Here is a 144,179-nt window from a genome sequence, read left to right on the forward strand (position 1 = left end):
TTATAAATCAAACTGAAAAAAACTATTACCATATGATATAATATAGTTTACAAGTATCCATTTGGAAAAAAGGCTTCATTTTTATCAAAGTTTTGCACACTATGGCTTCTGTTCTTTGTAACAATAATCTATTCATTGAAACATTTAGAAGTATACTTTAATTTTGAAACATAAAATCAAAAACTTTTTATTGCTAAACTTTTTTACTCAGTATACCGTATGAAGTTATTAACGATTTTTTTATTCGGTGGATACAAGAAAAAAATAAATCAAAGTTGATCAGTGGCAATTTTAGATTTACCATTTTTATTGAATAATCCTAAATATGTTTGTCCAACTCATTAAAATCATACTCGAGAGTAAAGACGACACTCTACATACTTTGTTATTTTTTCTCTTGGAGTCAACATTGTTATACATCGTTCTCTACTAAAGTAGAAGCGTTAACCATTTCATGTGATTTTTTTAGTTAAACATCCATTATATATTCAATAGTATATAAAGACTTTCTCTACTGAGTCAGTATGTGTTTGTTTATAGCTGTGATTTCCATATACCATGTATCATAAAATAATAAATTTCTCAATTATTATATGCTTACATATTTCTTTTAATCTGTAATTATTTACTTAATTTATACGGAAGAGTGCCTAGCAAATGCATATCCAGTTTTTTATAATGGTACATGATATACCTATAAAGGAACAGTCAATTGACTGATAGGTGTTTGTCTAACATCTAGTGACAACTATTTCAGGCATATTTAGGGTAGTTCCAAGTTGTTTTTGCTGAATTAAAAATAGTTTATAGGAGGAGTTGCAGATACAAGATTCCTACATTCTTTAGTAGCTTATCAAAAACCCAAAATTCAACCCAATCAAAATCATAATGAGAGGTGCACAATGGCTTCATGAGAGAAAAATTCCATGTGAAATCCAGTCAATGACTTGCGGATACAAGATACCTACTCCCTTTCAAAGAAATAGCCAAGTGCACGAATTGCTAATGGAAACCCATAAAATATCCAGTACCAACCACCTTCTATTAGATATAGTATAGTCAATGCATTGCATCGAAAATGTAATCTACAAAAAATGAAATCAACAGAAGGCCACAATGAGCATGTATTGCTCACCAGGTAGCTATGCATAATATCAGCTGATGTTCCTTTAAGAGTTTATATTGATTGATTATTGGTTGCTTAACGTCCTGTGGCAAATATTTCATGCGTGTTCAGGACAATTAAGAGTTTATAAAGAGTGGTGTTATTGCAACCAAATGACCCTAAAAAAGCAGAAAACAAATCTTTTGAAACCCCATCCTGAAAATGTTTGAGCAGGTATTCTCAATTTTGAGCAAAATATGTTTTTTTTTGGTCTATTTGCCCAATACTATTGAATTGTATTTTGATTTCCTGACACAAAATTCCTTCATGTACCTGACAAAACCAAAATAAATGAAACCGCAATTTTGTTGCTGATTCCCGTCTTAAAGTTGCGGAAAGAGTTTCAACGCAGATTGATTGATTGAATGTTGTTTGCTTAACGTCCAGTTGCAAATATTTCGTGCATAATCAAGAGGAGAGGACTGAAGAACACAGACGTAAACGAGATGACAAGTATCATACAAAACAGATTTGAAGTTTGACTAACACAAAAATCAAAGAATCAAAGTAAATGAAGTGTATGATTTTCTAGAAATAAGACTACATACTAAGACCCGATGATTTGAATAAAAGAATAAAAGGCAGAATGGAACGATGCAGTTTACCAGAGACCTATAATACCATGTATGTTTCTAAGTTAATCTTGCTAAGTTAGTGATGTATGACATGTATAACAAAATGGCCTAAGAACAATCAATGCCAATACTCAAACAATAAAGGTCAAGAAAATTACTGGAATTTTTACCACAAGTATATTGTAACTGAACTACAAATGGTTATTAGACAGTAGTATGTTACTGGTTGTCCTAGGAATGAAATTGATTCACTAGTTGAAGAATATGAAAAAGCATTCCCCTTCTGGTGTACATGTGCTGCATTGCAATCAGATCTTAAGTTTTGTGGTAATAAGCAGTGAGTATAAGTTTCAAAACATTTGGTTGAGGCAAACTTAAGTTAGAGAACGGAAACCAAAAATTCAGCAACTTTTCCATTTGTAAAGGGGCATAACTCTAGAACGGTAAAAGTAATGCCACCAAAATTCAATCTTGATCTGTGTTTTGTAGTAATAAGCATTGTGTATAAGATTCATAACATTTTGTTGAGGCAAACTTAAGTTAGAGAACGGAAACGAAAAATTCAGCAATTTTTCCATTTGTAAAGGGGCATAATTCTAGAAAGGTAAAATGACGCCACCCAAATTCAAACTTGATCTGTGTTTTGAGGTTTTGTGTATAAGGTTTCATAACATTTGGTTGAGGCAAACTAAAGATAGCCTGAGAACGGAAACCAATTTCAGGACGTACGGACGGACGTACAGACGGACAAGGGTAAAACTTAATGCCCCCTCCGCTACGGCGGGGCACAAACATGCATATTCTGTCTTTAATTGGGATTTCTCCAACAAAAAAAAACACTGTGCATTGATATGAATATTACTTTTTGTCTTTTGAATTGTTTCACATTTGACATTGCATAGAAATAAGAAGATGTGGTATGAGTTCCAATGAGACAACTCTCCATCCAAGTCACAATGTATAAACAGTCAGTAAACAATTATAGGTCAAAGTACGGCCTTCAACACGGAGCCTCGGCTCACACCGAACAGCAAGCTATAAAGGGCCCCAAAATGACTAGTGTAAAACAATTCAATCAGGAAAACCAACGGTCTAATCATAAAAAAAACGAGAAACGAGAAACACTTAAGAACCACATCAACAAACAACAACCACTGAAACAGGTTCCGGACTTTGTACAGGTACAAACAAATGCAGCGGGTTTAAACGTTTTAACAGGCGCCAACCTTCACCCTAACCTAACATGGCCTTTTAAAGCGTACTATACCGTTTGGGTTTTGCTCATTGTTAAAGGCCGTATGGTGGCCTAAGATTTGTTAACTTCTGCGTCGTTTGGTCTCTGGTGGAGAGTTGTCTCATTGGCAATCATAGTACCACACCTTCATATTTGTATATTTATAATTACTGTTCAAATGATATAAAAATTATATGGGGTTAATACCAGATTCTTATTTCCAGTATATTTTTTTCTAGAAATTGTATTACTGATGAACATTTTTGTTGTCTAAGTTTCTATTTGTTTACAATAACTTTCAAGATACTGTGAAAGTACTTTTATTCGTGGGGTACCAATTTTCGTGGTTTTCGTTGATAGCTTTATCCACGAATTTAAGTGCCCAACGAAATATAACATCTGTTTTCCAAATCATGACATGGAAAGATACCCATGTAGGTTTGACTACATGGATACGGCATATAATCTAGAAATTGTATTACTGATGAACATTTTTGTTGTCTAAAGTTTCTGTTTGCTTACAATAACTTTCAAGATAATGAATTGGATAGTAACGACAAAATTGGTCAAAATTTTAATGTAAAGACAACAACTCCTTTTCAAGTAGTCAATTGGTGGCTCCAGTCATATTGGTATTTTTCTAGATCTTCATGGTTAACACTGTAAAGACAGGTGACAATTTATGGAAAACCAGAAATTTGTCAAAATTTAAGTCTTTTAATTTCTGACGTTTCCTTAACCTTTAAGAACACATTAGAGTCTACTGACAACCAAAAACCAAAACCAAAAAAAGCCAAAATTTTAGTCTATCAATTTCTGATGTGACCTTGACCTTTGAACAAGTGACCTCCAAATTGATAGGCGTCTTTTTCACATTCATCAAAGATTAGCAAAGATCTGATTTGTAGCTAAAAAGAAACAAAAATTTTCCAAAAAAAACCCCAACTTGATTGATAGACACTGTGACCTCGACCTTTGGTGCTTCTTATCCAAAAATCACTAGGGGTCTTGTTCTTTCCAAGTGGTGTATTCAAGCAAAGATTGGTGAAGGTTGGACACATAGTTCCAGAGTAATGTCATATTATCTGCTTTTATCAAGTAATGTCAAGTCAAGTAGGTAAGAAATACCAAAGGTACTAACAAAAATGGAATATGTACAAGGAATATTTAATTATGGCCTTTTTTAGTGATAGTAGTGTAAAACATCTATGGAATATGATATGTTTTTAAATTAAGAATTGAATGCTTCTTTTTGTAAAAATTTATTGGGGTGTAAAAGCGTTGACCGAAGTACATTTTGTATGAAGCGCAGAGGCGCTTCATTCTAAAAATGTGTGCACGGTCAATGCTTGTACAACCCTATAAAATTTCTAAAAGAAGCATTCAATACTTGTAATTACATTTTTTTTGCTAAGATCAGAGACATATATACATGTGTATATATGTCTCTGCTAAGATCATCAAAACACGATTTCTATCAAGTTTTTCTTTTATTTACCTGTGCACTTTACTGTGGAAGCTTGTGTCATCATGAATGTTACATTTCATTTTGAAATGAAGGTTAATTTTAGAATGACGAGAGATTGCTGTTTGCCAATCAAAATAACGTATTATAATGAAACATACATACAAAGCATACAGCTAAATGTGCTACTTTATCTGCTCACCTCTTAGGAGCACCTGAGATCAACCCCCAATTTTTAGTTGGGTTTGTGTTGCTCAGTCTTTAGTTTTCTATGTTGTGTTTTGTGTACTGTTGTTTGTCTGTTGGTCTTTTTCTTTTTTAGCCATGGCTCTGTCAGTTTTTTTTCAACTTGTCAGTTTGAATGTCCCTTTGGTATCTTTCGCCTCTATTTTACAAACCTCTAAGACATATTTCACCCAAGGGAAACATTCTAAGCATTAAGCAAAACGTACTGGCATACGCTGACAGAGTATTTGTTTAAAATAAATAGAGAATGTGTCCCCATGGACACAGATGATGACCCCGCTTGCATACAACATTATAAAGGGACTTAACTCAAGAACAATAAAAGTGACGCTACCCAAATTTGTACTTGATCTTAGTTTTGTGGTTATAAGTATTGTGTATAGGTTTCAAGTTTGGTTGGGGCAAACTTTAGTTACAGAACGGAAACTAAAAATTTTGCAATTTTTCGATTAATAAAGGGGCATAACTCAATAATGGTTAAAGTGACACTACCCAAATTCAACTTGATCTGTGCTTTATCAGTGGAAGGCAAAATTAAACATTGCATTGTATAAAGCATTGATTGTAGTTGATTCAACTATAATCATGGACAAAGGAAGATAACTCCAATTTTAAAAATTACTTGAACAATGACATCATTGATATTTTTAGAAAAAAAATGAAAAATTTAGCAATTTTTCCATTTGTAAAGGGGCATAACTCTAGAACAGTAAAAGTGACGCCACCAAAATTCAAACTTGATCTGCATATTGTGGTAATAAGCATTGTGTATAAGTTTCATAACATTTGGTTGAGGCAAACTTAAGTTAGAGAACCGAAATGAAAAATTTTGCAATTTTTCCATTTATAAAGGGCATAACTCTAGAACGGTTGAAGTGACCCCACCAAAATTCAAACTTGATCTGTGTTTTGTGGTAATAAGCATTTGATAACATTTGGTTGAGGCAAACTTAAGTTAGAGAACGGAAACCAATTTTGGGACGTACTGACAGACGGACAAGGGTAAAACTTAATGCTTAGGCGGGGGCATAAAAATCTTCTCTAGTAAACTAATTGTCTCAATTCATTCATTTCAGCCTCATGAATATGCACATTTGAGTTCGCAATTCCAATATATACCCAACCCCGCTAGAACAATCTATGTTTATGACAAACAAACTATAAAAAGACAACAACAGTATTGTTTCTTTATTAGGTTGAAATGTTTTGATGTTCTGCAATAATATATGACAAAGTTCTAACAGCATCAAATACACAGAGCTACAATGTAAAACCTTAAATGAAAAGGAGATACAATATTGTCCAATGTACATATCAAATTCAGCTTTCTATTAACCACTTAAAATTAGCAAGGACATCTTCTCAGATAAATTCAAATAGCACCATTACTGTGAATATTTAATGTGAATCTTTTTGTGCTTACAGAATCCTGTAAAATATGTTAAATATCATCTGCAGGTGTAAACCTTATGGCTATTTTAAAATCTGCGACACTTGAACTATTGGCGTCATCATATAACAATCACTTTTGTAATGTTGTGTCAAATATTTATTGTTATGATGTCAATATTATACAGGAATGTTTGTAATGGACAGTAATGGCGGACAGATAGCGATAAGGTGTATTACTTGTAGAAAGCTACAATAATTATGTGGATTGTGAAATTACCGCTAATGCATAAATTACTGGTCTTTTATGTTTGTAAAATTACAAATTATCAATGGTGCTATGCCATCGTTTTTTTAGTTTGTCTTATATTTTTGTATGTAGAGCAAACAAAGATGAATCAAGCTTTATTCTGACATCATTTTTTTTTTATCGCAGACTTTCATCTTGAAATTCCCTTTCAAGATTGATTGTTTGCTTAACATCAAGTGGCAAATATTTCATGCATATTTAAAACGAGAACAAATTTGCAATTACTTTACAAGACTGATTGTTTGCTTAACGTAAAGTGGCAAATATTTCATGCATATTCAAAACGAGAACAAATTTACAATTACTATACAAGACTGATTGTTTGCTTAACGTGGAGTGGCAAATATTTCATGCATATTCAGAACAAGAACAAGTGGCAAATATTTCATACGTATTCAGAACAAGATCAAATTTCCAATCACTTTACAAGAAGTAGAGTCTATCTGACAATGCAGGATGTGGAATCTTTCTTATATTCTGGCCAACTAAATATGCCAATTTGTGGGCATACTGACAAGGCGCTGGTACACGTATTGTGCCCTGAAAATAAACAAACAAAAAAAGGGTGATTAGGTATCTTATTGAGCAAAATATAAATTACAAATATTTCACTAAACAACACAAAAGTCATATGTAAACCTCCATGAAACATAATATTTATCATGATTGTCAAATAAATTGAAATCATGTTTTCAATTTGTTCCATTGGTTGATATAATCGAGCGTTTGATTTTGTCATGCTCAATGGATTCCCCCCCCCCCTTTTTTTTTTATTTCCGTAGAGTTTGTTATTTTTGTTAATTTCTTTTTTTTCTTACATAAGTCATAAGTGCCAAGTAAAAAGTATTCAAAAACAGTTTGCATGTTTGCATAATTCTTAAATAACTTATATGTAAGAATGTTTTACTTACTGGCCAGTTGTAATACAGATGGCATAACTTGTAGCTAAGTCTTTGAAATCTGTCTGCAGTAAAGCTTGTGATAGTGTTGAAGATAACATTATAGTGTGTGGGGGAGACAGTCCCCTGGCGTACTGACTGGGACACCAAGAAAAAGTCTAACCTGAAATAAAAGAAGTACCAATGTTTACCAGCTATATTTGGTAAATAGAGGTATTGTTGCACAAAATAGTAGGTATTTATTTTTTTTTTAAATCGAACAAATATAAGGTTTGCATGGTAATAATTGATGATGAACAATCTAGGGAAAAGTCAGAAGGATTACAAAGAAAAGTTGAAAATGTTAAGAGTAGGGAATATATTTAACGATAAAAAAGATGCATACCTAGGACTGTTCTTTTTTAATTAAATAAACAAGAAAGACCTCCAAATCTGTTATAATGGATACTTATAGTAAACACTGAAATAAAGATTTTCCCTCACATATTTCACAAGCTAATATTTTTGAAAACCATAGGTTATATAATATAAGGTTGCAAACCTCCCTGCAAATTTGATGTTTTAGTGAAAATCCTTTGCGGAATATTGAATCATATCAATCCTTTGTCTTTGATTTGTCTTGTTTGACCCTTTGACCCTTCATTGTATGGAAATCTTAGAATATCAAGGCAGAATTATTTGAGTGTGCTTTTTGTTCCTAAACAATTATTTCTTGTTTATAGGGTGAACCGTAAGATTTTATTTGTTATTATTTATGCACTCAAAATTTAAATATAAGTTTTTTATTCTGTGTGTGTGTAAAGGGGCAGGAATGTTTTGTTTTTTTAAATCACATACTTTTGCCTTAAGAACAGTAGACTTACCATTCACTTTTAGTGAGGGCTGTATCTACGACCATCCCTGGTGTAGGATTACTGTAACTATTATGGTTTTTGAAGAAGAACCTTTGACTAATCCTCTTCTTAACTATAACTACTGCCATCTTTGGCCTGTAATACAAATTTGAACATGATAAGTTTTCCTTAATGTTTTCCTTTACAAAGACTCTGCGACTCTTTTCACAAAAAATCTTACGATTAAAACTGATCGTAAGTTATAATGAAATGTGTATGACTTACAAGTATTTTTACTCTTAAGATTTTTTGTGAAAAGAGTGGCTGATCATTGTTTTAATATGATATTTGAGCCAGGAATGCCAGTTTTGTCAAATGTAAGTACTCAAATACCTTAATGTCAACCAATCAGTGTTCCTGGTAGGTTAGAAACAAAATTACGTTTATCTTAGTTGGAATGAACTAAGTATTGTATTGCAGACATTTTAAAATTAGACTCACATATCACATCTCAAGAGTCAGGAGTGTATGGTGTAATCAAACTGATAAGGATTTTTTTATGACTTCTTCATTGTAAAGATCAAAGCAACTGTTAACAGCCAATAGCTTATCCAATTTGTACTAGTTATAAATTGTTTTTTAATTTTTTTTTAAAATAAGACCCAATTTAAAATTCTCAGTGATTCTTAAATGACTTTTAAATCTTTAAAAAAAATAAGTTAATTTAAAATTCTTTATGACTAAAAACCTACGGAACATCTGGATACAAATCTGTGGTACAGTCCTGCATCTGTTTGACTTCATGTTGCATAACCATATCTAACTGTCCATCACCAACACCGTCTCGATACACAACAATATTTCCAGGCAAATAACCATTTACTTCATGGTACTTCTTTAGTCCCTCTGTACAGATAAAGACAATTAATAATTTAGTGTTCATTGGATCATGCAATATTTTTTTCCAGAATTTCAACAACTTAATTAAATATTTTCTAACATATTTTTAATTTCCTACTTCTGTCTTTGTTTCTAGTAATATAGCCTATCTGATTGAAATATTGATCCTGTGTCTACAATTATGATATGTTTACACAATAAAGAGTGCCAAATCTACCTTAATAGAAAAAGGATATGGGGTATCCCTCCATGACACAAAATCAGTACATGCACAGCTAAAAAAAAACACAAAAAGAAAAGGAACAGCACTTTTATTGCTGTTCTTCATCTCAAAGTCACAGTTAGGCCTTCAACACGGAGCAAAAAAAAACTATGCATATTGCCTTAGTGGTTTAATTCATTAGCAACAGGATTTATTTGAAGTTGATTGTAAAAATATTGTAACATACCAGCAAACTTTGCATAAATGCCATCAATTAATTCCTGTCCACTTAGTTGGGGAGTAACAGAGGAATAGTATCGAGTACATTCCCTGTTCAAACTACAGACAACACCAGCATATGACTTGTTATTCTTTTTGTCATGGAACACATCTATACCAACTATCATTAAACCATTAGTCATGCCCTGTAAAATTAAATAAAGTTATACACAAGATTTACAAATTGCATACATTGATTTTTTGGCCACAAGGTACTGAATCTTTTAACTGAAGACCTTTTTGTAAATATCAAGATTATTAAGAGCAATATTCCTAATAATTGTCCAGTAGTTCATGGTAAAGTTATCTGTTTATCCTCTCAATATTCTATTTCAGTTTGCACTATCCTGGTGACATGGATTAATGTGTGACATTTTGACAAGTCCCCTCCACAAAAAATGGCTCCCAATTGCATATTTTTCAGATTCTCATACTCATCTAAGGCATCCTCATTCATACAAATTCAATTTCATCAGAAATGAAGGTGGTATCCCAGTAACAAGAATTAATATGGGATATCTTTAAAAGTCCCCTCTCCAAATAAAAGGTTTCCAATTTTGTGCCTGTACCAGGTTCAGACTATCTGGACCATGTGCTGTTCGTTTTGTTTGTATGTTTGGATTTTTTTAAGAGTAAGGTGTTAGTTGTTGCTGGTGTCTGTTGCACTGTGTGGTATTTTATAAATTTAATTTTCAATCACCAAATATATAAGTGATGCCTTAGCTTGTATATAAAATAAAATAGTACACCTAATTCCTTCAATGTCTATACTTTTTACCTATATACAAGTTCCACTTCATGTATCAATCAAAAAGCTTGGATGGCTGATAAAAGTCTTGAGTTTTTTTGGTGTCATTGGGTTACTGTCTCATTGACATATATCCTAAATTTTCTTAAAACTTTATATACAGGGATCCATATAAATCAGGCAGAGAAGTTTTCAAGCTGTCCTTGGTGCAGAACCTCTCACTTAGTAACTTACAGGCAAACATGCTACCCAGAGTTTTCATCCTATAATACAGATTCTCTGCCTTTAATAACTTACAGGCATGCATGGTACCCAGAGTTTTCCACCTATAATACAGATTCTCTCCCTTTAATAACTTACAGGCATACATGGTACCCCGAGTTTTCCACCTATAATGCAGATTCTCTCCCTTTAATAACTTACAGGCATACATACTACCCAGAGTATTCCACCTATAATGCAGATTCTCTCCCTTAATAACTTACAGGCATACATGCTACACACAGTTTTCTACCTATAAATCAGATTCTCTCCCTTTAATAACTTACAGGCATACATGCTACCCAGAGTTTTCCACCTATAATGCAGATTCTATCTCTTTAATAACTTACAGGCATAGATGCTACCCAGAGTTCTCCGCCCAGCTTACAGTTCAGCTGGATAGCAATATTAGTAGACACAGACTGGAGCCGTTGTTTCTTCATGATTGTTTTGCTTAGTACTACCTGACTTGGCACTGCAAAATATAAATTCAGTTATTATTCATATTACATGTAAATCTGATTTTACAGATTTCACTATCTCTAGTATTATAAATTCAGAAATCATTGTGATGTTTTTATCATTAAGTCATGATAGGTTTCCCAAAAAATAAAAACTTGCATTTTAAATATTGATAGCATTTACTGAAATCGCAATATAGTTTATCTCATCATTTTGTCTATTGTTCAACATTATAGCCGCCATTATAAAGCCAAGAGTGCTGAAAAGGGCATTAATTACCAACAGGGTACTCAGGCTCCCTCCATCAATAGAACATGGCCGCCATTATAAAGCCAAGAGTGCTTAAAGAGGCATTAAACACCAACAGGGTACTCAGGCTCCCTCCATCAATAGAACATGGCCGCCATTATAAAGCCAAGAGTGCTGAAAGAGGCATTAAACACCAACAGGGTACTCAGGCTCCCTCCATCAATAGAACATGGCCACCATTATAAAGCCAAGAGTGCTGAAAGAGGCATTAAACACCAACAGGGTACTCAGGCTCCCTCCATCAATAGAACATGGCTGCCATTATAAAGCCGAGTGCTGAAAGAGAAATTAAACACCAACAGGATACTCAGGCTCCCTCCATCAATAGAACATAGCCGCCATTATAAAGCCAAGAGTGCTAAAAGAGGCATTAAACACCAACAGGGTACTCAGGCTCCCTCCATCAATAGAACATAGCCTCCATTAAAAAGCCAAGAGTGCTGAAAGAGGCATTAAACACCAACAGGGTACTCAGGCTCCCTCCATCAATAGAACATGGCCGCCATTATAAAGCCAAGAGTGCTGAAAGAGGCATTAAACACCAACAGGGTACTCAGGCTCCCTCCATCAATAGAACATGGCCGCCATTATAAAGCCAAGAGTGCTGAAAGAGGCATTAAACACCAACAGGATACTCAGGCTCCCTCCATCAATAGAACATGGCCGCCATTATAAAGCCAAGAGTGCTGAAAGAGGCATTAAACACCAACAGGGTACTCATGCTCCCTCCATCAATAGAACATGGCCGCCATTATAAAGCCAAGAGTGCTGAAAGAGGCATTAAACACCAACAGGGTACTCAGGCTCCCTCCATCAATAGAACATGGCCGCCATTATAAAGCCGAGTGCTGAAAGAGGAATTAAACACCAACAGGGTACTCAGGCTCCCTCCATCGATAGAACATGGCCGCCATTATAAAGCCAAGAGTGCTGAAAGAGGCATTAAACACCAACAATCAGTTAAACATTCACAAGACACTGAGAAAGGAAAGTTTCTAGTGATAACCTACCTGGATGATCAAAGACACTGAGAAAGGAAAGTTTCTAATGATAACCTACCTGGATAATCAAAGACACTGAGAAAGGAAAGTTTTTAATGATAACCTACCTAGATGATCAAAGACACTGAGAAAGGAAAGTTTCTAATGATATCCTACCTGGATGATCAAAGACACTGAGAAAGGAAAGTATCTAATGATAACCTACCTGGATGATCAAACACACTGAGAAAGGAAAGTTTCTAATGATAACCTACCTGGATGATCAAAGACACTGAGAAAGGAAAGTTTCTAATGATAACCTACCTGGATGATCAAAGACACTGAGAAAGGAACATTTCTAATGACTACCTACTTGGATGATCAAAGACACTGAGAAAGAAAAGTTTCTAATAACCTACCTGGATGACCAATCTAATGATAACCTACCTGGATGATCAATCTAATGATAACCTGCCAGGATGATCAATCTAATGATAACCTACCTGGATGATCAATCTAATGATAACCTACCTGGATGATCAACACAGCAGAATTTCTTGATAGCATTATAACAATCTTCTCTACTGGAAGGTAGTACACAGACTGCCAGCTGTGTGGTAGATTCTACTGTCTGTCTCAGACCTGTGATGTAAGACATGTTTCTATCGTCAGGTAATTCAACCCTGAAGAAATTAAATAATGGTCAAACATTTCCTTACTGATTGTGACATGTGTCATTGATAAACATTGTAAATAAACAGATTTAGCATGTACTGTGCATTCATTTACCTTATATGGGTATCAATTTTCGTGTATTGAGAAAATATATTATTGTATTTTTTGTGGATATTTGATTTCATGGTTTAGAAAAGTTGGTATACATGCATGAAGAAATATATGTAGCTCTATAAGTATATGAACATTTTTAAAATATCATTTCAATGTAAAAAAAAAATGTTTTTTTGTTACAAATCATGGTGTATTGTTTTGTGTGTATATAGGTCATGCTGCCCATCAAGGGCTTTAAATTAGAACAATAAATATTCTAATCCTTATTTTTATATAGAAAATTTGTACTTTATTGAACATTTAACCTTTACCCACCAAATGCACAAAAATCAGTACCCCCATATAATTATGAAACCACAGTATGTCAATATATTCTTCACATTCAAATTAACAACTGAAATAGGTATGCTGCTTCTTTACAAAAATAGTGAATCCCCAAACTTATATGTTGTTTTAAGACTTTCATAATAACCCTGGAATCCAAATCAAATTTGTAAACATATTTCTGATAATTTAAATCTTTTTGACTAAATTAATTAGATGCAAACCGCTGAAATGTAACAAAATAACTCTGAATAGACCGATCAATGTCTGGTTCAAAATAGTTTACCTGTCACCTGAACAGGTAAATTTCAGCTGTTTGACAACTAATTAGCCTTGATTAAAATGAGAAGGTATTAAAGTAGGGGTTGTTTAGATAGTACTTAATGATCATGTCACTTTTATGACCGGAAATGTGTGGCTGTTAAAGGCAAAAGGTTGGGTCAAAAGATCGCGAATTATGTTAAAATGACCGTCTCTTAAGAAAGCCTTGAAAACTAAAAAATAGATGACCGTTTCATGCTTTGCCCAGCCGGACTTTTACCGGACATTTTACAAACGTCCGGAATATATGACCGTTTTGGAAGCCTTGCCTTGGATATGTTTTTTAGTAATTCTCTGTAACCACCAACCAAGTTGCGGCATGCATAGTCTCAGATTTTTTGAAATTTTGTTTGTTGGTAGCTATTGACAAACATAATTGTTTATGTCCATGTTTTTTGAGGTAGAAAAATGACCATTTTCAGTCAGTATTCATGCATACATTTCACTTTTGATGAATATTGTAACATTTGTTTATCAAAATATAACATTTACTTAGTAAGATGGAAGATAAAAAATAATTCTAATGAAAAGGGGAGAAGGTGGCAACACTGATTAAAATAAGGGAGTTTTCATTGTATTCAAGAAGGCAAATTATAGGCATTTTACATGAACTAATTACACATTTTTGCATCCACACCTATTTACATTAAAGTTATTAATGTAAACTAACACTGTTGCCTAGTAATAATTTATAGTTAAAGGTTTGGGATTCAGGTTCCTAGGGTGGTTGCTAAGGGAACCTAAAAGTGATTTTTTTTTATTTTATAAAATAATTTTGCCCTTATAATTAAACTATCTCATAAACTATGACAGATAAAGGATGAAAATCAATTGAAAAATGTTGCGCATTCAATAACTTTAAGTTTGATCTAAAGGTTAAAGGTTATTGATGACCTTGACCTTTGACCTTGAGTCTTTTTTTATTAGATTTTGTCAGAAATGGTTACAAATATACCCATACCTTGAATTTTAAAAATGTTCAGAACGATTATTGCTTTTATTTGGTAACAAGGTTAAATGCTAAAGACCAAGGTCATGTCAAATTTTTTAAGATACGACCCTTACCTGATATAAAAGTACCTAGCAACCATACATTTTTGGGTTCAGACTAATATGAACTGTTATATAGATCCTTATTGAAAGGTGAGGGGTCAATATCGTTACCAAAGACTTAAGTGGCCATTCTCATATAGATGGATAATGCCTAGCAATCATCAATGTTTTGATCCCTTGTGACAAAATTCCGTAATTTTTACAATAAAGGTAATTCTTTCTTTCAATTAGAATGTCAAATTCCTTTTAAGCACATTTTACTCCTGTGTATTTCAGTTAATCATCAACCACGCTGTCTCCTGTTCTGGACTTAAAACATCACAGATATTTTTTGTGTGTATTTAGTGTTCATGAAACTTTAAATCATACGAAATAAGTACTAAGGCTGTTTTCCCAGGCATATATATATATATATATATATATATATATATATATAGGTTTACAACAAGAGCATGTCTAAGGTTATTTTTACTTTCACTGATATTTCAAAATATATACTAACTAACCAAAAGTGACGCTACCCAAATTCGTAATTGATCTGAGTTTTGTGGTAATAAGCATTGAGTATAATATTCATAAAATTTGGTTGAGGCAAACTTAAGTAAGACAACAGAAACCAATTTCGGGACGTACGAACGGAAACGAAAATTTCAGCAATTTTTCCATTTGTAAAGGGGCATAGCTCTAGAACGGTAAAAGTAACGCCACCAAAATTCAAAATTGATCTGTGTTTTGTGGTAAGAAGCATTGTGTATAATATTCATAAAATTTGGTTGAGGCAAACTTAAGTTAGAGAATGGAAACGAAAAATTCAGCAATTTTTCCATTTGTAAAGGGGCATAACTCTAGAAAGATAAAAGTGACACCACCCAAATTCAAACTTGATCTGTGTTTAGAGGTAATTAGCATTGTGTATAAGTTTCATAACATTTGGTCGAGGCAAACTAAAGTTAGAGAACAGAAACCAATTTCGGGACGTATGGATGTACAGACAGACTATGGTAAAACTTAATGCCCCCTCCACTACGGCAGGGGCATAAAAATACAGTACATATACATGTCCAAATTATAGTGCAAATTATATTAATATTTTATCGAAAGATTTTTATTTGCACAGTATCGAAATACAATAAGCATTTTAATAAAATAATGGTTTCTCTAAAAACAAAAATAGCTAGTAGTATTTGATATTTCCAAAAAAATGAAGGAATAGACAACCTGGGACCAAGAGACTGTATTATTCATGTAAGTCCCAGGTGTGACAAATTGTCATTAAATAAATTAATAAATAAACAGTAAACTGTTTTTTGGCTATTTTCTAGAAAAGTATTATAGATTTGATTAAAATGTTAGTGGAAATAGATCAGCCATATACGATCAACAAATAAGTTAAGATAACTTAATTGGAAATCAATTCCTTAACATATATTATCCATGAATAATGATTTTTCTACCTTTCTGCGTTTTGGGTTTTATTTAAACTGCATGTTTGATATCAATTTTTTTCTGATTTTTGTCTCAATGAAACCGAAAATATATTGTTGCTAGGCACTTTTCCAATACAAATAAATGGTTGCATGGCAATTTTCCAATATTAATGAATGGTTGCTAGGCACATGTAAACTATAAATGAATGGTTGCTAAGGACTAGTGTGATAACATTCACCCCTGACCTTTCAGGTAGGGTCTATGTAATAATCCATACAGTCCTGAATCAAAACATATATGGTTACTAGGTTCTTTTGTATCAAATAAGGGTGGTTGCTAAGCACTTTTGACAAGACCTTGACTTCTTACTATTGATCTGTAAACAAAACAGTGGCTTTAATCATCCTGAACATTTTCCTCATGTATTGTTTGGTTCTTTTTATCTTTTCTTACAAAATCCAATTAATATACGCAAGGTCAAATTTCAAGGTCATCTATGACCTTTGACCTTGGGTTAAATTGAAGGTCATTTAATGCTCAATAGTTTTCACATCATAGTCATTCAATAGTATACACCTATTGACTGGTTATGAGGGTAATAGCAAGTTTGTTGTCCCTGAGATACCCACTATTGCTCGAGGCGAAGCCGAGGGCAATAGTTAGTTTCAAAGGGACAACAAACTTGCTATTACACTCATAACCAGTCAGTAAGTGTTTTATTATACCGAACAAAACAACATTCTAAAAAGATTACATACACCACTTGTAAAAAAAAACCAAATAGTCACATAAACATGCACAAGGTGAACTATCAGGTTTTTTTTTTTTTGCTCGTGTGGTATTTGTCAATATTTTATTTACTGATATCAAGACCAGGAATCCTTGTGTAAAAATTCCTGTGCATAAAATGATATAATAAACGCTAGCTATCATATATTACCATTCACCAAAGCAATCCCAGATTATGAAGACAATGACACCCCAATACCATACATTTGTTATGCTTTAGTTCTTAAAATATGTCACATAGATTTTCTGGTAAGTAATATATTTAATTTGAAATAACGACGACAGACACATACAGATTATACCGTTTACGATATTTCAGAGTTTAACGTTGCCAAGCGCACAAATCCAAGCAGAATAGCCAATGACGTCATTGTTGTCCAATAAAAAAATAGTATGAAAAAGTATGGGAAATATGTTTATAAAACTATTGACCGGGGTAATAGCCTTTGAAACTATTGACTGGCAAATAGTCTGTGGAATGAAATAGCACAAATATTTCATTCTTTTTTATATAGAAAAACATACTGAGGTATAATAATAATTACTGTTTTCGGGTAATCTTAATAACATGGTCGAAATTCTGAAAAAAACTAAAATGACTCATTTTGGTTTCCATAGAAACCATCCTAGCACCCTGCATCCCAAATATTTTGTTGAAAATTATTGTCTAGAAACATCGATACTTTATATTTATAACCACAACTTAAATGGAGGTGGATGCAAAACTGTATATTTTGTTCATGCTGAATGTGTATAATTTGCCTTCACAAATACAATGAAAAATGACCTCTGCTCCTGTGGTTGTGACAATATTCAGCCAAATGTTTTTTTATATATGACGTTGCTTTTATGTTTGTTAGCTATCATGTTTCTGAAAAATATTAACAAATACTGGTTTTGCTTCAGAATGACGGCAAAGTAGTTGTTTTTTCAATGCTAAATTCCCCAAAATGTACGTGAAAACACATTGACTTGGTTGACATGGCATTTTTCTTACTTTTTCACCTAATCATATGGTCAGGCTTAGTTTCAGGAAAATTGGTGACTATGCGTGCCGACCCCCTATATGAAATGGTTGGTGGTTACAGAGAATTGCATAACATGCCACAATAAGATAATCTAGAATATAGAAATGTTACTTTTGGATTATTTCTAAATTCCTCGGTGACTCCAACATCTCATATTATTATAGGTCTAATTAGAAGTAATGGAATATACGGTATACTATAAATTCAGAAATTATTGCAATGTTTTTATTAATGCGAATAATGCAACTGTGTGAGTATCGTAATAATAAGAACTTGTATTATAATACCAGATACATATATCTGTATGCAGATTTTCATTAAATCAAATAATTAATCTCGCATAATTTGCCATTCTTAAAAAATTGCAATAACTAATACATGCAATAATTTCTGAATTTACAATCTATATACAGTAAAAGGAAACAATTTTATTTTTCAATTTAATTATTTACTGCAGTACTTACACTACAGGTTGTGTAACATGAATTCCCATGGGAGGTCCAACACGTTTTAGAGCCTCAATGAAATCTACAACTGTTCCACGATTCTTTTTAGAGAATATAATGACCCAGTTTTTCAGACTGACTGCTGTTGTCAACAGATTACTTCTCATGTCTTTAGACCAGTCAGGTTTTGATTGGTCATATCTCAACTAAAAATGTAAAAAACGGATAAATATTAAGCTTCATTTATTTAATTAATACATTGTCTTACATCATGCTTTTCCCTTTAAGGATGTACTTATGTGAAATTAAAAAAATCTAGAATTTAGAATTGATACTATAAGTCAGAAGATCATTAGTTAAGGAACATAATAAGCTAAAACTATTGATAGGTTATGGAACTCCTTTTTGAGATATTTGATTTTTTTTTTAAATATCGGGAAAATGCTGCCTCGGACTTTTTCCTTATATTTAGCTTTGGCATTATTTGCGTCACAAATCATAAAAAGAAAAATCTAGAATCTGCTTAAATTTTGGTAATGGCCTTTTTATGAGCTATTGAGGTCTTCTATGAAAAGAAAAGTGGGTGATATGCGGCAATATATTTTATATCCTGTATCGTAGGAAAAAAACCCAAGGAGTCCAAACATCTGACTAAAATTCCTAAACCTGACCCGAGTACATCCTTTACATGTTTAAATTGCATATAAATGTCACAAACCGAGATACATGATATTTTCAATGCTTTGATTAGTTACCAATTTATACCATCAATAAAATTGAGAATGAAAATGGGGAATGTGTCAAAGAGTCAACAACCCGACCATAGAGCAGACAACAGCTGAAGGCCACCAATGGGTCTTCAATGCAGCGAGAAACTCCCGCACCCGGAGGCGTCCTTCAGCTGGCCCCTAAACAAATATGTATACTAGTTCAGTGATAATGGACTTCATACTAAACTCCAAATTATACACAAGAAACTAAAATTAAAAATGATACAAGACTAACAAAGGCCAGAGGCTCCAGACTTGGGACAGGCGCAAAAATGCGGCAGGGTTAAACATGTTTTTTGAGATCTCAACCCTCCCCCTATACCTCTAGTCAATGTAGAAAAAACAAACGTACAACAGTACGCACAGTAAAACTCAGTTTAAGAGAAGTCCGAGTCTGATGTCAGAATAGGAAACAAAAGAAAATAAACAAAATGACAATAATACATAAATAACAACAGACTACTAGCAGTTACTGACATGCCAGCTCCAGACCTCAATTAAACTGATTTAAAGATTATGTCTTGTATGTTTCAGCAATACCATAGAGGTAGAATGGATACCTTGTATTTTATGAGTTTCATGGATAAAGAAAATTCAACTTATACATCATTATTTTTCTTCTGTTAAGCTAATGTATAATAGAGACTGATTCATCGTTCACGGAAAATTTTCAAATTAAAAAGAATGAGTTCGAACTGACTTTTAAATTTTTTTACTATATCTATTGAATTATTCCTCTTAGTTTTAAGTAGGTTAATTTTAGCATCAGCAAACCTAAGTCCATCTAGGTTTGTTTGTAAAGAAAACCTTCCATGGCATTAATAATACCCTTTAATACCTATGATCAGTGTTCTCCCCAGAGAATTTTGAAGGTGCTTTATGACAGGCTAGGTGTTTAATTATGTACCCTTTTTATAAATTATCATAAGATAAAATATAATCAATTTAAACATATATTAAACACATTGATCATGTTGATATCAAAGTCTATTTATAAACAGTTAAAATTAAGGTAAATACAGGTAAAGGATAGACTGGAGTCAATCAATAATTGCGTAATTCGGTGTAATATTGATTTTCTTCTCAGCGGCGATCTTTAATTTTACAAAAGTTATCAACAGTTCCTAATTAAATATGAAAATTAATACACTGCATGATTATCTTTTAAGGCACTGCGTTGGAATGTAAGCGCTGCAGGAACGACAAAAATATTTGGAAGGTGCTGTGGGACCGCAGCATCATATTGGCCTGGGGAGAACACTGATGATGTTAATCTAATACCCATTGCTATCCTATTTACCTGTACATCATTTTGTCTGATGATTTCTGGATCCAGCAGTTTAGCTTGTATTTCAAGAGCCTTATTTGGTATTCTTAAATTCCAATCTTTCATCATTTTTTGTACATCTTTATTCCTGTAAACATAAAAAGGTGTTCTAATTCTATATTAACTACAGAAAATGTGTTAAATACTTAGCATTTCTTGTCAAGGAAAGACAGGGATAGTTCCATCACCTTGCACAACTTATGTAATTTTAATAACATAGTCTTCTTAAAAAGTATGGTTATACATATTATTTTGTAACATGAATTTTTGAGGATAACTTATCATAAACAAATTCCATGACATTGGCTGGATAGGATCTGAAGAACGTTTACATCATTGCACTATGTTGTTTTAATTATCAAAGGTTACATGATAAACTCAGAAGATACAGATATTAAGCCAGTAGCATCTGGGTTTTGATTGCATTTCATGAAATCTTTACCCCCAAAAACCCTATAAAGAATTAAAATTTACAAAAGGATTCAATTTCAAAACTATGTGTATCTGAAGGAGAGAAAGCTATCCATAAGGGAACATTGGTAAAAGAAGAACATTTTAAAGTCATGAAACATCTAATGTCTTGTCAACTCTGAGGCTGTGGGTTTCAAACCTCTCTTGTAGCAATATGTATAAAAAAAAATAAGAAGATGTGGTATGATTGCCAATGAGACAACTCTCCACAAGAGACCAAATGACACAGAAATTAACAACTATAGGTCACTGTACGGCCTTCAACAATGAGCAAAGCCTATACCACATAGTCAGCTATAAAAGGCCCCGATATGTGTTTGCCTCTCGATCTGGATTAGTTTATCCCAGGTTTTTGGTATTACTTAATCTTTAGTTTTCAATGTAGTATTTTGTGTACGGATGCATTATTAATCGTTGGATACCAATTCGTGGGAACAGATGAACCACAAATTTAAATGTTCAACGAATTACAAATTTTCTATAGGCTTGTATGCCGACTTGGGAAAAACCACGAAATTAAATATCCAGGTACATATAAGTTTTCCTCAATCCACGAAGATTGGTACCGACGAAAGTAGATGAATCCACAGTATTTGTTCATCTTTTTTTTTTGTCATGGAGTTGTCAGTTATTCTTCCACTTATGAGTTTTGAATATCCTCTTGGTAACTTCAGCCTTTTCTTTTAACCCTTATTACCCAACCCATTCTGTGGTTCATTCCAAATACGTCAGCTTCCTCTACCAATAAACTCTGACAAACATGATATAGCCAAGTGGCAGTAAAAGTCACCAACAAACAAACTTCTCATTGTCTTTAATTTGATTGTATAAAAATTTTACAGTAAAATCTGTGGACCTAACTCTGGTATTGGAACATAATACAAATATTCTTAGTAATTCGACCTACTTAATTCCAAAACCTGTCAAATATCAACAAAATCTTTCATCAAAACATAAAATTTAGGACAAGTTTCACAGTAAAAGCTTAAACTTACGTTTGAATCTGTTGTACAAATTCAGTAAGGGACAGAACTCTCTGCTGAGGTGCAACCCTTGTTAATGCCTGAATACTAGTTTTGGCTTTAAAATCATTTTCTACTTCATTTGATAACCCAGTGACGTAACACAGTTGTGGAAGCAAGATGATTAGACCAGTCCTTCCAACTCGTTTATCTTTTTCCTTTGGACGACTTATTAACATTGGTTGTGTCTCATCTAGATCAGTTATATTATACTGCTTCCTATAATAATCTGCGTAGGATATTGTCTCACCATTCCCGAGTTCAAAAGTATCTAACGGTGTTTTATCTGAATCAATATCATCAATGAGATATGTCTTGTTGTTGTACCTGTCAAATTTTTCGAAAAATTAAAACATTTATAGAATAACTAATTGAAGAATTCAAATAGAGAAAAATATTCAACGAGTGACCGAACAACACATTAATTCACGAATGCGCGTAGCGCATGAGTTAATTATCAGTGTTGTTCGGTCACGAGTTGAATATTTTTCGATATTTGAATTCTTTGATTAGTTATTCTTTTTATTACATTGGCAAATGGCTTTTTTTAATGAAATTAATGTAGAAAATGTAAGGAACTATATCTTTTTTCTACGCATTCACAATTTGTTTTGATCCGACGTTATCGACGTCTTGACAACGCCTATTGTTGTATGACGTCAGAGAGTGAAATAACCACGTTTATTTCACATGTGAAATTATCGGTTTTTATTTAACTGGGAAATCAATGTAATTCATTGCTGCCAATGTAATAAATGTATATATTCATGATATTCTAAATGTATGTATGTGAAGGTAATTTAAATTATTAAAATAGATTGCCAAAAACTGCAAATGATCCCCATTAATAAATCATGGGTTCATCAAGGTGTTTTAGAAATGGTTGTGTGACAGGATTGTTTACCTTGAGTTGTGCTTAGCCAGTCATTAGCAGTTGAGCTAGGTTTAGTTGTCTTTAAGGAAGCTTTTTGCCAATTTTAATCATTTGAGAAGCAAAAATACTATGGTAAGATATAATAATTTTAGATTTTTGCATGCTTTTGAAACAATTCTAAATTTGAATATACACAATCAGTAAAATTTCAAACTTTGCAAAATATGTGTAACATTACTTGGAATAATAATAACAATAATAATAAATTCTTTATTTAAAGAGGGTAATTAAACTCAGTTAGTTATAGCAAACTAATCTTCCCTGAGGCCCTAAAGAAAGACATACATATAGAAGGCTGTAAAACTCATTGGTGTCTAATGGAATTTTATCTGAATCAATATTTTTGTTTGTCACATCTATTCTATTTATGCAAGCTCATGTTTCATTACTTTCTTAAATATTTATCAATTTGTGAATCTACTCTATAAAATCTAAAGTCACCTGGTGAGAACAATTGCACCAATAAACTGTTTTTTACATTTATCCCAGAACTTATTATCTCCATCTTGCTGGTGTTTATAAAGGTGATATAGGTTAGTCATCTGTGTCAATATACTGTCAGTTTGTAGCAGTTTGTGGGCCACATCTAATAGCAGAAGGTTGCCAGCCTCAAACTTCTGAATGGCTGCCAAAAATCCTGGTATAATATCCATGCTGTAATAAATATTTTGTCATACTTCAATGTATAATCAAAATTCTTCAATCTTGTCAGTATTGAATAACATGAAATATTTAATTAAGATTTTTGTTTTGCCCCTATCCCCAAATAGCTAATATTTTCAGATTAGTTCTAACTAATATCAAAATAATTATTTTACAATTTCAACAGACATTTCAACTTGGTCCTCATGCAATCAAGCATTTTTGCATCATTGGCTTTTAATATTGGCACTGGCTACAATTACTGTGGATTCATTATTATTCGTTGGCTACTAATTTTTCGTGGATTTCATGGTTATAGGTTAACCACGACATTAAATGTTCAACGAATGACATATTTTATATAGGCTTGTATGCAGACATTGTAAAAAACCACGAAATTAAATATCCACGGACATGTAAGTTTTCCTTAATCCATGAAAATTGGTATCTATGAAAATACATGAATCCACAGTACCTGCAAAAAGTAACAATAAGAAATAATTATTGTTACTCCTACTCTAATTGCCGAAATGTGTCTAAGGACAGGAGACAATAATTTCATTTTTTATTGTTACCTGCAAAATTATACATTTACAAATTATGTCTTTTCTGTGTTTCACATCGGGATACTTTGTACTGTCTTCTTGTCATTGTCCCGTATAGGTTTTTTTTTTAACAAATTGATATGACCGAAGAGAAAATTATTTATTGAACAAAGTAATGATAAAATGAAAGCACATTTATATATATTTACAATTCTGTTCGATATTTATTTTGGCGGCACTACCTGCACATCAAGAAAGTAGCCATAGGTGGGATTTTGAGGCCAACACACTTTAGGTGGTACCACTCCAGACACCCGTCGCAAATTTTAGATCCATATATATATGCATGTCTATACCGCACAATAAGCAGTTCCATTCTGAATACACCACTCTCGAGGTTTTTTTTAATGAATAAGTTACACCGGTTGATCAGAGATCAATCTGCATAGAGGAAGTCATCAAACAATCAAACAATCAGTGCTTACTGTGATGTAATAGCATAAGCACAATTGTGACATTGACGGAAGAATGAACAAATTCGAAAGTGGTCTATAGTGCTTTGTTTTAATTGACTCCGTTTGGCAAAAGTGAACGTCAAATACATCTGGAAGTTAAACCATATTAAAGTTTTTTTAACAGATTGTTGGCAAATCAAACATCTTTTTTAGACCAGTGCCTGTCTGAATATATTCTGCAGGTAACAATAACTGCAGGTAAAAATAAAATAAATATATTATTGTTACTTGCAATTTCCGTATTTCTCTGTTCGGAAATACATTTCGCCCATTAGTCTCTTAAGTAACAATAACTATTTCTTATTGCTACTTTTTGCGGGTAATCATAGCCAGTGCCTTTAATATTCTTTGGTTTGAGAATTTAGAAAAACGCTTCTGACGCACCGTCTATTGAGCGATATTTTCATCATTAGACATATACATTTTGTACTTCTTTATAAAACACATAATTTTTTGTAGTTGTTTGTAAAAAAATATTTTCTGAGTTAACTTGACTGGTTTGAAAAGGAAAATTTGTCCCTTCCAAAAAATTCTTTTAGCGGAGCTGATCTCATAGATAGCACAATAAAATGATAGTCTGATGACTTGCTTGCAGATGGATGTCATCTCTGATGCCACTGTGGTGCTTAGTAATTATTATACTAGATAAATGGGTCTAGCTTTACTCAGAAATCACTCAAATAAAAGCTACAGATATTTTACCCACATTACCATCTTTTCATAAAATATTTTTGTGTAAGACTTTTGCTGATATAGATATAGGAAGATGTGGTATGAGTGCCAATGAGACAACTCTCCATCCAAGTTACAATTTATAAAAGTAAACCATTATAGGTCAAGGTACAGCCTTCAACACGGAGCATTGGCTCACACCGAACAGCAAGCTATAAAGGGCCCCAAAAAATTACTAGTGTAAAACCATTCAAAGGGAAAAACCTACGGTCTAATCTATATAAAAACGAGAAACGAGAAACACGTATGAACTACATAAACAAACAAAAACTCCTGTCTTAGGACAGGTGCAAACATTTACAGCGGGATTAAACGTTTTAATGGTACCAAACCTTCTCCCTTTTCTGAAACAGTAGTATAACATCACAACATAGAAAACCACACTATAGAATATCAATTGGAAGGCTTAACTCAATCAAAAAACGTAAATTAACACACAATGAACGAATAAATTTGACCTGTGACACCTGAATGCAAATACACAGTTAATAAAAAATTACAAGGGATAAATAATTAAAGTCAAAAGTAAATAAAACAGGTTTAAACAAAGTTAAAGTATGATATCACTGTGAAATGTCAAACAATTTTTAGAAAATCATCACTTTTGAAGAAACCTGTGTCATAGAATACACAGGTAAATGAAAATAATTTTGTTGGTAAGTATATGATTGTATATGATTATTAATTCAATTAAATGAGGTATTTTATATTAGATGGATTGGATATAAGCTTAATGTCCAGTGGCAAATATTTCATGCATGTCAAGAACGATAAGAAGTTTGAAGGAATATGGTCTTGAGTCATGTGCTTGTAAACATTGTAATGTTTGATAGATTTTATTTAATCAAAGAACCCAAAACTTGCCTCCTCGTACCCTTCTCCTTCCACAATACTCGGACTCAAAATTACTGGATACTTTCTTTACTTACCGATAGGTTGTATCTGTTTTTCTTAAGTTCTGATTATAATAGTTCCTTCCTATCTGTTCACTCCCAAGCATTCTCTGTGCTCTAGAAAATAAATTTATATTTTAATTCTACTGACTTCTAACGATTTTTTGTTCTTTTATTCCATATCAAAATGATGGAATCAGAAATTTACAGACAAAAAATGTAATCTACTGATTGTCTTCCTTTTTAACTTACTTTACTATATTTCAAAACTAATTTTACAATCAAGCAGTTATATACTAAGCTTTCTACAATGTCACAATTCGCCGTTTCAGAATCTAATGCATTCTGGGTAACATTTTCAAAAGTGTATACCAAAACGTCTTGATTGGTTAATAAAATGCTTTGCTGAGAGCAGCCTGATACGACCACTGAGGTCGAACCCTGAACAGTTGGTGCAAGTTTGGACACAATATTCAAGCTTGATACTGTCTGAATTTGGATTGTGATAAAATTTTTGACATAATATAGGTTTCTGACACAAAACAAATGTGGTGAAAAATCTTAAAAATTTGAAATGGGTTGAAATATTTGTATTAATTTTCAATTGAAGATTTCTTGCAATTGCACAATACTGTGCAATTGGATATTTCTTGCTATTGGGCAATACTATGCAATTGAAGATTTCTGGCTATTGGGCACTATCATAATGTGCTATTGCGCAATACTGTGCAATTGGATATTTCTTGCTATTCTGCAATACTGTGCAATTGAAGATTTCTTGCTATTGCGCAATACTGTGCAATTGAAGATTTCTTGCTATTGCGCAATACTGTGCAATTGAAGATTTCTTGCTATTGCGCAATACTGTGCAATTGAAGATTTCTTACTATTGTGCAATATTATGCTATTGCGCAATACTATGCAATTGAAGATTTCTTGCTATTGCACAATACTATGCAACTGAAGATTTCCTGCTATTGCGCAATAGTGTGCTGTTGCACAATACTTCATATAATAATTTACACTTCATGTTTGGTGTGTATCTCCGGCCATATCAGTATTTTTTGCTTTTAAATATAAATCAGAAATAATAAATGCAAAAATGGACAATTTTAAGAAAAAAAAAACCCCAAAGAATTATGAACCCCCCCCCCCCCCCCTAATATTTGTTTCCCCCTTTTAGTAAATACCCCCAAACTCAATCCCAGCTTTCCCTTTGTGGTATGGTACCTTGCAGTACAATTTCAGAAAGATCCATACTTTTAAACACAAGTTATTGTCTGGAAACTAGAAAAATTCTTGTTTTTTACCCCTTTTTGGCCCCCAATTCCTGAACGTTTGAGGCAATTAAACTCAAACTCAATCCCAGCCTTCCATTTGTGTAATGGTACCATGCATTACAATTTCAGAGAGATCCATACACATAAACACAAGCTATTGTCTGGAAACTAGAAAATGCTTGTTTTTGGCCCCTAATTCCAGAACGTTTAGGGCAATTACCCCCAAACTCAATCCCAACCTTCCTTTTGTGATATGGAACATTGTGGTAAAATCTCAGAAAGATCCATACACTTACACACCAGTTATTGTCCGGAAACATCAAAAATGCTTGTTGGTACCATAACCCCAAAATCAATCCCAACCTTGCTTTTGTGGTATTGAACCTTCTGGTAAAATTTCATAGAGATCCATTCACTTGAACTAAAGTTATTGTCCGGAAACCAAATTTGTCTTCGCACGATGACGACATCATACCAATATACGACGCAAAAAAAATTGATTGCGGTCGTATAAAAATGTCATAAACAATGGAAATTCATCCAATGATGTGACGTTATTTTCATTTTAGGGACGAACAATAAAATTACCCATAGTCCTTTAAATTCTGAAATGGCGAAATATTAAGGTACTTGTGAACTCTGAGGCGGTATTGATAACTATCATTTCGCATTTACAACTTTACTATTCCAAGAGACATTTAGGCAGTGTTTGAATAGAGTGAGCTCCCTCTGTTATAAATTATTGCTAGTCTTAGATCATGCTTTTTGTGTTTTTTTTTTTTTTATTAAAATGGTTTTCTCAGTAAGTATGGTAACAAACATACAGGTACACACCTTCGTGTAAATAGAGTGTACATCTGTATAAGCTTAAATACATTATCCATAAATTGCTTGACATTGACATAAAAAGGATCTATGGAATCTTCATCTCACATTTATTTACATAAACAGAGCAAGAGAAAATGGCAGAAAAATATCTTACTAGTGTAATCTTTACCCAAAAAAACTATTTCAATGAATTTTATAGTTAACAACTACCGGTATATAGATTGTGAACTTCAAAACCTTTTAGTCTTGAAATCTGTATGCATTCAGATAATTTAGTAATCATTGATTTAGCCAGACCTTTTCAAGATAATATTGAAGATATTGATGGACTCTGCACTGACTGGTGGAATCTCATTGGTCATCGAAATTGTAATTCTGATTTTAGTTCCATCAGACCTCATCTCACTATAAACTTCTGTCACCTGTAAGACAAATATGTTTAATTGATTACATTGCTTAAAGAAAAAGCACAATCACACCTGAATATATAGTGTTAAGAATATAATTCAACTAGTTTGAGAACATGTATTCATTATAAACCCTTTCATGTGGGTCTCATTGGGGTCTAAGCGTGATGCGGGATTGGCTGATTTTTTGTAAGCGTGAAACGTGAAAGTCAAATTATTGTGCATGCAAACGGGAAATGAAATTGGGCAGGACACGTGAAATTACAAGCGTTACTATTTCAATGATAAGCAGGATACGGGAATCTGACAAAACAATAAGCTAGATCCGGGATCAGACCATCCCCCCACCCCCCATTGAGACCCCCTTTCATATTATCCACTAAACTGCGATTCAAAATTGCCTAATAATACACATTCCCAAGAAAATGAATTCAAATATCAGTCAATATGGTCATTTTAAAATTTTTAAAAGGAATCTGTAAATCTATTCTTGGTGTAAGAATTTCTTTTTGAATTCAGTGGATTAAAATTTTTTTTTAAATGATTTCTTGTTTGATATTATTTTTATTTTTAGTACAGTGACAGCAGTGTATTCTACAGCAGATATGGTTGTCATCATAATTTCTTAAAGAGGATAACAAATTATTATTTCCCAAGAAGGTTGGCAGAACATTTAAGACTTAGCATTTATGATTTCAGTCAACAACTCTTAGACTATTGTAAGTACTGTTAGGAGGGGATTGATAGTGTTCATTGTAGTATGTTTATAAACATTGAAAAGAAATCATACACTTGATACAATGTCCCAACAGAACCTCTACAAATGTACATGTACTTTCCCATCTTTGTGTATTGAGGATTTATCTGGGATTTTAGGAAGTTATGTACAACAGTTAATATTTTTAATAGCATCCTTTTTACAATAATGTAACTGTCAGAAATATCAATCTGAATATGTAATATCTTTTATCAAATATATTGCTTTCATTGACAGCCTGTAAAACCAAACATATTCAATTGTCATTGCCCTTCAGGTAATTATAATCACTGACCACATCAAATAACGTTACATCATACCATATACAAGTAATGAATCAAAGCGCGAAAGCGCTGTAAAGGCAGTTAATTACAGGTTGTGTGTATTTTTAGTCCAGTTATATCATTATCTTGCATATTACATTGTACTTATCAGAGGTGGCTTTCAGTATTTAAGATTTAGAGTTCTCTAATGATATTGAACAAGTTTTATGAATGTCATATTTGAGCACTATATGAAGGCGATTGTTCTCACTTGTTTATGAACTAGTGCATTATGTCCAGTTTGTACCTTTTTTATCTATGTTTATAGTCAAATACTGTTTAAAATAGTTTGGCATTTTCTTTTAAGTAATAAGTAAATGTTATCAACTGTATTTTATTCAACTTTGCAAATGTGGTTTGTTACTGGTAAGTACAATGTATGGATGATAGTTGTTTCATTGGCAATCATAACACATCTCCTTATTTATATAATGATCTATATTCAACGACCTCAGGTACAAAAAAAATGTATGTAACTAAACTATGATAGGAAACCTTTGACTTCTTTCTTTAATATAAACTTTTGATTTGGTACCATAGAACTATGTAGAATATATGTACATTGCAACATGTCAACTCTTTCAATGACAATACTTTTTTTAGAAACTATAACTCCAAGCAAATTTATATTTCCAAGTATAAAGTAATTTATGAATGAAACAAGAGTGCACACGCTGAAATGTCTCGCCTTCTTTACTAATACTTGATATTATGTTGATAGTCCTAAATATAAAGCTTTATTACAACTGTCACATAAACTTAACATTAACCAAGTAAACTAAACATTGACCAATGAACCAAGAAAATGAGGTCAAGGTCAGATGAACCATGCTAGGCAGGCATGTACAGCTAACAATTCTTCCATACAACAAATATAGTTGACCTATTGCTTATAGTTTAAGAAAAACAGACCAAAACACAAAAACTTAAAACTGAGCAATGAACCTTGAAAATGAGGTCAAGGTAAAAAAAAACCTGCGCGACTGACATATAGATCATAAAATATTTCCATACACCAAATATAGTTGAACTATTGCATATAGTATTAGAAAAAAAGACAAAACTCAAAAACTTAACTTTGACCACTGAACCGTGAAAATGAGGTCAAGGTCAGATGACACCTGCCAGCTAGACATGTACATGTACACCTTACAATCATTCCATACACCAAATATAGTAGACCTATTGCATACAGTATAAGAAAAACAGACCAAAACACAAAAACTTAACTATAACCACTGAACCATGAAAGTGAGGTCAAGATCAGATGACACCTGCCAGTTGGACATGTACACCTTACAGTCCTTCCATACACCGAATATACTAGACCTATTGCTTATAGTATCTGAGATATGGACTTGACCACCAAAACTTAACCTTGTTCACTGATCCATGAAATGAGGTCGAGGTCAAGTGAAAACTGTCTGACGTGCATGAGGACCTTGCAAGGTACGCACATACCAAATATAGTTATCCTATTACTTATAATAAGAGAGAATTTAACATTACAAAAAATCTTAACTTTTTTTTCAAGTAGTCACTGAACCATGAAAATGAGGTCAAGGACATTGGACATGTGACTGACGGAAACTTCGTAACATGAGGCATCCATATACAAAGTATGAAGCAACCAGACCTTCCACCTTCTAAAATATAAAGCTTTTAAGAAGTTAGCTAACGCCGCCACCGGATCACTATCCCTATGTCGAGCTTTCTGCGACAAAAGTCGCAGGCTCGACAAAACGGAGTCCTTGATTAAGTAATAAACTGATTCGCTGAGCGCAGCTGGATACACCCACAGAGGTCCAACCCTGAACAGTTGGGGCAAAAATGGACACAATATTCAAGCTTGATACAGGTCTGAATTTGGATTGTAATTAAATATTTGACATATTATAGTTTCTGAATAAATGTAGTCAAAGAACTTGAAATCGGTTATATGAATTGAATTTATATTCAATTAAAGATTTCTTGCTGTTGTGCAATACACTGTGCTGTTGCGCAATACTTAATAAATCTGTTGCCAGACTATAAACAAATAAAGTTCAATTTCTTCTCAATGTCATATTTGAAATTTATGAAAATCAATAGGGAGATTACATCAATAGCTATAAATATTTCACCAAAGTTTCATGCGAACTGCTTAAAGCATTTTTGAGTTGTTGTCCAAAAACTGGAAAATCCCCCCCTTTTTAATGAATAAAACCCCATAACTCAGAAATGTAAAATCTAAAATTTATAAAATTCTAAAGGGAGCTTACGGATTGATAATTTAGTCTTAGATGCAAGATTTTTTTATCAGTTGTTTGTGGCTTTGAACTAGCTGTCAGTAAATGCGAGTACTATCAGATCTGTACTTAGTGTCTTTTTGTTGTTTGGATGTACAATTACCCGGCCACGTCCACTTGTATTTGTATTTATCCATCTGATGAGTTAAGCCTCTTTCAACTGATTTTTATAGTTCGCTCTTATATTGTACTGTTACACCACTGTCCCAGGTTAGGGGGTGGGTTGGGATCCCGCAAACATGTTTAACCCAGCCACATTCTGTATGTACATGTATGTGCCTGTCCCAAGTCAGAAGCCTGTAATTCAGTGGTTGTCGTTTGTTTATGTGTTGCATATTTGTTATTCGTTCATTTTTTGTACATAAATTAGGCCGTTAGTTTTCTTGTTTGAATTGTTTACATTGTCATTTCGGGGCCTTTTATAGCTCACTGTGCGGTATGTGCTTTGCTCATTGTTGAAGGCCGTACTGTGACCTATAGCTGTTAATTTCTGTGTCATTTGGTCTCTTGTGGAGAGTTGTCTCATTGGCAATCATACCACATCTTCTTTTTATATTTACATCAACAGATATAAACAATTCACCAAAGTCAAGGTGAGACAACAAAACTTAGTTGTAAGATCTCTGAAATTTTTTACACGGTACAAGTTTTTCTAATTGTTGGAGATTGTATGGTGACAGTAACACCTGTAACTGCTTAACCCATTTCTTATGCACTTTGGTTCGATAAACTCACTGAATATCATACCACATCTCCTTATTTTTATATGCATTACAATTTACATGTGCATGTAATTGTAAATAATATTTATATATATATATCAGAACAAACTTCATTGCATCACTTTTATTTATGCATCCTTTGGCACAATACAAGTTCTAAAATTACACAACAAAAACAACTAAATGTTATTTCAGATGAAAGTTTTGTTTCAGTTCCATTCATAGGATTTATTAGAATTTTGTATGTTTTGCCAAGTCCAATAATTAGCTCTATGTGCACGTGTTAATTGGAGACTTTTCTATCCCGTATAAGAGTTTTGGAACTAATTCTGTTTCTTTTTTTGAAAAAAGTGAGCAAACAAATCTTGCACATTTAAACCTTTGTCTGCCATCACACTGTCACCTGGATCACATAATTGAACTATTCTACATCTTTCAACTATTTCACAGTCACTGGTACAACCAACATATGCATTAGAGACATAGTTGACTAAACCACCAGGTGTCGAACATACAAGTATTTTCAGTGTTTCTGTTTTTATATGATGAAAAGGTTGCCTGAGCTCTAGGAGCTTTAGGTTTTATCACGGGATATTCTGTGCTGTCAATAATAATCCAAGTTGTAGGAAACTTTAATTCTAAGTTGGATGGCGAAAAATACCTGACTAAACCACTAAATGGCCAAGTGTTAGCCTCACGCCACTGTTTAGACATAAAAACAATCCATGTTTCCATAATATTCTTAACACTAGTTTCAATCTAGAATCTAGACAGTTCAAAGTTGGTTGTATAATGCATCAATTTCATCAAAGTCATAAAAAAAATGATTTTCAAATGACACCCTATCAATTTGAAAATATATGTATCTCAAACAATGTGCTGTTGGACCAAGTGTGGTCAAAACAAATAAAAATTTAGTATACAACTCTAAACCGGTATAAAAATGCATGGCTGTGTCACGTGTATTCATTTCAAAATTCTCTGCTGAAAATATAGGCATTGATGGTGTTTGCGTAATTCCATCTGTGAAGCTCAACATTAGCTCGGCAGTTGGTGGTGGACAGTCATAAATCCTGTCTGCAGTATGAATTACTTCTTCAGGAAAACCAACTTTACAATCAAAACTTTCCTCTAGATTTCTACTACAATATTCATCAAGTTTAGTTCTTTTGTTTTCACAGGAAACTGCCCTGATTTTTCTTTTTGCGGACGATTCAGTCTCTTGCTTGGTCCAGGAAAATAGGCTGGAATTGGCAGTAGACTTAAGTCTCTGTATGGTGGGTTTGTGCCCTGAAAAAGGTTATAAAACATTAGTTTTTTGATAATTAAATGAACTTCCATTAGCAATGCATACTTCGTACAGAAGCAAGTTAACTCGTACCATTGTAAACTCGTACCACGTAAACTCGTACCACTGGGAAGTCGTACCAATCAGAACTCGTACCACTGCAAACTCGTACCATTAAAAATATATTCAAAAATACGAAAGTTTTATGATTTTTTTTTTGGTAAACTAAATAAAAAAAGTTGAATTACTTGAATTTTATACTAGATTTTAATGAAACTTAGACAAAAATACGAATGTTTTATGATTATTTTTTTTTTAAGCTTTATACAAAAAATTAAAATATCTTTGAAATTTATACCAGATTTTAATGAAAACTTAGACAAAAATACAAATGTAATTTCTTAATTACCATGCTAATAAATATATTAAATTCCTTTGATTGTGTGATTATTGGTTGATTATTAACCAATCAACTTGTTTTTTTTTATCTTTAACTAATCAACTTGTACAATCATATAAGCATGGTCATATTCTGCTGAAATGTGCTGAATATTGTATAAAAATAAATTTCATACTTTCTAACTGTTGGTCATAAACAATTTTAAACCTTTAAAACACAATCAATAAATTCTTTCATTAAATAAAATTCCTTTTAGAAACAATAGAAAAATACCCAAATCTATTCAATGTTACTGATTTGGAATGATTAAAAATTAAATCAAATAGTTGTCAGTAAAAGTTTAAAAAAAGAGTCTATTCAAGGGAGACAACAAAGCCAATCTGCCACGGTTTTCTCTATCCAATTAGACAAGGAAAATTAGCTACAAATTGGTTATTGTAATTTCAAATTATATACATTTTACAGACTTGAGAGGTATTGAGTGAAATTAAAGTATATATTCATCATTAAACACCATTTGAATGCATTTAAATAAGTTGGTACGAGTTTACAATGGTATGAATTTACCGTGGTACGAGTTAGCAGTGGTACGAGTTTTTGTTTAGTGGTACGAGTTGACATTGGTACGAGTTACAATGGTACGAGATAACTATAATTCCTTTGTACTCGTAACCTGGCAAAATATTAACTAGATTTATTCATTACAATCTGGATAAAACTATGTTAGCCTGATTCAATGTACATCAAAATGTATGTTATGTAAATCCAAAGGACAAACAATGAGAGACGTATGCAACAAACATACATTGTTTGTACCTAAATAACTATAATATAGATGAGAGCATGTCATTGTTTTGTTCCTGTTAACATTGTCATTGATATTTTTCAAGAAAGTCTATGAGGCATAGCTTATGCATTCCTGTCATTACTACATAAGCATAATTACTGCTAAAATAATTCTCAGTATGATATACCTCTTGTAAGAAATCATTATAATTGTAGCAAGCACCAAATTCTCAAACAGATCACATTGAATCGTAATCCAAAAAAATTATGACGTCTTGAATTAACCACCCCCTTTTATTCTAAAACGATAATTGCGGTTGTAAACTGACTTTGGTTTATTCGCATGGCGATTACATATATAACTATATATTTTAAAAAGAAAATAAAGTTTTACCATGAATAGTTTCCTGCACGTAGTCTTTTTCAGTAAAATGTGCCTTGCAAACAACAGCTGATTGAGATGGACTCCACGATTTCATCGTGTTCTCGTCCAATCTGCGTATGGGCCATGGCGTTGATCCAACTTTTCCTTCTTTTTAAGTCATTTGGAAATGTATGTCCTCCTCTTAAATGACATCCAGGTACACAACAACAAGTACTTGGCATCGTTAATTAAAAATGCAACTGTAATAGTTGCACAGTCAGAAACCGGAATCGGCTACCACGGCGCCACCTATTCAGGAACGATAATTTGCTACTTTATATAACTGCGAAATAACAATAACGTTAGACGGTTTCGCGTGCAGAAACAGAAATGCTCTTTAAATTGTATAATATAATTCATGTTCAGTCGACCTTTAATTATTATATCAACGACTGAAATGATTTATAAACATCTAGATTGCAGATAACACTCGAAATTAACCCGACCTCTCTCCACACGGAATTCAAATAATTCTAGTTTGTCAATCGGTTGACTGCTTATAATGTAAAATACAAATATATCAAAAGTTTTTAAAACTAACAAAACACAATGATCGTTTCTCTATTTCCCAATGTAAATGAAATGAGACAAAAAACATTTTATACCACAATAAGAAGAGGAGAGAATCAACATTTTCCGGATCTACTTGGAGCTAAATGACCCCCCACGTAGATAAGTTGGATATCGCGGAAAGAAATATTAACACGGCAACTAGAAAGGCATTAAAGCACTGCCTTTAAAAACTGTCATTGTGTATAAAAAATTTTGCGATACATGTATTCTGCATTTTGCACAAGCAATATAACAGCTCTGATTTTATAATTCAATGTTTTGAGACTTGTATAAAGAAGTTGCTTGAACATATTTTTAAAAAATAAAAAAAAACACTACTTTTAAAATAGAGGTTATTTCCCTTGCTTTATGTTTTTTCTCAAATTCTGGAATTTTTTTTAACAGATATATATCCATACAAATGTGCCTGTCCCAAGCAAGGAGTATGTATTCTGTGGTTGTCATGGGTCACGGTCTGCTATAATCATTTTTAGAATTAACTATACAGTACAAGTTTTTTTCTCATTTTTGAAGGCCATTCAGTGACCAGTGTAATTGTTCAAATCTTTGTTGTTTGGTCTTTGGGTGAAAGTTGTTTTTATTGGTAATCATATCACATCTACTTATTTTCATATGAATAAATTTTAAAATTAAAAAAAATTAAAAAATATATGTAATTGAAATAAGAAAAAAATTAATCAAGTATACCGGGTAATACTGAAAAAAGAATTCTGGAACATTATTTCATAAGCGAAAGCATCACTCTGAATTTTATAAATTACATTGCAACTGCAAATAAAACATCAAAGTTAGTATTTGACCTACATTCTTACTACAATTAAACAACCCAATTTTGCTTTATTAAGATGAACCAGAACCACTCAAAGTTTATTTAACAGTTTTATAGTTAATTCTCAAAATGCAAAGTGTTTTTAAAAGATAACACTTGAACTAAAGCACTGTAAATACAGTATTTTCTGTGTGCATTTATTATTGTGAATGTTGATCAATGGACACGAATGCTAGATTAATAATTATTGTGATTTCTGAAAATATTATATAGAAATAAGGCTTTCAAAAATTAAAAATACAAAAACAAATTTTTTGACTTCTTTCATTTCACAATTTTGGCAATAAAAAAAAAACTTTGCCAAAAATTTCTGAACTTACAGTAACATTGAGCAAATTGGGAGATCAAGAAGTGTTTAAATGAACAAAAATTAAGTGTAACCATTTATACCTTATAGAACTGAATTAACTGATCTATGATCTATCACATGACTTACTTCTTGTGACAGTTTCCTTGGTATAATCAGTTTCATTCCATCAAATGCTCTCGTTTCTCCTAACAATTCCCTGTGGTCCGCTATCATGGCACACCGGACTTTCTTGCTGTCCACTTGAGGATTAAAATCCACATGATATTGGTAGAGGATCCACCCAGTTAAGGTACACTCCACAGGGAAAGCGTTGGCTATTACCTGAATGTTTGTCGATCCTAGGCCTACACCTATAATATAAAATGTGGTATGATTGATTGCTAATGATGTTTGTTGATCCTAGACCTATATACACCTATAATATAAAATAAAGAGATGTGGTATGATTGCTATTGATGTTTGTTGATCCTAGACCTACACCTAAAATATAAAATAAAGAGATTTGGTATGACTGCCAATAAGACAACTATCCACAAGAGACCAAATGATGTAGATGTTACCAAATATTTAAGCAACTATAAATTTACTTATAGCATTAATACATGTACCGGTATATGCATACAATGAATATATCATTTCTAAATTCAAATTAAATTTCAAGACTTTGATATTATCTTTAAATGTTATTAGTTGTAATGATATTTAATGAACTATCTTTCAGTAAATGCAAGTACTCTTACATCAGTTCATTGCATCTTTGCGTCTTTTGATAGTTGTTTTTTATGCTTTTTGTCAATCTGATGTGTCGATTTAAGAATCCACCAAAATAAAAACCGCCAAAATTTTTTGTATACTTAGTTGCCCCTAAATCACGAAATTTTACACCCGCGAAAATAACCCGCTATACGGTATTTGTTTTTAATTTATTGTTTTAGTATAGAGTAGGCTTTTGATTTTCCCATTTGAATTGTTTCACATTTTTTGCTACTTTTTCAATTAAATTAAATCATTTTTAGTGTAATTTTGACAAAACAAGTATATGTAACATTTTATTGGTTTTGTTAATTGTTTTCCTAACATTGCACACTGGACACAACAAGAACTAGTTTAGAGCCTGTGTCGTTCACCTAAATCTATGAGCATCTTCAAAAATGGATTCTCTCCAACATTGTGGACTAGAATAGAATTCTTGACAAAAATATGTTTTTTTGTTGATCTGGTAATTTGCTGATATTTTTTTTCTGTGTACAGTTTCTCTCTATTTTCTTTAGTTTTAGCCCAAAACACAAAAAATGGTAAAATAATATCAATTAAGGCAATCATTCCTATAAGAGTAAACCAACAATTTCAGCAAAATTTTACTTATTTGTAGATCTTGTCTTGCTGATCATTTTTGCTATGAAAAGTGTCAATCTGTCTTTTATAGTTTTGAAGATAGTAGGCAAAAACCGTCATTAAAGAGCAAGTACTCCTACAAATAGTCGACTGATGATTTCAGCTATTTGACTTATTTGTAGATCAAGTCTTGCTGATCATTTTTGCTTATTTATGTTTCTATCTATCTATTATAATTTTTCAGATATTAGGCAAAAATGCAAAAAAATGTTAAAATCATTATCAAAGGGCAATAACTCCAACAAGGGGTCATCAGACGATTTCAAGACTGTTAACTTATTTGTAGATCTTGTATTGGAGATAACTTTTGCTTATTTAAAGGGGCACTAGCTACGAGATATATAAAAATTCTAATATATGATTTTTTTTTGTTCAATCATTAATGAAAGTGAAATAGTGAAATAATTATTAGCTTCTAGCCACCAGTATGGTTCAATTTTGTCAAAATAAGCTAAGAATCTTATTTCTATATCTTGTCTTGTTCTATGGTCGGGTTGTTGTCTCTTTGACACATTCCCCATTTCCATTCTCAATTTTAAGAAACATTGATGATGAATTATTCACTTGCAAGTGAATAATTCGACCTCATTGAATCCGTATTCATGTGAACTTCAATTTAACCCCTTAGCTAGAGATGGATAACACGTGAATTGTATGTGTAAAGTTATTTAAAGGAAAAGAATGTCAACATTGAAAGTGAAACAAAGGTAAATCATTTGATTGACTGATCCGATCCACAAAAAATCTTTCTTATACAGGTAAAAACGATGATAAACATATATTTTTAATCTATAATATGAAAATAAACAGACCTAGAAAAACCAAATAGCATGAGTTCGCTTAATCTATTTATATCTTTATTTATGTTTACATCGCTTATATGGTCATCTGATGACTTTGGAGGTCAACTCGATAGTTAATTAGATGGCGTCTAGACTAAAATGCGCGCGAAACGAAGCTACGTGTTATCATGCCCATGTCCTGTTAACTGTTTATTTTAGACTTTTAATAGTTTGGATAAATGTTTTACATTGTTATAAATCAAATATGAGAATTTGAGTCAAATCGGTGAACATGAACTTGACAGCTAGTGCCCCTTTGAGTTTCTATCTATCCATAATAATTTTTCAGATATTAGACAAAAACACAAAAAAAATGATCAAATAGTCATTAAAGGGCAATAACTTCAATAAGGAGTTATCTGATGATTTCGACCATGTGGTCTTATTTGTAGATCTTGTCTTGTTGATCATTTTTCACATATAAAGTTTCTCCCTATTGATTATAGTTTTTCAGATATTAGGCAAAAACGCAAAAAGTTGATAAAAGTTGTCATTAAAGGGCAATAACTCCAATAAAGAGTCGTCTGATGATTTCGACCATGTAATCTTATTTCTAGATCTTGTCTTGTTCTTGTTGATAATTTTTTGTATATAAAGTTTCTCCATATTGATTAAAGTTTTTCAGATATTAGGCAAACATGAAAAAAATCGGTAAAATTCATCATGTAAGGGCAATAACTCATATAAGCAGTCGTCTGTCAGTTTTGAAGTAAATAGTCAATATGCAAATCTCATCATTCTAAACATTTTTGCCACTGACATATTTTCTCCATTCATAGCGGTTTTTAAGATAATAGACCAAACCTGCATTTTACCCCTATGTTCTATTTTTAGCCATGTCAGCCATGTTGGTTGGCATGCGGGGTCATCGGGCACATTTTTGAAACTACATTGTAAATACCCTAATAATGAGTGTGGCCAAGTTTGGTTAAATTTGGCCCAGTAATTTCAGAGGAGAAGATTTTTGTAAAAGTTACAACGACAAGGGACGACGGACGCCAAGTAATGAGAAAAGCTCACTGGGCCTTTTAGGCCAGACCTGTGAGCTAAAAAGTCAATAATTGTTTATGTGTTTTTTGTAAGAAGTCATTTTAAGGGGCAAATGAAATATTGGTTCATTATAACATTTTCTAATATCAATGTCATATTACATTGTATGTAAGAGGCTTTTAAAACAAATAGAACCAAAGTTTAAGTTTATCATAATTTGGAAACCCTTTACCCTGCTGCTTGCAGAATCATTTGAAACATGCAAACCGTCCCAAAAAAGGGGGTACATGTATAACCTTGTATAAGATAAACTGACTAGTTGAAATACCCACAAAACAGACAATTTCTGAAACAAACAATTGTATTGCAGAGAGTCAAATAATTAAAATAATTTTTTAGGAGCCTTCAATGTTTTTACTTAAAATGTCAATGACACTAACCTCTTCTCACAACAGATTGTGTTGCTGGACTATTTCCTTGATATTTAGATTCTGTTGGTCTGTTCCCTTGTTCCTGGTACCTTATCTGGGGATTATCTCCACCTCTATTACCATGAAAGAATTTTGCTCTGGCTCCTTGCTGTTTGAAGATATCTGGATTGGTTTTATCACCAGCCAAAAGCTGCTCCCTAGGTCTAGCTCCAGCCTCTCTGAAACCATCACCTTGCTCACTAGGACGATTATCATCACTACTGAACATATTTGGTTTCACATCCTCATTTCTTCTCCTTAACTGATTTGACGTATTGTCAATACTCATCTGCTCAAGATGTGATGCAGCATGCTCAACATTTGGCATTCTGGCAGGCGGTGATTCATTTCTATATCCTCCTCTACCTCTACCTCTTGGTGCAGTTGGTTGATTTCCACCAAACTTGAAAGGAAAATTTAATTCAACGATACTCATTGTTTAATACATGTATATACAGATGAATACTGGAATCTATTTAAATCAAACAACTGTAAAGAATGTAAATATGTAAAACCAATAACTTTGATGATTTTTTCCACAATATCCTGCTGCATAAGTACAACAGCTGTAACATAAAGCACAGTTAAACTTTTATTTGGTGAACTTAAACAGAGCATAGTGTATTGCTCACCTGGTATTTAACAAACGTTAACAGAACATGGTGTATTGCTCACCTGGTATTTTAGCAAACTTCAAGATAGCATGGTGTATTGCTCACCTGTTATTTAAAACAAACTTTAACAGAGCATGCTGTATTGCTCTCCTGGTATTTAACAAACTTTAACAGAACATGGTGTGTTGCTCACATGATATTTAACAAGAGTTTAATGCCAAATAATCATCTATGGTTTAAGATTTATCTTGAGATTTACCACACATCAGCCAACAAATATGCAATGCCCACTAGGCACAGGTAAACTTGAAATATATACAGTACATGTACCAAACAACTTTAGAGTAAAATAAATCATATATCTACAGGTCTGGGCTCTCGGTCATAAAACTTTACTCGATACTCAGGGTACCAAAATATGTGCTCGAAACACCAAATCCAGTATTTTGATTGGTTGATTTCTAGTCTGAGTATGATAATTGTACTAAAAATACAACCACAAGGTCAGGTCAATACATTTGAGTAATACTTAGGATCTTACTGTTGGTTGGCTATCTCAATACATTTGAGTAATACTTAAGATCTTACTGTTGGTTGGCTATCTCAATACATTTGAGTAATACTTAAGATCTTACTGTTAGTTGGCTATCTCAATACATTTGAGTAATACTTAAGATCTTACTGTTGGTTGGCTATCTCCTGGTCTCCTGGCCGGTTCATCTGGTTCGTCATTTCGTGCTCTACCCCTGCATCTACCTCTAGCTCGCCCAGTCATATTGTTCAACCTTTTTTGTTTAATGCTGTATACAAATCACAGTCTTGACTTTCTTTTCAATTTCAATACCTTCTGTCCTCCAAACAATAAATAATAGCCACTACCCTAGTTTCAATCAATTCTGTAAAATGCTTGAAGCTATAATCAATCTTAATGTATTGGTGAATTGTCAAAAATCTCCAGTACTCTTATTTCATACATTAATTGTTGATTCAATAAAAAAGTTTTTCTAATAAATATTTAACAAATATGCATGAGTATCCTCTATTAAAGAGTTTTATCGAAGCCTTCCCTTCTCCAAAATTCTGAGTACCTTCTACCTTTCAAATTTCTAACACTTCACTCAATAAAAACTTTTATATCCAAAGTTTGAGTTAAAAAAACACTCTTCTAATATACTTTTAAAAAAATCCATTTAAAAAATTCCTTGTCTGAATGTTATAAAGAGCAACAGTTAAATCAGAGTTAAACTATTCTAATTTCTGAGTTCTGTTCAAATGATTTCAGTTCTATTACTCGATTCCTGGTCTTCTTCCAAACACAAGAAACTAGTCTAATGCACTTATGAAACTAAAATGGTTAATGATAATTCGTCGAAGCCAAACTCTCTCCAAGATCTGAGTTTATCAAAACATGTTTATTTCATAATTAAAGATGTCTTCCTTCTCCTAAGGGGTGTCATTTGTCTATCCCTCCTTCCATTAATCACACTACTTTTTTAAGTGAATCTGAGTTAAATCGAAGCCTAAGTCGTCTCCAAGTTGAATTTCCTCAATTTCAAGGTATTCTCAACTGTCTTTGAATTTTTTTTTAAATTAATCACATACTACTATTTAAGTGAATCTGAGTTAAATCGAAGCCTAACTTGTCACCAAGTTGTTATTTTCTCCTTTTCAAAGTATTTCAACTGTCTTTGAATTTTAATACCAAATTGTTCCTTTCCTGGTTTTCATCCTAATCTGCAAAACAAAACATGTAAACATAATCAGTGGTTGAATAAACTGCTTTTCAATGTTGAAATGGAATACAAAGTCAAATTTTAGTAAAAATCTGCTGAGGGGCAAATATACAGGTACATGTACATGTAAATATAACAATGCACAAAACATATATATAATACCCACATTATAATGACAATTTTTTATAGTTTTCCTTTGATTTATTGTTTCATTTTTCAACTGTTGTTTGGGAAAAATGATTGATTGATTGTTGGTTGCTTAACGTCCAGTTGTAGGAAAAATGAATCTCTTGATGTAAAGAAATCAAATGAAATAATTTATTGAATCAGATTTAAAATAATGTTACCAAGACATACAAAAGACAAACATATCTAACAAATATACAAGTTTCAAAGCTTGCAAACATTTAATAAATACAAGATAATATAATTAACACTCATCTTATCATCTTAAGATTTCCTCCTTTGTCATATAATAATCAGTTATACACATTATATGTAATGGATGAAAAAAAACATAAAATTTAATACAGACCTTCATTTATCCCAAAGAAATTGCATTAAAATGATGTTGGAAAGAATGTGAACTCTTTGTCAGCACAAGGAGGGAAACAATACATTTTCAAATTCTAAACTGTCACTCCAATTATATCAACCAATCATGAACCCTCAAAGGGCATACATTTAAAATACAGTTAGGGTTAAAAATTTCACAATGATTATCATGATAGCATAACAAATTACTAAAGGTACATTGTTAGAGCACAAATATTTGTACTAAAAGAGGCAAACAATATATTGTATGATACATAATGATCATGGAAATGGAATATGACACAGTTAATATAATAGCATACATCTAAATTGGGAAGGTTTTCTAAAATAAATTCACTTATTTTCAGCTTAGGAGATTTTCAGTGTAATTATTATATCTTCCATAGTCATTAACCATATAAATCTGTTAATTTAAGACAGGACAAGTTAGAAAAGGATGGACAAGTCTTTAGTTGACAAATTCCACATTTTTAGTTTGTTTTACTGATGCATACGAATTATTTTATCAGTAATATATATATATATCTTTATCAGCCTCCCTTAGGAGATATAGTGATATGAATACAATTTTAATGAATAACACAATATAAATAAAGTTTGAACTGATAAACACACAAAATTAAGTCGTGCAGGTAATTTCAAATTACTTCATTTTCAAGCAACTGAGAACTGAAAAGTGTGGGAAGTCCCTACATTTACATTTACTAAATGACAAATATGACTTTTAAACTATTTGCTTATTCTGGAGAATATACAGCTTCACCAGGACAGGGTTTGGTCTTCTATAAACAAAAGTTGTTATAAATTAATGTGTTCTGTCACTGCATATATTAGTTAGCACCACTGGAGGTTACATTGATTAAATACATTCTGTCAACTGCAATTAAGTTTGAATTGTTTTTCTAACTATATCACAGGAAAGAACTGTCAATGGCTATGTGAAAGTCTAATTATAAAAATACAAGTAAATCAGACAGCTAGTCTGTAAAGTTCATTCACTTCATTAAACAGTTCTGCAGTTCTTAATTCTCCCTTTTTATCTTATAAATCATTTTATTTCCTAATTAAAGGGCCCTTAAGGGCATATCAATTACAAAGAAGGAAATAATAAATAAACGTGGATAGTGTCCACGTGTTTCCACAGATGATGCCCCCGCTTGCATATCATATAGTTATAAAGGGACATAACTGAAGAACGGTAAAAGTGACGCTACCCAAACTTGAACTTGATCTGAGTTTTGTGGTAATAAGCATTGTGTGTAAGTCTCATAACATTTGGTTTAGGCTAACTTAAGAAGAGAACAGAAACTAAAAATTCAGCAATTTTTCTATTTGTAAACACGCATAACTCTAGAACGGTTGTGTATAAGTTTTATAACATTTGGTTGAGAAAAACTAAAGTTAGAGAATGGAAACGAAAAAATCAGCAATTTTTATGTTTATAAAGGGACAATACTCAAGAATGGTAAAAGTGTCGCCACCAAATTTCGTACTTAATCTGTATTATGTAGTAAGAAGCATTGTGGATAAGTTTCATAACATTTGGTAGAGGCAAACTAAAGTTAGAAAACGGAAACAAAAAATTTGTACTTGATCTTAGTTTTGTGGTAATGAATATTGTGTATAGGTTTCATAATGTTTGGTTGGGGCAAACTTGCGAATTGACCCCTCCCCCCTTTCTTTTACAAAAAATTTTTTTTTACCCCCCCCCCTTTTTTTTATTTCTGAAATCTTGAGGAGAAAAATTCCCATCCCTCATCCCCCACCACCAATTTTTTTTACCCCCCCCCCCCCCCCCCCCCCTTTTTTCCAAAAAAAAATTCTTTCCCTCAAGATATGGTCATAATCTCAATTCAAATTTCCAATCGAGTTTGCAACCATAATTACCCATTTAAATACATCATAAAAGTCTTAAAATAGAAAATGACATACATAATCATGGCTAAAATTAATTTACCTTAATCAGCATTTTTAAAATTATTAAAATAGTAACTTCTAAAAATAAATTGACAGCTAATCACCTCAAGACAATACAACATTTCTTTATACATAATTCAAAAGCAGTGTAAGGGAGGTAATTCAAACAACAACATTGAATTACCTCCCTTACATTGTAATTTAAAAGTAATTGTCCATTAACCAGGACACCCTTGTTTTTTCTCACTTTTGCCCCTAATTCCTAAACGGTTTGAGCCAAAACCCCCCAAAGCCAATCTTAACCATCCCTTTGTGGTATGGAAACCTGTGGTATAATTTCAGAGAGATCCATACACCGTTCCACAAGTTATTGTCTGGAAACTAGAAAAATGCTTATTTGGGCCCCTTTTTGGCCCCTAATTCCTAAACTGTTAGGACTATAACCCCCAAAATCAATCCCAACCTTCCTTTTGTGGTTATAAACCTTGTGTTTAAATTTCACAGATTTCTATTTACTATTACTAAAGTAATTGTCCGGAAACCAAATGTTTTCGGACGACGACAACAAAGACGAGATACCTATATACGATTGCAAAATTTTTTTGCAGTCGTATAAAAATTACTTAAAGTTAAAGTGACGCCACCAAAATTCAAACTTGATCTGTGTTTTGTGGTAATAAGCATTGTGTATAAGTTTCATAACATTTGGTTGAGGCAAACTTAAGTAAGAGAACGGAAACTAAAAATTTTGCAATTTTTCCAATTATAAAGGGGAATAACTCTAGAACGGTGAAAGTGACGCCACCAAAATTCAAACTTGATCTGTGTTTTGTGGTAAGAAGCATTATGTATAAGTTTCATAACATTTGGTTGAGGCAAACTCAAGTTAGAGAACGGAAACCAATTTTGGGCCGTATGTACGTACACGGACAAGGGTAAAACTTAATGCCCCCACGGCTACCGCGGGGGCATGTAAAGACAAACATGTATAATTTCATTTTAGAAAAACATTCATTAAACATTATTATATTATTTATATAACATGTACATAGATAAACAATTTGTGAGAGAGCCAGCTGGGTGAAAGAAAGATAACTCCAATCTATTTAATGTCACTAAAAACCTGCAGTTAGGTGTGTCAATTTGGTAAATTTATTTTCCAATTTTTAGTTTTCTAGTTTCAAAACTTGTGTTAATGTAATTGCATAAAGATGTTATAAAGCTTTTGTCATCATTGACATAATCCAAATGAATAAATTCTCTAAGTTTAGTATTCTCAAATTTGGATATTTAATAAATAGACTATCTAGTAAAACTTTTCTTGATGCTGCATATAAAGGACATTCCAATACAAAATGGAACTCATCCTCAGTCACATTCAAATTGCAATAATAAAAAAGTCTTTCACATCTTGGAATATATTCCAATTTACATGAGGAGTTGAACCTGCGTTCATCATGGCCAGTTTCAATTCTTAATCTATGATTACTCAATCTCAATTTTGTGAGAATTTTCCAATCATCAGTATGTGTAAAGGATAAATAGTTCTCTCTAAGGAGAATTTGAATTTAAAATATGTACTTAATTTGCCTTTATCATGTAAATAAGAAGGCCTTACTTCCTTGTTGGTCTCTAGGAAGCTGTTTTTGAGAGACTTTAATTGATTTCTTAAATTTATGTTTACTCAAGTTTTTACAATTGGTCAGATCAATGTTTTATTTTTCACCATAAAAGAGTAGGTTTGTGAAGCGAGAGTTATGACCTTTGTTTATGCTATGCAAATGGATATGTTCCTTGTATGCATTATTGAACAAGTCTGTGCCAAAACATAAAAATTTGTTTTAACGTATCTATGTAAAGAAGCTGTCTTCCAAGTTCTGTTACAACGCCTATGTTAGTATATAATTTAGAGACCCCAAGTATGTATTTGCAAAACTTGAAGTGGAGTTTTTCGGTCTCCCAGTCCTTGAATATATCAAAAAGAGTCAATGATTTTCTCTTTGGAGTACTATTAATAACACCCCAATTCTCATAACCATATAGAACCATACAGAATAATAAGTTTGATACAATGATCAAATAAATGTAAGGATATGAAAAAATAACCAAATCATCTTTATGCAGATGATTTGGTTATTTTTTCAGAAACTAAGGTAGAGCTTCAAAACAATCTTGATATTTTACATAAATATTGTAATGAATGGTGTCTAGGAGGCATGGTATCTTTTTGTTATTTAAACAAACTGAGTCTGACTTGTCTTGTAAAATTGTTGGGAGTTCATTAATGAAAAACTTAAATAGATAGGGACTCAAAACATCGCCTTGTCTTACTCAAACCTCTGCTGTAAAAAATCTCTGCCATTTTGTTGTCCACTTTTTCACATAATCTATCATTTGAATACATAGATTTCAATATTCCTTAAAAATAATTATTGATATCACAAAGTTGCAATTTATACATAATGCCCATGTGTATAACTTTATCGAATGCTTTTCGAAAGTCCACAAACATGTAAAAAAAAAATTGTTACCTGTTTTCAAATATTTTTCAATTAAACATCTTAATACAAAGATATGGTCTGAGGTACAGGTCTTCTTTGAAAATCCTATTTGAGTTTCATGAATTATGTTGTTATCAGTTAAGAAATTAAATCTGTTATTTAATATCAAATTAAATAGTTTACCAAGGCTATTATTTATATCAATTCCCCTGTAATTTTCAGGTTTTTTTCTATCTTCTGCTTAAAATATTGGACAGACAAAAATTTTCAGGTTTTTTTTTCTATCTTCTGCTTTAAATATTGGACATACAAAACTTTTCAGTTTTTTTTTCTATCTTCTGCTTTAAATATTGGACAGACAAAACTTTTTGACTATTCATTGGGATATATACCAGAGATAAAGACTGCATTAAAAAATTTAAGTAAAATTGTATTAATATGAGATCAAGATGCCTTTAGCATTTCGTTGCTAATATTATCTTGTCTTTGACCAGATTTAAGTTTATTAAATGCCTTATTCAATTCTGCTTCTGAAATTTTACTCTCTAGGAGTGTGAAGCTGGTAAGTTTGTTTTCAAGTATTTTAAATTTTTCTTCAATTTTATTCAGATGAGCATGTTAATCTGTAGGATTAATAGATGCCAAAGTAGTAAAATATTTATACCAAGTCTCACCATCAATATTACTATCTGGTTTATCACAATTTTCAATACGAAGAAGGTTTATAAGCTTCCAATACTCCTTTGGGTTTTCTGTTTCTAAGCTTTCTAAATGATTTAAGATCATATTTTTAAACTCTCTTTTTTTATACTTTCTAAGTTTTGCATACTTTTTATTTGATTTAAAAAAAGACCCACGAATAATAGGGTCTTTAGGATATTTGTTCATTAATTCAGCTTTTCCCTCAACAATTTTTTTTAATCATGTCAGTTCATGGTCAAACCATTTTTTGTAAGTTTTGACTCTTTTCCTTTTTTTCTTAAGAGAAATTTTACAAACTTTTTCAAAAAGTGAATGGATTTTGTTGGTCGCTTGATTTATGCTATTTGAATTAAATTTGATATCTTGTGTTAAGAAATCATTTATCTCGTTTTGAATAGCAGGATGAAAAAAGGAGTCTTGAAAACTTATTAATTTTTCTTCAATCCAAATGTTACGTGTTGGAAAGTCATTTAAATTTGTATTAATATTTTGATTTTGAATGATGCTATAAATATTTTAAATGATAGTTAACAATGGCAATCTGAAAAATTTGCCTTGAAAACTGAAACACACATATAAAAAATGTTACAAAATATTTGTTCTGATGCTAACACATAATCAACCACACTACAAATGTACATCCATTAATTGTATTTAAAACATGTATATTTTCCTGTACTAGTACCTTATATTCTCCCGTTTAAAATGCATATTTGATTGCAAATACAAATATCAAGTAGTTCCTTCCCTCTGGAATCTACAATACTATCGCACCTGGCTCTTCTCTCATTTAAACCATTAATAGTATAATTGCTATTGCTTAATGGAAGTGGTGTGTATTATCCCCTTCAATAAAATCACAGTCAGTTCCAGTTCTTTCTTTTATAGAAATAAAATGAAACACTAAAGTTAAATAATGTATTGTCAAATTTACAGTCCTAACAATTTTCATAAGGTTAAATCATGACTACTTTTGATTACTTATGAATTAACATTGTATAATGTGATATTAAAGAAACTTATAAACCATTTTACACTCACATAAAAAAGCTAATTTGAGTGAAAAATTATGTTTTAATATCTTTATTATTTAAAGAATTTAGCACAGGAGCAGAGTAATATCTATATTGTTTTTATATATAAAAAAGGTGATGTGGTATGATTGCCAATGAGACAAATCTCCACAAGAGACCAAATGACACAGAAATTAACAGCTATAATATAATATTAGGTCATTCTTATATAGCCAAGTGTCCTTTATAAAGTTAGTTTAAGTAACTATTTTCATGAAATGTAGTATTACAAATTTTTAAATGTTTATCTTTGCACCATATTCAATATATATTGCATTTCTTATTTTGAAAAAACTTACATATATTTGGAAGCAGCAATTTTGAAATTCATACAATCTTAAGTTTCTATTTATGTATTAAAAAAGAATAGTATGATATGAAACTCTAAATTCATATTGTTATCCCAGACTATTTTCAGACCAAGTGTTTTTTATCAAACCCTCTGGTTTTATCATGTGTTAATACAATATTTAAAGCAATATATATATATTTTGACAAATTTTTTTTTTAATTTTATTTTTTTTGTATATAGACAATAATAGTGCATTGACTTGACATATCAACGATATAAGGATGAGGCTTAGAAACGGGGAAATGCGAGGCTTTGCCGAGCTTTTTCCCCGTTTCGGGCCGAATCCTTATATTGTTGATATGTAAAGTCAATGCACTATTATTGTCTTTATACTGCAATCTTAAAAAAAACATTTTCAATTGTTGTTTAATGTGTTATTGTTATTATTTGATTTAAATACTGAGAAACTTCCCCCTTTTATAAAAAGGCCCCATATCATGCAGGTGGAGAAATATACAACACAATGAAATGTACATTACCTGTTGAAACCCGCAATCGATGGTGAACGAATTCGTTTGAGAATGAACTAAAATATCAACAATATGCATAAAACATAATGATTTATAGTTTGCAAACCAAAAGTATTAACAAGTGAAATATGTTTTTTTTTTTCTAAAAATTGCAAAAGAAATAAGTTTGAGTCGTTGTATACATTGGAAACAAGAACAGGTTGAATAGGTCGTATGAATAATTAATTATAATTTCGGCAATTTCTATTTAAATATTCATGAGGAAAAGTGATATCAGGTCAGTGACTGTATATGACATAGAAATATACGGTCAACGCATTTTGACTGCTCAAATAGAACGAGTGCAGTATAAACATATTTGTATCGTATTGGGAAATGAAAATAAAATGTTTTATAGCCAGGCAAAAAGACGAGGGTTTGGTAAAAATCACCTATAAAAAAGTTAAATGCCTGGATGTTCGGAATTATGTATACAGAACTGAATTAGACCTTAACGGCACTCCTGTGGTGAACCTCACAAGTAATGTATTTATATAATCGTATTTATGTATAAAATTATTTTTATCTGACCTCATCTTGCAAGAAATTTAATTTCTTGAGTTGTACTTTAATCTGAGAATGGTATACTATGAACTAGCATTAAAGCATATATATATATATGTCAAATGTTAAAAGATCGATTTCATAGATTCTGTGGAAAATTGACGGAAGCTCACCTTCCTAACCTGCTATCATCTATGGGTAGTCCGAGATTACTCTGACGTCCAACGGCTGTTTTGCCAGACAAGCTGGGGCCGTGGGACAAAACAGCCGTTGGACGTCAGAGTAATCTCGGACCAATCTATGGGGTAAATATCGTACACAGTCCCATCGTAATCAAAGCAGGGACATATATACACATATGTGTATATATGTCTCTGATCAAAGTGAATAAACAATAATACAATACCACTTCTGAAAAACGATCGACTTCAGAAATGTTTTTGTAAAAGAAATACAGCAATGCATTCTTCTTACCTCACATAGGACTTTCCAAATGGTCAACACACATTTTCCCAAAATACATGTTCTATGGCCTGGAGTGCAATTGTGTAGATGATGAGGTCCTACGAAATGTCCATCATGCAGACACGTGATACATGAATATCGGGGCTCTCTATGGAGCTTCCTATATGACAAATACAGTATTTTTACAAGTATCACTCCAAACGTTAGATTGTCGGTAAAACGGAAGAAAAAAAGTCACAGGAAAAATTAGTCACAAATCTGGTAGGAAACAATTCTCAATTTTCCCAATAAAGTTAAATACATTGTGTTAGGTATTTCAATGTTCGTGTTTATTGCAATTGAATAATATATATATCCTGTTATAAACAAAATGTAGTCCATGTAAAAGTCAAGTTTATTAAACAACAAAACAGAGAGATTATCAGACTAAGCTTTATATCTGCTTCAGTATAACCGTGACTATAAAAGACATAAAACCATTTCAAATAAACTGCTTCGCTCAGCGCAGCTAGATACGCCCGCAGAGGATCAACCCTGAACAGTTGGGGCAAAAATGGACACAATATTCAAGCTTGATTCAGGTCTGAATTTGGATTGTAATTAAATTTTTGACATATTATAGGTTTCTGAATAAATGTAGTCAAAGATCTTGAAATTGGTTATATCATGGAAGTATTATATTGACAGTCAATATAATACTTCCATGGTTATATGAATTGAATTTATATTCAATTAAAGATTTCTTGCTGTTGTGCAATACTTAGTAAATATGTTGTCAGACTATAAACAAATAAAGTTCAATTAATTCTCGATGTCATATTAGAAATTTATGAAAATAAAAAGGGAGCTTACATCAATAGATATAAACAATTCACCAAAGTTTCATGAGAATTGGTGACAGCATTTTTGAGTTATTGTCCGAAAACTGGAAAATCACCCCTTTTTTAATGAATAAAACCCCATAACTCAGAAATGTAAAATGGAAAATTTATAAAATTCTATAGGGAGCTTACATTAATACATACAAACAATTCACCAAAGTTTCATAAGAATTGCTGAAAGTATTTTTGAGTTTCTGTCCGAAAACTGGAAAATCCCCCCTTTTTTATGAATAAAACCCTGTAACTCGGACACGTAAAATCTATATTTGGACATTCTTATGTATTTGATTTAGGAATTGTAGACTAAGAATAATAGATTAATGGTCACTATGACACTCAGAGATTAGTATATAAAGAAATCAAGTCGCTATAACATTAATAGCGAGTTTCTTGATTTTCTAGGTGAGTCTCTTGGTTCTGAAAATAATTTAGATTTAAAATTATTTTCCTTTTTATTTTACTTTGGAAAAATAAGACAAAGTTTATAAATAACTAATATTTTAATTTAAAAGGTTTAATTTAATAGTAATTATTATTGTTATTATATTATATTTAATTTGAATTGTTGTAGTATTTAATTATTGTTTTCAATTTATTTTAACTTTAAAATTTGTACTGTGAAATTAGATTGTAATTATTTTGATGTTCTCTTCATTAAATGAATAGCGAGTTTCTTGATTTTCTAGTTTGGTTTTCTTTTCCGTTGTTGTGCCGGCCTCCTTCCGTGAGCCTCCCCAAGATTGTGCCAAAGAGCATTACAATTGTCGGGTTACTACATACCACAATATCAACAAAAATAATCAACACAATAAAACCCCATAACGCGGAAAAGTAAAATCTAAATTTTATAAAAAACGAAAGGGAGCTCACGTCAATAGATATAAACAATTCACCAAAGTTTTATGCAAATTGGTTAAAGCATTTTTGAGTTAATGTCCGACATGTTGACGACGAACAGACGGACGGACGGACAGACGGACAACGGTATACCATAATACGTCCCGTAAACGGGCGTATAAAAATTAAAATATGTATCTTTAAATATTTTTTTTTTAAATATTATTTCATTTAATCAAGGATCTATGGATTTATATAGTAAGATCCTTGATTTAATAGTTATACAGATTATTTCAAAATTATGAATGTTTATCTTAGAATAATTAAAAAAATATATTTCATTTGATATTTATATAAGTTATTTTAAAATAATCATGAATTCTATAAACAATGATAAAATTTACGAAAGAAAAAAATGAATACTGTCAAACATTTTAAACATTTTAATGAATTCCTAACGAAAACATTAAAAAAATATGAAGAAGTCAATTCAAGCTTAAAACATTTCCAACATTTGGCTTGCCAGCCCCCTTTCCGTGAAAATCCTAAGATCCGCACCAGACCAGTATATGTGATATGAACCCTGTTATCAATTCATACACCAAATATAGCTATGTCAATTGGACATGCTTTGATACTATATCTGCCATTGAATTTTTACTTGATAACATTTTTGTTCGCTTTGGAGATTCCGTATATCGTCAAGTTATCGGAATTCCAATGGGGACTAACTGTGCACCACTTATTGCGGACCTGTTTTTGTATTGTTATGAGTTACAATTTATGACTAAAATCAGCAAAGACCCATCGAAACAACATCTGATACAAAAATTTAACAATACTTTTAGATATTTGGATGATATATTGGCTCTCAATAATGACGACTTCAGTATGTATACTAAAGAAATTTATCCTGTTGAACTTACTTTAAATAAAGCTAATACTAACAATGACCACTGTCCTTTCCTCGATCTTGATATCTATATCATTAACGGGAAGCTTAATACAAAAATTATGATAAAAGAGATGATTTTTCATTTCCTATCGTTAATTATCCATTTTTAGATGTGACGTTCCCTTGTCACCATCTTATGGTGTTTATATATCTCAACTTGTACGATTCGCTCGTGTATGTAACAACGTATTAGATTTTAGCGAGAGAAATTTATGTATTACTGAAAAATTATTACACCAGGGTTTTCGATATCATAAACTAGTCAAAACATTTACTAAATTTTATCATCGGTATAAGGACATCATTCGTAAATATAACTCAACATGCAGACATCTTATACGTTCGGGTATTTCACATCCAATCTTTTATGGTAATATTCTTTACAAAGCACAATAATGTCAGTATTCACCTCAAAAGCTAACAAAACCTTTAAACAGACTTATTAAGAAGGGATATAGTTACGATACTGTTGTCAGGTCATTAAAGATTGCATATTTTGGCTTTAATATTGATTCACTTATAGGGTCTTTGCATCGGAATTAAACATATTTATTCTAAAACCAGTTGTTGGCATGACACGGGTTATGTTCTTCTCATATATTTTATGACGGTATAATACTAAACCCCTAACAGGATCGAGGGATTGTGCCTGATATTCATATGATGAAGACATAATCTTTCAATCAGTTTAATTGAGGTCTGGAGCTGGCATGTCAATAACTGCTAGTAGTCTGTTGTTATTTATGTATTATTGTCATTTTGTTTATTTTCTTTTGTTTCCTATTCTGACATCGGACTCGGACTTCTCTTAAACTGAGTTTTACTGTGCGTACTGTTGTACGTTTGTTTTTCTACATTGGCTAGAGGTATAGGGGGAGGGTTGAGATCTCAAAAAACATGTTTAACCCCGCCGCATTTTGCGCCTGTCCCAAGTCAGGAGCCTCGGGCCTTTGTTAGTCTTGTATCATTTTTAATTTTAGTTTCCTGTGTATAATTTGGAGTTTAGTATGACGTCCATTATCACTGAACTAGTATGCATATTTGTTTAGGGTTCAGCTGAAGGACGCCTCCGGGTGCGGGAGTTTCTCGCTGCATTGAAGACCCATTGGTGGCCTTCGACTGTTGTCTGCTCTATGGTCGGGTTGTTGTCTCTTTGACTCATTTCCCATTTCCATTCTCAATTTTATAGCAAGGATTCATATATACTCGTGACCGTATATAACAGTTATTGTAAAACTGTGTTGTTTTCTTTTATGTTTCTCAATTGGTGTCCAATCTTATGTATTTGCATGTAATGTGATAAAAGCTCTTTATATGGCCCTTTATTTGGAAAATAAAATATTCTTATTCTTATTCTATAGTTCTTGCTGGAACTACTTACGACCCGATCTGCGATGTCAATGCCAAGTGACATTTATTGACATGTTAATTGACTTGAAAAATGAAACGTTATTAACACACCAACGATGGATATGTATATATACCGTATCTCTTGAATAAATATATTGTAATAGAAAAATGCAGTTTATTTTATTTCATATAGTTTATTAGTTAATGTATGTAAGTTCTACTCTGTAAACTATTTTATATAAAATTATTGTTTAACTGTTCTATACATTTTCAAAGCGTAGGATATTTCAAATATGTCAAGTAAGTACTTTAACAAACTATTGAACGTATCTGTGCAATAAGTATAGATTATTACATGGCATTTTTCATATCAGACCCTTTATCGGTCCTAGGTCATGATATCAGCCCAAGAGCCGCAGGCTCGAGGGCTGATATCATGAACGAGGGCCGATAAAGGGTCTGATATGATAAATGACATGTAATTATCTTTTTATCATATACTTCAACAGAAGAAATATAGACAAGAACTATTAATTAAAATTTTGTCTTTCCATGAATTTTTAGATAATAATTTACAGACAACCAAATACAAATGTCTTAACTTTTATTGTTTTTATTGATATTACAAGCATTTTATTTATCTTGTCACAACAATTAACATGTTCTTAGTTTGAAATTTGCTCCTCAACTATTTTGTGGAAAGTCTTAAATCACTTGCGGTTTTCCGCACTGTGTTGTCGTTTTCGAACAAATTTCTGGAAATGCACGACGTTGCATGTGATAAACGTCACGGAAATTAACGGAAAGGCATGTGATAACATTCCGGAAGCAGTCAATAAAGGTTCCTTTATCAGCCCGCTGAGGAAATTCTTAGGAATCTGATAAATAAACCTAGTAATCCTTGCATAGCCTTTTAATATTTTTAAATGTTAATGAACTGTAAAATTTTAGTAATATTTTATACAAGTATATGATAAAACTTCTTATTATATACTTAGAAGTAAATACAGATAAATTGTATATGTAATACAATCATTGGCAAGCGTGCTGTATCAGCCATCCGTGATGATATCGATATCAGCACGGTTGCAAAGGCTTTATCAAACCCCTAATCTGTATGACGTCATGTCAAACCTATAATCTGTATGACGTCATTTTAAACCTCCTTTTCTGTTTGACGTCATGTCACATAAAAAAAAACCTCTACGTGAGGTATATAGATATAAGAAGATGTGGTATGAGTGCCAATGAGACAACTTTCCATCCAAGTCAAAATTTATAAAAGTAAACCATTATAGGTCACAGTACGGTCTTCAACACGGAGCCTTGGCTCACACCGAACAGTAAGCTATAAAGGGCCCCCAAAATTACTAGTGTAAAACCATTCAAACGGGAAAACCAACGGTCTAATCTATATAAAAAACGAGAAACGAGAAACACTTATGAACCACATCAACAAACGACAACTACTGAACATGTATATAATATAGTGTATATGATATGGCTTTTTCAATATCACACACCGTATCAACCCTCAACCAATATAATCCCTCGAGCAGAGCTCTTGGGATTATATTGGTGTCTCGGGTTGATACGGATGTGATATTGAAAAAGCTATATGATATTCTCTATTTATCGCACCGCCGGTAAATTATCACGTTGTGATTGGTTTAACGCCGTCACGTGGTGACCCCCTATGGATCCGTAAGGGGTTAGTAAATTGCATAGGGGGTTCATGACGTCACGTCTACTGTTAATAGTGACGTCATCTATTAATGTTGTTGTGTTTTATTGTTTATTTCTCTACAAAACACAGCGGAAAAAAGTCTCGCGGGCGATAAATTCGTTATACGGTTAACTACTGACCCCCCTACGGACCATAGAGGGTGAATAAAATCCATAGTAGGAGATTCGGCCTTCGGCCTCACCCCCTATGGATTTTACTAACCCTCTATGGATCCGTAGGGGGTCAGTAGCGAACCATATAACTTATAAGCTGTGGCCAAATGGACCTTCGATTATATGTCCAGCAAAGTTTAATAAAACATCTTAAAAGTTCGGACAACGGTCAACCCACGTCAGCAACTTTATTTGTGTTAAGCTATAAAGCACAAACTAGTTCCATAGTTACTTTTAATTAAGATCTAAATTAATATTTCATAATGTTATTTTATACTATGTTATATGTATTTACGTTGTAATTGTTTTATATTATAGGTAGGAAATGTTAATAAATATATTCGAAACATAGGTTGGCAATTTTAGAATAAGAAATTGAAGAGATGAAAGAAAAACCAGTTTTATGTGACGTGTAATTTCGACCTGGTTTTAGACCATAACTATATTTGAGCATTCTAAATTTTATTGATAACTCATAAATCTTGATATTCTACATGTTTTATAACCCGACAATTGTAAAGTAACTATGGAACTAGATTGTGCTTTATAGCAAATAAAGTTGCTGACGTGGGTTGACCGTTGTTCGAACTTTTAAGATGTTTTATTAAACTTTGCTGGACATATAATCGAAGGTCCATTTGGCCACAGCTGAAGTTTTATTGCACAGATACGTTCAATAGTTTGTTAAAGTACTTATTTGACATATTTGAAATATCCTACGCTTTGAAAATGTATAGAACAGTTAAACAATAATTTTATATAAAATAGTTTACAGAGTAGAACTTACATACATTAACTAATAAACTATATGAAATAAAATAAACTGCATTTTTCTATTACAATTAATACACCATGAGCCGATTTAATCAAGAAATAAAAGATATTTTGATTATGCAAAAACTATAAGACTTGCTCTAAATTCAGGTTTGGTATAGCACTACGTTGAATAAGGTTTTATATTATATAAATTATAAACGTTGACCGTCAAATATGCAGCCCTAGCTGAATTTATTTCATACCAGTTTTTTTTTCAGATCACAACTATATGTGTAAACTTTTAAGGTTCTAACTATATTTTTGAAAATTTCTGAAATTTCGTATTATAGACGCCTGAAGAATGCCCAAAATAGCATTTTGAGTATTTATCTCAAAAAATTTCAAGGGCCGTGATCGTTCACCAAAACCAAAATTATGTGGGAAGTAAATCTATATGAAATGTTTTTCGGATACTAAGTAATTCATTTTGGTTTGCAAAATTTGACGCACTCGTATACAATTTTCAATTTTGTAATAAAATGCCTTCGACGCAGCAACATGTAGCGCTGACTGAATAACGTTTACTGTGACTTGACTGTTAGTGTTGCTCTCCACCTATTGCAACTTATTCAAAATTCTGACCAAATTGCAATTTGTTTTATAAAACCAAACTGTTCAACTGGTCAGAAATTTGAACAAACTGCTGTAGAAAACCACAGTCAAGTCGTGAAAGTGCAAGGTGATAAAATAAAGCATACTTACAATCCTAAAAGACTTTAATTCCACTTCAATGTTATTATGAAAAATCAGTCTAACAGTTTGTATAGAAATTTTATTGTTATTGTCATGCTAAAGGTGATGACAGAGACATATAATACAATTATTATTGTATTATATGTCTCTGGAATCATGTATTACCTTTTCTCTAAGAATTTGAAAGGCAAAAACATCAAATAAAGATAAGTCTACTTCGTTTTCATTAAAGCATTCTAAAGCTTTAAAATATTCAGATAAATTAATAAACTTATCATCTTCATGAGATAAAAGTATTGCAGTATTTTTAAACTTACAGATTATTTCCATTTTGATTAATGGAAATAATTATTGGCATTTGAAATGTATGATTGTTTTAATTCATGAAAATAATCAATGTGTAAGAATATGTGAGGTGGTAATTCAGGAATATATATACTAGGATTATTAGAAATGGTATTTAAACAAAAAGATTGCAAACTAGAAGAATCAAAGGGGTCAAAATCATATGATAAAATTTTCAACGTCTTGTAAATCTGTGAAACCTTTGAAATAGAAAGATGTCAATTAGTATAATGATAGATATAAATTGGTCATTTGATTTGTTGATTTATTGACTTTTTTAATTTTTAGTATCTATATTTTGGTTTTCAATGGAGGTATTTAATATTATGATGAAGTAATATTATATAAACTGAGAATGTATGTTTGAGTATTGACCTTAATGCACAAGCTTGAAATACATTAAGTTTAATTGTATCGGGTATGACGATTGATTGTAGAGTATTTTTATTTCTGATTATGAAATTGGGATAAGAAACGTGTAATTTAGGTCTGAGGTAATTACAATATAGGTACATGCACCCGAAGCAAAGAAACAACAAGTTGCTTTCTTTTAAAAAAATGCAATCGTGAACCCAAATGCCTGTTTGGTATATAAGCTCATATAATTGTTATATAAAGATGCATAATTTTACCTCATTTTTTATATAAGTTGTAGAAAAACTGACATGGATTCTTAGTTAAAATGCTGTTCAATGTTGGGCACAATTTTATTGTTTAAGAAATCATTTCTCTCTCTCTTTTAGTTATTGTCCGAAAACTGGAAAATCCCCCTTTTTTATGAATAAAACCCTGTAACTCATAAATGTAAAATCTAAAATTTATAAAAATCGAAAGGGAGCTCTTGTAAATAGATATAAACAATCCACCAAAATTTCTTGCAAGTTGGTGAAAGCATTCTTGAGTTATTGTCGGAAAACTTGAAAATCCCCCTTTTTTAATGAATAAAACACCAAAACTCAGAAACGGTAAATCTGAAATTTATAAAAAATTCGTAAGGGTTCCGCGGAACCCAGTGTCTCGCCTACTTTTTCTGTTAATCGCAGGCTCAACAAAAATGAGGAAGTAAATCAATAAAAATATTCCTCTTGATACTATCTTTTGATTGTAAGAAATTATGATTAACGCTTATCTCTATAGCAACTGTAAAACGCTAATACATATTCATTGTACGTATGTTCTCTATATTCCTCCTTTAGTAGGAGCACAACCATGGTGATTAATTACCTATTACGCAGGCGGACATAGAAAAGAACAGATGTATTCCGAAGTCAGTAGGCATTTCTGGTATTCCGAAAGACTACAAAATCAGGGGGTTCATGTAAACTGGACCCCTGTTGTGTTCACTAATCGCTACACTAACGGTGCGAATGGCGGACCAGTTTAGGGGTTCACGCAATAAGACAGTTTCCATATCTTTTCTACAGCGCTCCCCGGGTTGAAAATAATTTTTGTAGTTCCTGTCAATATAATATTTCCATGCAATCTGAGAAAACGACTTAACCATGAAACTTGACATTGACCAATGATCCATGAAAATGAAAACTCTGCTTCCGTAAGACAGACATGTAATAACACCTTGCAATCATTCTAAACACAAAATACAGTTGACCTTTTGAGAAACGGTCATAAACATGAAAACATAACATTTACCAATGAACCTGTAGGCACACCTCTTCTGAGTATTCTGGTTCAAACATGAATAAAAGTTTCTTCCGCCAATTTCAGTGTACAATATTTACATCATATTCTTGTCGATAAAATCAGGCTTAATTTCAGTTTCTGGTAACACTGTACAAGCCTTTTCATTTCTAAATATTGCTAAATAAGCAAATGGATTTATAATCAGTTGTAAAATGTCAAATTGTTCATCTTTCATATTAAAAATAGCCAACTCTTTACTGCGGGAATCAATTAAATCTTCCAAAATCGGTTTTCTAATATCTTCCTAGACTTTTACACGTTAATAAAAAATGTGATAAAGTTTCTTCTGTTTCGTTACACAATTTACATACAGTTCTGAATTATTTTCAAACTTGGCTCTAAATGCTTGTAGAATGTAACTTCCAGTAGCTAATTTAAGTTTTGTAGGAATTATGATAATTTCTCTTGTATTCATAGTGTTTGTATTAGTAATAGGATGACAACGTCCTGGTATGTATATCACTGACAAGTACTTTAAACTGGTATAAAGTTTAGCTTGATTTAATATCTTCTGAGTCCAAAATTTATGAATCTTCTTAGTTATTTCACTCTTCCATTGATATTTAGAAATTAGGTTGACTAAATATTGTTCAGGATCATTCAATTCATATTTCAAAAAGGTTTTTCTCAGTTAACTTAACCAGCTATTACTATCAACAGATTTACATTTAATTGCCTTTCCGCTAGTTGCCATTCAATAGAACTTTTTTTAGAAACATGAAAATGAGGCCAAGACGAGATGATCTCTGCCACCGTTAGAAAGACACGTAATAACGCCTTGCAATCATTCTATACACAAAATACAGTTAACTTTTGGGAAACGGACATAAACATGAAAACATAACATTTACCAATGAACCATGAAAATGAGGACAAGATCAGATGAAACTACCTACTGTATTGTTATTTTGTTCTCGCCCTGAACATGCATGAAATATTTACCTCCATAAAGCCGACACAACCAATCAATGAAGTGAGAAAGAATATATCGTTTCCAACGATAAGTAATATTATATGATTGGTCCCCTTTTTTAAACAGAGTGTAATTTTTTTTAACTTCTTTTTCGTGCTGATACACTTTTTAGAAGTATAATTAATTTATATTTTGCCAATACAAGAGTGTTCGTGCTGAAATGTCTCACATTTATCATGATTGAATTAAAGTTGAGAGAGTCTGTAATATTAAGGTTTTACTACAAATATCACATACACATCAATGATCCATGAAATTGAAGTAAAGATCAGATGAACCATGCCAGACATGTAAACCATACAATCATTCCATTCACCAATTATAGTGGTCCTATTGATTATAGTACACGAGAAACAAACCAAACCACAAATAAAATGCTTCACTGGGTGCAGCTTGATACGACCGCAGAGGTCGAACCCTGAACAGTTGGGGCAAGTATGGACACAACATTCAAGCTTGATACAGCTCTGAATTTGGATTGTGATTAAATATTTGACACAGCATAGGTTTCTGACACAGAAAGAATGTGGTCTAAGAACTTGATTTTTTTTAATTTACCTATTATGGTCCAATGTCCAAAATCAAAATACATGGTTAGATTCAGCATATCAAAGAACACCATATATTCAATTTTTGTTGAAATCAAACAAAGTTTAATTTTGGACCCCAACTTTGACCAACTTGAAAACTTGGCCCATAATAAAAAATCTAAACACATGTTTAGATTTAGCAAATCAAAGAACCCTAAGAATTCAATTTTTGTTAAAATCAAACTAAGTTTAATTTTGGACCCTTTGGACCTTAATGTAGACCAATTTAAAAAACAGGACCCAAAATTAAAAATCCAAATACACGGTTAGATTTGGCATATCAGAGAACCCCAATAATTCAATTTTTGATGAAATCAAACAAAGTTTAATTTTGGACCCTTTTGACCTCAATATGAACCAATTTGATAGCGGGGTCCACAAATAAAAATCTAATACATGGTTAGATTCAGCATATCAAAGAACCCCATATATTCAATTTTTGTTGAAATCAAACAAAGTTTAATTTTGGACCCCAATTTGGACCAACTTGAAAACTGGGCCAAAAAATCAAAAATCTAAATACATGTTTAGATTCAGCATATCAAAGAACCCCATATATTCAATTTTTGTTAAAATCAAACTAAGTTTAATTTTGGACCCTTTGGACCTTAATGTAGACCAATTTGAAAACTAGACCAGGCACAACAAATAAATAAATGTGGTCAAAGATTTTACAAATCTAATGCGCCATACTGTAAAATTAAAGATTACTTCTTGAAATTTGAAAAAAAAAAAATATTTGAAGAATAATTCTTTTTAATTTCTGAAATCTGAAATGAGAAAAAATTGACCCCCCACAATTTCTTTTTACCCCCCAAAAAATTCTTTCCCTCAAGATATGGTCATAATATCAATTCAAATTTCCAATGGAGTTTGCAACCATAATTACCCATTTAAATTTACCATAGTGCTAACTTAATCTATTTTATAATAGAATTTAAAATATAGTGTCAAATCTTTCATATGGATTTTTTTGTAAAAAAAAAGATGCAACATTTGCAGATATTTTTACTGGTCTTCCTTTATAAATATGCATTTCTTTAAACATAATTTAAAAGCAGTGTAAGGGAAGTAACCAAAACGTTGTATTTGGATTACCTCCCTTACACTGTTTTAAATTATCTTAATTGAATTGTTCATTAACCATTACTTTATACATAATTTAAAAGCAGTGTAAGTGAGATAATTTCAATGATGTATTTGATTTATCTCCCTTACACTGCTTTAAATTATGTTTTGTACTAAAGTATTTGTCCATTAACCAGGACAACCTTGTTTTTCCCCTAATTCCTAAACAGTTTGAGCCATAACTCCCCAAAGCAAATCCTAACCATCCCTTTGTGGTATGGAAACTTGTAGTATAATTTCAGAGAGATCCATACACTGTTCCACAGTCATTGTCTGGAAACTAGAAAATTCTTATTTTAGGCCCCTTTTTCCTTAACTGTTGGTACCATAACCCCCAAAATCAATCCCCACCTTTCTTTTGTGGTATTGAACCTTATGGTAAAATTTCAAAGAGATCCATTCACTTAAACTAAAGTTAGAGTGCGAAAACCAATGTGTCTTCGGACGACGACGACACCATTCCAATATACGACCACAAAAATATTTTGCGGTCGTATAAAAACTCACGAATGAACCATGAAAATGAGGTCAAGGAAAAACCACAAAAACTATACATTTAGCAATGAACCATGACATAAAGGTCCAGGTCAGATGAACCCTGCCAGTCGGACATGTACCACCAAACTTTCTTGATCACTGATCCATGAAATGTGGCCAAGGTCAGGTGAACCCTACCCGACTGACATGAAGACATTGCAAGGAACCCATATATCAAATATTGTAATCCTATTACTCATTAGTATTTCACTTTTTAAAAAGTCACTGAACCATGAATATGAGGTCAAGGACAATTGACATACTACGTACGTTACATCAGTTCTTCTATTTGCCAGATGCATCAAAACATAAATGAATTCACCCTACGACCATACAGCTATATGGATAAATTATAAACAGAAAATTAAAACTTGAAACACAAGTAACATATTATGCTTGCTAAAAAATAACTTTACCAATTCACTTTCCATTCAAATTGTTTTATGATTACAAGACTGGGTCTTTAGACAAGTCAAAATCAGAAAATTTGGGTCCATATAAACTTGATGCCCACTGATAATTTAATCTGGAAAACAGGGTCTGTCAATAGGCTGAAATCTTTAAACAAGCTTTCAATGGCTGCAAGAGCTTGAAGGGTAGTCATTTTTGCTACATATATTTTTTTGTTTACCGCAATCTATCAAGTCTAATCCTCATTCAACTGATCTTCACTCTTTCGTTTATTACACCACTGTAAGAGATTGGGGGAAGGGTTGAGCACTCGGAAGATGTTGAAACCCACAACATTCCTACTGTACCTGTTCAGTGATTGCCATCTTGAGGCTTTATAAAGCTTACTATATGGTTTGTGTTTTACTCATTATTGAAGGCCTATACAGTAACCTGTATAGTTGTTTGAACAATAATTGCTTACATCCACTTCATTTGAACTCTTGTGGATAGTCGTCTCATTGGATACCACAATTACTTTATTTAAATACTGCAAATGGTAACAATTCTTTTTTTTTTTTTTGAAGGAATATAACTTAGAAATAGGCCAGTAATCAAATAACTACAACAGGAATGAAAAGCAATGAATTCAAAGAATAATAAAAAACAATGTAACTTTATTTTTTTCTTTTTAATTTTCCCCCTTCCCCAGCATGATTAATGAAAAAAAAACACCATTTGTCAGTTAAATAAATGATCACATTTGCTTCCAAAAATGATTTGTGTACATACATGCCAACTCTTGTCCAATCAAATTGATTATGAAATGATATTTGTCTGCAAGATTAATATGTCTAATTGAAAATGGAATATGGTTTTATGAAGTTTTTACTGAACATTCATTCATACAAATACAATTTCAACCAGTGATGTGGAATGGTTTTCTGACAACTATTAATACTGATCAATGATCAAATGTAAAAAATGGGTTTTTGGGCATGTTTTTTTTTTTTTATGAGATTCAATTACGAATGATTTTTACAGCACAAATGAATATGATTATTCTAACTTGTTCTATACAAGTAGATGGATGGGTTACAGGGATGAAATTGGTCTCCAACCAAAAAAAAAGCAGAAATTGTGTTTCCAAAAGTCAAAATACTGTAAAAAGAAAGGGAAAAAATGAAGGAAAAAACGAACTCAAAAATTGGAAATCCGCTGAAAACGTTCATCACTGGGTTTAAGACTATTATTGCACAATAATTCTAAGAACTAGCAAATATGTTGAAATGTGAACTGATTAATTTATGTTTATACTTAATTAAGAAAAATCTTAAAATTTTAGTACATAAAATTCATCTTCTCAGATTTCACAGGAAAATGTTTTAATGAAGAATGTTTTTGTCTGTTTAACTTCCAGAAAAGAAGTGTGGAAGGAATAAGTCTTATTCTAAAATCACTGGCTTCAACTTCATAATGTACATTCCAAACATAAATTTACTCCCAAACATTTTATATTTACCCTTATTTCATGTTCTATCATGTCCATAGTCTGCACAAATTTCAACAACACATCCTTTACATTTATACATGTAGTTGCAATACAATGTTGAAAAGCAAACCCATCAAGGATATTTCAAGGTGTGTTTTGATAAAAAAATAACGTCACATCGAAAAAAGCCTGATCCTTTTCGACAATAGCAGAGAACAATACAAACCAAATTTTAAAGCAGGCATAAGAAACTGGTGTGAAACAGGGCCAATATTTCTTTAAATAATTCTGTATGAGAAAATGGCTAATACAGGATTTCTTTTGATGAAAACCGACACACAACTCAAATCTGTAATACTTTTGTTTTTTTCTCTCTGGTCAATGGAACCATCAACTAATAGAAAGTTGACTGCCTTATCTTTGCATTTTCCCTGAAATAGTTATGCATGAATACCTTTGTACCACCCCATTAAAACAATTTGGACAGATATTTTTGGTTGTCAATCCTGTTCATTTCTCAAAAACTTCCCTTATCCTCATCTAAATATTCCTTCATATAATCAATCTTTTTCATAAAAAAAATATAGATTTTCTACAAGATAAGAAATTATTTCAATTTGAACCTACTTCAAAATTTTATCAATCTTTGCTGTAAATTTTCTGTTAACTTCTATTCTACATATAATGGAACTCCTATAATCAACAATATAAACAACTTATGATCACTTGCACACTGATGTTGAAACACATGATTAATACATCTGCATAAAGACCACAAAGCTTAATCAATGTCTTTCAAATCAGCAAAATAAAACAATGTAATAGCAACAGTATAAAAATAACAAAACCTACTCTAAAACAATAAACTATGTATATAAAAAAATGATAAACAAAAAAAAAATCTCATAAACATCTTTTTCTGCATTTTTGATTGAAGTCCCTCATGGGATTCAGTCTTTTGATATATTTTGAACAGTCTATAGACAACATTGTAGCTAAAGACCCATAAGTTTAAACACAGGAATCAGATCATCAAGTTTTTGCGACAAAAAAATCAGTTGCATAGCATTAAACTGTAAATTAATAATCCTTCAGTTTACACAAAACTGTAGTTCACAAATATACACAGTCTTTCAATCAGCACCATTTCTAGTCATTGCACACATGTACATTACAAGTAAACAATCCATACTCTTGTAGAGCTAGGAAGGCACTTCATTTTGTATGATGGCTTTAATTTACATAAAACCAGTCCTTTCTCTCTTTTGACCGTCATGTCAGTTTACAAGAAGTAAAGACGGTCTGCCAAGGCTGGTGACGGGTCTCTATGAATACTCTGTCCAACAAGGAAGGCTAGCTTATGTGCATACTGGCATGGAGCTGGAACTCTGATTGTGCCCTAAAAATTAAAAAAGTATTTAAGAAATGAGGAACAGAATTAATATCAGTTAAAACTAATTTTTTTATGACATCATAAAATGAAACTGACTTTGGTCATCCATATGCATGATAATTGATTGATTGTTTGTTTGGTGTTTCAGCACTATTGTGCTATTTCATGGCAGTTAGTTTTCATTGGTTGAGGAAGCCGGTAGAGAACCACCGACCTTCCTTAGGAAAACTGACAATCCCCTGCCAAGTGTGGGATTCGAACTAACGACGTCATTGTTGACAGACTATAGTGATACAGTAGTTTGACTACTTAAACCACTCAGCCACCGAGGCCCCATATGCAAGATGACGAGAAAGTAAAAACTAATTTCAGTAATACAATTCACTCTTGAAATACTCTATTTTCAATATTGAAGATTTTTTTCAGGTCACAAATACTCCAGAAAAATACTGATGCAATATTTCTAGTCACCTTTTCAGACTTTCCGTGTTTTCACCTGATAATTGCATACTATTTGCATTGCAAATGACCATTATGTAACAAAGTTCACTAAAATAAGGAAACATGGTTGAAAAAATACCATCGGAAAACAAATATTTTGCGAAATTTAAGTCATCCAATAGTTGCTGACTTCCAACTTTTGATCTTGTTCTCTTAAAATAAACAGGGCTACTTCACACATGGGACATTACCCAAGTAATTTTGGGACTTGTGGTTAACAGATATCTAGAGACCAAATTAATTCCCCAAATTTCAATCTATTTAATTACTAGCTTCTGTTACCTAGACCTTTGACCTGGCAACCTCAATAAAAAAAAATCGTAAGGGTTCCGCGGAACCCAGTGTCTCGCCTACTTTTGGTGTTAATCGCAGGCTCAACAAAAATGAGGAAAAAAATTAATAAAAATATTCCTCTCTATACTATCTTTTGATTGTAAGTAGCTTCTGTCCAAGTTTGGTAAAAATCCAGGATAATTTATGAATCTAATAAATGTTTTAAAAACTTAAACTGCAGAATGTATGTAATGTTGACTGGAAGAAAAACTAAGTCCATTTATAAGTAAAATACAGAAAAAATGGAACAAAATTTTATCAAAATTTCCTTCTAGATACTAGCTTTTGATCATAAACAAGCTTCTGTCCAAGTGTGGTACAAATCCAGGATAGTTTAAGAAAGTTGTTAAAATTTTAAAAACTTTAACCACAGAGTGAATGTAATGTTAACTGGCAGAAAAACTAAGTCCATTTATAAGTAAAATACGGAAAATATGGAATTTTTTTTTTACAAAATTTACTTCTGGATACTATCTTATGATCATAAACAAGCTTCTTTCCAAGTTTTGTAGAAATCCAGGATAGTTTAAGAAAGTTATTAAAATTTCAAAAACTTTAACCACAGAGTGAATGTAATGTTTCCTGGCAGAAAAACTAAGTCCACTTATAAGTAAAATACGGAAAAAATGGATTTTTTTTTTTACAAAATTTACTTTTGAATATAGTCTTATGATCATAAACAAGCTTCTGTCCAAGTTTGGTAGAAATCCAGGATAGTTTAAGAAAGTTGTTAAAATTTTAAAAACTTTAACCACAGAGTGAATGTAATGTTTCCTGGCAGAAAAACTAAGTCCACTTATAAGTAAAATACGGAAAAAATGGAATTTTTTTTTTACAAAATTTACTTTTGAATATAATCTTATGATCATAAACAAGCTTCTGTCCAAGTTTGGTAGAAATCCAGGATAGTTTAAGAAAGTTATTAAAATTTCAAAAACTTTAACCACAGAGTGAATATTTGTGGACGCCGCCGCCGACGACGGAATGTAGGATCGCTATGTCTCGCTTTTTCGACAAAAGTCGAAGGCTCGACAATAAAATGATCCGCTGGGGCGCAACTTGAAACTACTGCAAAGGTTGAACCCTGAACAGTTGGGGCAAGTATGGACACTACATTCTAGCTTGATACAGCTCTGAATTTGGATTGTGATTAAATATTTGACTTAGCATAGGTTTCCGACACAGAATGAATGTGGTCCAAGAACTTTAAAATTTGAAATTAAGACATTTACCTTTTATGGTCCAATATCCAAAATCTAAATACATGGTTAGATTCAGCATATTTTGTTGAAATCAAATAAAGTTTAATTTTTGAACACTTTGGACCTCAATGTGGATCAATTTAAAAACGAGGCCCAAAAACCAAAATCTTAATACACCGTTAGATCCAGCTTATTACAGAACCCCAAGAATGCAAGACTTTGAACTAAACCCCATTGAAATTGGTCAAGAAATAAGCAATTTATACAAAGTATAAGAAAAGTATTGTTTTTGGCCCCTTTTTCCTGAACAGTTAGGGCCATAACCCCCAAAATCAATCCCAACCTTCCTTTATGGAATGGAACCTTTGGGTATAATTTCATAGAGATCCATACACTTATACTCAAGTTTAGTAGTGAAACCAGAGAATCCTAGTTTTATGGTCCTTTTTTGGTACACAATTCCTAACAATTTGGGCCATAACCCCCAAAATCAATCCCAACCTTCCTTTTGAGGTATGGAACCGTGTGGTACAATTTCATAGAAATCCATACACTTATATACAAGTATTTGTTCTGAAACAAGAAAACTGTTTGTTTTTGGCCCACAATTCCTAAACAGTTAGGACAATAACCCCAAAATCAATCCCAACCTTCCCTTTGTGTTTAGGAACCTTGTGGTACAATTTCATCGAGATCTAAGTTATTGTCTGGAAACCAAATGTCTTCGACGACAACGCTGACGTGGAATCATTATACAAATGCAAAAAATTTTGTGGTCGTATAAAAAATGGTCTTCATCCAATGGGGCATTATCAAGTTTTGTAAAGATCAGGTTCATGGTAAAACAAAATTTGTCAAGCAACATGAATGTTGACATCTGAAAGTAATTCTTCACACTATAAGCCGAATTTCTCTTCATGCAATTTGGCTACAATGACCATGGTGGATATTCTATAGAAGAAACGACAACAAAGCTACTCCACTAGGTGTAACTGTGCTAAAATTGTATTATTTTCAGTGGTTCTCAAGATCAAATGTGAATAACAGTTGGACACTGGAGGCTAAGTGATGACAAAAGTGCACATAGCCCATGGCAATGTGAGCTAAAAAGAGGAAGATTTTAACAATCTCATGTTCTAGCTGCAGCCTTTGTTATATAAAGACAAAATATTTAATATATATAAATATATAAATTACCGGCCAATTGTAGTACAGATGGCACATCTTGTAGGTTAATCTCTGCATATGATCTGGTTTCAGTCCTGTGGTATCCCACACAACATTATAATGAGTTGGAGTAACAGTTCCCTGTCTGACAGACTGACTAACAAGGAAGAAGTCATACCTACAAAAAGATACCAACATCAGTATGCAGTATAGCACACATACAATACACATAATCCTAATGTCATATAACAGTTTGTATTGATACTATTTTTATCTTTAAGCAACCCAATAATAGATCTTGAAATATTTAGGAGACAGAAATGTGGTAGTTAACAAGAGAATATATGATCACTAAAAGTGCACATGCTGAAATGCATCACTTGCTTTAATAGTGATAATTGAATTTTATGTTGCAAGTCTTCCAAGGTTCTACTACAGGTATCACATACACTTAATATTATCTTCATGTTGGACATGAAAACCTTAAAATTATTCCATACACCAAATATAGTTAACCAATTGCTAATAGAATTCGAGAAATAACCTTATAACAGATCTCTGAAGTGAGGTCAAGGTCAGGTGAAACCCTGTTCATCTCTCAACTAATGTTGTCATAATATTTGAAAATATCAGTTTACATGCTACAACTATAGTTTACCATATACAGAGAAAAATTACAGTCTGCTCCACAATATACTAATATTACTTACCACTCTGGTTTAGTTACTTCTGTATCAATGATGGTTCCTGGGGGTGGGTTACCCAATTGTCCCCTGTTCAAACTGGCGAAGAATCTGGTGTTGATCCTCTTCTTCACAACAACTACACCAACCTTAGGACTGTAATTATATATTCATAGATTCAATATTATTATTTTCTACAACTACACTGATACTTCTCGAAACTGAACACTTTAGGGACTACAAAGGTAACATAGAATATGAGAGTGAATAGAAGAATGACATTTTTTTTTTGCAAAGAATTAAGTTTGTTATCTCTCTTTATTCAAACAGGTACAACATAACTTGAGTTATTTTAATACATTGGTTATTGAGAAATGTGACAAGAAATGTTCATCCATCGCATCTCTTTCAGTTTATCACCTGATGAAAGATGTGGTAAACTAATAATATGTTGTGATTAAAAAAATTATCGCAGCCCATTATCTTGTATTAAATGAATATTCTGATATGACATTCTTCTTCGCTTTGGAAACAAAGCCATGTTTTAATTGCAATAGAACACGGGCATCACCTGATTGAGGTCACAATTGAAATTGCAACGTTGTTGGTATTTTGAAAAATGCTGGAGAACTAAATGGACATTTGTGTTGTTGTATCTCGCTAGGAAATTAAATAAAATCACTCTAAAAGTAAATTTACATGTATCTGTTCATTTTTTATCATGGAACGGACGAGACTCAGTATCGTTTTGGCTTCATAAAATCATAATGGCTGCCTTTCGAACGTGTATAATAGGCCCACTTCGATGTACAAGTTCTTAATTTTCCTATTAGAATTGAAATAATTCTATCGTGCCATGCTCTATGCTCTGTCTACCCATTATAAAATGAGCATAGAGCATGGCATGGAAGAATTATTTCTTAAATCCATTTATACCAGTCCACATACTTTGAAGAATCTACCTATTGTTTTAACTATTAACCTGTTCTGGTCCTGAAGATGCACATTTTTTTACCACTGCATGTTAAGCAAGCAAAAATCAATCATTCAGTGATACAGTAATCAACAAACTTGATCAAAGTTGATTGGAACACTGACCTACTTCCAAAAAATCTAAACAAATTAAAGAACAGAGTTCCAATTTCATTGCACATATTTTATCAATAAAAAAAAAACAACAAAAAAAAAACCCAACTTTTTTTCTTTAAAACTTTTTAAAAATATCTTTTATAAAATGAAGACTGGAGAGCAAATGCAAAGTAATTCCCGATATAATTAATATTTCAAAGGGGCCAACTCCTTTAAAAACAATTGATCAGCACTGATTTATAGACATATATATTTATGCTGATATAAACCTATGATACAAGTTTTATAAAAAAATCTGGCAAGAACTGTACAGACACGAGCCCTAACAATGCAATTTTCCATATAGTTAATGGCACTGATTTTTGAACTTTTCCAAGACATTGCTGATAAACTTTTGCTACAATTTTTTTATTAAAATCTGACAAAAATTGTACACGCAAGAGCACTATCAAGAATGGACAGACAGACACCTGGTATTTCTATGTCCCCGATAACTTGTAGCGCTGGGGATAATACCATTTGTGACCTACCTGTATTCAGTACCACCTGCTTTCTTGAAACAATCAATCATTTGTGGTATTTCATGTTCATGTACAGCCTGGAGCTGTCCATCACCTACACCATCTCTAAACACAATAATCCTCTCTGGTAATGCACCATTTACTTCATGGTACTTCTCCAGGGCACCTGTAATTCATAGTTATTACTAGTTATTACATTCCTGACATAAATTGCTTTTTTACAACAAATGGAACTCGATTTAACATTTAATAAAATGCTCCGCAGGGCGCAGCTTGATACGACCGCAGAGGTCGAACCCTGAACAGTTGGGGCAAGTATGGACACAACATTCAAGCTTGATACAGCTTTGCATTTGGATTGTGATTAAATATTTGACACAGCATAGGTTTCTGACACAGAATGAATGTGGTCTAAGAACTTAAAAATTTTAAATTGGACATTCACCTATTATGGTCTAATATCCAAAATCTAAATACATGGTTAGATTCAGCATATCAAAGAACCCCAAGAATTCAATTTTTGATGAAATCAAACAAAGTTTAATTTTGGACCCTTTTGACCTCAATGTGGACAAAGTTGATAACGGGGCCCAAAAATTAAAAAATCTAAATACATGGTTAGATTCAGCATATCAAAGAACCCCATATATTCAATTTTTGTTGAAATCAAACAAAGTTTAATTTTGGACCCCGATTTGGACCAACTTGAAAACTGGGCCCATAATCAAAAATCTAAATACATGTTTAGATTCAGCATATCAAAGAACCCTAAGAATTCAATTTTTGTTAAAATCAAACTTAGTTTTATTTTGGACCCTTTGGACCTTAATGTAGACCAATTTGAAAACAGAACCAAAAATTAAGAATCTAAATACACGGTTAGATTCGGCATATCAAAGAACCCAAATAATTCAATTTTTGATGAAATCAAACAAAGTTTAATTTTGGACCCTTTGGACCTCAATGTGGACCAATTTAAAAACGGGGCCCAAAGTCCAAAAACTAAATACACGGTTAGATTCAGCATATTAAAGAACCCCAAGAATTCAAGAATAAAACCCCATTGAAATTGGTCAAGAAATAAGCAATTTATACGAAGTATCTTCTTTTGCACAATACTGTGCAATTAAATATTTCTTGCTATTGCGCAATACTGTACAATTGACAATTTCTTGCTATTGCGCAATATTGTGCTATTGGATATTTCTTGTTATTGCGCAATACTGTGCAATTGAAGATTTCTTGCTATTGCGCAATACTGTGCAATTGAAGATTTCTTGCTATTGTGCAATACTGTGCAATTGAAAATTTCTTGCTATTGCACAATACTTATTATATAATAATTTACACATCCTGTTTGGTGTGTATCTCCTACCATATCATTATTATTTGCTTTTAAATATAAATCAGAAATAACCAACTTAAAATGGAAAATTTTAAAAGAAAAAAAAAAGGAAAAAAAAAAAATCCCCCCCAAATTTTTTGAACCCCCTTATGATTTATCACCCCCAAACTTAATCCTCACCTTCCCTTTGTGGTATGGTACCTTGCAGTACAATTTCAGAGAGATCCATACACTTGAACACAAGTTATTGTCTGGAAACTAGAAAAATGCTTATTTTTTGCCCCTTTTTGGCCCCCAATTCCTAAAAGTTTCGGCAATTACCCCCAAACTCAATTCCAGCCTACCCTTTGTGATATGGAACCTTGTAGTACAATTTCAGAAAGATCCATATACTTGCACACAAGTTATTGTCATGAAACTAGAAAAATGCTTGTTTTTTGCCCCTTTTTTGGCCCCTAATTCCTATAATTTTGAGGCAATTACCCCCAAAATCAATCCCAGCATTCCTTTTGTGATATGGAACCTTGTGGTACAATGTCAGAGAGATCCATACACTAACACACAAGTTATGTCTGGAAGTTACAAAAATGCTTATTTTTGGCCCCTTTTTGGTCCCTAATTCCTTTACTGTTGGTACCATAACCCCCAAAATCAATCCCAACCTTCCTTTTGAACCTTGTGGTAAAATTTCATAGAGATCCATTCACTTAAACTAAAGTTAGAGTGCGAAAACCAATGTGTCTTCGGACGACGACGACGCCATACCAATATACGACCACAAAAATTTTTTGCGGTCGTATAAAAATTAATTGATTTTCTGATATTTTAACTTTTCAGAGTTTTAAGCAAATACTTGTACAAAACATTTCTTGAAGTCTTTGCTGTTCTTAGGTGAAGAAAATCTTAAGTAAAAATCAAAATAAATGATAGACTTGATATTATTTATACATAGATAAGTCAGATTTTGGATGCTATTTCATTAGTGTGTATCTTTCATGTGTATATAAAAATTAAACATTTATGCAGGTCTCTTAAATTTCTTCTATGTGAGGTTACTCAATTTTCTGAGTGATACTAAATAGGTTTTAAAGGAAAAGCCCCGAAATAGTTATGGTTTTGATAAAAAAATAAATGGGGAATTAGTCCATGGGACACAGATGATGCCCCCGATTGCACATCATATAAAGTTATAAAGGGACATAACTGAAAAACGGTAAATGTGACGCTACCCAAATTTGTACTTGATCAGAGTTTTATGGTAAAAAGGATTGTGTACAAGTCTCATAACATTTGGTTAAGGCAAACTAAAGTTGGAGAACGGAAACGAAAAATTCAGCAATTTTTATGTTTATAAAGGGGCATAACTCAAGAACAGTAAAAGTGGACACCACCCAATCTCGAACTTGATCTGTATTTTGTGGTAATAAGCTTTGTGTATAAGTTTCATAACATTTGGTTGAGGCAAACTAAAGTTAGAAACGGATATGAAAAATTCAGCAATTTTTCCATTTGTAAAGGGGCATAACTCTAGAACAGTTATAGTGACGCCACCAAAATTCAAACATGGTCTGTGTTTTGTGGAAATAAGTATTGTGTATAAGTTTCATAACATTTGGTTGAGGCAAACTAAAGTTAGAGAACGGAAACCAACTTTGGGACTTACGAACGTACAGATGGACAAGGGTAAAACTTAATGTCCCCTCCACTACGGCAGTGGCATAATAAATTTATCTTAACACCGTCTTTATAACTTGTAATACAAGATCATTTTTACCGAGTTTATTGATTTGTAAACTAGGCTTTTCACATACAAATTAATATTGGAAGTCCTTTGAACTTTTTTCAGTTTGTGAGCCAGTTGCCTCTTAACAAATTAAATTACTTTTACAAGTATTTGAGCTTGTTCATATCTAATGATTAGATTAATGATTGATACAATAAAAGTTTCTAAATTATTAATCAACAAAACCTCTTTTTCACTTCATTGAATAACCGTACCTCGCATTTTTATACATGCTCCATCAACGAGTTCCTGGGTCTGCATTTGGAATGTACAACTAGAGTAATACCTGGTAAGATTTCTATTCATGCTACAAACAATACCTCCAACAGAACGTCCTTTCTTGGCAGAATCGTGGTATGTATCGATACCTACCACCATCAAACCTTTAAGCTGTAAACAGATCTTGCTTTTAAGTAACAATAACAAACAACCAAATATAAAAGTTGCAATATGACTACTTAATAATAAGTAATTCTTTTGTTTTTTTTCCAAAAATTACTGAATACAAAAGGTTGTTTACATTTTCTTTTTACAGTAAATCCAGTCCGAAAAGTTTAAATGTTTTCCTTGAACTTTATCAAGATCATATGTTTTCAGATTTCAGGAAATTGGGAATATTTTGCACAGGTCACGCTTTGAGAGGTTCCAAAGGTTTTTTGGACCTCAGTGGACCAAACCATTTATTACTGGACATTGCCACACGAACCTCGTGAATGATTGAGCTTTACAAAATTTGGTCAAAATTTCTAATCAATATTGAGAGTAAATTGCATTTTCTCTCAAAACTAAGAGTTTCGAAGTAACATTACTTGTTATCATATAATCATATTGCAACATAACATAAACAAAATTTCAGGTTATTCATAAGCACTTGAAAGTTAATGCAAAAAGCAATTAGTACAGCTAATTTTCATGCAATTTTGCAAATTCAACAGATTTTTCACTTGGTCTACAACTTCACACATGAAATTCTGTTCCACCTAAACTTGTATTTATCTGCAAAAATTAAAATTTGACAGTCCAATTTCTGAATTAAGTTACATATTGGCATTGGTTTCACACTTTTAATTGTCTCTAAATTGAATGCCATTGCAATCTAAAGACAAAAATAGTTTTTTGTAACAATATTTTTAAAACAAGTTAATGTAGAACAGTCATTTGCAATTCTAAAGGCTCTCCAAATCTCTTCACAACACCCTTTACTGGCTTTTGCTACTGCAGTAAACATAGGGTGTGTTAAATGGACCATAAGACAAGTAGAATTCTGTGGAATCACTAGTCACAATTTTGAAACAAGACAAACTGTTACGGAACTAATTCTTAAAAAAAACATGGACTTGACATGAAACATGTGCAAGCATGAACCTTTTTTTTTTTGAGAAACCAACGGCTTGGACATTCAGGGCTAACCAGCATTTCGAAAATTGTTAGTAAACTAATTCTACAGGCTGTTCCAAAAAGCATACATTGGACCTATGAAAGGCACTTTAAAATCTCATCTATGAGTCTGTGTTTTTGTACAGTAAAAAGTGTGGATGGAAATTTAAAATAGTCTATACATCACAAGTGTCTTCCATTGGTACCAGACACGTTTTATTGGAACAGCCCTAATGCACAAGTTTCCATATAGTAGTATGCAATCAAAAATAAGCAAAGCAAAATTTGTCGCAAAAAAAAAGTCTGTTGAGGGACGATATTTTTTCTGATTTTTATTGAAATACCATATAAAGACGACGTGGTATTCCAGAGACCAAATATCCATTTCAGGAATATTTTGCAAGCTTCTGTCACCATGTTTCCATATTTAATCTTATGTATTGTAGTACATACAAATTTTTTTTTCGACAGTACATTTCACCTTTGGTCTTGTGAAAATAATGTCACCCTTAACAGACATGTATTTTTTGGGGCCTTGTTAATAAAATCTACAACATATCTCTATATCTGAAGAAAGAAGTAATAATTATGAACATATTCTATACAGAATCGAATGAATCATAACAGACATTCTATTAGAATGGCAAATTCAGTTTTTAATTTATTTCGTTACTGTAAATAAGACATTTTTAATATTAATTCATACTAAAGCAATCAACATCATTCATCAACACAAGCAGCAAACACATAAAGCAAATCATTTCATGCAACAGCAAACACATAAAGCAAAGCATTTCATGCAACAGCAAACACATAAAGCAAAGCATTTCATGCAACAGCAAACATGACACATAGCAAAGCCAACAAGTTACACAGAAGCAAATACAAGTACAATCACAATACGATAGCAGATAAAAATGACATAAATGAAAATGGAACCAAGAACTAAATTTTATCTCCACTTGGCCGTCTCCACTGAGATAAAGGAATGCATCACATCAAAAAAGAAGACATAGGACCACAAGATTAAACAGCCAAGTGCAGACATTCTTACCTTATATTATCAAGTTTCCTATCCAACTTTTCAGAATTACATCAGTTACTTCCTCAAAAAAAGCTTACCATCAAACTACAGCTATTCAAATCTTACCAGATGTGTACTTCTAAGGGGAGACTATTTCAGAGAGGAGCAATACCTACCATACAGCAGTGATATTGTATAACAATTGCTGGATTATGATATTGTTACATGTAGTAGAAAACCTCAACAAACCCTTATAAACTCAAATATAAGGCCAACAGTTGAAATGCCAACCTTTCATACAGACTTTGAGACCATCGGACAACTCTTGCATTGAATGTTGGAAAGTGCAGCGTGAATAGTATCTTGTCAAGGCTGGGTTAATGCTGGCAACAACACCACCTACAGACCGACCTTTTTTGGCCGAATCGTGGTAACTGTCAATACCTATCACCATTAGATTCTTCAGCTGATTGATGAGGAGAAATGAAAAGCAATGAAAATGAGTGATGATAATACAGATGTAGGAAAAGACTGTTTCAGAAAATTAGTTGCATCATAAAAATAATAACATTTACTTCAGAACTGATTAAAATTCCTTGATCAGCAGCCTATAAAAAACAGGCACTATGGAACTATTTTTAAATAATTTGAATGCATGAACTTTGAACTATTAAATATCTATCTGCTCAATATTTAAATATACTTTATCAAAAAATTCCCATCTCCAAACAAATAATTTCTTAGTGTAACGATTGTTACAATACTGAAACAGTCCTTTTAAGAATGCAGGTTCCAGAATATTAAGAAATCTTCAATGATAAATGAAGCTCCCACTGTAAATTCTGGAGCAGACATTCCAGAATGATAATGTTTCAAGAAGCACAGCACCCACGATTTAGCAACAGTTTGACTAAATCCATGCTGTAGAGGTAACAAGTAGTACTAGGTAGAGGAAGCACACACAAAATAATCACAAATGCACGAGTTAAAGACTCAATAGCAAACATATATATAATTCCTACAATTCACATATTCAATAATTAAACACTATCCCCAGGTAATAAATATATGCGTGTACAGGTCTTTGTCAATTTAATGGATTCAAAATTACAAAAAGAATGTTGTTAAGTCTCTTCCTACCCTCTCACATCAATTTAAAGGAAATAGCCAACATTGCATTTCCTAGTAAATTTGAAAATTTTGCTATTATAGAAATTTTTGTTTGCTTATAAATGTCTAGTGACATGCATTCATGATTAGAACAAATTAACAATAAATCCAATAGTTTTGTGGTGATTAAAGCAACACTTCACACATTAAGTTTTAATTAAACTAATTATAATGTATAAGTAACAGTTAACACCTACATAGTGCACACAGCTACAATACTTTAAAACACCAAATCACTGCTTTCTATAGTTATAAATATTGAAGCCTATATTATGTTAAAATGGCTATAACAAAATGTTCTAAGTGCTGTACCATAAAATTATACATGGGATCCAGGGAAGGCACTTTGAAAACTCCACAAGGGATGAATGTCATAGTTTTTTTAATAAACTGTAAATGAAACAGGGTATTCCAAAATTGCCTTTATAGGTGGATTCCTGGATATCATGCATGTTGAAATGGAACTGCTCTAGAATCCTCTTACCCAACTCCAACCAGAAATTATATGTTATTTCAAGATTATTTAGTCTCATTTACGACTGCACCATCACACGTAACAAATACAAAATATACAATAGATAGCAGTACCTTTTGAACATCAATGACTTGTGTAAATAAAAGACAACCGTATAACCACCAGATAAAATGTAAATATATTACTCAAGTAGACATTTCTATATTAGATTTATCATGTGATAAGATATTTAGTAGTACTATAAATACTTACTGGAATCTCTAGATGCCAAACCTCTCCACCAAGTTTACAGTTCAACTGAATAGCTATTTTAGTAGCGACTGACATCAACATCTGCTTCTTTGACAATGTTCTGCCTACCACAACCTGACTAGGAACTACAAAATATATTCAAAATTGTTTTCATTTACAACTAAAACTGCAAGTAAACTAAAAAAAAATACCCCCCCCCCCCCCCTTTTTCTCCCAGTTATTAGTTTATTTTAGTGGATTTTCTTACCTCCCCTTTAGAATGTTGGGATTAGAATACTATTCCTTTAAGAACATCTAGGGTAGTATTCTACATTTGTGCAAGGACAAAAGACATTTTTATTTGTTGTAGTTAATATTGACTGATTTAAAATTTCACATTTTTCTTGTTTTAGTCACATTTTGTGATACATACATTTTAAAGGTCTATTCCCTTTTGAAGAACATTGATCACTTCCTTTTATCAAAATAAAAAAGTTACGATCCCATTAAAATGGGTGTAGGAGGTAAGAAGGGAATTTCAAAATCCCCCACAACCAACATAATTTCTTGTAATTTTTCACACATTACATAAACATAAAACCATAAAGAACATATGACCCAATTCCCCCCCCCCCCCCCTCTAATTTCAGTATGATTTCTCATTTTGAACCCAGCATTCATTGCTCTTTTCATCCTTTGTTAAATTGGATTGTTAAACTAAGTTCTTACAAGTAACATTTATGATCATGCAGAAGTCATGCGATTAGAAATAAATTCCCCTACCTGGGTGATCAACACAACAGAATTTTTTAATGGCATCATATCTGTCCTTTCTGTTTGTTGGCAGAATACACAAAGCCATCTGTGTGTCTTGTTGTACTTGCTGTCTCAGTGCAGAGAGGTAGCTATCATTCCTATCATCTGGAATTTCACATCTGAAAAAGCAAGAAAGCAATGGCAAATATAGACTTTTTAACAAGCAAGCTTAAAACTCAATCTAATGAACAAATTTGTACATTTTTTGATTTGCCTCCCGTGGATTATTTTAGGGTTACAAAGGAACATCACAATTTACAATAAATGGGGAATGTGTCCATGGGACACAGATGATGCCCCCGCTTGCATATCATATAAAGTTATAAAGGGACATAACTGAAGAACGGTAAAATTGACGCTACACAAATTTGTACTTGATCTGAATTTTGTGGTAATAAGTATTGTGTATAAGTTCCATAACATTTGGTAGAGGCAAACTTTAAGTTAGAAAACGGAAACGAAAAATTCAGCAATTTTTCCATTTGTCAAGGGGCATAACTCGAGAACAGTAAAAGAGATGCCACCAAAATTCAAACTTGATCTGTATGTTGTGGTAATAAGAATTGTGTATAAGTTTCATAACATTTGGTTGAGGCAAACTAAAGTTAGAGTACAGAAACCAACTTTGGGACATACGTACGTACAAGGGTAAAACTTAATGCCTCCTCCGCTACGGTGGGGGCATAACAAACAAAAATTGTCCACTTGTAATGTAGTTGGTTGTGTGGTCTTACAATGCGTTTTCTTGTCCAACCATTTACCCTTAATTCTAGAAGTAGCATGCAGATTCAACGAAATTTAGGGCATGAAGGTATGTTTTATAAGGTTTTTTTTTGTAACACTTATAATTTAAATGAGGTAAATGGCCATAATCTCTCAAGTAAATTTCCGAGGAAACCACTGCCTGTCATTTTTATTTTTCATCTTTCAAAATAAATAGAGTACAAGTATTTAATGAAGTTCACCCACATTCAAGATGTGTGCAGTATCAATACTTACGGAGTTGGTTGATTAATCCTCATTCCCATGGGAGGTCCAACTTTGCTTAAGGTTTGAACCAAGTCTTGAGCCATTGCAGAGTTCTTTCTTGTGAACACAATTACCCATCTTTGCAGGTCTACTGGAGTAACTAATTCTTTCCCCCGCATATCACGGCTCCAGTCTGCATCCTCTTGCTTATAATTCAGCTGCAATATGGATTAGATGTGATTAGTTCATACCTCACATACTTCATAGCACCTAACTTTCCAACACCACACATACACAAGGCACAAATCTCTCATTTTTTAACCAGGGAGTTTCTTAACCCTTACCATGCTGTGCCCGTCATATGACGGGATGACCCAGACCACCGTTATTTGGCTCTAATGGCTCTCCATACTTTTAGAGGTCAACTTTATGATACTTATTTCGAAATTGATGCATGTTCCCTCAACCTGAGGCCATCTATTGTCATGTTTCTCATGTTTAAGTAGCATTTTGAGCTCAAATACGAACTTGGAAAATTAAAATCGGATAAAACTTTTATTTCTGGAGGGGTGGGCTTCCCTTCTGTGTCTTACACAGGAAGTTCAGAGGCCTAAAACTTTCAAAAATAGTGTAAACCCGCAGGCATATATCTACTGATCATAATTATTATTGAAATACGCAGAGGAAACGACTACTTCCGGTTTCAGGTCCAGTTGAAGTCCAAAATCGGAAAAAATCATGAAATTCCATATTTTTTGTCCTAATGACCTTCTTTAGACTGGTGTTGCCAGATCAGTTTCACTCCAACCTAAGAACTATTGGGGTTAATGTGTTGACTTGGGTCCACTGTACATGCAGACTACAGCTGGATACCTATATCAGCATCCCTCGGTCTTTGGGGTCAAGAAGTAGGATAAAAAATCGTCAAAAATGACGCTTTTTGCACATGATGACCAACTTTGGGGCAAATTCCCGCCCACCCACCCCCACCCCCACCCCCACCTCCTCACCCAACCACCCACCCCCCACCCTTGATCCCCTACCTTAGATTTAAAGAAATCAATATGCTTCAGCAGCAGGGTAAAGCTCATTTGCATATAATTTGCATATTTTTGCAAATAAACGAAAATGAGACTTTTTCTGAAAACAATTCAGCATGGTAAGTGTTAACCATTCTGACTGGTATACATGCACCACCTTCTGTCAACCAACATACTTTTACAGACATTTTATATCTCAATCTTTTCAACCAAACTTCCCCCTTTGCGATCTTCTAATCATACATTGTATATATTTATATGGGATATATAGGGAAATAAAAGTTTTACATATTCACACTGGTTAACAATATCTTGAATTGTACATCCAACATTCTATTTGAGACTGGCCAGTAATGGTAAATAACCAAGGTGAACACCTAATTTACCATCAACACTGAATTCCGAAATGGACAAAATCAGCAGTTCCATTTGCAAGTGCAGCATCTAAATTTCGTTAAACACACCACTTTATTTACAAGTGCTCACTGTATATAATACTTACAACAGCATCTATAATACTTACAACAGCATCATATCTCTGCATTATCTTCTCTGGAGGTGCAACACGAGCATTTATCTGTACCAGATCTTGTGAAAAGCGAAGGCCCCAACCTCCCATTTCTGTCTTGACAGCTTGATTACTGAAATTAAAACAAATGAAGGAACATTAAAAGAATTATTCCATCAAAATGCAAGACTATGTGTACTATTGATAATAAACAAAACAAGTGAAACTGCAAGCTACTGCTCACTGATGATACCACCGCCACAACTGGATAATTTTAATAGTGTGTAAAAATATGCAAGTGTTTGGTAAACAGGAAGTTGTTGAGTGATGAATCTGAAAATGCATCACACAGTATAGCTGACTTTTATAAACCCTGAAACCAAATTTCAGAAATCCTTATGATGTAGTTCCCGAGAAAGATGCGACGAAAAATATTCATGGGACGGATGAACAGACTGACGGACAGACAGACAGAGGTAAAACAGTATACCCCCACTTTTTTTTTTTAAAGCGGGGGTATAATAAAAGATGTTGTATGATAGCCAATAAGACAATAATTCATCAAAGTCAAAATGAACTTTATTTCAGGATTTCAGTAAGATGAATCATTTAAAAAGTTTTGGCAAAAAGATGTTTGCTCCCTATTTATTTATTCTTGTTGGAAATTCTACCCATTATTCAAATATATGTCATTGATGTTAACTCATCTAATTGATAAATAGTTCTGATTTGGTTGAAATGAGTTTATTCTGGTCTAACTCTAGTATAACATTGATTTGCTTATTTAAAAATTAATTAAAATCTATTGTCAAAAAAGGCTAAAATAAAAGGTAAAAAATAAAATGATTTCTCATTCCAAGATTTTAAGATGTTCTTAATGAAGTCAATACATCAAATTTCTGGTTCATTAAAATAGATTTTGTTCACAAAGAAATCAAGTCTTATTCCACTAGGTAAATGTAAAAATATTCTTACGTGTTGATCTGGTTGATGAAGTCGGTTAAGGTTTGGGTTCTACCCTGAGGTGCAATTCTAGTATGAGCTGCCACATCCTTCATTACACTAAAATCTGCTCTGGCTTCGTCGGACAGTCCTGTCAAGCAGCATAATTCTGGTAGTAAGTATAATACTTCTGTTCTTCCTACTTTAATGTCTTTTTTCTTGGGTCTGCTTACCAACAAAGGCTGATTGAGGTCATTAATAGTTATGGAATAATTTTTCTTATAATAGTCTACATAGGAAATATCTTCTCCTTTTCGCAGTTTAAATGTTGATGTGGGCCTTAAATCCCATTCAAAATCATCTACACGATAGGTCTTGTTGTTGTATCTGAAATAAAATACATCAGAAGTCAAAATCATCTTCACGATACGTTTTGTTGTTGTACCTGAAATAAAATACATCAGAAGTCAACATCATCTACACGATAGGTCTTGGTGTTGTATCTGAAATAAAATATATCAGAAGTCAAAATCATCTACACGATAGGTCTTGGTGTTGTATCTGAAATAAAATACATTAGAAGTCAACATCATCTACACAATAGGTCTTGTTGTTGTATCTGAAATAAAATACATTACAAGTCAACATCATCTACACGACACGTCTTGTTGTTGTATCTGAAATAAAATACATTAGAAGTCAACATCATCTACACGATAGGTCTTGTTGTTGTATCTGAAATAAAATGCATCATCAGTTGTACTTTGATTTGTTTTCTAAATAAAATATGTTATGCATGTTTAAGACTAGATTTAATTCAATAAATCCGTCAGACACGTTCATAATCTTTTCTTTGTTTTTCTTCCACAATAGAAATACAAACTTGGTCTTTCTTTCCATTGATCAGCAAAAGGATTGTGCTCTTAATGTTACATACTCAAGTATGGTGGCTTTTTTTTTAATGTCACATCCTCAAGTATCAAGTATGATGGATTTTTTTTTAATGTCACAGTAGAAAAATCAGATGAAAACAAGAAATTTTCAAGTCATAATTGAATTTTGACCAATGAAGAACGGAGAACAAGGAAACCACATATGCATCATATAAATAAAATAATAATAAATTAGGTTGGGGAAAGTATAAATTGTCTATAAATAGAGAAAAAATTCATATTGAACTATTTCTTAAATATTATGACCCGCAGAAAAAATGAACAGATTATCACTTACCGTGTTAGTACAATAGATCCTACAAATTTTCTGATACAATTTTCATAAAAGGCATCTCCTGCCGAACGATTGTACATCTCGTACATAATATCAAGGACTGTATCACTTCGTAATATTTTGTGAGAAATGTCAGCACACAGCAATGTTTGTGTTTCATATCTCAGTATGGAAGTTACAAACCCTGGCATAACTTCAAGTCTGAAAATAGAAAGTGAAAGTAGATTAAATAGTTTGACATTTACCTTATGTTTATAACATTTCATATTTTCCTAAAATCATTTTAAAAGATACAAACAGTGCAAAAACTTGAAAACTAGATTTACCTGTCCCTAGTCAATAGCCTCTAATTCAGTGGTTGTCGTTTGTTGCTGTATATCATATTTGTTTTCCATACTTAATCAGGCAGTTGGTTTTCTCATTTAAATTGTTTTACATTTTGTTATTTACTCATTGCTGAAGGACATGTGGTAACCTATAATGGCTAATATCTATGTTAATTTGTTTCCGGTGGTTAGTTTTCTCATTGGCAATCATACCTCATCTGCTTATTTTATATTATGTGGCTCAAGCACAGCGCAGATTAACTTCTTACAATATTGTCTAGCAATTAGTTTTTATTAGTAATATTTTGTAGTTAATTGCTAATTAAGTGCAAAATATACTCGTGAAAAAGAAAAGCACAAGTTATGAGTATTCAGTTAACAGAAAGTTAAGTGTTTGATGAGAAAAGGCATCATAGGGTATAACATTCTCACATGAAGCTTAATCCCAAATTTTAGAAAGCCCATTTGTAGTCTAGGGAAGTGTGTAGAAAACTTTTTTAAGACGGATGAAAACACCAACATAGTTTGCCAGCATGGGTTCAAATTTACTTTAGCCAATGGAAGGTCCAGGACCTTTGACCAAAAATACTTAAAGGTCCTCCTTTATTCTTAGGTCCGAAAATTCAATTCATAAAAACAGAAAATGCTTACTTTCAAAAGCACTCATCATATCTTACTACATAATTTTTTTTCTGAATTTCTTAATTAAATTCAGTCAGAAAAGGGCTTCTTCCCCTTTTCGCTGTGTTAAATAACGCTTTGTACCTTTTTATTTGTTTTGGTTGCAATTGCTGCTTAAGAACACACTGGTCTTACTTTGTGTCAGATAACAGCTCAACTTCGTTTTCAAACTTAATTGGGGTCAGTTTCTTTTAACCACTTTTTTGGCAAGATATATACATGTAGATGCTGGGTGGTAATTTTTCATCATGATTTTTATGGGTCAAGTTTTAAGGTTTTTTTTTTGTCCAACGAATAAGGGCACTTTCCCTTTCAGTGTGTGTAGGGAAAATAATTAAGTTCTTGTTTTTCCCTGTCATATTTTTGGTCTTTAGTCAGATCCAGTCTTTCGGGCTGTGTTAAGCCATTTCATTGATCAACCCCGCTGTATCAGGTTTTTATTTTAGAAGAGGTCACCCCAAAACCAAACAGACCCATACTGTTTACTAGTTATCTTATGTTTTAAAATTAATTATTATTATTATCTCGAGTTTCCCCATATCTTGTACAACGACCGGTCACGAGACTACACATCAAATCAATTGTGAAGAATTTAAGCAAACACACGTTTCCTTTCAGTAAAGCTGCATATTTTAAGAATATTTTTATATAAGATTTTTATATTTTTTGTTCAAAATGCTTTTGTAACATTTTTAACCTGAAATAATATGAAAGTCTGTCGGGTGTATCTAACTACTGGTAGGAAGGGTCGAACCTGTATTAAACTTGGTCACGGACCTCGGACCACAGCTAATTTGAACCCCTGGGCAGTATGCCCCCTCCTTTTGAACAGGGATTAAAATAACAAATAATTCCTACCTACTTTCAATACATTTCTAAAGGATACCATAAAACTTTTTTGTTTGGCCTAATATTTTATTACAAGTATGCATATTTCATGTTAATTCCATGGGAATGTTACTTCGAATTGATATATATGCATTTCAGAAAATCATATCATATATATATATATAATTAAACTGTTTGTCTGTGGATAAAATTGGCTTACTTGTGTTGTGGAATTTGAACTGCCAATTTGGGATTGAAATAATTTCTTCCAATTAGCTGCATATCCACCATCGTTAGAACCCTGAAATCAAAAATGTCGTTCAAGAAGGTGTCGAGTGAACATCTCACATACAAGCAAGGGAATGAAATATTCCATATCAATACATTCCTTACACTTGATTTTAGCTGTTTTTCTTCCAATTATTTTATATTTATCTAAAATGTAATAAAATTATTTGCAAATGACAAACTGGAAGGCAGAACACTTAAATTCTAAGTTTCTTCATAAGTTATTTGAAATATAGAATATTTATATATACATTTTTGCCATACAAAGAATAGTATTCGAAGACTTTTTAACTGTACAAACAGACAGTAACTCATGCTTCTCAGGTGGTGTTTTCTGCAATGACCTAAAGATATTTAAACACTTGTTAGGTGTTAAATACATACTGCTTAGTTGAAACAATTTTTCTTTTAAAGTTTATTAGATTAACAAAGTTAAATGTGAACAATTAATAATACAACTGGCAATAGAATATAATGCTTAATTCAAACAACAATGAGACATATATTGAAATGTTATAAAATGAGAAAAGATTTCATTTCACATAGTGTCACAAACAACTTAAATAATGCTTACCTTCTGAAGATTATATTGAACACTTGTAAACACTGAGGACTAGTGGGTGGTAGTTCATTGGTCAATGTGATGGTCACTCGGACCTGCGTGTCATCAAAATTCTTCTTTGAGTATACCTCAGTTACCTAAAAATTAAATGGATGAGCACTGTTCCTTGATTGAGACAGAATACCTTGTATATACATGTAGTAATGTTCCAAAACTGATTGTAGCAGTAACATTGGGATGGTGTGTTTAGATAGGATATCTTTAAAAGACTTCTACAACATTGGGTGCTATTGTTTTATGTAAATGAATGTGTAGAAGAAACCCATACATATACCTGGTTAATTTAAACCACGCTGCATTGTTAAATCAATCTTCATGATAAACTTTTAAATCTGCAGGCCCGCAGCTCAACTTTTGGAAAATTTTAGTTAGATTCTGTTGGCCTATAGAGATGATTCTAACAGGCCTGAAAGGAATTTTACAAGCCTGGGCTGCTGGCCATGTGGTAAAACGTGAAGACTGTTAAATGTACAGAAATCTATTAGAAGAACTAAAAGATCGGTTCGAGATAATATTTTAAGAAAATATCTGATCAATAACAGAATTATTCACTTGCAACATACATTTTGCTGTAGTTTGTGAGGCAAGAACAGAACCATTCCATCAAAGGCTTTCGTCTTTCCAAGAAGTTCTTCATGGTGAAATAATAAGGCAATTTTCAACCTCTTGCTGTCCACAGGTGGATTGAAGTCAACATGGTACTGATAGAGATGCCAATCTGGTTTGGATTCCAGTCTGAAATAGTTTGTTTTCACTGGTAATGCTGTCCCTGATGTTCCTATGAATAGAAAAAAAGTGTCGTTATTTCAAAAGTTCTGTGTGAGCACATTCTTTACATGTACCTGTCACTGGGCACTGTAATCAAGTGGTTGTTGTTCGTTGCAGTCAGCCACTATTGTTTATGGTTTCAATGTTACAAGTTTATATACCGTAATCGGGCTTGTATAGTTCCGACTTGTACATAGTCTGCACCCCCTTCTCCCCACGAAATTTCAGGTAAAAAAACTTTTTGTAACTGTTAGAAAAGGTCTAATGAAACTTCGGTAATTTCAAATCGTGCATGGTCGTTTGCGGTATTTTCTTGGAAAAACATGTTTTCCATCATCAAACAGAAGCTGAAACTGCTTGTAAATGATTCTAGAACACTTCAACGATTGTTAAAATAAGTCTAAATCACACAAAAAACAATTTAGAAACTTGTGTGTGTTTAAACTGGAAGTTTGAATAGCATGTGTAAAAGAAGAAAAAAAACGGTGAGAGTCGAAATCCGTACATCATAGATATCACTATAATACGACTTTGAAAGTAAAACAGTTCCATCTTTATGTAAAAAAGTGTTAAATATATCTATTACATTAATGTTTGAAGGGTTTTAAGCTAATATAAAACACATTTGTCAGTATGAAACACGGAAACCGAACGAATATTAACCGATTACGTTTTGTAATTTACACATCGTAAGCTGGTTTACAGTTGTCTTTTTAACTTTTTTTGTATTGTTTCATTCAAGCAGATACCAGTTTATTTTAATCAATGCATTGAAAAGAAACAAGAAATTTGTAATGAAGTGTTTAACTTTTAAATTTATCAGTTTTAATTTGATATTGAATAAAAATAACTTATTAATATGGATTAGGTAAAATTATTAGTTTGAAAAATGATAAGAGGGCCCTCTACAATATCAATAACAAACATGGCGGAACGTAAACAAACCATCTCACGATTTTTTTTCCTCTTATTTCTTGCTTATTGTACTCTATAGTCAGCACCCCTTCTGGCAGGTTCAATTTTGGAGAATAAAACAGCGGACTATACAAGCCTTTTAACAGTTTGCCTTTTATAGCTTACTATGCAGCATGGGTTGTGCTCTTTGTTGAAGGCCGTACTGAAACTTGGTAGTTAGTGACATTCTTGTCCTGTGTTGATAGTTGTCTCGTTTGCAACCAATCCAAATCTCCTGAAGTTAAATTTTTTTCTTCTTCATAAAATCAAGTTTCAGCAAAATTGAAGTGCTGGTGCACAAAAGTAATTCCTAATCAATTGAGCATTTGTGAATCTGTTCCAGAAATAAATGTAGGGGGAATGGAAAGCACTTTTTTATTTGACCATGCCATGCCCAAAATTTTAATTGATCATTTACTATATATGTCCAGGCTATCTTTATAAATTTACCACCCATCAAATTTTAAAAGAAGTGCCTCCCATACAATTAATTCTGAAACAGGTCTTACTGGTAAGTGATGTTATATTTATCCTTCCATGAGGCCTACAATAATAAGTGATCTATGAAAAAATTATGATATGCAGTTGACAAGAGCCTGAATTTCTCCCCTTGTAAAATTACATTTCAATATTTTATTTAAAATTTTTCAAGATCACTCAGATTCAATCATTTATATTTTTAACGCATTCAAGTTATTTAACATATTCTTTCATTAAATATTGCTAAAATTGACAATTTTTTTTTGCCAAATTGCAATTCAAGTGAATCCAGTGACTTCAGATGCTTATATTTAGTCATGTAGGACAGCAAGAACTCAGACCAGCCCTTAAGAAAAACAAGCTGGGATTTGAATAAAACACATCATTCTCTGCAGTCGGTTTATTTGTTGGACTCAATTTGGACCATTAGGCCTTAGATTTTACCTCTTTTGTCCGTAATCCATGCAGGCTTTGTTTCTGGATCAGTGTAACGAGGTCTCCTTTTCTGAGTTACCTGACTAGCATCACCAGTCCCAATACTCATCTTTGCAAGTTCATCAGCTGGAACTTGGCCTTCGCCCCCTCCCATACCTGGACGTGGGACAGCAGCTCCACCTCTATAGGTAGCCCTACCACTAGGCCCCGGAGGACCTCCTGCAGGTGCAGGAGCAGGAGCTGATGAAGTAGGAGCCTGCAAGACAAGTACATAAACAGCCCTAGTTCAATGCATTATGAATTCAAAATAATTTTCAAAATAGATTTTTGCAGGTGAATAACTTGCAAATTTTATTCGATCTGTAAACCAAATATTTTTGAGTTGTTTTGTTTATAATGCCATGTTGTATGTAAATGTATCAACTGCCAACAACTAATTTTTCTGTACATTGTTTCATCTAGATTTTTTTTGTCTCTACACATCTGCCAGTAAATGTTTTGATTTGTTTTTAAGTTTAAGATAGTCCCTTATGTCCCATTTAAAAAGGCTTGCTCAGACCAAACACAATTTCAGTGACGTTTCTTGTTAAGCGCTGTTAAAATCCAGACATTTCTGTTCATAGTCTGTAAATATTTTTCCAAATATTTTTTTTTTGGCCAATCTACAGTAAAATTAACATGAGTGTTTTGCTCCTACATATGACATAAATTGAAGGGTTTTTCAATCAGGGCTAATACTGTAATAGATTTTTTTATGTTAGAACTTTCAGCCCGAATAGGCTATTAGCTTTTGATTGCAAATTCCACATCTGCATTATACTCACTGGCATAGACTTCGACTCCCCTTCTCCAGGTCTTCTGGCTGGCTCTGTCTGATCTGCTCCACGGGCTCTACCCCGAGCTCTACCTCGAGCTCGACCAGACATTTTCTGTAAAAAATATGTTGGGTTTAACAAGGGCTATTTGAATAAAATGCTCCGCTGGGGCGCAGCTTGATACGACCGCAGAGGTCGAACCCTGAACAGTTGGGGCAAGTATGGACACAACATTCAAGCTTGATACAGCACTGAATTTGGATTGTAATTAAATATTTGACACAGCATAGGTTTCTGACACAGAATAAATGTGGTCTAAGAACTTAAAAATTTTTAATTTATCTGTTCAAACCATATCATTATTATTTGCTTTTATATATAAATCAGAAATAACCAATTTAAAATGGAAAATTTTAAAGAAAAAAAGGAAACCCCCCCCCCCCCCCAAATTTTTTGAACCCCCTTATGATTCATTATCCCCGAACTCAATCCCAGCCTTCCCTTTGTGGTATGGTACCTTGCAGTACACATACATGTACATGTGATGGACTGTGAAACTAAGATCAGGAGTTTTGGAGATTAGGACTCAGATCAGATGTTTTTTATCGACATAAATTCTGTCGTAAATGTAACCGTGTGCTGTAGAAATTGTCTGTTAAAGTGTGTTTTCTTCAACTTTCCATCCGAATGTATTATGTTTATAGTACCTTTGTACTTATAAATTTTCTCTATCTTTTTAAACTTTCAACTTGTTCAATCTAACATTCTTCTTTTTCAGTATGTTCTTTAAATTTTTTAGGTCATATCTTTTTTTACCATTATTCATTGCAATCAGAACATTTGCTTATCTATCTGCAAGTAGATCTTTTATTTTTATCTTTATGCAAGTAGATTTTTAATGCATGATAAGTAACACATTCAAACTGTAATCATGGGTCATAGTTATTATATAAATTTCAATTTAAGCCTTGAAAGGAAGTATAGAACCCTCAAATAATTTTCAAATTATTATTTTTTTATTTGTCCTAAAACATTTAAAATCATTTAATTACCATCCTTTTATGATTTTTTGTTCAATTTATATTTTATTTATATTCTTTTAAAAATTTACATTATTTAAAGGAAAGTAACTTAAAACAGGATAAATCAAGGGAAGTAACCCAACATTCATTTTAGATAAACAAAGTTTTATTACACAACGGCAGTTAGCTTGAGGTAAAAATCGTTTATTACCAGTATGTTTGACACCCAAGGTGACAAGTGAGGCCATATAATTATGCATTTTAATTGATTTACAGGTAAAATATAACTTCAGTAATGTCAGTTACACCAGATATGTTTGGCTGAAATTTTTCATTCATGAAATATTTCATACACGACATTTTTTTGTCTTCAACGGGAGGTCGGGAGGAGACCCCTGAAAACGGGATTATTGTACTCCCGTCGGGAGGTTCACATGTATGAACTGTACAATTTCAGAGAGATCCATACACTTGAACACAAGTTATTGTCTGGAAATGCTTGTTTTTTGGCCCCAAATTCCTAAACATTTAGGGCAATTACCCCCAAACTCAAACCCAGCTTTCCCTTTGTGATATGGAACCTTGCAGTACAATTTCAGAAAGATCCATACACTTACACACAAGTTATTGTCCTGAAACTAGAAAAATGCTTGTTTTTTTGCCCCTTTATGGCCCCTAATTCCTCAAATTTCTAGGGAATTATCCCCAAAATCAATCCCAGCCTTCCCTTTGTGGTTTGGTACCTTGCAGTACAATTTCAGAGAGATCCATACACTTGAACACAAGTTATTGTCTGGAAACTAGAAAAATGCTTATTTTTGGCCCCTTTTTGGCCTCTTATTCCTAAACGTTGTGGGCAATTACCCCCAAAATCAATTCCAGCTTTCCCTTTGTGATATGGAACCTTGTAGTACAATTTCAGAGAGATCCATACACTTACACACAAGTTATTGTCATGAAACTAGAAAAATGCTTGTTTTTTCCCCCTTTTTGGCCCCTAATTCCTAAAATTTGGAGGCAATTACCCCCAAAATCAATCTTAGCATTCCCTTTGTGATATGGAACCTTATGGTACAATGTCAGACAGATCCATACACTTACACACAAGTTATTGTCATGAAACTAGAAAAATGCTTGTTTTTTTCCCCTTTTTGGCCCCTAATTCCTAAAATTTGGAGGCAATTACCCCAAAATTCAATCCCAGCATTCCCTTTGTGATATGGAACCTTGTGGTACAATGTCAGAGAGATCCATACACTAACACACAAGTTATGTCTGGAAGTTACAAAAATGCTTATTTTTGGCCCCTTTTTGGCCCCTAATTCCTTAACTGTTGGTACCATAACCCCCAAAATCAATCCCCACCTTCCTTTTGTGGTATTGAACCTTATGGTAAAATTTCATAGAGATCCATTCACTTAAACTAAAGTTAGAGTGCGAAAACCAATGTGTATTCGGACGACGAAGCCAACGTCATACCAATATACGACCACAAAATTTTTTTGCGGTCGTATAAAAAGTGTTTTATAACAGTGAAGGATAATAAACACTGAAAAAACAAATGCCTGGAATGAAACTAATGTGCTCACTGTTAGGTTAATGACATGCAACCATATACATTTGTACCTGATATATAAACATTTTTCACGACAGCTTCATATTAAAAGTAAACGTAAATTAATGTTCATAAACTTGTCTGGGACTAAATAAGATCTTTCGAAATCTCTCTTGTGGGACCTTCGCCATTAACCACAAAAGCAACGAATATGGAGTGTTCCCATGACAGGGAGATATTTCAGTAAGGACATGAGAGCAGTGCTTGATTACACATTTGATTTCAATATTTAACAAGAAATGATTGTAACAGGATGCTGTTACGAAGTCTCCCAAACGAAGCTCCCATAATTCAAAATTCCCAGGGTCGCCTGACATTGGGCAACATCCAGTGAAAATTGGTTTGGTCCAGTAAAGTTATATGTATTAGTGATGCCTGGGGACTAACCTTGTATATCATTCAAATCATCTTTGCATGACAAACCAGAATATATATGGTTTAGGGGTGGGGATCTCGACCATTTACAAGATACTAGAACATTGGGGGTGGTGAGGAACCCCTGGGGACTGGCCCTATATGTCATTCAAATGTTCATTACATGACGAACAGGAATATATATGGTTTAGGGGTGGGGATCTCAACCATTTACAAGATATTAGAACATTGAGGGTGGGGGGAACCCCTGGGGACTGACCGTATACATCATTCAAATGTTCGAGACATGACAAATAGGAATATATATGGTTTAGGGGTGGGGATCTCAACCATTTACAAGATATTAGAACTTTCTCAAATGGCAGGGGGTCGGGATGACCCCTGGGGACTAACCTTGTATATCATTCAAATCATCTTGGCATGACAAACCAGAATATATATGGTTTAGGGGTGGGGATCTTGACCACTTACAAGATATTAGAACTTTCTTAAATTGCAGGGGGTGATCCCTGGGGACTAACCCTGTATTTCATTTGATGTGCTTTATCATGACAAACCAGAATATATATGGTTTAGGGGTGGGGATCTCGACCATTTACAAGATATTAGAACTTTCTCAAATGGCAGGGGGTCGGGATGACCCCTGGGGACTAACCCTGTATATCATTCAAACCATCTTAGCATGACAAACCAGAATAAATATGATTTAGGGGTGGGGATCTTGACCACTTAAAAGATATTAGAACTTTCTTAAATGGCAGGGGGTGGGGGTGACCCCTGGGGACTAACCCTGTTTTACATTTGATGTGCTTTATCACGACAAACCAGAATATATATGGTTTAGGGGTGGGGATCTCGATCATTTACAAGATATTAGAACTTTCTCAAATGGCAGGGGGTCGGGATGACCCCTGGGGACTAACCCTGTATATCATTCAAACCAAAATATATATGGTTTAGGGGTGGGGATCTTGACCACTTACAAGGTATTAGAACTTTCTTAAATGGCAGGGGGTGGGGGTGACCCCTGGGGACTAACCCTGTATTTCATTTAATGGGCTTTATCATTTAAAACATTTTCAATTAAAGAGATTGTGCTATCACAAACGGTTTTCAATTTATAATCATTTGAAAATTTAAAAAAATAAAATCCCATAGGGTTCTATAGTATAACCCTCTTTTCTTTTTGCCCCTCAAAGTACCCCTTTATAAACCCCATTGCACAAACAAAACCCTGATTGCACCACTAGACATGTTAGTCTAACATATTGTGAAACCCTAAGTTAATCTGACAAGCGGTTTTGGAGAACGGGTGGGGACAAGTTCAAATTTAAAAGCGGCGGAAGAAGAAGAATAAGAATAATAATAATAATTAGAACTGAGCAAAAACAACAAGTCTTCCAAAACTTCGTTTGGGAGACTTAATAAGCAGTATTCAGGGTTCACCACAGAATGAAAATCAAGGGTGGGGGAGAAAGTTTCAAATCAGAGATTTTGTGTTGTGTTGTCAAAACGATTCCTTGTGCATGAATTATTAATTATATGCCTTACATGTATTTGTCATATACATGTATATAGCTAATTTGGAAAGGGGTCTCACGTACATTTTGTAGTTGGTCCTATTAGTGGTCACCACACTTGTAGGAACATATTAAACAGGGAGAGTAAACACCTGATGTGGCTTCCCAGATTGCAGGAATATTCTGACAAATTTTATCTAAATTGTCTTATGGAAAACCACATGGTAAAAAGATCTAAAAAGATAAAGAAATTAATAATAAAAAAAAATATTCAGCAGAATTTCAGTCATTTCAACCAAATTAAGCCAATCTAGCAATTTATAAAATCATATGTGTTATGTAGAATTTTATTAAATTAACTCCCCTCTTTTCCAATACAATTATGTAAAGGAATTATATATCCAGTTTTACTCTTTTCTTACTTTAAATGAGTTTTAGGATAAGGAAACTCCTATCCCAGATCTAACCGTCTAAAAATAACCAGACAATGTTTGTCTGTTATTTAGGTATTCCCCAGTATTTTCCCGCCCAAAAGAGATCATGTGACATTGTTGTCAACAAAGGACCATGTGGTCAGGGAATCCATTTGTTTTCTGGATTACTGCTTTTATTAATCTAGTTAGGATATAAACATTCTATTTAAGGTATAGTCAAACATATGCATTTATAAAATAACTAGTTTGCAAACAAGTTTTACTTTTCAAATTGAAGAAACTGGGTCATGATAGTTCATTGGTTGTTACCGTGTTCAACCACGCGAGACCATGTAAATAATATAATCAGCTGTCAGTGTACATCCCTTGAGACAATTAACAATAATTCGACTTCTTAATTGCCACTGACATGATAATTGGATAAGGGATATCTGAAATTTAACTTCAATCTATTGAATTTTCAAGTGTGACGGACAATAAAACAAGCGTGGCGCTGGGAATTTTAACGTGGTGCTAGAAATTTTAGCGTGGTGCACCACCATCTTTAAATATTATGGCGATATGCCACGCTAAGTATTTAAGGATGGCGGTAAATAGGTTGTGGTGATCCCTGGGTATTAATTAAAGCCATTTCTTATTTTCAAATCAAACCGAAAATAGAAAAAAAAAAACACACACAAATAGATACTTATTTTACACAAGTCTGTCGGGCTCTTGGATTTGAAATTTTCACAAGCCCAAGTATGATTTGACCAAGGGCATCACACCCCTACTGAAGACTATCAAAAGTGGTTAGAAACCATTGGGCTAAAAAAAAAAATATTTGTGTTTAGGGTTTCCTTTAATAAAAAATATGGGGTTGGAAATAATTTTTATAATTTTTTGGTCAAAATCAGGAATAATCAGTCCGGTGCTAGTGTTGGCATACTGGAGAATGCACTATTTCTAGTATCTCAATGAACCTAGTAGTGATTTTAACACATTTTGCGTCATTTGTGACCAGTAGTTTGATGAAATAAGTTTGATGCAACAACTACATGTAATATCGTGATAAAATCGTTAGCATGGGCACTAAAATTAGAGTTGGTCTGGAATCCCTCAACACACACATTTTTTTTTTGCCTTATAAAATTATATATACGACACTGACATTTTATCAACAGAAAGTAGCTCATCTACTCCCTTAGGTCAAGTAAAAGTACATAGAAAACATTTTATGTATGGAAGCAATGTTATAATAACTTGTTCCCTCACAACTTGTCTTTTTTTTTCTTCATATCTTTCACGAGAAAAACACTTACCTCATGGTAGTAAGACAATACAAAAGATCTTTAATTCAACCGAAATCTATTTTGTTAGTATAATTGCATGACTGAACCTTCAAACTGAATATCTATTTCCAAATATTACTAATAAAAAATTTGTAACTGTTCCGAGGAACCCAGTGTCTCGCCTACCTTTGCTGTTAATCGCAGGCTCAACAAAAATGAGGAAAAAAATTAATAAAAATATTCCTCTCTATACTACCTTTTGATTGTAAGTACCTTTTGTCCAAGTTTGGTAAAAATCCAGGATAGTTTATGAATCTAATAAATGTTTTAAAAACTTAAACTGCAGACTGTATGTAATGTTAACTGGAAGAAAAACTAAGTCCGTTTATAAGTAAAATACGGAAAAAATGGATCAAAATTTTAACAAAATTTCCTTCTAGATACTATCTTATAATCATAAACAAGCTTCTTTCCAAGTTTGGTAGAAATCCAGGATAGTTTCAGGATAGTTTAAGAAAGTTATTAAAACTTCAAAAACTTTAACCACAGAGTGAATATTTGTGGACGCCGCTGACGACTGAATGTAGGATCGCTTTGTCTCGCTTTTTCGACAAAAGTCGAAGGCTCGACAAAAAAGTAATTTTGTCAAAAAACCCTGAATATCTTTTTTTCCAAATTTCAGTACAGGAAGTAATCCTGCAAACAAATAGTTTTAAATCTATTTATATCTATAATTATTTAATTTGAATATTAATAAAATAAAGTGTCATGTATTTGTACAGTATACAAATTAATATATGCATAATGCAGTATTTAAAATAAACAATACCCAGGCAGCAAATCAATTTGACTCCATTTTGGCATTGAATCTGGTTATTGATAATGGGAGACATGTCCAGACAATTTTATGGTAGGTATTTTGTAAAAAAAAAAAATCAAAAATCCAGGTGAGATTGGTAATGAAATTGTCTTTTAATCTACATCCATGCTACCAGACATTTACCCTTCATCTATTTCAGAATACCGGTGATTTTTTATCAATATATGCATAATGCAATATCTAAAATAAACAAAATCCAGCCAGCAAATCAACTTGACTTCCTGTTGGCATTGAATCTAGTTATTGATAATGGGAGACATGTCACGACAATTTTATGGTAGGTATTTTGTAAAAAAATCAACAGATCAATGTGTGATTGGTAATGAAATTGTCTTTTAATCTACATCCATGCTACTAGACATTCACTTATTTATTTCAGAATATTTTAATAAGCCTCTCACTTCGATAAATTCTACATTGTAATCAAAATATTTTATCAGTAAGAGGAAACATTTTTTTCTTATGAAAAAAAAAAACCCAGATTGATCTACATGTATTCTCAGTTCAATATAAACTTTTAAATAAAATAATTATCTCTACCATATATACAGAACCAAATAAAATGCAGAGGTCTAACCCTGAACAGTTGGGGCAAGTTTGGACACAATATTCAAGCTTGATACTGTCTGATTTTGGATTGTGATCAAATTTTTGACATAATATAGGTTTCTGACACAAAATAAATGTGGTCAAAGTTCTTAAAAATTTGAAATGGGACATTTAATTTACTTAGAATGGTCTGTTATCCAAAATCTAAAAACATAGCTGAAATAAAACAAAGTTTAATTTTAGACCCTTCAAACCTTAATATGGACCAATTTAAAAACAGGGCCCAAAATAAAAATTCTAAATGCACAATAAGATTCAGCATATCATACAGCCGCAATAATTCAGTTTTTCATGAAGTCCAACAAAGTTTAATTTTGGACCCTTTTGACCTCAATCGATAATGTAGACCAATTTAAAAATGGGGCCCAATATCCAAAAAAGTAATACAAAAATTAAAGACTTTAAATTAATCAAATTGAAATTGGTTAAATGATTTGTATTTATTTTCAATTGCAGATTTCTTGCTATTGCGCAATACTGTGCAATTTTAAGATTTCTTGCTATTGTGCAATACTGTGCAATTGAAGATTTCTTGCTATTGAGCAATACTGTATAATTGAAGATTTCTTGCTGTTGCCGATACTGTGCAATTGAAGATTTCTTGCTATTGCGCAATACTGTGCAAGTGAAGATTTCTTGCTATTGCCCAATACAGTGCAATCGATGAATTCTTGCTATTGAGCAATACTGTGCTATTGTGCAATACTGTGCAATACTGTGCTATTGCGCATTACTGTGCAATTGAAGATTTCTTACTATTGCGTAATACTGTGCAATTGAAGATTTCTTGCTATTGCGCAATACCCTTTGCAAGTTCACTGCTGAAGATGATGTCAAATTTTATACAACATTAATAAAAAATGGTGATGAATCAAATAAATCTTTTAAGTGATATTTACTCAATACACATACTCCCTGCAACAAAGTTGTTCTATTAGTATAAATAATAAGAATTATTGGGTATCGGGTCCGTTCGCGCCCAATACACGTTCGCACCCTACATGTTCGCACCCCACACGTTCGCCCCCTAGGTCTGTTCGCACCCTTTTTTTTTTAGATGTTTTGTAGATGTTTATATCAAAATATTTTTATTTTCACAAATAAAAATTCGGGAATTTTTAAATGAAATATTGTTTTAATTGATTTGATTATTAATTATTAAATGTTAATTATGTATGTTTAAGTACTGCTAATTGGTATTTATACACATACGATACAAGGATGAATAAAAATAAATGAAATATATATATACTTATGTTTTTTTTTAACCTCATAGATAGTGTACCTCCAAACTTCTTTTAATATGGAAATAAATGCCCTGGATTGAAACTGCTATAAGATGTATTCAACACACACACAAAAAAAAAAAGTTGTCAGAATCTCACTTTATTCATAAACAATGAAAAAAAAATATTTATAGCAATACACTATCCAAAACATGATTACGAATTATTCAACACATAAAAAAAAACGTTGTCAGAATCCCAATTCCTTTTGAAACAATAAAAAAAGAAATATTTATAGCAATACACTAACCAAAACATGATTAAAAATTATTCAACACAAAAATAAAATACTGGTTGTCAGAATCTCACTTTATCTAAAACCAATGAAAAAAAAATGTTTATAGCAATACATTTACCATGACACAAAAAAAACCCTTGTCAGAATCTCACTTTATTTAGAAACAATAAAATATATTTATAGCAATACACTTACCAAAACTCGTTTACAAATTATTAAACACAAAACCAATAAAAATTGGGCGCGAACGTGTAGGGTGCGAACGGACTTTGGGTGCGAACGTGTAGGGTGCGAAAGTGAAAGGGGGCGAACGTGAATGGGGGCGAACGTGATTGGGCGCGAACGGACTCGGATTCGAATTATTGCCCCTTATTTTGCAATATATATAAGTAATTTAGTATACCATCTTATGACAAAGACTTAATTTCTTGATTTTTTTTTAAAACATAAGTATTTTTGTTTTTTGTGTTAGATGTTACACTTAAGCAGAACCTTAACATATGTTCCTAGAAACAATTATATTTTCCTCCCTTTACAACAATAAAAACCATGGCCGAAACAACTGTAGCTGAACTGGCAGTTTGGCCGAAACGTCCTGCATCGCAAATCCAAGGGTGCAATCGGATAAAAGTAAATACAAAATAACAAACTCCAAGGGAAATTCAAAAGTGGGAAGGGAGTCCATAAAACCTCATAATGATAAAATCAAACGCTCGACAACATCAACCAACCTAGACCGAACGAGTGGAAAAGAACTGCGATATTTGTCAATACGCAACCTTATGAAGCCCCTCAATTGTAGCCTTTGGTCCGGTGATAATTTCGGTCGAACAAATAAAATAATTGATATGGAGCTTAATTGTGTTAAGAGCTACGTTACTGAACAATATCGGTTTTACCTCGACTTCTTTCCAACAAAATGGCTGCCTACATCAATAGAAAACGCATCCGTCACTTACGATATTAAAAAAAAAGGAAACGAAAAGGGTAGCTTATAATTAAGTCATAATAAATAAAAAAAATTAGAACATTTTGCTCATAACCTGTCCTCGGCAGAGCTAATCGCGTACGCGTGTAAACTCGTCACTCACCACGTGTCAAACCACAAACAAAAGCCGTTCTTTGGTTGATTGCATCTCAAACAAAACAAACTTTTCATTTACATCGAGCTAAGAGAACATGTTCTTTGTTTTATAATTCGTCATGCAAAAGTTGTGCATACAAACTTATTTACTTCAAGATTTCTTTGATCTGTTCAAAATGTGTGTCTCGTAATCTCTGTTGAGGTTATATGATGATTAAACGCGGGAATAAACGGGTCAGAAGAAACCACGTGAAAGCGTTCTCAGTTCAAGGACCAATCAAAGTTGTAGCATTGATGGACTGTGCAGCGGAGCAAAACGGAGTTTCGAAGCGGTGCACCACTAATTCGAGGAATTTGATCGTTTGATTATCAGATTGAATAAATAAATGATATACGGTCCGTGTAACACTTAACAATTCCAAATTTTAAAAAGTTTTCAAATTTAAGTTTTTTGGTTTTTTTATCAAAGTTTTAAAATATCGACATTCCACTGAAATTTTAGAAATTTAATGAAATTTAGAAAATTTCACCAAATGATTAAAATTCTAAAATTCTAAATGTCATTTTAAAAATTTGATACTGCAGATATTTAATCAAGCTTTAAAAATATCAAACGTGCAGTTTTGATTATTTTACGGAAGCGTATATTAGCGCCACACGTTTTTTTTTATATTTCTTCCTATGTTTGCGTTATAACGCAAACCTTTGCATTATAACGCAAACATTTGCGTTATAACGCAAACCTTTTGCGTTATAACGCAAACCTTTGCGAAATAACGCAAACCTTTGCGTTATAACGCAAACCTTTGCGATATAACGCAAACCTTTGCGAAATAATGCAAACCTTTGCGTTATAACGCAAACCTTTGCGAAATAACGCAAACTTTTGTTTTATTTTATTTCTTATTTTAGTTTCAAAGGAAGCAGCTGTTATAAATGGAGGAGGCTGCACATATTAACATTTATCACCCTTTGTACTCATTGCAATGTTAAATGCTTGAGTGTTTAGCACACATCATGGGATAATAATGAGCAGGATAATACATGTTTATATATATATATATTACAAAGAAAATTGAGTAAATTGAAGTTATACCGAAGAAAATAAAAAAATCAACCCCGCTAGTGTAGCCTAATTTAAGTATACTTCCAAAGTAAGCGCTCGTTTGAGCATTGTGTAAGATTGGTTAGATTCAAACAAGCTACCCTTTTTCCATAAATGTATAAGATGAAGATGTTATTTTATTATAATTATGTTCTCTACATTCAAATTGCTACCCAAGCATCTTAAATAGCTACCTCACTAGATTGAAATTAAAATTCAATGACTTTTTTTAAAGAATCTTTATCATATTCTGAGATTTCAACAAACGATTTCTTACATCGAAATTTAAAAAGAATGTTTTTTTCGGAATAATAAATTTTAAAGCAGAAAGATCATTTTGTCTATTTGACTTATAGTTTCACAATTGTATGACATTATTTTTGCTCTTATCTAGTTTACCACTTTCCGTTATTCAAAATTTTCAAAATCTTGGCCTTTCAATTAAAATTTGCCTATACCATATCTATTTACTTGTTAAATTTATATAATCTTCTGATGCATAAACCATTTATTGATTTATGTATAATTGCACTTCAAGTATTCCTTTATTTCTATGCATATTTATTATAATGATTTGGCCTTGTGTTCATGGTTCTTCTCTTAACTAAATCACAACCGAAATTTGATGACAGACGGACATGCAAATGCCGACATTTACAAAACACTGCTTTCAAATTATATAATAAACATAAAATGTAAATTTAATATTATATATAGTTTTTTATTACTAAATATTCAAAACTTAATGAATAATTAAAATCAAAATGTTTGCGTTATAACGCAAATGTTTGCGTTATTTCGCAAAGGTTTGCGTTATAACGCAAAGGTTTACGTTATTTCGCAAAGGTTTGCGTTATAACGCAAAGGTTTGCGTTATAACGCAAACATAGGAAGAAATATAAAAAAAAAAAAACGTGTGGCGCTAATACGCTTCCGTATTATTTCGCTTTTTGAGAGTTTGTTTTTAAGATAATAAAAATGGAAAACGGGTGAAAAGATCATTAACATACATATCGCTATCGCGCTTCTAAAGTGCGAAACGGAATAAAAACGGAACGAAACGAAATGAAATGAACAGTAAATTATTATTTTACTTAAAAGTTAATTTATAAAATAAAACAAGAGGCAGGCGGTTGTAAGCGGTGCAAACTGAATAACAAAATAAACATTTCTCGAAAGCGGGAATTTATTTTAAATAAGAAACACGGCTGATTTAAAGAAAAAGGCACATGCTACATGTAAAACGCACCACGTCACTATTATTGGTTGTGTTTCGCCCTGATATTTCTTGGAAGGTCTTCAAATTCTTACATGGTTTTCCCATTGTGAAAGTGACACAACCGGTGAAGTACTAACGGAAACATTTTCGTTTTTCTGAAGTCTTCATAATAATAGATGAAAACAGTATTTGATTGACGATTTTAAATAGAAACTGACATTTGTATGAATTAAAAGACATATACTATACATGTTGCTCAGTGGAATTAATAACTCCTTAAAATACTTAAAATTCCCTGCTATTGAAAAACTATAAATTCAAAAATGCGAGAATAAAACTTGAGAACAACATGCAAATTATTTTTTTGTGATTAATGTATATTTTATTATAATTTGTATCAAAGTCAATTAAATTCTGTGTACTTATTGGAGTACTACACGTATTGGGGAAAATGTCAACACACAACGATGTTTCAATTTTAGACGTTACCGGTTAAATATGAGGGTTTGAATAGGGGACTTCAAATATTTATTTTAATCCTTTTTGTTCATAATTTGATTTTCCTTATTTTATATACAAGCACCATTTTAAATCTCTATTCTTTTAAGTTTAAAATAATTTCAGGGCATTTTCTGTATTCTGTAAACCTCACCCATGCAGACCCTCATATACCAGAAATTATTCTTACCCAAAATTAATAATTTACCCGTATGGTCATGTGATTCGATCTGGAATGGTCGTGAAATGGATCTTCACCTATTCTACTGATTTTGCTTGGCAATAGGGTAGGATTAAAATTTGTCCTTCAATTGTGTCTATTTCTTTTTGACTCCGACATAATCAGAAAACTACCTTGCACAAAGGGGTCGAGATTTCCGGAGGGAAATGTTTTCATAAGTCTTGCATAACTCGCAAAGGGTATGAATCAATAAGGGAACAAGACGATATACAAGTCGATTTAGTAGCGAGTCTGCTGCATTTTGTGAAAATTGTTTAAAATATTATAAAGAACAGTTTTTTAATTTAAAAAAAAAAAATTATCGAGGCTACCTCGGTTGCCTCAACGTAAGCTACGCTAATGATTGATATGTCCAGCATACAGAACAATCAGAAATATGTTTTTGCAACGTTATTATTGTTCTTGGTCGAATACTTTTAAATCATCTTGTTTGTTGAAAGCTACTTCTAGATCGCTTAAATTAATGTAGCTTAAATAATTCTCTAGAAATCAATCTTTACATTTTTATATACACTTAATTTCTCACAATGATATATATCTGTTGACTATTTTTTGCAGATATTGTTCTTTATAACATCAGACGATATATCAATATTATTCTGGTCAATCCAAATATAGTTCTTTCCAAGACTAAATAACAAATCACGCATGCACGTGATTAGATGCCCCATTCATGTTGGTTTATTCCCGATTGTCCCACTTTTTAAAATTTTAGAGTTCTGATTGTCCCACATGAAAAGTTCTGATTGTCCCACATTATTTTATGAAGTAAAATGTTCTTAAATAAACAAGGAATATATTGTTTGTTTTGCTAGATAAACAAGAATTAATTATTGCTTGTTCAAACTTTTATTTAATATAAATTTTATAAAAGCATAAGATATGATTTTTTTGGTATATCATCAGATTAATGCACTTTTGAGTAAATAATATAACATTTATGAGTTATATTTATAAGCTTACGTTTATTTATATAAAACAAATATCAATACTGTGATTTTAATTTAAATTTTTTTTCGAAAGTTTTTAAAAGAAATTAAGATATAATCCATTCAATTTAAAGAAAAGTGTAACTTAAAACTTAATTACGCTGTACACTATAAAGCACTAGTTGATGAAGAGATGTTTCCACTAGTCTTTGCACTTCTACCAGTGAAGTCAGATGCCATTTACACAAGATTCTTTATCATACAGAATACAATCTGATGGTGGTGACGGCAACACCGTTAACTATTTGTAAAGCTTTATATTTCAGGGGGTAGAGGAATCGGATGGCTCATATTTTGTATATAGATCCATTGTGTTACGAAGTTCCCGTCTGTCATATAATCATTGTCCTTGACTTCATGATCATGGTTTGAAGACTGCTAAAAACTGTATAGCTTGTTTTCGTCATGTGAATGTCTCGTTTATCATAGGTTCTAGGATAACTATACTTGGCTACTAGTCTAATATATGGTATCCTTGCAATGCCTACATGTCCGTCAGACATCTTCGTTCACATGACCTCGACCTCATTTTATGGATCTATGAACAAGGTTAAGTTTCAATGGCCAAGGCCGTATCTCAGATGCTATAAGTAGTGGGTCAAATACGTGGTGTATGGAATGGTAGCAGGGTGTACATGTCTTTGTGACAGAGTTAATCTGACCTTACCTCATTTACATGGAACATTGATAATGTTAATTTTATGTAGTACTAGTTGTATAATATAAAAATAAGGAGATGTGGAAGTAAGCATTTATAGGCAACCGTATGGCCTTCAACAATGAGAAAGCCCATACAGTATGGTCGGCTATAAAATGCCCCGATATGGAAAATTTTATATAATTCATTTGAGAAAACTAACAGCCAAAATAACTTAACAATTTACCAAAAAATTATGACAAACATGAACCAACGACAACCACTCAAATACCGGCACGATACTGACTTGGGACAGGCATATACAGAATGTATAATCCTTTTTTCAAAGACTTTCTACTTTCAAGCTTTTTAACTGTTTCACGTAGCGAAACGTGAAGCTCAGGAACCATTGCTGCGAATAAAGGTGTTTCATTAGCAGCTTAAATTTGATTTCTCGACAAATATCCTGTTAAAATTCCTACATTCATTTTACAGGTAAGACAGGTAAACATAAAGGTTATTCATAATAAATATGACTATAAATTATTGTATTTCATAATAAATATGATTATAGATTATTGTATTTCATAATAAACATAACTATAAATGACAAGATTTGAAAGTATTTGTTGGTTTAAATTATATATTTTTTATATTGAATTCTAAAAAAAATTAGTGATCTTGAGAAATAATTTGTTTTTTTCCTGTACCTGGGATTACTTATGAAATAAATGCGTGCAAATGTAAGCAAAAGCTGCGCACAGACATAATGATTTTTGCGCGCAAATGTAGTGCACCGGGATCTGTTGACCAGACAGCGCACGCTTCCTGGCACGTATGATTGTTGTTTCAATGTCAGTGTCATCCTGATTGTCACTGGGGCCAATTTCTATTATTCTTTTAGAATTGTCACATGGGCCAATTGCTATTGTACTATCAGAATTAACTGGCGTGCATGTATCAATTACATTTCCTGTCTCCATCTGGGTATTTTTTGTATTTAAATTTGTAAATGAGGTTTATTGTATGGTCATTGAACAAAAATTCTATGATGTGTATCAATTGTTTTTATAAACAAATCCGTACTATAAATTATTGCACAAGTTATAAGTGAATTTTAGTGAAATTTTGTACAAATTGTAATTTGTACAAGCACTTTTAGTACAAATTACAATTTGTACAAAGTCAAAATACAAATGATAACTTGTACACAACATATACATCATATACGATAGCTGGTTTGTATATAAGAATACGTAATCAATATTCTAAGATTATTTGTTTTGTGTTTTCTTAAAACATACATAGGTAAATGACCACGCTCGCCACAAAAAAAACTTATATAGTTTACCCACTTTTAAAACAATCCCCCGAAAACGGTTTTCATAATAATCTCTATGTCGTTGGCGCGGTGAAAACCCCTCATTTCTGAAGAATAGTTCAGTGCCGATCCAACCATACTGTCATAAAGAAGACACTGTTAATGTGTGGTATTTGAGATAATTCAAATAGTTCAAGAGTGACGAGACAGCTCTTGGTCCTTGTTGAGACAGTCGTGTTTGTGTGTGTAAGAATTTCCCGTTAAAATGCAGCAACGTCCCAAGGTAAGCCTAGGAATTAATAATTTGAAGTTCTTTGTTTATTAAATATGAAACGATTATTTACAGGTTGCCATCTATTTCTGATCTTCTTTAGTTTTATCAGTGTTATAACTTCTATGTTATGTTCTACACTATTTGGATAGATTGTTATGTAACTGTTGAAGAAGTTCGGGAGACTTGGCAACCTAGACAGTATTGTCTGCAGAAGTATCAAATAGATTTAAATATAAAAATAAGAATGTGGTAGGATTGCCAATGATATAACTCTCCATCTAAGTTCAAATGACACAGAAATTAACAACTATAGGTCACCGAACGGCCTTCAACGATAAGCAAAGCCCATACCGCATAGTCAGCTATAAAAGTCCCCGAAATGACGAATGTAAAACAATTCAATCGAGAAAACTAACGACCTAACTTATTTACAAAATAATGAACGAAAAACAAATATGTTACACAGAAACAAACGACAACCACTGAATTACAGACTTGGGACAGGCACATACAGAATGTGGCGGAATTAAACATGTCTGTGAGCTATCAAACCCCCTTAAACCGGGACAATGGTGTAACAGCACAACATGAGAACAAACTGTAAAAATAAGTAGCAATTGGCTTAACTCGAAAAGATCGGTACGAGGTACAATACAACTAGCATAAACACAATAGACACAACGCACCAAATTAAGGGTACTCGCAGTTACTGAAAGCTAGTGCAAAGCCATGCAATTACAGCTAATTTATAAATCATGGTCTCCCAAACTGAAGTCTGCTGCTTTGCTGACTCTCAAATGATGTGATTACGGGATGCCGATTTTGATAAATTTTATCTCCTAGAAGCTCACATTCTTCCGAAAAATTAATCGGTGGATCAGGTCATCATGTACGGTTGTGCGTCATTTTGATGGTCAAAAAATTCTCTTTCACCGTAACAAATGTTCCCTCGTTGTCAACTATAACTTGCGTATGCATGGTGTGGTAGTGACGACGACCGGAAAAATACATTTCTTGCGGTTAAACTTGTATCCTATATATTTCTACAGAAGTTTTGTCTATATCACCGACGGCAGCAGGAATATAAGGCAAAATATCCCGTTATCCTCTCCATTCGTTCTGAGCAGGCCACTGCACGAACCAAAGCTTTGATATATTGGAATACATGTATTAATTTCCGCTTGAATTTTGGCAACACTAACGTGATGGATACGACTGAAGCCACATTCTACACAAAATAACCCGATTTTCTGAGATAATTTGTGTGGTCACTCAGCATCTTGTGCAAATGTGTCCTGACAAGCTGCATAATATCTTGCAAGATAAACAAAAAAATGTCTGTGTTTATTATATATGTTTGGCTACCGTTATCTTAATCCTCAATAACTCTATGAATATCAGAAAAAAATTTATTCTAAATTTGTAAAGCTTTTTGATATACAGATTTAGATTGAAGAATGCATTTTATAACAAATATAAGATATAACATAAATTTCCGGCTTAAAAAAGTATTTGAATCCAACTTGGTATATAGAAATGCTCTTTAGATGGTCCACTACAAAACCTATGTCTGACAGCCCTATACAATTTCCAAAATGGTCATCGCAGCCTTTGAGCGGTCGACTTCTCGTCAAAAACTACTAAATTGGTTAGAAATTAATAGATGGCAGAAATGTTCCTGTGATTATCCTCCACCAAAATGGTTCTGATTATTCCGACAAATTTTAAAAATGTGGCCACCATGGCCGATACAATTTTCAAAATGGCCATCGCAGCCTTTGAGCGGTCGACTTCTCGTCAATAACTACTAAATTAGTTAGAAATTAATAGATGGCAGAAATGTTCCTGTGATTATCCTCCATCAAAACTGGTTCTGATTATTCCTACAAATTTTCAAAATATGACCACCATGTCCTGTGATTGGTTGACTGATTTTTTCGAACCAAACTTGATAGAAATTTACCTGGATTGCCATATTCCAAAATTGTTTCCAATGGCCCGTAAAGGTTGTCTGAATGGACCCTACAGATCCTAATTGGTTGGCACATTTTCTGTCAGCACGGATAATCTGCTCCCGCTTCCCCAACTCCACCTGGTTAACTAACCTTCCCTCTATTTTAGTATCTGTGGAGCAGGAATTTTTCTATCAGTAAACTGGATTTTTTTATTTGTACACAATCTATGGCATTGTAGTTGTAGAGAAAAAAATCATTCAAAAGTACTTATCTGGCTTCATATACATGCCGTTAGCTTGACGCCATATCTGATTGAAATGTTCTGTTACGGAATACCTGGACTCAAATTTTGCTGTTTGTTGTCGGTGGAGTGATAGTATGCTCCGTCCATGGGACTCTGGTTTTATTTGCACAAAACACCTTTTGAATCAAGTACACCGTGAAACGACCTCTCAGTATCATTTTATCTGTCAAAGTCTGTGTCAACAGTCGGTACCGAGACTTTCAGTAAATCTCTAGTAGTGAATATAATAACAACCCAAGTAGGTTCTCTTCAAATTGTAAATCATTATCCAATCAGACCAAAGATGCGAGATGATTGACAGAAGTAGGCAGTGATTGACAAACGCGTTTTCTTAATTTCAATTAATGGCTTTCATGTTTCGTTTTCGCGATTTCGCGTTTTCGATTTCGAAAATACATAGACGACAAGCGAAAACGCGATATTGGTGTTATCTGGCTTCCATGGAATACAACAAAACTTATGGGCTCAGTATGCAAATGTACCGGCCTAGCAATTTGATAAATATTGAACTGTCCTTATTTGGTATCTGATAACCTGAATACCAAATATACTACTCAAAGAAAGTTTTGAAACACTTACATTGAGACTAATGGGGGAGGGGCAAATTTTGAGGGTTTATGTATTTGTAGAAAACGCTTAAAATTATCTGAAATTAACAGCATTTCTGTTTTCACTGAGGTTAAATTGATTAAAGAAGAAAACTAAAAAAATGTGATATTTTTTTCGGGTAAAAATAGTGCTTCTTCCAATTAAAAAAATGCCAAATGCATCTATGTTATTTACATGCAGTAAGTTAGTCCTATAATATAAGACTTCGTAGGTTCATATCGTTTGTTCAGTCAACGTTCAGTCAACGTTTTTTATCGGATATTTTTTTTACTATCAATGCTGAACCACGTAAAGATATATCTGATAAAACACGTTGAATGCAAACGATATGAACCTACGAATTCTTATATTATAGGACTAGCAGTAAGTATAACATGTGACTAAACTGTACTAAAAACAAAGAGTCGTTGTCTAACTGGACAAGCTGCATACAGTTTATTGTGAAAAAATATATATTAAAATGATCAATTTTTGTAGGAATATTATTGTAAGCAGTATGTCTATACCTCATGTTAAGATCAAGAAAGCCAGCTAAAGACTATACTCCACTTAAAGAGGTTAGTTCACGTATCAAGATAAAATACCGTATAGCTAGTTATTTTCGCGGTGTGTAAATTTTCGCTTATTTTCGCGGATAGAACAAAATCGCCAAAATTAGTCCCGCCAATTTAAAAGTGCACATGCAATGGTATTGTATAAAAGTTTTGAATCTGCCAAAATAATAACCGCCAAAATATTTTGTATACCTTATTCAATGAAAATCGCAAAATTTTGAACCCGCGAAAATAACCCGCTATACGGTAGTTGTTTCAAAATTAAGTAACTACACTAATTCATTGTATCTTTAAGATACGTAAACTTGATACACGAAGTATTAATCGAATCCAACATTAAGTTGCTTATATTGTCATTGGTCATGGAGGTACTTGAGATCAAGAAGTGCTCTTCACTGATCATCTTTTCCATCCGGGATGCATCGGAGTCAAATTATATTTTATCAGAAAGTACCATGATACCTCCCTCGTTCTATTTGCAACGTATGTGCATACATTGTAGGTTTAATTCCCTGCTCAAGTTATTTAGATTCAGATTTTTTCTTAATCAAAACTACATTTGACCTTGGATTAAGTTTACAATTTTCCATCGGAATAATCCCTTATTTGATTTTCCACATTCTCTCATGCGTTTTGTTCATAACGATTGATTTGACTGTTTATTTTTCATGTGAAACATTTGAAAGGATCTGGTAAATCCCAAGAAAATTCTGAAAAATTCATCTGATAGATTTTTAATGTTTTGCTTCTGATTTAACCCTTTCAAAAGAAGCAGAAATTTAATCCATATTTTACTATACAGACTGAACCATCCTACCAAAAGCATTTGTTTTTAAAAATAAGCGCTCCATCCGCAGCTGACTAAAGTTGTCGTCTATTTATTTTCCAGGGAAACCTTATAAGAAATATTTCCCTGAGAAACTATAAGATTTCGGGTGCAAAATATCGGAAATACTTACGCGTAAATAGTACCACCTTTAAGTTTCTTTCTTTTCCCCTTGGAAACTTTTCATGAATATCAGTTAAATATTTATAGTTTCTCAGGGAAATATTTGTGCTGTCTGTTTCATATGGAAACGATTTATTCTCGTTAAATGATATTTTCTTTTTGGCTATATATATTTTTTTTTCATAAAAAATAATCCGATATATGAGATATTCCTTTTTGTTCGTGTAATCCTCTGAAATTACATTTTTATAGTTGAGATGATTTCAATAAATAATATTGAATCATATTCAGAAATCTATGCATTTTTCCTACATTGTATATGGAAGAAAGTCGAATTTCTATTGTTTCCCCCCCAAAGCACGTTCCTTTTGGAAATTTTTCATTTTCTCAACAATTAAAAAGTAGTTTAGTTGTGTTTATTCTTCAAAAGTGTCTATTACCTATTTCCAGTTCGTTATGATATTATATTTTTTCTTCTGAATTATGAAATATTCCGATAGATGAGCTGAATTTCAGTAGAAATGCTAAATTATGATTTAAACTTTGTAGTTTTTATACGACCGCAAAAATTAAAAATTTTTTGGTCGTATATTGGTATGACGTTGGCGTCGTCGTCGTCCGGCGTCGTCGTCGTCGTCGTCGTCGTCGTCGTCGTCGTCGTCGTCGTCTGGCGTCGTCCGGCGTCGTCCGAAGACACATTGGTTTTCGCACTCTAACTTTAGTTTAAGTGAATGGATCTCCATGAAATTTTACCATAAGGTTCAATACCACGAAAGGAAGGTTGGGATTGATTTTGGGGGTTATGGTACCAACAGTTAAGGAATTAGGGGCCAAAAAGGGGCCAAAAATAAGCATTTTTGTAACTTCCAGACAATAACTTGTGTGTAAGTGTATGGATCTCTCTGACATTGTACCACAAGGTTCCATATCACAAAGGAAAGGCTGTAATTGATTTTGGGGGTAATTGCCTCAAAATTTTAGGAATTAGGGGCCAAAAAAGGGGCAAAAAACAAGCATTTTTCTAGTTTCATGACAATAACTTGTGTGTAAGTGTTTGGATATTTCTGAAATTGTACTACAAGGTTCCATATCACAAAGGGAAAGCTGGAATTGAGTTTGGGGGTAATTGCCCGAAACGTTTAGGAATTGGGGGCCAAAAAGGGGCCAAAAATAAGCATTTTTCTAGTTTCCAGACAATAACTTGTGTTCAAGTGTATGGATCTCTCTGAAATTGTACTGCAAGATACCATACCACAAAGGGAAGGCTGGGATTGAGTTTGGGGGTGATGAATCATAAGGGGGTTCAAAAAATTTGGGGGGGGATTTTTTTTTTTTCTTTTTTTTTCTTTTTTTCCTTTTTTTTTCTTTTAAAATTTTCCATTTTAAGTTGGTTATTTCTGATTAATATTTAAAAGCAAATAATAATGATATGGTAGGAGATACACACCAAACAGGATGTGTAAATTATTATCTAATAAGTATTGTGCAATAGCAAGAAATTTTCAATTGCACAGTATTGCACAATAGCAAGAAATCTTCAATTGCACAGTATTGCGCAATAGCAAGAAATCTTCAATTGCACAGTATTGCGCAATAGCAAGAAATATCCAATAGCACAATATTGCACAATAGCAAGAAATTGTCAATTGTCTAGTATTGCGCAATAGCAAGAAATATTCAATTGCACAGTATTGTGCAAAAGAAGATACTTCGTATAAATTGCTTATTTCTTGATCAATTTCAATGGGGTTTTATTCTTGAATTCTTGGGGTTCTTTAATATGCTGAATCTAACCGTGTATTAAGTTTTTGGATTTTGGGCCCCGTTTTTAAATTGGTCCACATTGAGGTCCAAAGGGTCCAAAATTAAACTTTGTTTGATTTCATCAAAAATTGAATTATTGGGGTTCTTTGATATGCTGAATCTAACCGTGTATTTAGATTCTTAATATTTGGTTCCGTTTTCAAATTGGTCTACATTAAGGTCCAAAGGGTCCAAAATTAAACTTAGTTTGATTTTAACAAAAATTGAATTTTTAGGGTTCTTTGATATGCCGAATCTAAACATGTATTTAGATTTTTGATTATGGGCCCAGTTTTCAAGTTGGTCCAAATCGGGGTCCAAAATTAAACTTTGTTTGATTTCAACAAAAATTGAATATATGGGGTTCTTTGATATGCTGAATCTAACCATGTATTTAGATTTTTGATTTTTGGGCCCTGTTATCAACTTTGTACACATTGAGGTCAAAAGGGTCCAAAATTTAACTTTGTTTGATTTCATCAAAAATTGAATTATTGGGGTTCTTTGATATGCCGAATCTGACCGTGTATTTAGATTCTTAATTTTTGGTTCCGTTTTCAAATTGGTCTACATTAAGGTCCAAAGGGTCCAAAATTAAACTTAGTTTGATTTTAACAAAAATTGAATTTTTAGGGTTCTTTGATATGCTGAATCTAAACATGTATTTAGATTTTTGATTATGGGCCCAGTTTTCAAGTTGGTCCAAATCGGGGTCCAAAATTAAACTTTGTTTGATTTCAACAAAAATTGAATATATGGGGTTCTTTGATATGCTGAATCTAACCATGTATTTAGATTTTTGATTTTTGGGCCCTGTTATCAACTTTGTCCACATTGAGGTCAAAAGGGTCCAAAATTTAACTTTGTTTGATTTCATCAAAAATTGAATTATTGGGGTTCTTTGATATGCCGAATCTAACCGTGTATTTAGATTCTTAATTTTTGGTTCCGTTTTCAAATTGGTCTACATTAAGGTCCAAAGGGTCCAAAATTAAACTTAGTTTGATTTTAACAAAAATTGAATTTTTAGGGTTCTTTGATATGCTGAATCTAAACATGTATTTAGATTTTTGATTATGGGCCCAGTTTTCAAGTTGGTCCAAATCGGGGTCCAAAATTAAACTTTGTTTGATTTCATCAAAAATTGAATTCTTGGGGTTCTTTGATATGCTGAATCTAACCATGTATTTAGATTTTGGATATTGGACCATAATAGGTGAATGTCCAATTTAAAATTTTTAAGTTCTTAGACCACATTCATTCTGTGTCAGAAACCTATGCTGTGTCAAATATTTAATCACAATCCAAATTCAGAGCTGTATCAAGCTTGAATGTTGTGTCCATACTTGCCCCAACTGTTCAGGGTTCGACCTCTGCGGTCGTATCAAGCTGCGCCCTGCGGAGCATTTTATTATACATCTTAATTGATAACAATCACATTTAATTGTTTTTTATTTAGATAATTTTTATTGCTATTTTTTCCTGGATAATTTTCAATTAACTCTTACAAAAATCCTTAAAAAAGATACTTTATTTTTTATAGTCGTCAGTAATGTTTAAAAAATCATACTTCTTGAACCAAGACATCTCATAATATAATATTGTTTGGAAGTATCATCTCAATTCAAATATTAGCTTGATTTTCGTTAGTAGAACATAATCATGCTGGTAAATCTCCGCATCTGTCCTTCCCTATATATGAATAACAATTGAAAATGTACTGGTACCCAAAGAAACGTTTTTTGATTGTTTTTATTCTAGGGAATTTATTCATTGATAAAAAATGAATCTATAGTTTTTCTAGGAATTTTTTTTTTCTGGTTGTTAGTTTCCCCGGGAACCTATTCAGGGATAATAGATAATAGATATAAGAAGATGTGGTATGAGTGCCAATGAGACAACTCTCCATCCAAGTCAAAATTTATAAAAGTAAACCATTATAGGTCAAAGTACGGTCTTCAACACGGAGCCTTGGCTCACACCGAACAGCAAGCTATAAAGGGCCCCAAAAATTACTAGTGTTAAACCATTCAAACGGGAAAACCAACGGTCTAATCTATATACCAATGAGAAACGAGAAACACTTATGAACCACATCAACAAACGACAACTACTGAACATCAGATTCCTGACTTAGGACAGGTGCAAACAATTGCAGCGGGTTTAAACGTTTTAATGGTACCAAACCTTAACCCTTATCTGAAACAAATAGTGTAACATCACAACATAGAAAGACACACTATAAAATATCAATTGAAATGGCTAAACTCAATCAAAAGACATATTAACACCAGTGAACATACACTGAACAAATAAATTGGATCTATGATACAATGTAAATACAAAATAAATAAACTAAGGGAAGAATAATAAAAGTAACATGTTATACCGCTGTGAAATGTTAAACAATTTAAGAAAAACAATATGTTTGAACAAAACTATCAGTCATTTGCAATCACTTTAAACACAGGTAAATGAAAATAATTTTGTTGTTAGGTATACGTGTACAGTTCAAATAGAGAAAGGGAAATATTTTTACAAAATAAGTGAAATGTTTGTTTTGTAGTTTGTTTCCTATGAAAACTAGTCAGGGGTAATACATAAGTATGTATTGTTTTCAAAGGAAATGTTTTTGTTGTCTGTTTCAAGGGGAAATTATACATTTTCTACTATAATCCATGTATAATTTCCCTTTGGAAGAGAACACAAAAACGTTTCATTTGGAAACAATATATATTCATCTATTATCTCTGACCAGTTTCCATCTATTACCCCTGACTACGTTTCTCCAGGAAACAAATCACCAGAACAATATTTTCCTTGGAATCTATACATTATCGCTGACTAGTTTCCAGGGGAAAGTAACAATAAAAAATTATTACCCTGGGAAAAAATACATATTAATCTATTATCCCAGACTTGCTTCCCCAGGAAACTAACAACCAAAAAATATATTTCCCTTGGAAACTATACATATTAATGTATTACCCCTGACTAATTTCTCCAGGAAACTAACAACCAAAAACATTTCCCACGGAAACAAAACATATTAATAATAATTTTTTATTGTCATATAAATAAACATCATACTTGTGACAAACACAAATAATAACAGCAACAAAAAATAAACTGACTTGAATACATAGGTATATATACAAGCAATTAATCTATAATACCTGACTAGTTTCCCAGGGAAACTATAAAAAAAACACCCAACATTTCCCTGGGAACGATACATATTAATCTATTATCCCTGACTAGTTTTCCTAGGGAAACTAACAACCAAAAAAACATTTCCCTGGGAAACAATACATATTAATCTATTATCCCTGACTAGTTTCCCAGGGAAACTAACAACCAAAAAAACACTTCCCTGGGAAACAATACATATTAATTTTTTATTCCTGACTAGATTCCCCGGGAATCTAACCACCAAAAACATATCCCTGGAAACAATACATATTAATCTATTATCCCTGACTAGTTTCCCATCTGCGTTTTTGGACCATACGCGTATGGTCATGAAGATGCGCGTATAGTCGGGGGGTGGGGGGGGGGGGGGGGATGGGAGAATGGCAAATGAATAAACTTGCCTGTAAGACCTGATAATAAATAAGCTTGCCCAAGCGGGGAACCTTTGATAGAAATAAGGCTGTCTTACAACAGGAGATGGATATTCCGTCCACACGAAAAATCCTACCCTTCCACTAAAATAAAATTGTCGCTCTCTAAAAAATGTTGAAAAAAAGGAAAGACCAGTAGAAGATAAATTATGGAAATACAAAGAAAATAGGAGATAGACATTGATTACGCCAAAAGACCTTAAATGTCCCAAAATAGGCCGTTTTAACTACACTACATCCCCTTCATTAATAAATTAAATGTTAATTTGCCTAATATCGATAATGGTGGTCAATCCCCCCTCCTACCTCATGAGAGATTATACTGCTATGATTTCCGGTAATCTTATACGATTACATTTTTTTTATTTGATTCAAATTTTCGGTATTTTTATTCAAAAGTAAGGACCATAAAATATTTCTTAATGTCAAGAAACTAATATATCTGTAGTCATGGTACTTATAAATATTACAGTACAGAGAAATAACGTCTTTTCACATTGTCACTAATCACTACACGACACAACATCATATTATCATTTTGGGAAGTAAACTTGTCGATTTTCCAGCATAGGAAATTAAAAGACTTAGTGGGAACTGTTATTTTACTTCAATTTAAATTTCTTAATGTTCATATGCTTTAGAAAGACATGTAAAATTCTAATATTGTTTGCCAGAATATAAAAGGTTACAAAAGCACAATTACGTAATTGATTACATTTCACCGGCACCCCAAGATGGTACTTAGAATAAGATCTTGTGAGACTCCTGGTTGGATAATACAGGGTCGGAATTATTTTTATTGAATGATTATTAATTAAGGTTAAACAAAAATCAATTCATATTAAATAAAGTGTAGAAAATATATTCAATGTTTTTAAGAACCATTTAAAAAAATGCATTTCCCATTTAGAAAAATATTAGACATTTTTCAACTGTCAACTTGTGCAGCATGACCATACACATTGTACTTTGTTTGACTGTTAAATAACGCTAACATTTCCTAGTAACAGAAACTGTCCATTTTTTTCTAGTTTGTTTACTCTTCAAGAAATATAAATATGGAACACCACTGGTACCCTATGGAAAATGCTTTATAAATAACTGCCCTCTGGTTACCTAAAGTCAAAATTCAAGGTGGCCACCGCCACTGAACACGATTTAGTTATGAGCTTTCTCAAAGTTCAGTACTACTTTATTTAAGGAAAGGGTTTCTGTGGGTGTAAATATATTTAAGAGACGCATCAGAATACATTGTATATCCCAGGTAAAGCAGATGGGTCTTGGAAAATAATTTTATTCCCAGTATTTTTTTTCGGATGCAGAGCATTTAATGTTCCCAAATAACAATCCTGAGCTGATCTGTTATAAGATGACACAGCAGCTTACTCTAGGGAAGTTTTTCGGCAGAAAGCTAATTTTACATAATTTTACGTCTGTAAATGGCAGTATAGAAATTTCACAAGCAAGTACAAAATTTCAAAATGTTGCTGTCTCTTTCAGACAAGAGGTCAATTGCAAAAAGGGCAAGTTGTTTAAAAACAAACTTATGTCGAACTCTGCACAACGCCAATTTTGAGCTTTTGCTTCTTATCTAAAAAGGCAAGATGACCGTCACAGTTGAACACAGTTTAACATAGAACCCTATGTGAAAGACAAAGAAATAGCTCGTCAACATCTGGAGGGGGCACAACCAATACATAAACTCGGCGATGATAACACTGTCAAACATACTAACACAAATTTAACAATTACTATCCACACTGATTTTTGTCAACACTTGTTTCCTTGAAATAAACAAATTATGGCATGGTTATTAAAGGGGGATTAGCTACGATTTTGACAAAAAAATTGAATTACGGTTCTGTTTGTTTCAACTATTAATAAAAACGGAATTTTGAAATACATTTCGTTAAAAGCAGTCAATTTGGCCTAAATTTGTCAAGATATACTCAAAAACATTGCTGATGTATTATTGACTTGCAAGTCAATAATTTAATCTCATTCAATTCGTATTCATGTGACCTTCAATGTAACCCCTTAGCTGAAGATGAGTTACGCACGAACTAGGCGTGTTCGGTTATTAAAATGAAAAGAATGTCAACAAAGAAAGCTATTACGAAATTGGAACTCAATAAAATTAAGAAGTGCGTTTTTATAAATAAGCTCGTTTTCGAGCAAATATTTTAATGTTGTAATACCGTTACGTTTCTGAGTCTCAAATGCAATGACATTCCATGATCAACTACAGAAAATAGAATCATTTTGGTGAATATGACTTGAAAAAGTTTTAAATTGATGAAGTATTAACTAATATATTTTTTAATCTCATCTTTATAGCAGTTGTACGCCATGAATTTTTATTTTCACATTGTTAACAACACGTACAATTTGGCATATTTACAATGCACGTCGTATATCTGTATAAATAAGACATACTTACTTTTAAATAGTTATGCAAAGACAATGTTCAGCAATTGCTACTTACTTGAAATATTCAAAGAAATATATGTCGTTGCTTTGTACTTTTTGTATTAGACAACAAACGTACACATTTCTTAGTCAAGATGTGCTTTTGCCTTGAGTTAGTTATGTTAGTATTGAAACTTGCATTGTTGTGCCATTTACGGAAGCCCATTTAGGACCTCCCAAAAATATAATTTGAATTCGATATCACGAATTAAAATCGTTTTAACGAATTGTAGAATTCGTTATCACAAATTTATGGAATTAGTTATAAATATATCATATATTAGTTTTTATAATTCGTAATAACGGATTAAATTCGTTATCACATTTTTTTTGTAATTCTTGATAACGGATTAAAAATGTATAATTCGTTATGACGGATTAAATTCTATCTAACGAATGTGTAAAATTTGTTATCACAGTTTTTTTTTGTATTTCGTGATTACTGATTAAATTCTTTATCACAGATTTTTGTAATTCGCGATAACGGTTCAAAATCGTAATAACGAATTTTATAAATCGTGATAATGAATTGAATAATTCGTGATAACGTTTTAAAATCGTAATAACGAATTTTATAAATCGTGATAACGAATTGTATAATTCGTGATAACGGATCCGTTATAACTATTTATAAAAATCGTTAATCCGTTATCGCTAATTACATAAAAAAATTGATAACTATTTCTACGAATTCATGATAACGAATTCAATCCGTTATAACGATTTATACAATTCGTTATCACGATTTATACAATTCGTTATCAAGATTTATACAATTCGTTATCACGATTTATAAAATTCGCTGTTACGATTTTAATTCGTTATCACGAATTACAAAGAATTGTGATAACGAATTCAATTCGTATTTATAGATTACAAAAAATGGTTAATATAATTCCGAAAATTCGTTATCACGAATTTAATCTGTTATAACGAATTATTCAATTCGTGATAACGATTTAAATTCGTGATTTCGAATTCAAATTTATATTTTTGAGAAGTCCTAAATGGGCTTCGGTACTACGACATTTGACAGTTTTGTTTCTCTGATTGAAACATTAAGTCAATCGAACTGCAAACTTGTTACCTATAAATGTATACATAGTAATACGTATTTCCTCAAATTTTGGACCAAATTTCATCTTAATTCAAAATGGGTTTGACCTTTACACCCCAAGACGAAAGAGTCTTTCTCTTTCTCTCTCTCTCTCTCTCTCTCTCTCTCTCTCTCTCTCTCTCTTTTCTTTTATCTCTCTCTCTCTCTCTCTCTCTCTCTCTCTCTCTCTCTCTCTCTCTCTCTCGCTCTCGCTCTCTCGATCTCGATCTCTCTCGATCTCTCGATCAGAAAGATTGTTCTTGATCGATAAAAGAAGCTGACAATTAAAAATAAAATCTCGAAATAAATGAAATGATAAAAAAAAACGTTAATCAAATGCCTTGATTAACTATACCTATTTTTAGTTTCATATGGGAAATTACTTAATATCTTGTTTGAATCTGCTTTCACTTAAATTTACAGAATAAGCCCACGGACTTGACGAATAAAAAACCTAACAAAGATATAGAAGTATTTTTTTCAGAAACAAGTACCTGTGAATTGTGATACTAAAATGACGATTGATATCTACTGACAAACATAGAGAACACCTTTCAATTTCAATCATGATTGTATCTGTACCCTGCATATAACATAGAACATCTTTTAATTTCAAACATGATTGTGTATGTATCCCGCATATAACAAATAACACCTTTCAATTCCAATCATGATTGTATCTGTACCCCGCATATACCAAAGAACATCTTTCAATTTCAATCATGATTTCATATGTACCTCGCATATAACAAAGAACACCTTATCTGTATCCCGCATATAACAAAGAACACATTTCAATTTCAATCATGATTGGATCTGTACCCCGCATATAACAAAAGAACACCTTTCAATTTCAATCATGACTGTATCTGTACCCCTCATATAACAAAGAACACCTTTCAATTTCTGTCATGATTGTATCTGTACCCCGCATAGTAGTAGGGCGACTAGTGTCCAAAAAGTCCTCTAGTTAATGAGTTTAAGTTAACGGAATAACACACGGCTAATTATTTTTGCAAGTTAAAGGAAAATCATTATATTTTACAATCATGATTGTCGTCGTAAGTTCCCATGGTCACGATTTTCTAAATATTGTGTTTTTACAGGGTACCTCCATATACCGTATTGTACGGGGAATCTTTAACATGAAAAATAAAATTATTGCGCTCTATGTTGGTGGTCAAAATAGTATTTATAATATAGTTTATATATTAGATATATCATATAACGAAAGCGGAAAGTATTTAAGTGATTTTAGTATAAGTATTTCAGCATTTTAGTAAGAATAAAATTTTACCCGAAATTTACCACATTTTCATCGAAAGCAAAATTATTAAGTCTATCATCACGATATCTTTTTACTCTGATTAAAGCAATAGGACACAGTGCATGTGTGTGCCAAATTTCATGCGTGAAATAAAAGTTGTTTTGAAGAAATCAGCAATTTTTATAAATTTACTTAAGTGGACATTAACTGTCAAATTTATGTTCACCGATTTGACTTACATTCTCATATTTGATTTAAAACATACTAAAACATATATCCAAATTACAAAAAAATCTAAAATAAACAATCAACAATGCATGAACTCGATAATGTATCTGCATTTCGTGTGTATTTTTTGTCTAGACGTTATCTAATTAACCACCAAGATGACCTCCGAAGACTGCGGACGGTCTTATAACCTGATATAAACATGAATATAAATAGATAGCGACCACGTGCAATTGGGTTTTCTAGGTCTGTTTGATTTCATATTGTAGGTTAAAAAATATGTTTATCATCATTTTTACCTGTATAAGAATGATTTTTTTTGTGGATGGAATCAGTCTATCAAATGGTTCATCCTTGTTTCACTTTCAATGTTGACATTCTTTTCCTTTCTTTAGTTGTATATATGCATAACCTTTCTCCAGCTAAGGGGTTAAATTGAAGGTCACATGAATACGGATTCAATGAGGTCGAATTATTCACTTGCAAGTGAATAATTCATCAGCGATGTTTCTTAGCTTAATTTGACAAAATTGAACCAAACTGACTGCTTAACCTGAATTATTATTTTACTATTTCATTTTCATTATTGATTGAACAAAAAAATATTGATTGAACAAAAAAAAAAAAAAATATTTTATTTTTTATCATATCTCGTAGCCCCTTTAACTTATAAACTGTTTATTTCATTTGTTACAAATAAATTTTGTTATTGATTGATTGATTGTTGGTTGCTTAGGAAATATTTCATGCATATTCAGGTCAAGTACAAATTAACAATAAATACAATAGGTAGGTCCTGTAATAGATGTCGTCCGGGATGAAAGTCGGGGGAATTTGGACTGCCACTGGAAAATGACGGTATATTGGATAGGGACAGAAATTTAGTCTTGCAACAGGCCACCTACGGACAACACAAAGAGTTGTTGCAAGGGTTCTTAACGTGCAAAGAGCATGGCACGCTCTTTAGTCCCCATTCTGACCCGATTTTGTTGCGAACTTGTACATTCCTTACAGCCAAACGGACGCCTTACTTTGGCTAGGGTTTTACTACCAGTCGGAGGAAGACCAATGGTGACCATATTTCTATACCCCAATCACCCTTGGTTACTTAAATTTTTTATAAAGATGTGAGGTCTTATCCAAGAACTTGATGTACATGTAGATTTGAGAATGGAAAAGCAACTTTAAATAGAGGCGCTTATAAACTGCTTTATTTTACTTTATTGATATATTTTTTGTAAATAGACCATACATGCAGAAGTAATTAATTATTATAAGCCTGCTAGATGGCGCATATAATTATGTTGTATATTTATTCTTGTGGAGTACCAGAGATCACCACAGGGTTTGCGTTTCTCAGTCTTTATTTTTCTATGTAGTGTTTTGTGTATTGTTGTTTGTCTTTTTCATCGTTTTTTTTGTTTTTTTTTATGTCCCTCACGTAACGCGTCGCGGGGGACAAGGAAACACCGGGCGTCCACGGGTCCGTCCTTGTGTCCGTCCGTGTGCTGTCCGTCCGTCCGGTCTTGTTAGCGCTCTCACATACAATTCTTGCCAGATTTTTATAAAACTTATACTTAAGGTTAATATCAGCAATATCTCGGACATGTTCTAAATTGGTGGCCGATCGACTTTTTTTAAAAGAGTTATGCCCCTTGGAAATATTAAATTTATGGAAAATGGCCTCGTTAGCGCTCTCACGGGTACAATTCTTGCCAGATTTTTATAAAACTTATCCTATAGGTTGATATCAGCAATATCTCGGACAAGTTCTATAATGGTGGACGATCGACTTTTTTTAAAAGAGTTATGTCCCTTGGAAATATAAAATATGTGCAACGCGGGGGACATTGGAAATCTGTTCTTTTATTGCCATGGCATTGTCAGTTTGTTTGATCCATTTGGTATCTTTGGGCCTTCTCTGTTGTATTTTAAAGAAGAAGAATTGAAAGTCACATTAATGATGTAATAGTTTACAATTTTGATATAGTCAGAGGGGCAACCATTTGATGTTGTCTCTAGTATACATTTTGTACTTTACTTTTAAAATGTAGCACCCAATTAATTTCTATTGTAATTTGTATATCATGTTTATTTCCTCTATTTTCTGGTCCATATTTCTTTATTCGGAAGTTCCAACAAAAAAATCCTAATTTTCGCATTATTAAGATGGATTGCACATGATTTGGGAAGTTCGGACCTGTTGGTTCTGCTTTGTTTAAACAATTGTTACATGTGATATCAATATCAATAAGAAAGGTCTTGACATGTAAGAGATATGTTCATGATAACAATCTATAAAACATAGTAAATCTGAGTGAAATGTTTGTGACCCTAATCTTGCAAGCTTATTTTTCTTTACAATAATGATATTTCTGCAAAAAGGGATTATACTAATTGGGACAGTGATTGAGGTCAATTTAACCTGGGTACCTTTAGCAGCTTTAATTTCATCATAGTACTTTTCCTTACATAAAACGTACTCAAGGTATACAGGGTACGTTCTTATAGTACACATAGTGCACGTTCAGCTTCATACATAAAACCATTGTTGAACTTAATAAGTTCAGTGAAAACAATATAAACCTTGCATGGCTTATGTACAATGTAAAAGAAATACATTTTTCATAAATAGAAGAAGGTCTCTATATATAACACATTCATTTCTAAAGTGGCTCGAGTCATGACTGGGATCATTAGAATACTCCTTCAAAAAGGTAATTGTACATCAAAAAACAATCTGTGACTCATTTTCGAGTTTTTGCTTATTATTTCCAAAAAAGGCAAAAGTGGTTTATCGCTGTTCAATTGTGATAAATCGTTTAAGCGAAAACAAATGGGATCACAACCGAAACCGAGGGAAACACATAAACTAAGAGAGGAAAACGTAACAACAAAAACACCGGACTGTAACAAAAAACAAACGCCAAAATACATAGAAACGGACTATTTGATGAGAGCTGCCATATTGAGACAAAAAAGTGGGTTGAACCTAGTTCTGTGGCTAGCCAAACCTCCCGCTTATATGGCAATGTTTAAAATACCGCTTAAATGACAAAATTCGTGACAAGGATACAGTACAATTGTACAGTTGTTTTGAAGAAATCAGCAATTAAAAACAATTAAGTCAACAGTTTGGCATTGATTAAATACGGATTATCTTGTGCTATTTCTCGTTTTGTTGCTTACACTATTAGGTTACTAACAAGGACAGTGGCCACTTAATAAATTTCTCATTTTGCTTGTTGTATGCATGGTTGATTTATTTGTTTTGAATAGTCAGCTAACTTTGTAGATTGTCATTTTCTTTGGAGGAATATGTGTTGTGTCTGTTTTTCAAACTTTAAACTTTTTATTGAATAGATATTTTTGTTATAATTGTAGTATAAGAATCAAGTCGGTCGGTTTCATTTCACACTCGGAATATGGCACATCAAGTCTATGTTATGGTCTTGCATGATGTTTTTGACCTAAATCCCCCTCAGTGTGAACGACAACAAAAAATGTACCACCGTTCGTGCTATAAATTATACACCCGCACTCACAACTGCAGTAATTTCAAAGCTGAATTGGCAATAGGTTTGTCCGAGCAAACCACTGAAGCCAATGACCTATATGTGCCAAGCATGCATGTTTATGACAAAAACAAAAAACAGGTACAACAGACAGCGACCAACGAAAACCACTGAATTGCAGGCTCCTGATTTTGAACAGACAGATACATAATTTGGCGGAGTTAAACATGTTTGTGATCCTTCGACCCTCCACTTATCTGGACAATAGTATAACAACATAACATAAGAACAATCTGTAAAAAAAAAGGTTGGAAATGGCTTGACTCATCAAATCGGCACGAAGCACAAAAAGAACTAACATGAAGACAAAAGACACAAAGTACTGATCTAATAGTACTCGTAGTTGGGGTACGACCATTATATATTCGGGGAAAAGGGTGTGTGTGTTGGGGGGGGGGGGGGGGGGCTGCTGCTACGTATGCTTATTTTTTTTTCGCGGCTTTGACTTTTGTACACGTTTATATCATCAACTATCCTACATTTGATGTTGCAGAGTATTCATTTTTATCCTGTCTTGTGCAAAGTCATTTTATTTTCAGCTCATAACAGGCCAAGTTATTCATTTTCAAAATCCTCCTCCCCCCTTTCGAAATCAAATGGTCGTCCCCTACTGAAAGCTAATGAAAGGACGTCATCAATAGTCTGAGTAAAGTATGATCATAAACATCATTACCGTAAAAACTAGTATTCTGCTGGTACAGCATGTTTTACTAACTGACTGAATTATGTCGAAAGTCTTAGGGAAATGGATTATTCATTCTTTATACATGTTATATGCCAATCCCAAGTCACGATCGAGCGGGTATTTGAGTGGTTGTCGTTGGTTCATGTCTGTCAAATATTTTTGGTAAATTGTTTTGTTATAAATTAGGCCGTTATGTTCTCAAATGAATTGTTTCAAATTTTTCATATCGGGGCCTTTTATAGCCGACCATACGGTATGGGTTTTTCTCATTATTGAAGGCCGTACGGTTGCCTGTAATTGCTTACTTCCACATTTCCTTATTTTTATATTATACAAAAAAAATACCCAGAAAATTACAAAATCAAAACAACATTTTGCCCCAAAGAATCAACTAAAACATAATAATAGAATGTGCATGCAAAAATGAAAACCAAGACAACAAATTATATGCACATTGATATTTAATATATATAATAATGTGGAAAACTTTGATCCACTTGATCTCATTGTCTTATCACTTTCATATCTATATGGATAAAAGGAGATGCGGGTATATACATCACTGCAACAGCAACCAATCAACAAAGACAACCAAACGATATCTACAAAGTTTTACATACAGTCTTCAATAATAGACAGCTGTTTATATAATGTGTCAATTCTTAATTGAAAGGACTGTAAATTCAGTAATTATTGCAAGGTTTTTACTAATGCGAATAATGCGACTGAATGAGAGTCACAATAATAAGAACTTGCATTTGTATATCCGATACAATTTAACTGTATGCAGATTTTCATGAAATCTCAATAATTAATTCGCATTTTAGTCCATTCTACCAAATTCGCAATAATAAATGTACACAATAATTTCTGAATTTACAGTAATGAATAAAGAAATAGAGCTAATTTCCCCAAATATATCCAACTACCGGTAACTGAAAGTATTTGGATATGACATACGACAACTCCTAAATTAGGACGTAGACATAGTTAAGGTAGCACTACAGTCAGAAATTTCTGACTCCAACCAACAGTCTTTAAAGATTAATTTCTCCAAAACTACTCAATGGATTTTTAAAATTTTTAACTCATTTTAAAGCTGATATATTACTCTTTCTTAATCCATAGATAAATTTATATTTGGTATGATAAATCTCAAAATATAGCTCATTAATTGTCAAAAAAGTGGTCTTACAACTTGGATGGAAATGGCACATTAAGGTCAAATGGTAGTAAAAATTTGTTTTCATCCCTTTAATCAACCATTCACAATCTACAAAACCGTGTCTCAGATTTTTGATATATGCCTCCAGTAAGAAGATATATTGATTTAACTGCTGGGTGCCAAACCTCATTTCACCTTTCATCTTTGCAGACCTATAAATTCATTTAGAAACAAATTATCCAAAAACTGGGACACGGTATTGTAGAAAATACTCCCTTTAATCACATATATCAAAGTCAAGCCAAAGGGGGTACCCATAAAGTTTATATTTTCATTTTTTCCTAACAAATCTCATGAAAAATTGTTCTGAGAAATGACCTAAAAACAGAATTTCCCCCTTAGAACCCCTATAAATGCAACATAAATACAAAAATTCCACTGGGAACACCCCAGGAGTATTCTGACACCATTACTTTATCAATAGAACCAAACACTTTGTCTCTTTGATGCTCTTATGCTGTAAATTTTGCATTATGTGTGGCACTGTGCAACACTAACTTGGCATTTGGCGGGAGTCTGACGTCACAGATTTGACCAATATCTGTGATGTAGTAATTGAATATAGACAAAGCTCCGCCTCTGTCCAGACAGTCTAAGATAAGAGAATAACAGGATTGACCAGCTGCATATAATCATGGAAGTATTATATTGATACTTCCATGATATAATCAATATTTAACATCATTATTCTCACTATAAAGAATAAATTTCATTTGTATTTTAAAAAGAAATATACTATTACTGAAATTTAAAGCTAGAACATTAAAATTGTGCATCAAAAGACATGTTAATAAAAAGATCCAAGACCATCCACTTCTTTAAAAAAAGTCAATCCCACATGATTTTTGAGTTTATGGAATTGAAAAATTTCACATAAACTTAAAATTGGTTAAAATGCCTAAAACTGTATTTAAATGTAGAAGACCAAATAGAAGAAATTTATACAGACAGTCAGAGGCTTTCAAAGATACTTTCACACTCTTTTCCATATTTTTTTTTCATTTTTTGTAGATTTCTTCCCTTTAGATTTTTTCCTTCATATCTTTTTTCTTTTTCTCTGTTTATAAACATGTTATATAAATTACTTTTGTTGCAATACAATGAGATAAGACCACAATATTTATCTTGTAGTCAGGGATTAACAGCTGGACACTGGTATCAACAGATGATTGACATATTAGCCCCTCCCAAATGCCTATATATTTAGATTAATTACCATGTGCTTTTATTTACATAAGTTCATTATCAATTTACTCCCTGTTGTGATATGATAATGACTTTGGGATTTTTACAAACTGTGCAGAATAATACTTAATTCAAAATTATGTGATAAAAAAAATATCTTCAAAAAATCATTGTTAGACTGTAGTGCTAGACAAAATAACTGAATCCCAAGACTTCATGTATACAACTTCAATATATATAGTTATTGTCATTGACAAAGGATCAGTACTATAATAGTATTTCAATTAGAATAGGTATCATTATTTGTTCATTAGATCTAAGCAAATGATGAAATTGTGAAATCATAATTTTTATAAATTTACTTAAGTGGACATTAACTGTCAAATTTATGTTCACCGATTTGACTTACATTCTCATATTTGATTTAAAACATACTAAAACATATATCCAAATTACAAAAAAATCTAAAATAAACAATCAACAATGCATGAACTCGATAATGTATCTGCATTTCGTGTGTATTTTTTGTCTAGACGTTATCTAATTAACCACCAAGATGACCTCCGAAGACTGCGGACGGTCTTATAACCTGATATAAACATGAATATAAATAGATAGCGACCACGTGCAATTGGGTTTTCTAGGTCTGTTTGATTTCATATTGTAGGTTAAAAAATATGTTTATCATCATTTTTACCTGTATAAGAATGATTTTTTTTGTGGATGGAATCAGTCTATCAAATGGTTCATCCTTGTTTCACTTTCAATGTTGACATTCTTTTCCTTTCTTTAGTTGTATATATGCATAACCTTTCTCCAGCTAAGGGGTTAAATTGAAGGTCACATGAATACGGATTCAATGAGGTCGAATTATTCACTTGCAAGTGAATAATTCATCAGCGATGTTTCTTAGCTTAATTTGACAAAATTGAACCAAACTGACTGCTTAACCTGAATTATTATTTTACTATTTCATTTTCATTATTGATTGAACAAAAAAATATTGATTGAACAAAAAAAAAAAAAAATATTTTATTTTTTATCATATCTCGTAGCCCCTTTAACTTATAAACTGTTTATTTCATTTGTTACAAATAAATTTTGTTATTGATTGATTGATTGTTGTTTGCGCAGGAAATATTTCATGCATATTCAGGTCAAGTACAAATTAACAATAAATACAATAGGTAGGTCCTGTAATAGATGTCGTCCGGGATGAAAGTCGGGGGAATTTGGACTGCCACTGGAAAATGACGGTATATTGGATAGGGACAGAAATTTAGTCTTGCAACAGGCCACCTACGGACAACACAAAGAGTTGTTGCAAGGGTTCTTAACGTGCAAAGAGCATGGCACGCTCTTTAGTCCCCATTCTGACCCGATTTTGTTGCGAACTTGTACATTCCTTACAGCCAAACGGACGCCTTACTTTGGCTAGGGTTTTACTACCAGTCGGAGGAAGACCAATGGTGACCATATTTCTATACCCCAATCACCCTTGGTTACTTAAATTTTTTATAAAGATGTGAGGTCTTATCCAAGAACTTGATGTACATGTAGATTTGAGAATGGAAAAGCAACTTTAAATAGAGGCGCTTATAAACTGCTTTATTTTACTTTATTGATATATTTTTTGTAAATAGACCATACATGCAGAAGTAATTAATTATTATAAGCCTGCTAGATGGCACATATAATTATGTTGTATATTTATTCTTGTGGAGTACCAGAGATCACCACAGGGTTTGCGTTTCTCAGTCTTTATTTTTCTATGTAGTGTTTTGTGTATTGTTGTTTGTCTTTTTCATCGTTTTTTTTGTTTTTTTTTATGTCCCTCACGTAACGCGTCGCGGGGGACAAGGAAACACCGGGCGTCCACGGGTCCGTCCTTGTGTCCGTCCGTGTGCTGTCCGTCCGTCCGGTCTTGTTAGCGCTCTCACATACAATTCTTGCCAGATTTTTATAAAACTTATACTTAAGGTTAATATCAGCAATATCTCGGACATGTTCTAAATTGGTGGCCGATCGACTTTTTTTAAAAGAGTTATGCCCCTTGGAAATATTAAATTTATGGAAAATGGCCTCGTTAGCGCTCTCACGGGTACAATTCTTGCCAGATTTTTATAAAACTTATCCTATAGGTTGATATCAGCAATATCTCGGACAAGTTCTATAATGGTGGACGATCGACTTTTTTTAAAAGAGTTATGTCCCTTGGAAATATAAAATATGTGCAACGCGGGGGACATTGGAAATCTGTTCTTTTATTGCCATGGCATTGTCAGTTTGTTTGATCCATTTGGTATCTTTGGGCCTTCTCTGTTGTATTTTAAAGAAGAAGAATTGAAAGTCACATTAATGATGTAATAGTTTACAATTTTGATATAGTCAGAGGGGCAACCATTTGATGTTGTCTCTAGTATACATTTTGTACTTTACTTTTAAAATGTAGCACCCAATTAATTTCTATTGTAATTTGTATATCATGTTTATTTCCTCTATTTTCTGGTCCATATTTCTTTATTCGGAAGTTCCAACAAAAAAATCCTAATTTTCGCATTATTAAGATGGATTGCACATGATTTGGGAAGTTCGGACCTGTTGGTTCTGCTTTGTTTAAACAATTGTTACATGTGATATCAATATCAATAAGAAAGGTCTTGACATGTAAGAGATATGTTCATGATAACAATCTATAAAACATAGTAAATCTGAGTGAAATGTTTGTGACCCTAATCTTGCAAGCTTATTTTTCTTTACAATAATGATATTTCTGCAAAAAGGGATTATACTAATTGGGACAGTGATTGAGGTCAATTTAACCTGGGTACCTTTAGCAGCTTTAATTTCATCATAGTACTTTTCCTTACATAAAACGTACTCAAGGTATACAGGGTACGTTCTTATAGTACACATAGTGCACGTTCAGCTTCATACATAAAACCATTGTTGAACTTAATAAGTTCAGTGAAAACAATATAAACCTTGCATGGCTTATGTACAATGTAAAAGAAATACATTTTTCATAAATAGAAGAAGGTCTCTATATATAACACATTCATTTCTAAAGTGGCTCGAGTCATGACTGGGATCATTAGAATACTCCTTCAAAAAGGTAATTGTACATCAAAAAACAATCTGTGACTCATTTTCGAGTTTTTGCTTATTATTTCCAAAAAAGGCAAAAGTGGTTTATCGCTGTTCAATTGTGATAAATCGTTTAAGCGAAAACAAATGGGATCACAACCGAAACCGAGGGAAACACATAAACTAAGAGAGGAAAACGTAACAACAAAAACACCGGACTGTAACAAAAAACAAACGCCAAAATACATAGAAACGGACTATTTGATGAGAGCTGCCATATTGAGACAAAAAAGTGGGTTGAACCTAGTTCTGTGGCTAGCCAAACCTCCCGCTTATATGGCAATGTTTAAAATACCGCTTAAATGACAAAATTCGTGACAAGGATACAGTACAATTGTACAGTTGTTTTGAAGAAATCAGCAATTAAAAACAATTAAGTCAACAGTTTGGCATTGATTAAATACGGATTATCTCGTGCTATTTCTCGTTTTGTTGCTTACACTATTAGGTTACTAACAAGGACAGTGGCCACTCAATAAATTTCTCATTTTGCTTGTTGTATGCATGGTTGATTTATTTGTTTTGAATAGTCAGCTAACTTTGTAGATTGTCATTTTCTTTGGAGGAATATGTGTTGTGTCTGTTTTTCAAACTTTAAACTTTTTATTGAATAGATATTTTTGTTATAATTGTAGTATAAGAATCAAGTCGGTCGGTTTCATTTCACACTCGGAATATGGCACATCAAGTCTATGTTATGGTCTTGCATGATGTTTTTGACCTAAATCCCCCTCAGTGTGAACGACAACAAAAAATGTACCACCGTTCGTGCTATAAATTATACACCCGCACTCACAACTGCAGTAATTTCAAAGCTGAATTGGCAATAGGTTTGTCCGAGCAAACCACTGAAGCCAATGACCTATATGTGCCAAGCATGCATGTTTATGACAAAAACAAAAAACAGGTACAACAGACAGCGACCAACGAAAACCACTGAATTGCAGGCTCCTGATTTTGAACAGACAGATACATAATTTGGCGGAGTTAAACATGTTTGTGATCCTTCGACCCTCCACTTATCTGGACAATAGTATAACAACATAACATAAGAACAATCTGTAAAAAAAAAGGTTGGAAATGGCTTGACTCATCAAATCGGCACGAAGCACAAAAAGAACTAACATGAAGACAAAAGACACAAAGTACTGATCTAATAGTACTCGTAGTTGGGGTACGACCATTATATATTCGGGGAAAAGGGTGTGTGTGTTGGGGGGGGGGGGGGGGCTGCTGCTACGTATGCTTATTTTTTTTTCGCGGCTTTGACTTTTGTACACGTTTATATCATCAACTATCCTACATTTGATGTTGCAGAGTATTCATTTTTATCCTGTCTTGTGCAAAGTCATTTTATTTTCAGCTCATAACAGGCCAAGTTATTCATTTTCAAAATCCTCCTCCCCCCTTTCGAAATCAAATGGTCGTCCCCTACTGAAAGCTAATGAAAGGACGTCATCAATAGTCTGAGTAAAGTATGATCATAAACATCATTACCGTAAAAACTAGTATTCTGCTGGTACAGCATGTTTTACTAACTGACTGAATTATGTCGAAAGTCTTAGGGAAATGGATTATTCATTCTTTATACATGTTATATGCCAATCCCAAGTCACGATCGAGCGGGTATTTGAGTGGTTGTCGTTGGTTCATGTCTGTCAAATATTTTTGGTAAATTGTTTTGTTATAAATTAGGCCGTTATGTTCTCAAATGAATTGTTTCAAATTTTTCATATCGGGGCCTTTTGTAGCCGACCATACGGTATGGGTTTTTCTCATTATTGAAGGCCGTACGGTTGCCTGTAATTGCTTACTTCCACATTTCCTTATTTTTATATTATACAAAAAAAATACCCAGAAAATTACAAAATCAAAACAACATTTTGCCCCAAAGAATCAACTAAAACATAATAATAGAATGTGCATGCAAAAATGAAAACCAAGACAACAAATTATATGCACATTGATATTTAATATATATAATAATGTGGAAAACTTTGATCCACTTGATCTCATTGTCTTATCACTTTCATATCTATATGGATAAAAGGAGATGCGGGTATATACATCACTGCAACAGCAACCAATCAACAAAGACAACCAAACGATATCTACAAAGTTTTACATACAGTCTTCAATAATAGACAGCTGTTTATATAATGTGTCAATTCTTAATTGAAAGGACTGTAAATTCAGTAATTATTGCAAGGTTTTTACTAATGCGAATAATGCGACTGAATGAGAGTCACAATAATAAGAACTTGCATTTGTATATCCGATACAATTTAACTGTATGCAGATTTTCATGAAATCTCAATAATTAATTCGCATTTTAGTCCATTCTACCAAATTCGCAATAATAAATGTACACAATAATTTCTGAATTTACAGTAATGAATAAAGAAATAGAGCTAATTTCCCCAAATATATCCAACTACCGGTAACTGAAAGTATTTGGATATGACATACGACAACTCCTAAATTAGGACGTAGACATAGTTAAGGTAGCACTACAGTCAGAAATTTCTGACTCCAACCAACAGTCTTTAAAGATTAATTTCTCCAAAACTACTCAATGGATTTTTAAAATTTTTAACTCATTTTAAAGCTGATATATTACTCTTTCTTAATCCATAGATAAATTTATATTTGGTATGATAAATCTCAAAATATAGCTCATTAATTGTCAAAAAAGTGGTCTTACAACTTGGATGGAAATGGCACATTAAGGTCAAATGGTAGTAAAAATTTGTTTTCATCCCTTTAATCAACCATTCACAATCTACAAAACCGTGTCTCAGATTTTTGATATATGCCTCCAGTAAGAAGATATATTGATTTAACTGCTGGGTGCCAAACCTCATTTCACCTTTCATCTTTGCAGACCTATAAATTCATTTAGAAACAAATTATCCAAAAACTGGGACACGGTATTGTAGAAAATACTCCCTTTAATCACATATATCAAAGTCAAGCCAAAGGGGGTACCCATAAAGTTTATATTTTCATTTTTTCCTAACAAATCTCATGAAAAATTGTTCTGAGAAATGACCTAAAAACAGAATTTCCCCCTTAGAACCCCTATAAATGCAACATAAATACAAAAATTCCACTGGGAACACCCCAGGAGTATTCTGACACCATTACTTTATCAATAGAACCAAACACTTTGTCTCTTTGATGCTCTTATGCTGTAAATTTTGCATTATGTGTGGCACTGTGCAACACTAACTTGGCATTTGGCGGGAGTCTGACGTCACAGATTTGACCAATATCTGTGATGTAGTAGTTGAATATAGACAAAGCTCCGCCTCTGTCCAGACAGTCTAAGATAAGAGAATAACAGGATTGACCAGCTGCATATAATCATGGAAGTATTATATTGATACTTCCATGATATAATCAATATTTAACATCATTATTCTCACTATAAAGAATAAATTTCATTTGTATTTTAAAAAGAAATATACTATTACTGAAATTTAAAGCTAGAACATTAAAATTGTGCATCAAAAGACATGTTAATAAAAAGATCCAAGACCATCCACTTCTTTAAAAAAAGTCACTCCCACATGATTTTTGAGTTTATGGAATTGAAAAATTTCACATAAACTTAAAATTGGTTAAAATGCCTAAAACTGTATTTAAATGTAGAAGACCAAATAGAAGAAATTTATACAGACAGTCAGAGGCTTTCAAAGATACTTTCACACTCTTTTCCATATTTTTTTTTCATTTTTTGTAGATTTCTTCCCTTTAGATTTTTTCCTTCATATCTTTTTTCTTTTTCTCTGTTTATAAACATGTTATATAAATTACTTTTGTTGCAATACAATGAGATAAGACCACAATATTTATCTTGTAGTCAGGGATTAACAGCTAGACACTGGTATCAACAGATGATTGACATATTAGCCCCTCCCAAATGCCTATATATTTAGATTAATTACCATGTGCTTTTATTTACATAAGTTCATTATCAATTTACTCCCTGTTGTGATATGATAATGACTTTGGGATTTTTACAAACTGTGCAGAATAATACTTAATTCAAAATTATGTGATAAAAAAAATATCTTCAAAAAATCATTGTTAGACTGTAGTGCTAGACAAAATAACTGAATCCCAAGACTTCATGTATACAACTTCAATATATATAGTTATTGTCATTGACAAAGGATCAGTACTATAATAGTATTTCAATTAGAATAGGTATCATTATTTGTTCATTAGATCTAAGCAAATGATGAAATTGTGAAATCATAATTTTTATAAATTTACTTAAGTGGACATTAACTGTCAAATTTATGTTCACCGATTTGACTTACATTCTCATATTTGATTTAAAACATACTAAAACATATATCCAAATTACAAAAAAATCTAAAATAAACAATCAACAATGCATGAACTCGATAATGTATCTGCATTTCGTGTGTATTTTTTGTCTAGACGTTATCTAATTAACCACCAAGATGACCTCCGAAGACTGCGGACGGTCTTATAACCTGATATAAACATGAATATAAATAGATAGCGACCACGTGCAATTGGGTTTTCTAGGTCTGTTTGATTTCATATTGTAGGTTAAAAAATATGTTTATCATCATTTTTACCTGTATAAGAATGATTTTTTTTGTGGATGGAATCAGTCTATCAAATGGTTCATCCTTGTTTCACTTTCAATGTTGACATTCTTTTCCTTTCTTTAGTTGTATATATGCATAACCTTTCTCCAGCTAAGGGGTTAAATTGAAGGTCACATGAATACGGATTCAATGAGGTCGAATTATTCACTTGCAAGTGAATAATTCATCAGCGATGTTTCTTAGCTTAATTTGACAAAATTGAACCAAACTGACTGCTTAACCTGAATTATTATTTTACTATTTCATTTTCATTATTGATTGAACAAAAAAATATTGATTGAACAAAAAAAAAAAAAAAATATTTTATTTTTTATCATATCTCGTAGCCCCTTTAACTTATAAACTGTTTATTTCATTTGTTACAAATAAATTTTGTTATTGATTGATTGATTGTTGGTTGCTTAGGAAATATTTCATGCATATTCAGGTCAAGTACAAATTAACAATAAATACAATAGGTAGGTCCTGTAATAGATGTCGTCCGGGATGAAAGTCGGGGGAATTTGGACTGCCACTGGAAAATGACGGTATATTGGATAGGGACAGAAATTTAGTCTTGCAACAGGCCACCTACGGACAACACAAAGAGTTGTTGCAAGGGTTCTTAACGTGCAAAGAGCATGGCACGCTCTTTAGTCCCCATTCTGACCCGATTTTGTTGCGAACTTGTACATTCCTTACAGCCAAACGGACGCCTTACTTTGGCTAGGGTTTTACTACCAGTCGGAGGAAGACCAATGGTGACCATATTTCTATACCCCAATCACCCTTGGTTACTTAAATTTTTTATAAAGATGTGAGGTCTTATCCAAGAACTTGATGTACATGTAGATTTGAGAATGGAAAAGCAACTTTAAATAGAGGCGCTTATAAACTGCTTTATTTTACTTTATTGATATATTTTTTGTAAATAGACCATACATGCAGAAGTAATTAATTATTATAAGCCTGCTAGATGGCACATATAATTATGTTGTATATTTATTCTTGTGGAGTACCAGAGATCACCACAGGGTTTGCGTTTCTCAGTCTTTATTTTTCTATGTAGTGTTTTGTGTATTGTTGTTTGTCTTTTTCATCGTTTTTTTTGTTTTTTTTTATGTCCCTCACGTAACGCGTCGCGGGGGACAAGGAAACACCGGGCGTCCACGGGTCCGTCCTTGTGTCCGTCCGTGTGCTGTCCGTCCGTCCGGTCTTGTTAGCGCTCTCACATACAATTCTTGCCAGATTTTTATAAAACTTATACTTAAGGTTAATATCAGCAATATCTCGGACATGTTCTAAATTGGTGGCCGATCGCCTTTTTTTAAAAGAGTTATGCCCCTTGGAAATATTAAATTTATGGAAAATGGCCTCGTTAGCGCTCTCACGGGTACAATTCTTGCCAGATTTTTATAAAACTTATCCTATAGGTTGATATCAGCAATATCTCGGACAAGTTCTATAATGGTGGACGATCGACTTTTTTTAAAAGAGTTATGTCCCTTGGAAATATAAAATATGTGCAACGCGGGGGACATTGGAAATCTGTTCTTTTATTGCCATGGCATTGTCAGTTTGTTTGATCCATTTGGTATCTTTGGGCCTTCTCTGTTGTATTTTAAAGAAGAAGAATTGAAAGTCACATTAATGATGTAATAGTTTACAATTTTGATATAGTCAGAGGGGCAACCATTTGATGTTGTCTCTAGTATACATTTTGTACTTTACTTTTAAAATGTAGCACCCAATTAATTTCTATTGTAATTTGTATATCATGTTTATTTCCTCTATTTTCTGGTCCATATTTCTTTATTCGGAAGTTCCAACAAAAAAATCCTAATTTTCGCATTATTAAGATGGATTGCACATGATTTGGGAAGTTCGGACCTGTTGGTTCTGCTTTGTTTAAACAATTGTTACATGTGATATCAATATCAATAAGAAAGGTCTTGACATGTAAGAGATATGTTCATGATAACAATCTATAAAACATAGTAAATCTGAGTGAAATGTTTGTGACCCTAATCTTGCAAGCTTATTTTTCTTTACAATAATGATATTTCTGCAAAAAGGGATTATACTAATTGGGACAGTGATTGAGGTCAATTTAACCTGGGTACCTTTAGCAGCTTTAATTTCATCATAGTACTTTTCCTTACATAAAACGTACTCAAGGTATACAGGGTACGTTCTTATAGTACACATAGTGCACGTTCAGCTTCATACATAAAACCATTGTTGAACTTAATAAGTTCAGTGAAAACAATATAAACCTTGCATGGCTTATGTACAATGTAAAAGAAATACATTTTTCATAAATAGAAGAAGGTCTCTATATATAACACATTCATTTCTAAAGTGGCTCGAGTCATGACTGGGATCATTAGAATACTCCTTCAAAAAGGTAATTGTACATCAAAAAACAATCTGTGACTCATTTTCGAGTTTTTGCTTATTATTTCCAAAAAAGGCAAAAGTGGTTTATCGCTGTTCAATTGTGATAAATCGTTTAAGCGAAAACAAATGGGATCACAACCGAAACCGAGGGAAACACATAAACTAAGAGAGGAAAACGTAACAACAAAAACACCGGACTGTAACAAAAAACAAACGCCAAAATACATAGAAACGGACTATTTGATGAGAGCTGCCATATTGAGACAAAAAAGTGGGTTGAACCTAGTTCTGTGGCTAGCCAAACCTCCCGCTTATATGGCAATGTTTAAAATACCGCTTAAATGACAAAATTCGTGACAAGGATACAGTACAAATAAACGCAAAAACACTTCAGACAGAGAAATACATAGACAAATAATAGGAACGTACATTACAACATTTAAACCACAGATAAAAGACACTTCCTATGAATTTACGACAGCACACCATGACACCGCAATATGATTAAGAACCCTTGCGTGCATAAGACGACCACTGAAGACGTATGTTCATTGATAGTAAATTCATAGACATGGTCTCGATAATGATGAAAAAAATATTTACTGAATCTGGAGCTACTAGGATTAGTTATGATAAATTCAATCAGACAAATGGTGATTAAATGTAAAAGCATAATATTTGATATACATATATATATGTATGATTTTACTCTGAACAATTAAAAAGAGGTCTAGAAAGTTTAGTGGCATCAGTCTGTGCAATTGTTAGTTGTCTTTGACTCTGAGTATCCAATGAATTTTTATTACTTACATAAATTCTTCAATTATAAGGGAAACATGATTACCTTTCTTTTAAAATCTGTATTGAATTAAAATTAAACACAGTTTTCAACCGTACAGTACTTTATACTTACTTAATGAATTTTCGTATAAATACTACAAAAAAGATACCCCAACCCAACGATAAAAGTATTAGTTCTGCATTTGTTCTTTTCAGTATTTATATGCATGGGAAGCCATGATCGCGAGGCCTGTGAGTAAAGAATTTGTCTAAAATAAGTTTAAATAGAATACCGTATAGCGGGTTATTTTCGCGGGGTGTAAATTTTCGCTTATTTTCGCGGATAGAACAAAATCACCAAAATAAATTCCGCCAATTTAAAAGTGTACATGCTAAGGTATTGATGAAAGTTTTGAATCCGCCAAAATAATAACCGCCAAAATATTTCGTATACTTTATTCAAGGTTGATCGTGAAATTTTACACCCGCAAAAAAACCCCGCTTAACGGTAAATCGCTCTTGTTTATAAATGTCATAATGGATATCTCGTATGCATTAGACCCCGTTTACACTTGTAAAAAAGATCGATCTTTCTTGAGATCGATTGAGATCGATCTAAAAAAGATCGATTTTTTGTCTAATGTAAACGGGAAAGATCGATCTTCAATCGGTCTTAAAAAGTCCATCTGCAGAGCTGGTTGTAAAAAGATCGATCTTATTTGAATCGATCTTTCTTCAAGTGTAAATGCTTAGATCAATCGCGATCGATCTTTTTTCAGGTGAATGTTATATTTAGATATGAAAATAAATCTGCGCATGTTCGGCGGCAAAAACAAACATGTTTAAAAATGATGGGTGGAAGAAGAAAAGTTAATATAGATTCTGCTGTATTTGAATTATCTTCTAAATCGATAAGTTCTATTTCTTTGCTGCAAATCCTCATCTTCAAACGCCTTGACCGTTCGTTTTATAACGAAAGTCTACACTTATGTCTTTGTTTAATGACGTGTGATGTATGAACCAAAAAAAAATAATTAATAAATCCATACGAAATTCCAATGAGCAAACTATTTTCTCCATGATTTTCCAGCGTGTGATAGTCCGCGCGAGATGCAGATATTCCTTTACTATTCTATTTTTAGGATTATTTGTTTACGAAATATAAGGTAATAAGGCCGGTCAGACCGGTTCTTTATATGTTGTAGTGTAAACGCACTGGATTGCTTGTGCAAATGTAAACGCGAACTGGTCTTTTCAAAATCGATTCAAATAAACATCGTTTCAATTTCGAACAAGTGTAAACGAGGTCTGAGTTGTCTTATGGAAATAAAATACAAAAGAGAAATACCAAAATGATTATTTCACTTTAAAAAAACATGCATTGTCTAGATTGTGAAGTCTGTACGATATAAGTCGAGAATGGAAACCTTTTTAATCCAAGTTTAAAATATCAAGATTGCAAACACCTAATTGTGCAACTTATTATACAGATTTGACTATATTGACAATACAGTTAATGTATCTTATTTGTAGTATGATGATACAAAAAGTCCTTACGCTGGAGGAGTTTTCTTCTTACAAATGACGATTCCCAATAATTTTCCTTGGAAACCCCCAACGATAAGTTTGTTTTATTCGACCATAATAGGTTTGAATTCTTAGAACCCATTTATTCTGTGTCAGAAACTTAGCTTAGTCAAAAATTTAACAATAATCCAAATTCAGAGCTTTATCAAGCTTAAATGTTGTGTCCATACTTGCATCAACTGTTCATAGTACAACATCTGCGGTCGTAATAAGCTGCGCACTGTGGAGCATTTTATTTGATATTTATATACGATATGAAAGACATTGATAATATAGTCTTAGATGCCTGTTTTGTCTTTGTTTTTCGTTCATCTTTTTTTACATTAATTAGGCCGTTAGTTTTCTTGTTTAAATTGATTTACATTTGTCATTTCGGGGCCTGTAATAGCGGACCAGTATGCGGTATGAGCTTTGCTCATTGTTGAAGGCCGTGTGGTGACCTATAATTGTTCATTTTTGTGTCATTTTGTCTCTTGTGAAGAGTTCTCTCATTGGAAATCATACCACATCCTGTTTTTTTATATTGAAAATACACGAGTAGGAACAAAACCCGATTGCTGAGACATCATTTCCGTGTTTTGGATTTCATTAATATGCAAAAGTTAAATCGTAAATGCAAAATAGAAAAATATAATCTCAACTAACACATGAATGTGTAAGTGGTGAATTATTTTACAAATCGATTAAATGGAAATGAAAACAACAAGTGTAACAGTTATCCCATACGGTCAGAAACGGCCTACGCTTTTTGATGACGAATACCCCAACTGTACAGTAATAATGAGATCT

At 32.6% G+C, this 144,179-nt stretch overlaps 2 protein-coding genes and 1 long non-coding RNA gene across 8 annotated transcripts; all 3 read right to left on the reverse strand.

Moving 5' to 3' along the window:
• Nucleotides 1-5,858: 5,858 nt before the first annotated feature.
• LOC127712516 (piwi-like protein 1) lies at nucleotides 5,859-52,256 on the reverse strand. 3 transcript variants are annotated; one of them, XM_052218991.1, is made up of 17 exons: nucleotides 52,133-52,256; nucleotides 42,495-43,546; nucleotides 41,169-41,601; nucleotides 37,628-37,851; nucleotides 28,692-28,816; nucleotides 26,323-26,403; nucleotides 23,401-23,613; nucleotides 21,999-22,352; nucleotides 20,506-20,620; nucleotides 18,454-18,641; nucleotides 12,789-12,940; nucleotides 10,857-10,981; nucleotides 9,466-9,643; nucleotides 8,869-9,022; nucleotides 8,147-8,272; nucleotides 7,296-7,446; nucleotides 5,859-6,924 (listed from the first exon to the last, which is right to left on the reverse strand). In XM_052218991.1, the coding sequence occupies exons 2-17, from the start codon at nucleotides 42,585-42,587 to the stop codon at nucleotides 6,808-6,810; spliced, it is 2,829 nt and encodes a 942-aa protein (XP_052074951.1). In that variant the 5' UTR covers nucleotides 42,588-43,546; nucleotides 52,133-52,256; the 3' UTR covers nucleotides 5,859-6,807. The 3 variants fall into 3 exon arrangements, with proteins under 3 accessions (XP_052074951.1, XP_052074954.1, XP_052074953.1); XM_052218994.1 differs by lacking the exons at nucleotides 42,495-43,546; nucleotides 52,133-52,256 and adding an exon at nucleotides 42,401-42,411; XM_052218993.1 differs by lacking the exons at nucleotides 42,495-43,546; nucleotides 52,133-52,256 and adding an exon at nucleotides 42,354-42,364.
• Nucleotides 33,001-36,169, reverse strand: LOC127712537 (uncharacterized). Its single transcript, XR_007987155.1, has 2 exons — nucleotides 35,760-36,169; nucleotides 33,001-34,181 (listed from the first exon to the last, which is right to left on the reverse strand). It is a non-coding gene; the product is annotated as an uncharacterized LOC127712537 (long non-coding RNA).
• A 13,619-nt stretch (nucleotides 52,257-65,875) lies between the features above and the next one.
• On the reverse strand, nucleotides 65,876-103,302 carry LOC127712517 (piwi-like protein 1). 4 transcript variants are annotated; one of them, XM_052218997.1, is made up of 17 exons: nucleotides 103,188-103,302; nucleotides 92,713-92,817; nucleotides 91,898-92,144; nucleotides 89,815-90,029; nucleotides 89,204-89,328; nucleotides 88,562-88,642; nucleotides 86,510-86,707; nucleotides 85,313-85,666; nucleotides 84,353-84,470; nucleotides 82,820-83,007; nucleotides 81,788-81,939; nucleotides 81,026-81,150; nucleotides 76,943-77,117; nucleotides 73,609-73,765; nucleotides 72,017-72,145; nucleotides 71,337-71,484; nucleotides 65,876-68,109 (listed from the first exon to the last, which is right to left on the reverse strand). In XM_052218997.1, exons 2-17 carry the CDS (start codon nucleotides 92,812-92,814, stop codon nucleotides 67,993-67,995), a joined length of 2,631 nt encoding a protein of 876 aa, XP_052074957.1. In that variant the 5' UTR covers nucleotides 92,815-92,817; nucleotides 103,188-103,302; the 3' UTR covers nucleotides 65,876-67,992. The 4 variants fall into 4 exon arrangements, with proteins under 4 accessions (XP_052074957.1, XP_052074956.1, XP_052074955.1 ...); XM_052218996.1 differs by lacking the exon at nucleotides 103,188-103,302 and adding an exon at nucleotides 102,853-102,907; XM_052218995.1 differs by lacking the exons at nucleotides 76,943-77,117; nucleotides 103,188-103,302 and adding exons at nucleotides 79,420-79,594; nucleotides 102,853-102,907.
• Between the last annotated feature and the right edge of the window lie 40,877 nt (nucleotides 103,303-144,179).

Source organism: Mytilus californianus, unplaced genomic scaffold (genome assembly GCF_021869535.1).
Source record: "Mytilus californianus isolate M0D057914Y unplaced genomic scaffold, xbMytCali1.0.p SCAF_8, whole genome shotgun sequence".
Classification (NCBI taxonomy): Eukaryota; Metazoa; Mollusca; class Bivalvia; order Mytilida; family Mytilidae; genus Mytilus; species Mytilus californianus.

Coding starts and splice junctions, on each gene's coding strand:
- LOC127712517 (XM_052218997.1), bottom strand. CDS start 92,814: ATGTCTGGTCGAGCTCGAGGTAGAGCTCGGGGTAGAGCCCGTGGAGCA. Junction 81,151..81,787: donor CTGTTGTGTTGATCACCCAG/GTAGGGGAATTT, acceptor TATATTTTGTAG/TTCCTAGTCAGGTTGTGGTA. Junction 68,110..71,336: donor ATCTGTACTACAATTGGCCG/GTAATTTATATA, acceptor TTTAATTTTTAG/GGCACAATCAGAGTTCCAGC.
- LOC127712516 (XM_052218991.1), bottom strand. CDS start 42,587: ATGACTGGGCGAGCTAGAGGTAGATGCAGGGGTAGAGCACGAAATGAC. Junction 26,404..28,691: donor TTCAATATTATCTTGAAAAG/GTCTGGCTAAAT, acceptor TTTATTTTCTAG/AGCACAGAGAATGCTTGGGA. Junction 8,273..8,868: donor GATTTGTATCCAGATGTTCC/GTAGGTTTTTAG, acceptor TTTGTATTACAG/GCCAAAGATGGCAGTAGTTA.